Below are 144,179 nucleotides of genomic sequence, written 5' to 3'. Positions count from 1 at the left end.
ATAAAACACATAGAAGAAAACAAGAAGTAAGGAACCTTTCATCATTCATCAGTCTTAGCAATGTGTTTTGAATTAGACACTAAAAGCAAAAACACGAAAAGCAAAAACAAATAAGTAGGAATGCATCAAACTAACAACTTGTGCAAAACAACAAAAATAATAATACAAATTTTAAAAAAAAGAAAGGAAGGAAGGAAAGAAGGAAGAGAAAAAACAACACATGGAATGAGATATATATTTGAAATCATATATCTGATAAGTAATTAATATACAAAATATATTAAAAATAACAAACTCAATAGAAACAAAAAAACAATCCAGTTAAAAAATGCGCAGAAGATCTGACTAAACATTTTTCCACAGAAGACATATAGATGACCAATAGATACATGAAGAGGTGCTCAAAAGAAAATCTCTAATCATTAACAGAATACAAATCAAGACCATAGTGAAATATCACTTTGGACCTGTCAGAATGACTATCCTCAAAAAGATAAGAGATAACAAGGGTTGGCAAGGATGTGGAAAAAAGGGAAAGTTTGTGCACTACTATAAATTGCTACAGCCACTTTGGAAAACAGTATGAACATTCCTCAAAAAATTAAAAATAGAACTACCATATGATCCAGCAATCGCACATCTGGTGTATATCCAAAGTAAATGAAAACACAGTATCAGAGCTATATCTGCCTTTCCATGTTCAATGCACCATTTTTCACAATGGCTAAAAGATAGAAACCATGTAATTGTCGGTCAATGGATGAATGGATAAAGGAATGGTATGATGGAGTAGTATTCAGACATGAGAAGGAAGGAAAGCCTATTGTTCACAACAACATAGATAAACCTTGAGGGCATTATGTTAGGTGAAATAGGCAGAAAAAGAAAGACAAATATTCCCATAGTATCATTTATATGTAGAATCTACATAGTTAAATTCATAGAATCAGAGAGTAGACAAATAGTTGCTGAGTTGTGGGCGAAATAGGGAGAGGTGGGTAAAAGGGCACAGACTTTCAGCTATAGGATGAATAATGTCTGATAATCTAATGTATAAAATAGTGACTATACAGGTAATATTATATTACCTACATATATATATAGGTAATACTGTATTGTAAGAGTGAGATTTGTTCAGAGAGTAGAACTTAAATGTCCTCACATATACAAAAAGATCAATATGTGAAGTGATGGCTGTTTTAGGATGGAAGGAATTCTTTCATAATGTATGTGTATATTATATCACAATTTGCACTCTAAAAGTCTTATAATTTTATTTGTCAAATGTCAGCTTAAAAAGAATTATGAAGGAATATTAAAAAATAGTCCTGATCATTTTTATGGGGGAAGGGTGCTAAGATGGTGGTATATTAGGAGAATCATTGATTTGCTTCATCCTTCAAACACAGCTAGACAACTATCGAATCATTCTGAATACTAAAGAAACCGACATGAGGACGGACAGAACTAAGAGAACAAACTGCATAACTAGAGGGAGAGAAGAGGCCACTTCGAGGAAGCTAGGAAGTGCAGAGACTTGGTTTCAGGGAGAAACAGGTTACAGGTGTTGTGGAGGGGAGGGAGCCCAGGTCACAGAGAGAGGTGAACAGAGAGATGGGCCACAGGGATACGCACCAGGAGAACACTTCCCCAAAGCCATTGGCTGGGAAAATAAAAGCGGCTAAATTTTGTATTTTTACAACCAGTAGGGCTCAAAGACTGGAGTTCTTTGAGTCACAGTGTGACTGGGACAGAGCCTGGAGGAAACTATCCAACTCCTGAGGAAACTCCCTCGAGCAGACTGCATCCGAGGGTCATCTAAGGGCACGGGAAGAGACTTTACTTTCTGGGGTGCATCTGTGAGAGGTGGTATTGCTTCTGGAGACAAAACAACCAGTGAGCACCATCTCCTCCCTGTGCTCCTCAGCATAAACCAACTTTAGTAAACATCATAGCCCCACAACTGGCTGCCTAATCTGCTTACACCAAGTGTACTGTTACCCTATGTTCCACTGGTACTGCTTTTCTTGGGCAAGTGTGCCTAAGGACCAGCGCAGTGGGCCCCTTCTCCAGAAGGCCAGCACAAACTACCCCCCAACACCACACCTATTGATCAAACAGTTCTGTGAAGCTTCAGTTCTTTGACAAGCAGACCAGAACACACCTAGTTAAAACTCACCACACTCTGGTGAGGGCCAAATACTGCCCAGTGCAGCCAAGGAGAAATTGCAGAGGACTGACCTAAAGGAAAGAGGAGCCAGAACACTGCAACAGAGTGTACACAGCATACCAGAGACACTTCCAGGTGTGCCAGGCCCTGGATATTATGTGACCTCTTTTTCATAAAGCCATTACTCTCAAGAGCAGCAAAGAACAATAAATGAAGCCTAAGACCAGCAGCAGAAGAGAAATAATAAACATTAAAAAGAAATAAGTGATCTAAAAACTAAACAACAATAAAAACAAGAACAATAGAACAGATCAATTAAACCAGGAACTGGTTCTTAGAAAAAAAATACAACTGATAAACTCCTATCCAGACATATCGAGAGAGAGAGAGAGAGAGAGAGAGAGAGAGAGAGAAAGGACTCAAATAAAATCAAATCACAAATGAGAAAGGACAAATCACAATTAACAACACAGAAATCCAAACAATTATATGACAATATTATGAAAACTTATATGCTAATAAATCAGGCAATTTGGAAGAAATCGATACATTCCTGGAAACATATAAACTACCAAACCTGACACAGGAAGAAATAGAAAACTTGAATAGGTTGATAACCAGTAAAAGCAATGAATTGGTAATCAAAACTCTCTTAACTAACAAAAGGCCAAGGTCAGATCGCTTCACAGAACACTTAAAGAAAGGTTAATACCTATTTTTCTCCAATTATTCCAAAAACTAGAAATGGAAGGAAAACTTCCAAACTCATTCTATGAAACCAGCATTACCCTGATTTGAAAACCAGACAAAGACTCCACTAAAAAAGGGAAATATAGGACAATGTCCCTCATGAACATGGACACAAAATTCTCAACAAAATACTAGCAAATTGAATCCAATAGTACATGAAAAGAATCATTCCCCACACTTGAGTGGGATTCATTTCTGGGTTTCAAGGGTGATTCAATGTTCACAAATCAATCGACATGATACACCACATTAATTTTTAAAAAGGGTAAGAACTGTATGATCCTCTCAATAGATGCAGAAAAAGCATTTGACAAAGTACAGCATCGATTCTTGATAAAAACCCTCAAAAAAGTAAGGATAGAAGGAACATACCTCAACATGATAAAGGCCATAGACAAAACCTTACAGCTAATATTATCTTCAATGGAGAAGAACTGAGAGATGTTTTTCTACAGTCAGGAACAAGACAGGAATGTTTACTCTCACCTCTTTTATTTAAATAGTACTGGAAGTCTTAGCCTCAGCAATCAGACAATGAAAAGAAATAAAAAGCATCCAAATCAGTAAGGAAGAAGTCAAACTTTCATTATTTGCAGATGATGTCACTTCATTTAGAAAATCCAGAAAACTCGGCCAAAAAATTGGTAGAACTGACACATGAATTCAGTAAGTTTCAGGATACAAAATCAAGATACAGGAATCTGTTGCTAGAGGGGAGGCCCAGGGGGGGAGATGGATTAAATGGTAGAGGCATTAAGAAAGGCACTTGGGTGATAAGCACTGGGTGTGGTATGTAAGTGATTAATTGCTAAATTATCAACTAAAACTAATATTAGATGGTATGTTAACTAACTGGACTTTATTTTATTATCTATTTCTTCTTCTTCTTCTTCTTTTATTATTATTTATTATTATTATTTTATTATTATTTAGAGAGAGACAGAGAGAGTGTGGAGTGTGGCATGAGGAAGGAGAGAGAGAGAGAGAATGAGAGAGAGAGAGAGGGAGAGAATCTTAAGCAGGCTCCATGCTGACACAGAGCCTGATTCTATAACCCTGGGAACATGACCTGAGTTGAATTCAAGAGTCAGACACTCAGCTAACTGACCCAGGCTTCCCAGCTAACAGAAATTAAATAAAACTTGAAAGAAAAAAAATGTTTGGGTTCCCTACGTTATTTTTTTTCATTCTCACTAAGCATTTATCATGGAAGAAAAAGCACAAACATATAATTTCTAAGTTCTAAATGCCCCAATAGTTCTTTTTCATAATTTATAATATTAAGCCAGCAATGTATTTCATTTTACTTGGTTTATTTATCTTCTGTTTTATTCTTTCTCCATATTTTGCTATGTCAATGACAAACCAACACTTTGAGAGTATTAGGTTGAATATTTTTGAAAGAAAAGATACAAAATAATGTAGCTAAGTTTTAAACAGAAAAATTGAATGGTAAGTAATAAGCTTTCATTACTAGATAAGCACCATATTACCGCCTGCCTTGAGTTGGAAGAATATTGACATCCAAAGTTTTAATTATCAAAACTTAAAGATGTTTGTGCTTGGGAAATAGGTGTTTCTTTGCAGCAATACAATAAATGAGATTTTGAGCTGTGACTAATAAACATTTAATAATGATTACATTAGACTTTATTTTCCTTTGAGTGTTGTCTTGATGTGTACAATCTAAAACAGGTGCCAGATTATTCTACAGATACCAGAGTTTAATAAGTTTTTCTGAACTTGACATTATTCATCTAAAATCAGGCCACTTGTACTGCTGTTGCTTTGGAAAATGTAATTAGGAGTTAGGAAATTTGAAGTGTAAGTAATATAATATAGTTCACTCATGATGAAAAATTATTTAGATGCATTATGTTGAAATATGAATATTATACATTCGATGTTTTGTGATTTAAAAATAGTTTGTTAGAACAGGGAGAGGCACATGTGACCAAAAAAGAAAAGTAAAAAACCTCTAAAGACTTTTGCCTCAAGATGTTTTGTTAACTTGGCAATTTAATCCTCTGCTTCATCTCTTAAAATCATACTAATAAAAACTATACTTGTTACATTATCGATAAAACTCTTCTTAAAACCAGAAAATCTAGTTACTACTTCATCTTTCTCTTTTTTTCCTCAGTCTTGAAAAAATCATATGTTTAAAAATTTTTTCTTATGAATATGAGAATTAGCTCTATTTTAGTCACTGTAATTTTCTGTCGAAGCATAGGTCTGTTTGGAATTGTAACCGGAGGAATTTCTTATACCAGAATCACGTTTTTACTTGTTTGTAGTCTAATCTCCATATAATCCTCAAAGGTCATCTCTGAGTGAATGTGAAGCAAGCTTGCTAATAGAGTAGGCACTTCTGAGTGAAGCTTGCCTTCTCTTTTACTCTGTTATTTGTGTTCATCATGTTTCAGACCTGATGTTTCCCCACCCTTTTAGAAGGCTGTGGGTGTAATGATCATTGGTGATCTCGGCAAAACTTTTCTTTCAGCTACTTTCCAGTCTCTCTCAGATATGCATACACAATTGCATCTTCTGAGACGTCACGGTCCATTATGACAGAGTCCACTTATTTCAAGTTTTGTTAGTTTGTTCATTTGTTTTTGTTTTTAAATCCATAACTCTCTATCAGTAAGAATTTCCTCTTATGAAAGTAGTGGTAAATACCTTAATCTTCTCTGCTAAAGGTCGTCATTATTCTATTTTCTTTCCTTAGTTCTTCGTATACTAGTCAGAGCAACATATTCTGTCCCATTGAATTCTCTAGCCCTAAATTAGTTCTACTGATCTCTTGAAACCTTTTAACTTCTTGAACTCCATTTTGGTTATTATGGATGTTTGCAATTCCTGTTGCAAGACAGAGGAGTTTGAGTAATATGTCTCTAATCCTTCCATCCGTTTTACAAAATGTTTAATGTCCCTAGGGGTATTAAAAGAAAATCTGTGGTAAATGTTAAAATCCCAGAGCCACACGAAACAATGGATCATTTGCATGATCTATTTTCCTCAAAGAAATGAAATCTTGAGTCATGACTGTTAGACCCATGTAATCTGAGAAGCTGCCCTGAAAACAGTATTTCAATGAATCATTAATATCCTGACTTTCATAGATTGTGGCGAGAAAGTAAATATATCTGTGCTCAAGTTACTATCTGTTCTGTCTGTATAGGTCATGACATGTAATTATATTAGATCATAAATAATGTCTAGCTATTGATAAACATTCACTTGTACTTAAAGTAAAAAATGCTTTTTGAAATTTACATCACTTCCTAATTTATTGCTTCTAACAAGATTTTATTCATGAATATATCTATTCATGAAGAGTAGACAATTAAAATTAAGGCTGCATTTAAGAAAATTTTGCATCTCATCCCAAATCCAGTGTTGTCTCTCTTTCATTACTGTAAAATGATGCTTTTTCCCAAAATTTAATGTTTTAATTTAACAAATCATTATATATTATTTTTAAGGACAGTCACTATCTTTCAAAGATCAATTACAAATACAAATATTCTTTTACATGTGTAGAGATTTTAAGTATTGGTTTGGGTAAAAATATAGCATGTTTAAAGCATTAAGATTTTAAATTTTACTTAATATTTCACTTTCAGCAGGTCAGTGTATTTAGCATTAAATGAAATATGTAGTTTACTTATAACAATTGCTTTGTAGGTTTTCTATGTGAACGATTATAAAAAATATATTTTTTATGAAAGATGTTCATATGGTAAGTCAATATTTCAGGGATATAGATATATATAGATACAGGTATATATTTCAAAAGCATTTTCTACTTATCCAAACAATTATAAATATGTTAATTTTTAGGGGAATTAATAAAACACATCATTACAAAAAAAAACTATCGGCATTACAGTAATTATACTTTTTAAGGGAATAATATTCCAATAAACCTTTAAGACTCAAAGGTCTGGATTGATTCTGTCCTGAATTATGGTACAAAATATTCTACGTCTATAAGTTTATATCTACTTAGCAATCTGAAAGAAAGAATGATATTTTTAAAAAACATCTCCTAATTCATTTCAATGGACCATATTCTACTGAGTATAAATTAGGTACAAGACACTATGCATATAATCTTGCATGTAGATGTTAATACCTTTATATTGAGGAAGTTAGTGAAGCAGCTGAATCTTAAAGGAACTAAGCCTCTTATCCAAGGTCATTCAACCAAGAAATGTAACCAGGGTCCAAACACACTCATGTGACTCTAATTGATGGACCTTTTCCAATTTGAACAAAGGGATATTTTATTCTAAAAATTAAGTTTGAAATTTGACATGCTAAAAATAATAAAACTTCCTCTTTTTTCAAACAACTAATATAACTATTATGTTCGAATAAGGAAAGTTTTCTTTGCTCTGGAATGTGTGGGCAAATGCACTCATGAGTTGATATAAGAAAGCACTTCTGGAATATATGTAAAACTTGGGACAAGATGGTGAGTCTATTAGTTTATGTATGAAGCATCACAAATAAAGTGTTAGCAATCAGGTTGAGTGGGTTATAGTTTAATATGTGCATACCTATATAACTTCAGGAACAGAATCAGTGTCAGTGTGCATGAGTATTTTATATTATAAAAAAGAGTCTATTATATGTGAAGTAAGTGTTTGAACAAAGTATTTCATGCCTGTGGAGTTCTAAAAGCTGAAAATTACTTCACAGAGATTATTTTTACATGTACTTGAAATTACAGAACTAATTTTGCTACCTGAAACAACACTTCCATATTACCATTAAATAAAACAGCAATTATTTTCCTAGCTGGTGAATTTTAGGGGAAAAAAAAAAGAAGAGAGTGGGAACTTAAGAGTTATATTTTATCCTCCAAAATATTCATAATCAGCAAAATAAATATTTGAAATGTTTCTTTATTCTATATTAAACACTGAATGTTTGTGTCCATAGAAAATTCATATGCCAAAATGCTAACTCTTAATGTGGTCCTATTAGAGAAGGGGCATTTGGGAGGTAATTAAGTCACAAGAGTGGCTCTGTAACAAATGGGATTAACTCTCTTTATAAGAAGAGTCATAAGAACTTCCTCTTTTTCTCCCACAGATGTGAGGATACAAGGAGAAAATGACCATCTGCAAGCCAGGAAGAGGCTTCTCAGTAGACACTGAACTTGTTAGGGGCTTGATCCTGATCCAGTCTCCAGACTTATAAGAAATAAATTCCTGTTCTTCAAGACACCACGTTTGTGGTAATTTGTTACAGCTGCTCAACTGACTAAGACAAACACTTCTTATGAAATGGACATTGAATTTCTTACACAAGGAATTTGATTAGTATGTATATTCACCCATTGTAGAACAAACAACAATTATACCTTAAATTTATTAAGGTGTAATCTAATATATTTAATTAGATTTCAAGTAAGCAATTATTTCTCAACTTTCCCTTGGCATAAAGTTTGTCCTGGACTATCGCAGAATTCTTGAAAGATTTAAACATGATTTTGGTACTATTTGTCACCTGCTTACTAAAGGTTAAAGTTATTAGGAGTAGATTCTTTGCTTTTATTACTGTAACACATATGACATTAGATGGTCAAAAGTATATGAATAAATTCATGTAAAGGAATTAAGAAAATTGACTATTTTTGCTTATATCTTCAGTTTACCTAAAAATATGATAACATTTTAAAAATCTTTATTTTTGCTTTTCTATTACATTGTTGTGGGAAAATTAGTTCAGAAATTAAGCAGTTTACATCTTATCATCAAGTTTTGACAGCAAAACAGAATTAATTTCTCAATAATATTAGCATCTTTGATGTTGAAGAGGCCATAAATCATGTTCATGAATTTTATGTCTCTAATTTAGTCATGTATTCAATGCACATAAATGTACACATAATATATTCTATATTAATTTGAATTATACTTATTTTTAAATATTTTGGAATTGAGGATATTATTACATAATGAAAATATACTGTTTCTTATTTACTTTCTTCTTAATGTCCAAAGAGCTGATGTTATTACTATTTCAGTATAATGAAACTAATATGTAGTCATGGGAAATTGATGAAAGGCATCAGTTTGAAAGAAATGCATTTGAATTTCATCTACTCTATCACATTAAACTAGTTTTTAGCTGTGAGTTTTAAATATCAAGAAACACATATATTTTTTGCCTCTATAATTATTTTCCAGCCTCAAATTATGCTAAAAATAATCGATCCAAAGCCATTGTAATTTAAAAGTAACAATCAGTCAAATATCCAACAGACCAAGTTATTATAATTAAAAGACTTTTTTTTTCCCTATTAGACTAAACTGCTGATTCTGCTAAATAACGACTTAGTGTTAAAATCTGATACTGAATTACCTTAGTAATTCAATTTTCACCTAGCACATCCATTTTTTCAATATAATTATTTTCCATGTATGATTATATGAGTTCAAGAATATTGAAACCCCGTATAGTGTCAATCAATACCAAGGACATATTTATATTGTATCTTTAAACATATTTCCTTCCTAATTGATCCATAGGTATAATTTTTATGGATCAGTATTAAATCATGTAAAGTCTAATTGAAGGTTACTTAAAAGTATTTTAGTAATAAACCCACCAACACATAAATTGCTTTTACAGCACAACATGGTGGATCTTGATAACATTGGTTACTATTCTTGGTTATCTTTAATGAGGTGAGAACAGCAAAAGAGCTATGCACAGATTAAATAAATACACCAAAGGATATTTGGAAGTTATCTATATTTCTAAGACAATTGTGTTTTCTAAAATTAATAAGATACTTCATAAAAGTAAACAATTGCATATAAGCCCCCCAGATTTCCTATAAACTTCTTGGGATTTGATTAATATAAAGGAAAATAATATCCTATTTTTGCAATTCTCTCAGGGTATTACAGTACCTCAGCAAAACTGGAGTGACCAAAATATTCAGAGAATGTAGCTACTGGGTAAGCCAGAAGCTACAATTAACTGGTCAGAGGCTTCCTGCAGATATGTATCTAATGCCCGATTCAATGCTTTGTGTATTGGCATCCTAACATGTTTTCTGAGCTTTAGCAGATATCTGGTACATGTTCATTTTCATTCCAACTATACACAAGAGTTTCTAAATCAAGAAATTACCATGTCTTAACATTTTACCAGTAATTAAAATTTTGGTTGTACAATGACATTTCAGATCCAAAAAGACAGTAGCTTATACTACCAAAAAAAAAAAAAGTAATATACCTACTCAAATATTTCTTCAACAGTTTATAAATTTCATTCAGTGGTTTGGTTCAGAGATATAACATTTATTATACAGAGTAACCAATTATCTATATATACAAACCCAGGTTTGGGCTCTGGGTTTGACATTTAAAAAGACTTGACGCTAGTTCTTATAAAATAAGTTATCAATTTTTAAACACAACTACTGGATGCTTATTATGTATAAGACATCTTGGTGGATAGGGACCAAGAATGGAAGAACCAAAGATAAAAGACAGATATTTGCAAGTATCACATTCCGAGAGTGACAGAAGATAAAAACATACGTAGCTAGTAAGATATGATAGGTCCTCAAAAACAGATAATAATCAATGTGGAAAGCAAACTAAAATATTCTGATTCTAACCCAAAGTAAAGCAAAAAAAAAAAAAAGCACATAGTAATACTTGAGGAAAATGGGAATTATGGTAATCCATAATGGAAGAAAGCTTAGGGATCGTTTAGTTTAAACATCTTGGTTTTGAGGAGAGGAAAAAAAATCTATGGTTTTGCAAGTTTCAGTGAACTGTACAAATTCCAGCTTTAATATTTAACAAATTGAGAAACTTTTTTAAACTTTATTTTTATCAAGATAACGCATATAGAGAGTCATACTAGGTTTCAACTTCTCTACTAACAATATTTGGTATCCTTGCAAAGCAAAAGCAGCATTCTCAATAACATTCTTTTTACTTGGCAAATATAAGAGGATTTCCTTGTGTACCCAGTTAATAGTTTCCAGAAATATCAGGGTGCTAAGACAATGTCTGCATGGAACTAATACGGGCAGCTGAGGCAATGGGATGCTTAGCCCTATTGTAAAGTAGCTTAAGTGTTCTATCTATTGAAATGGCCCTGTTCCACGACTGCAGTGCTGTGATTGAGAGGAGGATGGTGATTCTGACCACGTGGAACCTTCTTGCTCTTCCTACTAGTCACCTTCCTCAAGGTTTACTTCTACAATTTTTTTAAAAAAATTTTCAGTTACAGTGATTGCATTTGGTCTTTGGCTTTTCCATTAAAATTTTTGTATTAGCTTTTCAAGTTTTTCAGGTAAACAATCCTGCTATAATTAGTATTAGAATTGTTATAACCTTATCAAAAATATGTGAAGAATTAGAATTAGAAAGCTAGAACTGATCCAAGAATTCAGAAAAGTTGCAGGGTACAAAATCAACGTACAGAAATCGGTTGCATTTTTATACACCAATAATGAAGCAACAGAAAGAGAAATCAAGAAACTGATCCCATTCACAATTGCACAAAAAAACCATAAAATACCTNGATAGTTGCAAATGACATATCAGATAAAGGGCTAATATCCAAAATCTATAAGGGACTCACCAAACTCCACACCCGAAAAACAAACAACACAGAAAAGAAATGGGCAGAAGATGNTGGAAACCAACTTGACAATAAACTATTTGTAAAAAAAAAATACCATTAAAAATAAAAAGCTTTGTTCTGTGTTGCTCACTGAGATATTTCAATTCCTTGGACAGGTACCTGATGTTTTGTTTTGGCATTTAACAAATAGTTGTTGAATCAGTGGATGAATCTTTACGTTATCATTTTTTCCTACCCATGTACATGCCAGATCTCTTCATTTACTTGGGAGATTTTATATCTTTAGTTATAATTATGGGTAAAAGAACAGAGTAAGTCCTCAGATTGCTAAATTCTCTCTTGTTCAACTTCATATTCTACTCCCTTTGGTCTGCCCCTTGCAAGGTTTAGCCATGTATCTACTATTTATCTATTTGTTTGTTTGTTTGTTTGTTTTTTATATTTATTTATTTTGAGAAAGACCGAGAGTGATTTGTGGAGAGGCAGTGAGAGAGGGAGACACAGGATCCAAAGCAGGCTCCAGGGTCTGAGCTGTCAGCACAGAGCCCAAAACAGGGCTTGAACTCACGGACTGCGAGATCATGACCTGAGCAAAGTCCACACTCAACTAACTGAGGCACTCAGGTGCTCCTGTATCTTCTCTTCTAACAACTGTTAGTATATGTTATCTAGGTTCTGTGGCTACTCTGAGATATAGTCTCTGTCTCACTTTTTCTATTAAAAAATCCAACTTTTAGTCAGTGGAATTATCTTCTGACATTGTTATTTATTGTTATAGTAACCAGGAGGGAAGTGGAGGTACATCTTGATGGGATGACTATGTGCTGTCATGTAAGGCAGAAGACTCTGTATCATACTGAGGTAAAAAGTGGTTTTCACCGGAAGAGTGGAACAATTTCGCACTTGATCTTAGCCAAAAGGCCAAGAAGCGATAAGAGTGGATGTCCAGAGGTTTTAGGTAAATCCTGGGATCCAAGATTTCCAAATGTGTTGGCCCAAATGTTCCTATCCCTGATCTCTTAGAGAGATTTGAAATTGTCATGAGATTAAAAATTCATCCTTGTCTGGAGTTCTGCTACTCTTATAATTAAGTTCTGGCCCTGGTCATCCTATTTGTCTCTCTTTGAGATTCAGGTGCTAAGGGTCTATTTATATGATTCCAAAGAAGTTCTTTAGCTGTCACACTTTAGGTTTTATTAGTGACTAATCTTCCTCCACATTTTTTTGGTCATTTTCCAAATCATCAATTGCTCCCAAACAAGCATTATGCTTCATACTCCTTATAATTATTATTGCCCCATATTTCACAAATTCCGGAACACTGTACCCACAGGTCCATCCATCTGTATGTCAATCCGGTTCACCTGTGGTGAAAATGTTCACAACTGTATCTTCCAGGCTATCTGTCTTCACCTATTACTCTTCATCTATAATGTGCTACTTTAAGGCATCTGATAAGCAATCGTTCCAGTTCCAAAATCCTGTTTTATGGTTTCCTGTCTCAGACCATTTCCATGCAAAGTATCATAAGTCAGTATCTCCAAATGCATAAGTTTAGCTAGATATTTGGGCTTACAAAAGTTCCTTAGAAGAGTTTGGGGGACCAATATCTGTGGGAGAATGAAAAAATAAGATTGTAGAAAAATATAATTTAAAGTTGGTAACAGATATCTCACTGTTCCTATGGGAGACCTGGTGCTGGGATGAAAATATGGATTGAATTGTATTCCTCTCAAAATTCATATTGAAGTCCGAACCCACGGCACCTCAGAATGTGACCTTATTTACAAATAGAATCATTTCAAGTATAAGTAGTTAAGATGGGCCAGACTGGATAGGATCCACCCCCAATCTAATATGACTCACGTCCTTACAAAAGTGGAAATGCAGACTGAGAAAACATACAGGGAAAATACTCCCAGAAGTTAGAGATCAGGGACACCAAAGCCAACGGACACCAAAAATTTCAAGTCAACTACCAGAAGCCAGGAGAGAGGCCTAGAATAGCTCTGTCTCTCATGGTCCTCAGAAGTAACCCATCCTACCCTGCTGCCATCTTGATTTCTGACTTTTAGCCTCCAGAACAGTGAGACAATACATTTCTGTTGTTAAGTGCCCAGTTTGATACAGCAGCCTTAGAAAATTAATGTTTTTTAGAGTTGTCTTAAATTGGAACTCCAGATCTAGATATTTGTATCTTTGTATCATCCAATCTCTTGATATAAATTGCTCTAATGAGGAGGGAGGAGAATGGTCTGGGGAGAGGTGGTTATTCATCCAAAGCAATTCCCAGAAATGGATTCATCTGAGAGTTCCTGAGGGACAACACTCCCTGAATTTAGCCTTGGACCTAGGAATATGGAGTATGGAACAGGGAGACCTAGGTGGCGTATTAGAGTATCTATTACATCGGATTAAGAATTAATTCCATTGTCAGAAAAGTGAGTGTTCATTAATACTGATAAGCACTGTATAGTTTAAGTTCTTGACTGGTGATTAAAGTTGGTTTATTTGTTTTAATCTGTCCCAATCTGAATAGAATTATTATGTCATCAATGATATTGAGTCCACTAAAATACATATTCCAACATTCAGCCATTTGTTCCTGGACCGTAAGATGACACATCTGGGTTTTTGGAAAATGAAACGACAAACTGATAGCAGGTGGCACAAAATTAACTGACAGAAGGGGAAGGAGAAGATAGTGTGGGACACTTTAGGTTGTGTGTAACATTTTGTTTGACGAGTGGTATTGCAGGAATTTCAGAAGACTGCTCTGACTGCATTGGTCAGAAGACATTGAAGGGAACAGATGGTAAGGAACTTAGTGACCAGCTAATGTGGGATTCCAGCAGTGAGATGATGTATAATTGGCTTTTATAATGAAGATTAAGATGAAATGATATTGACAAATTCGGGATAGTCTTAAATTGTTAAATTTACATGAGGTACAAATACACTGAGAATGCTGGCAAGGGAAGGGGAGAGCGGTCACCCGGTGGTGCTGGCTGGTGATGTTAACGCTGAGATGATGCCATTAGAAGAAGGCAGTGTAAGCGTGTGTGCGCATGTTTAACGAAGGAAATAGAGAAACTAACGTGCTTGTAACTAGGGCATGTTTCAGGGCCCTAAGACAGGAGAAGAAATCTTTAACATAGCAGTTTGATATAAGATCCATAGCTTGGAGGGAACGCCTCAGCTGGAGGTACAGATTTCAGTCATCTGTGTATATTTGTGCAGTTTGATACAAAAACATGGATGAGACTGCTTAGGGAGGGAGTGCAAAGTGAAAAAAGAAGCAGTATCAGCACCAAAATTCATGATGCTTCAACATTCAATAGCTGGAATAAGGAAGATGAACCTGTAAGACACACTGAAAAGAAATTGTCCAGAGATGTTAGGAACATCAAGGGGGTGTGGAGTCCATCACTTTTACCAGGCGAAGAAAACTTTCCCCAAGAAGGGAGAGGAGTGATCTGTGAAGTCAGAAGTCAAATTCTGCTAAAATATCAAGTTGGATGAAAATGGGAAAAATGTTTCTTTGATTTAACAACAAGAAAGTTATGTGCAGACTTTCCACGATCTGTTTCAGTGAATGATTTGAAAATTCATGGGTGGGGCTAAAGAAAAAGTGAAAGAGAACGCAATAGAGGCAGCAAATTTAGGAGATATTTTCAGAAATCTGCATGTGAAAGAGAAGAGGGAAAGAATAGTGATTTATAGCTGGAGGATAATATTCAGTCAAGAGAGAAGCTTTTGGTGTGTGTGTGTGTGTGTGAAGTTACAGAATTGTGAGCATAGTTAAATCCTAAGGGAAGGATTTTCCTGGGAGGAAATCTGCATTCTAGAAAAGTGTTTTGTATGTACAAGTGTGTATATGTGTGGTGTGTGTGTCGTAGGTTTGGGAGGCCCGGAACATTTCTTTGTTTGGTTTACTCCACAGCCCTTCTTTCCTTTTTGTAGGGTAACAATAGCCTGTACTGTTCAACAGAATCGCCACCTCCTTTGTCATGTTTCCAATGGTGCAGGACTAATCAAAGCATCCTAATTCATGACCACATTGATCCAGGCAATTAGAGTCTTTTTTTTCTTTATGGTGGGGCTGGGGGTCAGTTATATGTGTAGGTTGTGTGAGAGATTTTTGTATTTCCTTGGGTTGTTTGATAGAATAATGTAAGCCTGGCTGAAGGACTCCTGCTAACTTCCCAAATGGACAAACAGGTGGGTGTTTGGGTGACTGGGGGATCAAATTTAGCCACAAGCCTTGACATAGGGCTGCTTCCACCAAAGAAAGAGACATTTTGCTCTGATGGATGATGATACACCCCATATAGCTAGGTCTATTTTGGAGAAGGATGTTTTGAGAATTTGTTTACCTACAGAGATATATTTTCCATTTCACACACACAATAAAGCTCCATATGGGCCAGTCAGTGGCAGCCTCGCCTCTAGCTATCTCTGTCCATTTCTTTGGATTTTATACAGAATCCTACAAAAAGTTTTCTATCAAATCTATATAGAGTGAGAAGGAAAGATGAGTGAGGACACAGAGCAAGAAAAGATTACAGAGAGAGACAAAGAGAGAGAGGGTGAGAGTAGAAATCTGAACTTATTTTGTGTCCCTCTCAAACCACACCTGGACTTCCCAGTTATATTAGTTAATTTCCCTTTAAAAGTTTCTCATATTAGACACTAGTTTGAGGTAGGATTTTTGCCATTTTCAACTCAAACATTCTGATTAATATACTGCTTATTTAGCACTTTTTAAAAAAATTGCAGTATATTCCTTGAACCATGAAAATCGCTTCATGAATAGCTTATGGTAAAACTATAGAATCAAAATCGGAATCACTATGTCTTTATCTTACATCTAGAAACACATTCCTCATTTTCTTGGCATCACAAATTTTCCTTTATGCCATGTGGAGTATAGGCTTCTTCTTTTCAGTCTCCTGGCAGAGGAACTTCTTGCTAGTTGCCCATTTGCCACAGTGCCTTCTCAGCTGTGATCTATTTGGTTCATGACCAAACTCCTTCTGTTCATAGTGGAGTCATTTTAGGCACCCTGTAAATCAAATGTCAAATGTTAAGTTGAGCCTCACGATGTCCTGAAGATGAAATTCTCTCTGACCTGTACTCCAACTCCATTAGTGCCATTCTTTCTTTATTTCTTAACCAGGGACTTGATTACAATAATACAATAATGATAATATTATTATTATTACAATAATAAGCATGTCTGCAAGGGTGTGGATAAGGTGGTTTTTTCCAGGCTCTCTCCTCTGGTTTCCACCAAGGGAGATTTTTCTGAATACATCTAGCCTCTAGCCCCATTTCCCCATACTCTACCTCACTAAGGAAGTTGGAGTAACTTTTGGGTTTGGAAGTTTGAAGTCCAAAGAAGTCACATTTTCTGCTCTAGTCTATCATGCTATAAGTCAACTATGAATTAGAACCCTATGCAGAAAGCTTATAATGGCTTCTGCAATTAAATAAAGAAGTCTCTCTAATTTTGGAGTTTCAGTATTAAGATCCTACTGTTCACCTAAGATTCATTCCAGGTTCTCTTAGCATTAATCTGCCTGACTCTTTACTTCTGTCTCGCTTAATACTGAATATCGAGAAAAATGGTGTTATATTGTGATTCACCTCAAATTCTAAATGGGTTCTCATAATACTCTCTAAATCTTAATTCCTGACTTTGAAGCCTGTATTTCTGCATCATATTGTTCATCATCATATCTCTATACTTGGCCAGAGTCCTGGAGTCATAACCAGAGTCTGATGCTTTCACAGAGTCTAGCTCCTTGTATCCTGGATATATCTTCTTATAGTATCCTCTGTCCAGTTGTAAGAGTGTTTGGCAGTTTACTACTACATTTTTCTCAGCAGTATTGCCTTTGACCTATGTTACAAGTGCTGACCTTCCAGTAACGGTTGCTTACTCTCCTTGGCTAGATCCTTTTCCCATCAACCTTTAAAGAGCAAAGTTTTCACAATTCTGTTCTGAGATCTCTTCGCTCTCCACATTCTCTTGTGAGATTATTTACATGATGTCTTTATAAGGTTGAATACCACAGGTGTATCCCAGAGCAGATCACTGCTTTGAGTGCCCTATTCTTGTATCTGCCTTTCTAATTTACATCTAGAGTGGAATGTCTTTCAAGAATTTTTAACCTAACCACATCCAAAATTCAAATCTTAGTTTCCTTTCCATTCCAATTAACTGATCCCTCTGTTTTTCTCACCAGCCCAAATATTATTAGCATTCACTTTAAAAGGAAATGCAGAGGTTGTTCTTACCACTGCGTTCTTCTTCATATCTTAATTACATCCATCTTCAAATTCCATAATTGTCTCACCTAATTTCTCATAGTCATTCAGTTGTTTTCATTGCAACCACTACTCAAGACACCAAGGTATCTTTTTCTCCCCAGAACACCAAAATATCCTTTAACCTGGGGTGCACTGTTAATGTGTTTGTGAAAATGCTTCAACAGTGTTCTCATTGTCCTTGCAAGAATATCTAAACTAAATATGGCTTACAAGTCCTAAAAGACAAGATCTATGTTGCCTGTCACCTATTTCATTTAAAAACAATTATATCCTGTAACACACTCTAAACACATTATTCCTTTTTTTTTTTAAAGATGTTATTGTTTTAAGTAAACTCCACACTAAACGTGGGGCTTGAACTTAACAGCCTTGAGATCAAGAGTTGCATGATCCATCGACTGAGCCAACCAGGAACCCCCCACATTATTATTTTGTTAAGTTTATTTATTTATTTATTTTGAGACAGACAGAGAGTTCAAGTGGGGGAGGTGCAGAAAGAGAGAGAGAAAGAGAAAATCCCAAGCAAGCTCTGTGCTGTCACCGTAGAGCCCAACACAGGGCTTGATCTCACAAACCATGAGATCATAGCCCAAGCTCAAAAGTTGGATGCTGAACTGACTGGCACACTCAGGCACCCCTATTCCTCTTTTAGTTCTCAAAATAAGTGAACTCTTTTTTGGATTGATCCTTAGTATGTATAGCACACTCTCCCTGGAAATAATGCCCTCAGATATTCACATGTCTGTTTCTCAGGTCTTATCTAAAACATCAGTTCCTCAAAAGGGCTTTTCCATAGTATTCACTAAGTAAAGACACTCTATAATGTTCTGTGATTGGGGCATTTCTTTCATTGTTATTATCATTATATATAGTGACATATTTTTCTTTTGTTTATTAGTTTATTTATTCACCTGTTAGACTGTAAACTCTGCAAGCTTGGGATTGAGTCTGCCTTGCTGAGTACTATATACTCTGTTACAGCTCAGTATTAGAGTAGCTAACTGTTAAAGTAGGCTCTCAAATAAGTATTTGTTGAATGAATGAATAAACATATTCAAGAATGAAGCCTAAATAACTTCCATGAAAATATTTAAATGTGTTGATGTATCTATAAGAGTATAGAAAATTTACCCAGACACCTCTCCAAATGATTATATCTAGCAGCAAGTGACTTGGCAATTTAAGTTCCTCTACTAGTTAGACTATTTGCAGTGCATACATACCTCATTAGTACTAGTTAGATATTTCACTAGATGCTGGTTCATATTCCACAAGGCATAGGCCCTTCAGATTCAAACACACATGACTAGCACTTTTAAATGCTTTGACTTGCTGCTAGATGCCCTTACATGCTCCTGAAATGAAGACTACTATTTTCTTTATTTTTTTCAAGTTAATTTAATTTATTTTGAGAAAGAGAGTGGAGAGGGGCAGAGAGAGGGGGAGGGAGAGAGAGAGAATCTCAAGTAGGTTCCATATTGTCAGCACAGACCTGATGAGGGTTTGAACTCATGAACCATCGGGTCCTGACCTGAGCTGAAATTGAACGCTTAACTGACTGAGCCACCCAGGCACCGAAGACTATCATTTTATTACACTAAAGTGGTACAAAGTGCATTGCAAAGGTGAGGAACTAAGGAGTGGATTATATATGGCTACTGTGTTGATTCTCTGTGTTTTGCTCCCTCTTAAATGTATTTAAATATTGTTGGTTACTATTTTCTCAGTGTTCTCACCTCATTTCATCAAAAGGATATTTGTTTGGATTAATAAAGTTTTTTTTTTTCTAAAATTTAAACCTTTACTTATTGAGAAATGTGGCTATTGTTTAGGTGTGTCTGTATAACTTGGCTTTTTGTAGGATGAACAAGAAGGCAGGGATAGAGATGGAGAGAAAAAGGAAAAAAGTAGGCTTAATGAGGAGAAGAAACACAGATGAACTTTAACATCCACTGTCACCTTTTTCCTCTTTTTTTTCTTGTCTTGGTGGTCACTGTGTTTCTTTTCATATTGTTACTTCAATACTTACCTCTTCAATGTATAACTCTTTTAAGAGAAAATAAATTGATTACATAAATGACACCTATTATAATTACATTCCAAAAATAGTTTCCCTTACTTAGGAAAATTTGATTTCAAAAAGTCCTAAAAGTGTATTTTTTTCATTTCTAATAATAGAATCAAAGAAGAGTTCCTGACAATATTAATTTCACTTTGTTTTTCAAGGCATCTGTAACTTAATGAGAAAAAGCCTTGTGATTTGAACAATGAAATCCTACATGATTTTTTAAAAAAGGTCATTTGATTCAATAGGACTTCAAAGATGAGTGGTTAAAGGCACAAATTAATTTAATGGATGACCTACCAAAGGTCTGATTAGAAGCTGGTCATTGACATTTCTTTAGTTGATTATGAGATATATCCAATAACCAGGGGTTAACTAGAAACAGAGTCAACAGGTTTTTTTTTTCTTTTTTGTCAAGACTTTTGAAATTAAAAACAGAGTGTGAATGGTCACATTTATCTTAACATGCTCATTTTGAATAGTACATTATTAATTAAACTTTTGTGCCTTAAAAATACAGACATAATACAAATACTAAGTCCCCATTAATCAAATATACATCCCAGAAACTTGCAGCAAATCTTTTGACTAGCTATTGCTGGTGCTTTACAAGGAAAAATACATCCCCTTTATATTGCTGAATTTAATTGCTTTTTACAAAAGGTGATTGCTCTCTGTCATTCTGCATAAAATTAGGACTTAATTTCATGATTTAAATTTATTTAAATTATGGATTAAATATGTATAAAATGTATGTACAATGTGTGCATGTATTTAAAACATATTTAAAATTTATCAAAGAGATCTCTGCTGATAATGCAGTAAAATTTTAGAGTCTATGGTATTTAATCTCAAATATCCACCATGCAAACCAATGAATTACCTATTTGATTGATACTTAAAAATTCAACACCAGTGTATTTTTGAATTATTATGAATTACGATGAGCATCCTGTTGGCATATTACTTTCAGCTAATATGATTCTTTCTATTCATTATGAGGCAACTTAAAAAAGAAAGAAGCTTTTATGTCTTTTCAAAGCCAATCTCTTAAATCTTTCTTTCAATTGTTCCAAAGTATTATTAAATTACTACTTAGCTTTGTGTAATATATCATGAGTAGACTGAAAGAAATTCGTGAGCTTGTAGATTTTAATTTTTCATGATGTTTCATAAACCTGATTATCTTTCTTTTTTCAACACTGAATTGGGCGATCAATTTTTCTTCTACTTCCATGTGGATATCACTTAATTACACAGTGGTACTAATCTTTTTAATGTTTATGCCTGTAATGAGAACAGAAATTACCTCAATCTATGTTGAGCATTGGGGAAAAAATGATCAAGGAACTTTGAATTTGATGCAGTTTGGCTATACTTTTATCTTGTCCTCCATTTTACACCCCCCACCCCCCACGTTCTCTACCCTTCTCTCCTCTAGGGAGAGTAAGACCAACTACCTCTCTTACTATGTACTTCCTTGATTTTCTTTTTTTTTCTTTAGTATTTATTCATTTTTGAGAGACAGAGAGAGGCAGAATGAGGAGTCTGAAATTAAGTCCTCCATTAAGAGCAAACTCAGGCTGCATGTAGCCCCAGTTCAAGGAAAAGCTTCAGCTAAAGCCACCCTCGGACCACCCTCAGATCAGCCAATCAAAAGAAATGTGTAACATTCCTGTGGTCTGAGTCAGGGCTGGGAACTGCAGGTAGTTACTCTGTACAAACTAGCCAATCACTCACCTCTTGCCTAAACCCCACGTAGGCCCTTTGAACTCACCTCATAATTGGTCATTTTCAAAGGATTCTCAAAGGTCATGATTGGGTCGCGCCAAAAGTAATGGACACCTCAGATACTGAATGGTCAAAACTGTTACCATGGGTGCTGTATAATTATGATTGTTGCTTATGTGATGATGCTATACATACAACGTGTGCACTGTAACACCCCCGTCCCTTACCCCATAAAAACCCTGCTCGCTATTGTTCAGGGATTAACCTTGCTGCTGCTGGGCCAGTAGATGGGTGAGCCCCTGCTCGAGCTTGTAATAAAGACCCTTATGTACTTGCATCAGTGACAGCTCCTTGGGGGTCTCAGGGGACTCGCGATTCAGGCACAACAAGAACACAAGCAGGGAATGGGCACAGAGAGACAGGGAGACACAGGATCTGAAGCAGGCTCCAGGCTCTGAGCTGTCAGCACAAAGCCCATTGCAGGGATCAAACTCAAAATACCAAAAACCTACTGGGAGATCATGACCTGAGCTGACTTTGGACGTACAACCAACTGAATCACCCAGGTGCGCCTGTACTTCCTTGACTTTCATGTTCTCGGAGCCAAGTAGATTAAAACTTACCTCTCTATGATATATGTGTAATATACCTATCACACAAAAATCTGTTAGTAGAATTTAGAGAAACAACTAAAACAAAAATAGTCATAAATAAAAATCTTTATACTAATTTAAAAACCCCAAATGGTACTACTATTGTAGAATCCTCTGTGCTTTCTTTCCTTATCCCATCCCATTTATACCTCCCCTAGGGTTCAAAACTATCCTAAAGGTGGGGAACAGTTCCTTGACATTCTTTGCAAATATTTCTATTGTTACGGAATCTGATCGGATCACCCTGCAGAAGAACCAAGGCACTCCCAAGGCAGTTGGAGATCTTGGAAGGAAGGTTTATTTTACCTGTGGGCTCAGAGGAGATCATTCTCCAGAGGTCTGAGCCCTGAGCATAAGGGAGGGGAGAATTTATAGTCTGTTCATGCAGCAAGCTGAATTGGAAGGAAAAGCTGGCATGGGAGTCTTCGTGCAGGGACTGGAATTCCCCTATCAGTCCTGCCAGCCATCTTACAACAGATTTTTACTTATCACTATCATGTACACATGTTTCCTTAAAGTATGAATTATTCAATTTTGCATGTTTTAAATTTTATTTAAATGTAGAAATGGTATATATTCTGTGATTTGCTTCTTTCACTTACTCTAACATATTGTAATGCAACTATACCAGTGTTTGCAGCTGGGGTTGATTTCTTGTCACTGGTATTTAGTTTAAGAATTCCCTCCAATTTTTTACGACTCCCCATATCTATATGATCGTGGACAAGTATATTTTCATTCTTTTTAGTACAGACCATGACATGCTTACATGCTTTGTCCTCAAATTGAACATAATTATAAAATATGTGGCATTAGCTTTGCAGAAATAAAACCAAAACCGTCACAACTTTTTAAGAACTTTAAAAAAAATTTATGTTTATTTATTTTTGAGACAGAGAGAAACAGAGCATGAGTGAGGGAGGAGCAGAGAGAGAGGGAGATGCAGAATCTGAAGCAGGCTCCAGGCTCTGAGCTGTCAGCACAGAGCCTAATTCAGGGCTCAAACCCAGGAACTGTGAGATCATGACCTGAGCCAAAGTCGGACACCTTACTGGCTGAGCCACCCAGGCACCCCAGGAACTTTAAAAGAGTTATAGCGACAACTTATCTTTTCAACTAGAAATGGACTCCAACAAAGGTTAAGAAAAGAGACCTACAGAAGCCTGATGTGTTCAAAATACTTCTACTTGACTCTAGAAAGAGAGGCACATCTTTAAAAATCATTATGTGCATGACTTTTGGCACACTAACTTGATTAGAATAAAATATTTTTAGAGGCAACCATATTGGCAAAAGCATTGACAGCCTACACCCCTGCACCGGAAGGGAGTGAAACCCTGTGATATAAGAAGACATCCAAGTCCTCAACTCTCTATAGATGGGAGCAGGATATGCAAATAGCATGGAGCCAAGGTTAGAAGAGACACTCCCAGTTTGTAGAATGTGAGCCTAAACAAGGTGCTTTTCATAAGCTAAGTAGAATACTTAACAACATTTTCTCCATGGATATTCAGAATCTCTATGCACTAAAGACTGTCACATCCTTCCCACTCTTTCCTGTTTAACAGGAGTGTTTACAGTGGTTTTTTTGTTGACCTGTCATTGCTTGATGATTGAAGGTTGGCTGTGTGCAGAGCAGATAATTTTTTAGTTCACAGGGCTTGGGACAAAAAGCAACTTGAATCAAACCTGAGGACCTAATGTATTTAATGAAATCTTGGTATCAGAATCAGATGAGGTTTACAAGGTTCTAAAATGTGAGTGAGTCCTATCTGCCAGTGGGTGGGAGGCTTATGAATAATTGTGGCCAAGAGAGAACACTATGGTAATTTGAACTAATGGCCACAAACTGTTTTTCCTCTTGCACCCACAAGCTTCACATTACCTCAGGAAGGAGGATTGGTGGGGTGTACTTCCTGACCCCTCAACTACAGACTTGATTGTGTGACTGGCCTGGGCAAATTAGATATGGTGGGAGTGAGAGTGCAATTCCACACCTAGGTCTTAAAGGAATTAGAACTTAATGAAACTTTTTCCAGCATGTCCTTATGTGCTTCTGCCATCACCAATATTGCTGCTCTTCCTGCAGTCTGGGCTCCAACACAGAAAAGACATGACCAGACATCGACATTGAAGGAGGGTTACCTCAGTGAAGGCTGGATGAGCCAACTCCTAGCCCCTGCTTAGATAAAGAGCTTTCCTGCCAACCTGCGAGAAATAATGCCTTTTAATTGTCTTTCACTGAGAATGCTCTTTTGTAGAATACTTAACTGATTCAGAAGTACAGTATATTAATTAGCATACCATAGTTTTGTAATCCTTAACCCAACCATGGACATTTAGGTTATTTCAAGTTTGGGTGGTTATTAGATTATTGATCCTTAACCACAAACATCATTCTATACCTTCCTTTGTGATTCTGGGCTAGACCTTCTACAAATCACATTTCTACTTCATGAACTGATTCCTGGCTAGGTAGCATCAGTGTGGGGTGTTTTAAGGAGTCGATGAAACTAGGAGAGGAGGAAGGGTCTTCCGACTTGCCTCATGTAGCTTCTGTTGGCTTCCTTTGAGAATGACTCCAACAAACATTTCATCTCAGCAATAGGAGTTCCTACCTAGAGCAACATTTTCTTTCTTTTTTTTTTTTTTAATTTTAATGTTTTTATTTATTTCTGAGAGAAAGAGGGACAGCGTGAGCAGTGAGGATCAGAGAGAGGGGAGACACAGAATTGGAAACAGGCTCCAGGCTCTGAGCTGGCTGTCAGCACAGGGCCTGACATGGGGCTCGAACCCATGAACCGCGAGCTCATGACCTGAGCCGAAGTCGTTCGATTAAACGACTGAGCCACCCAGGCGCCCCCTAGAGCAACATTTTCATCTGTTTTGTAGTTTCACGCAAATTCACAAAATTTTAGGGGCGCCTGGGTGGCTTAGTCGGTTAAGCATCTGACTTTCGCTTAGGTCATGATCTCGCGGTTTGTGGGTTCGAGCCCCGCGTCGGGCTCTGTGCTGACTGACAGCTCAGAGCCTGGAGCCTGTTTCAGTCTGTGACTCCCTCTCTCTCTGACTCTCCCCTGCTCATGCTGGCTCTCTCTCTCTCTCTCCTAGAAATAAATAAAAAACATTAAAAAAAATTTTAAAAAAATTCACAAAATTTTATTGTGTCTCCCCAAAGACACCAGCACTAGATAAGAAGACTGTAACTGGTCCCTCTTACCTAGAGGTCTAGTGTCAAGCCCACCACTTTTTTCTTGAAGGTCTTGGCTACTTTTCAGCTTTGCAGGACTTTCTTCCTAAGCCTTTGAGTTTTCATACTTTCAATCTTTTCCATTTTTCCCCCTTACTTTGGGGTTGTTAGCTGCTTCCAACAGTTTCTACCTTAGGGAAAACTTTCTGTTTTCTTTCTGACTTTTCTGATATGTACTTAGCAAATTTATATCTATTAACACTTTTTAATGTTTAAATCTCTCTTTAAAAAAAACTAGAGAGATTTCCAAATTCTTACTGAATCTTCACCATTTTTTGAAAATTATTAGGAATACTTTTGAGCATTACTATCAACACACATATGTAAGAATTTCTTTAGTGTGTTCCCCTAATCATGGAATTGGATCATAAGCTATTCACATGAATTACCCACTCTGTCCACAAAGTGATTATGCTAATTTATACGCACAGCAGTAGTAGGTAAGTGAAAGTTCTCTGTATTCAGCTTTCCATTCAACCCTGGTAGTCTGACGTTGTTTTCCTTCTAAGAGTTATGAGATATATCTCACTGTAATTTTCATATGCACTTTTAGATTACTAATGAGTCTGAATATCTTTATATATGCCCAAAACCATTTCATGTTGTGGTGGTGGTGGTACTTGAAGTTAAGTGATGGGTGCATTCATGGGAATTATATCTGTACTCAAGTCACCCTATGCCCAAGTTCAGAGCTGCAATAGAAGTATCATTTTAAAGGATGAGTGATTTTCCTAACCTTTCACACAATGTAGCAAATGTAGGTTCAATGCTACGTAAAAATAGAAGTAAGATAAAAGTGAAGCAATTGTAGAAAAGAAGACTCTAAAATGGATAGAGTAAAAATTAAAAAGAAAACCCTACCCATCTTTCTCAAATGTACAAGTACAAAGAGACCCTTGTAGGGCAGGGAATAAGCTGCTTGATGATAATTTTAAAGCACTCCTCATTTTAACCCCTTAGGCAATACCTCCAGAGCCAGTGACTCATGGAAAATTGAAGTAATTTTCTTTTCTTGTCAGTTTTAACTAAGTACGTGCTTGTCTAACCAATATTTTTAGAGAAAACATGTATGTCTCAGTTTGCATATGGCCACTATTAAAGGAAATACAGAAATGGGTCGGTGGTGAAATTATGTTCCAAAAAGACAGGTAAAGCAGGATCATGATATCAGTACCTCACCGTCTTGTTTTCTCTACATGATTAGATTTGTGCTAATCTTATAAAGGTAAAATACTTTTTCTCTATTCAAATCAATGAAGAGTGGGTATTAATTGCTCATGACATTGTCAGTACATGCGTCCACGACACACAGGAAATCTCCAAATGGATGAGTGCCCTCTCTCCATGCTATTCTCCTTGAAATGAACGGACAGAGCATGGGAATATGGTCTGCATGTGCCTGAGACAAGGGTTCTTCATCCAGAAAAATCAGTTATTGTTTCTAATACAATTTATAAAAGTGTACTAGGAACAAAATACACAGAAGCCTTTGGATTTTACTGCATGTTAAGACTCCAACATTTTGGTAAACTAGTCACACATCTTCTTTGAGGCGAGAGCCATATCTTAAGAGCTAAGAAACATTCATTTGGCAGCAGGTGATGAGGCTACCTAGCAGAGATTTTAAGTACATGAACAGTTACAATGAAAAAGAAAAACACTGCTAGCTATGGAGCCTGAGTATTAAAAAAGTAAAAGCAAATCAAACACTGTGATAGGGAGCTTTAATTATGACATGGCTTCTCAATTTCCAGAGGTTATACCACATAAAAGGTGCTAATGCTGAGGTAGTGCACATGGATTTTGAGAGCGATTTGATCTCAGAAACACAGTGACATCATGTTTTCCAATGTTACTGTCTTTTGGGATCCAGGTATTCTCTGTGTAGCAGGTCGTTTTGTGTCCTCCTTTTCCTTACAACTCATACCTTTGTGAAGCTCACCTGTATCATGTTCATCCTATGGTTTACCATGATTATCTTCTCTAACTGACAAACAGATGTGACAATAAGGTTTCTCCTTATTCTGGAGAAATCTATAATAAAAATGTGTAATTTGGCAGACACTGTCCAAACTGCTTGCATGAAAATTGGCAAATCCTTTGTTAACACAAGTGACATCCAATTAAGTTTCCACTTGTAGTGTGAGTGCTGGATGATCTCAGGATTGTCCATTGCCCTCTCCTGACAGAATGAAGATGTCCTCTCGCTCTAAAAGCAGCTTTGGAATTGTTCCCGCATTGTAAATCCAACAAGTGAAATTCTGGGCACTCTTGATGACTTATGCTTCATGGATTTTAAGTTAACCTACTGTAAAATCTGGGCTAAAAATGTATGTTTATTTTCTTCCTGATAAGATTAACCATGTGATACCACATTAGATTTTGATTTCCTTTTTGCAAACTAAAATGTACCTGAAATAGTTTATTATATTTTATTTTTATTTTTGTTGGATACTAGTTGTTAAGGGATTTCAGAACTTTGGCTTGGAAAAAAAAATAAAACTGGCATAGCATATAATTAAATTGGCCTATCATTAAGCATCTGGACTAACTGATTTAAATATATAACAGGAAAAAAAAGTGTAAGTTTAATGCAAAACTGACATAGTTTTGTTATACAGCCACAGATATTCTGTGTGTACAAAACAGAGGGTTATGTCTATACTTCTAGTACTTGTGTAATGTCTGTAAGTGTATACATATACTGTCTGTAAGTTTGTATACAGTGTCTTTTTCTCTTATACACACTGTTGATATTTTAAAAGTATGTCAGTACGTTTAGTATCGTATCCTCCAAATAATCTTGTGAAGTAGGTATGCTGTATCCTAATATTCACTTAGTGTATATAGAGCTAAAATTAATTTGAGTAATTTTCAAGAAATGTCTTAAACCCAAGCCCATTCTCTTTGTATATGTCTCTAAAATATCATGATCTTTCTTTTATTTAATGTTTTAATATTTATTTATTTTGAAAGAGAGACAGAGAGAGAGTTGGAGAGAGGCAGAGAGGGAGGGGGAGAAAGAAAATCCCAAGCAGGCCCTTCACTACTAGTGTGGAGCCCAACACAGGGCTTGAACTTACCAACGGTGAGATCATGACCTGAGCCGAAGAGTTGGACACTGCACCCACTGAGCCCCCCAGTCGCCCTAATACCATGATTTTTCTTAAAGACAGTATTTACCTGCAACAATTTCCTCCTTAGCCAAAGAAGAATAATGTGCAAAAATTAACACACTGTATGCTATTTTTAATTTTCTAAAAAACTTAAGGGTTAAAATGATTATTTATATAATAGAGAAAGAAAGCATGTTTTACCAAAGATATCTGCTCTAATTAGATGTTGAGATAATTTTCATAGAAGAGAATGCATCTTGATGTAATTTCCCATCTGATTTAGAAATATTTTAAGAGAGGAAGTGGGTATGCTGTATTTTTCAATATTCTTTGTACTTTCACTAATTAGAGTTCAGAAATATAGCTTTTTAGGTTATTAGTCATCTTCAATATTGTTTTCATTATATACCATTCTTAATATAATTTACTGTAATCACTCATTAATATCTGGATTTACCATCCTTGAGCTTAAATATATGAAATATGAGATGTTACAAAATGCTCCCTATGAACTGAGGCTATTTTGTTTTAACAACATATACCAACAATAAATAATCCAATTGTAATTAACCAATTGCTTTAATAAACACCATTGCTATCTAAATGATTAACAAGCTTTTAGGAGAATGCCCAATTATTATAAGACTAGCATTTGTATGCACAGTACTTTTCCCATCAAGTAATAATATTCTTTGTCCATTCATTCAGTAGTTTCTACCACATGGACATACAATTAACAGTGAAATGGTATTATTTGAAAAATGCATTTAACTAAAGAGATACTTTTCTTGAAGAATTACATTTTTCTCTGTTTTAATTTTTGTGTTAAAATTATGAGTATAAAATTCAGTTAAATTCAAAATGATTTAAATTATTAAATAAATTACTATTTATATATGATAATTCTAGTGTAAAGTGCATATATTCTGACCAAAAAACTCTCAGATTCACACCTTTTTAATTTGTCTGCTCTTCTGATATTTTAGTTTGCTGACCAATTTACTTCAAGAAGTTTGAAGTAATAAGGATATCATATAATTGCAAATGGTACTAATTTAAATTTTTGAGTTCACTGAGATAATGGATAATAAAAAATATTATATTGTGCATATTTGAGCTATATATGAGATTCAATTCTCCTCTAAAGTAAAATACCAAAGATATACTGAATAACTTCTTGTGAATAGCTCATTGAGTTAAAGTTTTTATAAAAATAATTGATTATATATAAAATATATTGAAACCTCCTCAAATCCATTCCCCAAAGAGTTCAAAATCAGATAATAAATTACTTCCAAAATGCATTCTCTTTGATTAAAATACTAAAGCAGTATTTAAGATTCAACAGTTCTTTTATCTTTAATATCATAAAAAATTTTTTTAGATAAAAGTGGCCCACATAAATTTGGGCTCTGGACATAGTGTGACATCCTTAATAACACAGGTGTCAGTTAAAGTCGTAATTGCAAAGGCAGAAATGTCCTGATTTTCAAAGGAAGACCCTGATGGAACCAGGAGTAGGGATCCTGATACAATTACCATCAAAACTGATTCAACTCTTTCATCATTAGAGAGGAAAGAGAAAGAGGAAGGGAGGAAAGAACAAAAATGTAATATGTAGTTTTCTTTATTTGAACGTTTTTGGGAAGGAAAGAATGACTATATGAATTGAGAAATTAACTATAAACATTATTTCATCAAAGTTTGTCATACATGATGATACAAGCTTTATGCAATGTACTGCACATCCACTTTGTATCAAGTTGCATAAACAAACATGTGGCGAGAGGGCTGTGCTACTATGGAGCAAATTTGTTCTTTGACTGGCCATGGTTTTCTAATTCTTACTGATCCATATTCTGGATGATTTACTCTTAAAATGACTTTACTGATCATAAAAACAATGTATAAAGTTTTGTTTATTTTGTTGATGACAGGAGAAATAAATAAGACAAAAATTAAAAATTATTACTAATATCATTAAACCGAGTCACCGTTTGCTCAGCTGTGATATAATTGTGGTAAGTTGTTTCCTAATAACATGTAACTTCACCTACATTTTTGCAAATATCAGTTGGGATTATTATTATTTTTTTGGTAGGTAATAGTAGTAGCCAAATCTGATTAAGAATGGGGGGAAAGCCCTCTTTAAAACTATCTGAAAGTTTGCAGACTCAATTGTTATAATTAGAAACAGGACAAAAACATAAAAATCAGGACCAAAAATATTCAATTACTGATACCAGTGCTAGCATGAAAAAAATTGTAATGTTTTATTCCACCTTTGGCTCATTATGTTCAAAATTCAAAACCTGTGGAAAGAGAGTTTGATTAGCTAAATCTAAGCTTTACCTTGACTTCTCTGGGGAGACAGAGATCAAGAACCCCAAGTGCTTTCAGAACCCCAAGTGCCGGACTGTCTACCTTTTCTACTGTTTCACAAGACCAATTCTGTAGTGGTAGATAGGATTTTTAAATTTTTGTTATACTTATTATGAATACAGATAATACAAATGATACATTCTGTTTATCTTCAGCTATATTTAAAAGCCTACATTTTCATAATATGTGGTTTCAGAGCTATTGCTCACATGAAAGTGAGAAACAGAACATTTTACAAAAAATGTCTGGGCCCTTGTAAGAGGGGAAAACATACAGTAACAGAGTTTATCTGTTGGTTTCATTTTTTAATGTTTGTTTCATCTAATTTAAGCATCGCTTTGTGTTATTAAATATTTTTTGGAATCAAAGTTTTAATGATTATATCCTGGTACATCACAAATGTACCTGTTGTTCTACATTACTGCTTTTTTGATGGCTTGCTGATTTTAAAGTCACCCTGCATGCATTGCTGGAAATTAATAACTTGAAAAGGAAAATAGCATAGATCTTTCTTTTTATCCCGTTGGACCACCTTCCATTTATATTATTATTGGGATTGGGATGTATCATTAAGTTGATATATAACTCATTTCCATTTAATTGTGATTACAATGATCTTACAATCAATGACATATTAGAACTGATAAAATATAATCTGGAACCTTTGGGCTCTATAGGTATTTAGGTCATCTCTAAACTGAAAATGAAGAGCTAGGTGGGCTACTTCAACTAAAAGAATGTTAGTAATATGAAGACTAGAAACTAGGTCTATTAAAAAAATCAAAGAAAGATTTATTTTGTTCTTTTGGTGAATGTCTAAGGAAGTATAATGCATTTGACCCTAACAAATGTTTATTTAAAATCAGAGGATTTATGCTTCTGGGACAATAGGGTATGCATAGTTTCCTTTTATCTCTCTCTAATTAAAGCCAGAAGCTCTCAACATTATATATAAAACAAACATAAGAAGATTCTTATGGTGGATCGATGGTGGCATATCAGCTGTGGACCCTGTTATCTAAGCAACAACATAGCAGTAAGTTCCCTGGTATTTCAGACTTGGAGAAGTCAACAGCCCTGTACCACTAATGGGCGTTGGTGAAAACAGCCCCCTAAAATTCTGTTCTTTCTAGTCAAAGGACCATGTAAAGGGCAGCCTACTTGGACAAAGACAAAGTTTTAGAAGAAAACCTCTCTACTCCAAAAAGCATCACAAAAAAACTGAGTCAAATCCCACGCACATCAGCAAAGACTGATTGGAGAACCTATATTTCCATGCTTGCTAAGCTTGTAGCAAACACTACACATCACAGCTCCAGACCTGTATCAGAGCAGACAGATTTGGGACCCAGGGTTTTGGTCCTCACCATGCAGTAATGATGCCACATCTTATGGTGTCAGTAGAGACAGGATAGGCACTCCAGATTTCCACCCCAACCTGCAACAGAAAGAAACTGCTTGCTCTGCTGGAGTAGCAACAGGTCTGTCCCAGGGAATAATAAAGATTAACAGCGTAGACCCGCAGTTAAAAGATTACTAACACCCTTCTCTGTGGTGTCCCTGGAGACCACATGAAGAGCAATAATGAGTTATTCATGTCCCTCCCGGTCAGTGAGGTACCACTGGAGGTCTGTCAGGAGCCAGGATGACCACCCCTATCCAGCAAGCAACAATAAAGATTACCCCTCACTGGGTGTTAAAGAGGCAAAGTGAAGAGTCCAGAATCTTACTACAAGAGCAGTTCAGAGGAAACCAGCTGAAATAGAGGTTTAAATAAGATCCAACCTCATAGCATAGATTCTTAAATATCCAAATTTCAATAAGAAATCATTAATCAACAAAGAACTGGTTGGTGGTTGCCAGAGGCAAGGGTAGGGGCTGGAGAAAATGGGTGAAGGGAGTCAAAAGGTACACACTTCTACTGATAAAATAAATAAGCTGTGCTGATGTAATGTACAGGATGGTGACTATAGTTAATAATATTGCAGAGTATACCTGAAAGTTGCCAAGAGAGTAAATCCTAAAATTTAACTCTATAGTATGACGGATTGTGACTAGACTTATTGTGGTGATCATTTTGCTATGTACAAATACTAAATCATTATGTTCCATACCTGAAACAGATGTTACACGGCAATTATACCTCAATAAAAGATTTAAAAATTCATGTCCAAACTGTATGCTGATTACCAGAGACTGAAACTCACCTCAACTATAACAATGTAAGTAGGTGTTTAAAGTGAAATAATGAAAAAGATTATTAGCCAAACCTTAATTAAATAAAATCCAGGACACTATATTATTGAGATTAAGTGTACTTTAAAGCAAACTATTAGAAACAGAGAAAACACTATATAATTATAAATGGGCCATTGCACCAAGAAGACAATAATACTCAAAGTGCAAAAATGAGGGGCAGAGCTACAAAAATGTGAAGCAAAAACTGAAAGAACTGAAAGGTGAAATAGGAAAACTTACAATTATATTTGGAGACTTCAACACTCCTCTCTCAACAATGCATAGCATAACTAGACAAAATTTGAAAAAATAATTTACAAAACCTTAACATCGTCGACCAACAGTATGTAATCAACATTCATGAAACATTCTATTGAACAATAGCAGAATAAACACTATTGCGTCTACAAAGTATAGACCAAACAAAACATAAAACAAACTTCTACAAATTAAAATAATTGGAATCATACATAATGTGTTTCCCAACCAAAATGTAATTTAATTAAAAAATCAATAACAGAAAGATAACAGGAAAACCTCCAAGTACTTAGAGACTACACAGCACACTTCTATTTAATCTATGGGCTAAAGAAGAAGACTCAAGGAAATAAAAAATAATAATAGATTTAACGGAATTAAAATAAAATACAATATATTGAAAATGTTGGGGGACAAGTTTATCACTGCTGAAAAGGAAATGCATAACACCAAATGTATACACTGAAAATGGAAAATGTCTAAAATCAATAGTTTTAGTTTTCATTCTAATAACATAGTAAAATAAGAGTAAAATAAACTAAAAGGAAGGACACACTGAGGAAACAATAAAATTAAAACTATAAATCCATGAAATTAAAAACAGAAAAATAAGGGGCACCATGCTGGCTCAGTGGCTTGAACATCCAAATCTTGATTTTGGTTCAGATCACGATCCCAGGATCATGGTATCAAGCCCTGTATCTGGCTCCACACTAAGCTTGGAGCCTGCTTAAGATTCTCTCTCTCTCTCTCTCTCTCTCTCTCAAATAAAACAAAGAAACAAATGAAAAAAAAGAAAATCAATGAAACAGCTGGTAATTTGAAGCAATCAATAAATTTGACATATCTCTGGCAAGAACAAATTGAAAGAATACAAATTACCAATATTAGAAATAAAATAAGTAACATTGCTACAGACCTACAGTAATATGGCAGATATCAAAGAAAATACTAAGGGGGCACCTAGGTGGCTGGTTGATTCAGCATACCACTTTGGCTCAGGTCATGATTTCATGGTTGGTGCGTTTGAACCCTGCATCTGGCTCTCTGTGTGACAGTTCATAGCCTGGTAACTGCTTTGGATTCTGTGTCTCCCTCTGTCTCTGACCTTCCCCTGCTCATGCTCTCTCTCTCTCTCTCTCTCTCTCTCTCAGAAATAAATAAAAATTAAACATTTTTTAAAAGAAAGAAATTACTATGAACAACTGTATACACATTAATTTACAATTTAAATGAAATGGATTTTTAAATAAACTCAAGTGATCACCACTCACCCAATACAAATTAGTTTGAAGAATTCTATATTAACAAAATTGAATTTATAATAAAAAAAACCCACTCTGCCCAAAATATTTTCTAGACCTAGACTGTTCCACGAGACAAGCCTCTACAGAAGAAATATATTGCCTCCACAATCTTTTCTAAAAAATAAAAGAGGAAGGAAATCTCCCAATTTATTTTATGAAGCCAAGCCATACAAGGACAGTTAAAAAAATTATAGGGGCACCTGGGTGGCTCAGTGGGTTAAGTGTCTGACTCTTGATTTCAGCTCAGATATTGACCTCACGGTTTGTGATATGGAGCCCCAGGTCGGCTCTGTGCTGACAGTGCAGAGCCTACTGGGGATTCTCTTTCTCCCTCTCTCTCTGCCCCTCCCCACGTATACATGCTCTCTCTCTGTCTCTCAAAATAAATACATAAACTCTCATTACAAACTATTATCTTTCATGTATATAGGTGAAAAATTCATTAACAAAATATTAGCAATTAAAATTCAACAATATATAAAAAGAAATATACACCATGACCAAATGGAGTTTATTCTAGGATTGCAAGGTGTTGGAATATTTAAAAATGAATTGATATCATCTATCATAATAACAGAAAAAGGAGAAAGATTTTATTATTAGATCAACCATTACAGAGAAATTTTACCAATTATCATAAAATTTTTAGAAATATGGGAATACAAAGGAAATTCCTTGACTTTATAGGAAAACCTATAAAAAACCTAGAGTTAACATTATACTTAATGTTAAAAGATGAACTGTTTTCTCCTATAATTGGAAACAAAGCAAGAATGCTCTTAATTACCACTCATTTAATATGGTGCTGGAAGTTATATCTGGTGGAAGAAGGCAAGAAAGGAAATAAAATGTATAAAGATAGGTAAGATACAAGAAGGATATAAAAATATCAATTGTATCTCTGTATATTATTAATGAATGCAAAAATTAAAGTATAATATCATCTGCAATCATTCAAAAAGTAAAATACTTGTGTAAGTCTAATAAAACATATATAGGACTTGTATGCTGCAAACTATACAGCATTGTAGTAATCACAGAAAATGTAGATAAATGGAGAAGCATACTATATTCTTGGAAAGAAAGAGTCCGGAGAGTAAAGATGTCAATTTTCCAAAAGTGATAATAGAGGTTTAACATTATTTCCATCAAAATCTCATCAATATTTATATATTTCTTAAATTTACAATTATAATTTAAATATACAATTATAATTTAATTGAATATAGCTTATATAATTATAATTTATATAGAAAGGCAAAGGAACTAGAATGGATAATTCAGTTTTGAAAAAAGTCTAAATTAAAAATTAGGAAAAAAACTAAAACCTGATAAGGTTGCATAAAAACTGGACCACTTATACTTTGCTTCTTGGAATATAAAACTACACAGTCACCCTGTAAGACAGTTTGTCAGCCTCTTGAAGAAACTTATCCTACAACTCCCCTATAATTGAGGAATTGAACTCATGGGCATTAGACACAAAAGCTGAAAACTTAGGGTCACCCAGAAGATGTGTACAAAGATATTTTAGGAACCTTATTTGTAATAGCCCAAACCTAGAAAGACATCCTTCAAAACAGTTAATAAACAAACTGTGTTGCATCCAGATCATTGGTTACTACTTAGAAATTCAAAGAAATGAACTACCGACACAATCGGTGACTCAATCTCCAGTGAATTATGCTGAGAGAAACAAAAGCCAATCCCAACAGATACTGTACTGCATGGTTATAATTATGCCATTTTTGAAATGGCAAAATTATGGGAATGGGGAACAGATTAGTGGTTGCTAGAGGCTAAGGAGATGGTAGGGGAAGGGAGGGCAGTGGGCATGTCTATAAAAGGGTTCTATGAAAGATTCTTGTGGTGATGGAATCAATCTTCATCTTGAGTGTATAGATGTTGTCATTATATGGTACTGTAGTTTTCTTTTTTTTAATTTTTTTAAATGTTTTATTTATTTCTAGGAGAGAGAGAGAGAGAGACAGCGTGAGCAGGGGAGGGTCAGAGAGAGAGGGAGACACAGAATCTGAAGCAGGATCCAGGCTCTGAGCTGGCAGTCAGCACAGAGCCCGACGGGGCTTGAACCCATGAACCGCAAGATCATGACCTAAGTGAAAGTCGGACGCTTAACCGACTAAGCCACCCAGGCGCCCCGGTACTGTAGTTTTCTAAGATGTTACTGCTATAGAAAGCCAAGTAAAAAGTACACATGACTTCTTTGTGTGATTTCTTACAACTGCATGTGAATCTATAATTATCTCAAAATGAAAAAACTCAATTAAAAAAAAAGAAACATTTTGAGAGTATTATTTTTTACTGAAGGAAGGAACCAGGCTCAACCACTACCTAAAGAATATTCTTCAAAGTCAGCACCTGTGAGGAAGTATAGACATAGTCCTGACTGGAGGTTGATAAGGATGCTGAGAAAAATACTTAGTCAAATAAAATGTGTATCTTTTCTAGACACCAGCAGACAGCTACATACAAGAAAGATAAGATGTAGTCATACAAGATTAGGACAACTTTATTATTTTTTCATTGTTTTTTATTTTTTAAGTTTATTTATTTATTTTGAGAAAGAGAAGCATGAGTGGAGGAGAGGCAGAGAGAAAGGGAGAGAGAGAGAATCCCAAGCAGGCCCCATGCTGCCAGCATAGAGCCTGATGCAGGGCTCGAGCCCACTAACCATGAGATCACGACCAAAGCTGAAAATGAGAGTTGGATGTTTAACCAAATGAACCACCCAGGGACCCCTAGGACAACTTTAGAATATAAAATTGTACCTGAATTAATCATATCTGTTCCTTCATAGAATTTTTTTTCTAGTATCAACACTTTGTTGTGCTTTGTTGTCTTTTTTTTTTAACATTTAAATCAGAGAGGGATAAAACATTGTTATAGTATTAGAGAGTAAATATTGATTGAAAAAAACCTAGAATTCTATTTTTTTTCATCATTTCCCTCTCTCTGATGATGTGTTTTTGTCTGTTGTCTGTTTCTAATCTCTTTATTTCCTATAACATTCATTAAAAAAAAAAAAGTCTGGGCATCTGGGTGGCTCAGTTGGTTAAGCGTCCGACTTTGATTCAGGTCATGATATCACAGTTCACAAGTTCAAGCCCCGCGACAGGCTCTGTGCTGACAGTTCAGAGGCTAGAACCTGCTTCCGATTCTATGTCTCCCTCTCTCTCTGACCCTGCCCGGCTCGCTCTCTGCCTCTGTCTCTCTCAAAATAAATATACATTAGAAAATAATCTAAAAAATAAAAATAATGTAATAATGCAAATGCATACAAAGGTAAAAAGGAAATGATCCTATGCTTAAAGGAATTTTTAAGATTTGGATCAACAGGGATGCTTTGGTGGCTCATTCAGTTGGACATCTGGCTCTTGATTTCAGCTAACTGTTCATTGGATCAAGCCCTGTATCAGGCTCTGTGCTGATGGTGTGAATCCTGCTCGGAATTCTCTCTCTCTCTCTCTCTCTCTCTCTGTCTCTCCCTCCCTTTCTCATACTCTCTCTCAAAATAAATAAATAAACATTAAAANATTCAGGTCATGATATCACAGTTCACAAGTTCAAGCCCCGCGACAGGCTCTGTGCTGACAGTTCAGAGGCTAGAACCTGCTTCCGATTCTATGTCTCCCTCTCTCTCTGACCCTGCCCGGCTCGCTCTCTGCCTCTGTCTCTCTCAAAATAAATATACATTAGAAAATAATCTAAAAAATAAAAATAATGTAATAATGCAAATGCATACAAAGGTAAAAAGGAAATGATCCTATGCTTAAAGGAATTTTTAAGATTTGGATCAACAGGGATGCTTTGGTGGCTCATTCAGTTGGACATCTGGCTCTTGATTTCAGCTAACTGTTCATTGGATCAAGCCCTGTATCAGGCTCTGTGCTGATGGTGTGAATCCTGCTCGGAATTCTCTCTCTCTCTCTCTCTCTCTGTCTCTCCCTCCCTTTCTCGTACTCTCTCTCAAAATAAATAAATAAACATTTAAAAAAAACGATTTGAATTGACGTTAAACTGTCTAAACATTGGGAAAAGCCAGAAGTGTGGGTCATGTGTCGAAAAAGAAAATATAATGGAGAACGTAATCTGAGTTAACCAAATATTGGGTTAAATTTCAAACTGGTATTTCTGTATACCTGTATTAAGCATTATCCTCCTCTGCCTGGAATAAGAGACTGCTAACAAGCTTTTATTTCTCTCTATTTCTTTCTTTCTTTTTACTTACTGTCTCTTCCATTCCTTTCTTTTCTGCCTTCTCTGCCCAAGCATTTTCAAGCTTCTATCATGTTTTCTTTTATATGAGTTCATTGTACATGAATCATACTCTCTAGGTAGTTCTTAAAGCTGGTTCTATGTTGCAGTAAAACAAATAATATTAAATTTTAGGTTTACATCTCTAGTGGTCTGGAATAATGAAAACATTGTGCCATTATTTATTGGATTCATTTCCCTATAGGCTAAAGACAGAAATTGTTAGAACAGAAATTCAAAAAGAAAAAAAATAACTTTTAAAACAATATTGGAAGCAAGAACATATATAAATTCTAAACCCTAAATTCTTTATATGCTCTGCTCCCTACTCTATTATACCAAGAGTCGGGGCTGGTGGACTAAAGCAAAAACTACTCCGATCCACGGGCTTTTCAATTTTTCTCCCCATTTGTCCACTGAGCTATTTTCTTATCTCCAGGTGATTCCCTATTGAATTTAGATAACAAAAATTCATTATTTTAATGTCTCTCCAGTCAAAATACTCAAGCATTTCTTTTCTTCTCCCATATTAAAAGAATATATGCATTATAAAATATTCACATAAACACAAAGTAAAAGTAAAGTAATAGAAAAGAAAAATGTTACTAAAATCCTTCTAGTTTTGATGATTTGTATGCTTCCAAATTTGACAAGTAAAAATATACACAGAGGGTATGGTCCAGCAATAAAGATAACATAGATATATTTATATTTAAAATAATCTTGATAATTCACTTTCTGGGTACCATGTCAGAGCTGATTAGGTAAGACAGTTAACATGTCCAATCATTTTACTATTTTACTTTGATCTTGGGTTATTAGTAGTACCTTTGGAAAAAACATCTTAGACCATTTATCCATTTATGATTCTTAATTTAGCTAATTACCTATCTAATATAATTTAAATATACATTATACTGGATGCACGTGAAATTCTAAATGATGTGACTTACCATGATAAATGAAAAAGAAACATGACACTTATCACCTCTCTATAGATGTTCCTCTTTCTCAAGACATTTTACTTCATATTTACTCTTACTGACTAGTATAGATTAGACACAACCAGTAATATATAAGTATTCACCTTTCCTTACATCCATACAATATTCAAAATACCCAGGCATTTTGAATTATATGAATATGATGGATATGGGCTTGTGTCTCAATAGTGGGTTATTTTATATTTACCTAATTACCAATTAAATCAAGTTACTTTTCATGTTTACTGACAGGCTCTTCAGCTTAATCTAGTTCTTTACTGAGTTGAAGATCAAGTTCACATATCTTATAAACAATGAATGTGGTAAAACCCCTATCTTTAATCTTAAAGCCTGTTTCTTGGGCTATCAGGCTGTCAGCTCAAGGCTGCTTTTCTGGCTTGGGTTTGTGAGTTCCTTTTCAGTATCTGGTAGTTTTTGAATAAGTCTTTTTTCATCACTCCTGATTTGACTAGGATGCTTTTTTGTCTTCATTTATTTCTGAAAATTATGCTGAATGTATACTGGGTTCCAGGAACAATGTCTTTTCTAATTTTCACAGAACACTGAGAAAACCAGATTCAAAAACATGATTACATAGCATTGCTTATCTTGTTGATTTCTTTGTGTCTACCATTTGATTCTACACTATTTTGAGTCACCTAGATGGCTCAGTTCGTTAAGGATCTTACTTTGGCTCAGGTCATGATTTTGCAGTTCATGGGTTTGAGCCCCACGTCAGGCTGTCTGTGTTGACAGCTCATAGCCTGGAGCCTGCTTCAGATTCTTTGTCTCCTTCTCTCTCTCTGCCCCTCCCCTGTTTGCGCTCTGTCTCTGTCTCTCAAAAATAAACATTAGGAAAAAATTTAAACTCTATGGTACTTCAAGTTATAGTCACTGTCTTTTAGATATTTGTAATTTTAGTGACTCAGTGTCAAATGCAATGTTAAAGAAATTAGCTATAAGAAAAGACAGCAATATTCACACATGTTACTTGGTCTAGTTAATGGTGCTTCTGTTTCTGACTATGCAAATACTATTTTATAGTATTTACCATATATGGCACTCAACAAAACATCAAATTGTTTTAATTATTTTCTCTTCATTCTCATGTTAAGGGAGGGATTTCCACCCTAGATTATGAGGATTGGCTGACACTGACACATAAGGCAATTTTGAGACCATCCCAATTTTATTAAATGCCATGGCAGCACCTAATGTTGACCTTAATTAAAAGCCTTTATACCACACATGGGGCATATGGTGGCCCAGGTGGTTAAGTGGACAACTCTTGATTTCAGCTCAGGTCATAATATCATGGTGAGATTGGGCACCATGTTGGGCTATGTGCTGATGGTGCTTGTCTAGCTTGGGATTCTTTCTCTCCCTCTCTCTCTGCACCCTACCCAGCTCTCTCTCTCTCTCTCTCTTTCTCTCACTCTCTCTCTCTCAAAATAAATAAATAAAATCCAAACATATAAACTGAGTTTATTCTCATTAATATTAACATTGTGCAGAGATTAGCAGATCACTGGCTCCTAGTAATGGTTAGAATTTTCAGTGATCATAAGCTAGAAATATTATATAGAATTTTATTAAAATTTTGCTCCTAGAAAGGGAATTTATTCCCACACATTAAAATAATTTATAAACATTTTCTTGTTCTTAGTTAATCTTTACAAATCTGAATAAAGCACTCCTGAGTGTTTCAGAAAACTACTCTCTGACAGCTGTTTAAAGCTGCCTATCAAGGTGAAGAATATACACAAGCTAAAGAAAAAAAATCCCTGATGCACATTAGTTATCAAATGAGCTCAATACGAGCTCTGAAGGAAAAGTTCCCAATTTTCACAACTGTTCTCTGAACACCATTGAATGAATAAAGTACCTGAACCTCTAGGGGAATTGAATATAAATAAAAGATTTATGCCATTTTTAGTGTACAACAGAGACAGAGTAGAAAGAAAAGTTTGCATAATTCAAATTTGGATGATACAATGAATAGTCAGGGGAAGATAGTAAGAAGTCTACATACTTGTAAATTGATAAAACAATGTCATAACAATAAATGGGTATTGGAAATACATGAGTAAAATCCAATGGGAATAGTAATGAAACATTTACTTCATTTTTATTTTTGTCCTACTCAGAAGACAAGTAGCATTCAGATTAAATTGACTGCTATTTTGATTAATTAAATCTTACAATGTCAACCAATGTGCAAAATGTATAATACATATACAGTATCTTTATGTGGAAATTAATTTGGAGAAATAGAGCACTATACTAAATTTCAAATTATGAGAAAAACACAAAACATATATGGGATTATTATCTTTGTATTGAAAGGATAAAGTACATGATAATCCACAGAAGGTCATATAATAAATTAGATATTGAGAAATTACCTTTTATATAAATGCTAGATATGTAATTAGCTTTAAGTCATTTATCATTTTTTATTTTAATTCACTTAGTCATTCCTTCTATCACTAATACATGAGTGGTTTACTATACATAGGAACTCTGTTAAAAAATTGCCAACTATTAATAATAGAGATGACTTCTATTGTCATGAAATGTTCAGTATAATATGAAATTTATGGCTGTAGTTCTAAAGTAAGATATCCTGTGCTTAAAGGTTCAGGTTAATTACCAAATCTATCTTATTAAATAGCCAGATAGAATTTTATATGATGAAGAACTGTTCTAAATCTGTTATGTCCACTAATATTGAGCACTTGAAATGCGATCAGTAAGATTAAAATTTAATTTTGCTTAGTTTTAACTAATTTAAATTGAAATAGTCACATGTGGCTAGTGCCTACATAATGGACTGAGTTGGAGAAATATTGTAAATATCAAATATACATAAAGTATTAAATATAGTGCTTATACCATAATGAATGCTTAATATCAAGTAGTTATTAGCATGATGATTAGTATGAAGAGGATGATGATATAGATTTCTTGGGAAGGAGATTAAATAGTTTCAAGGTGAGAAAAACATCTCACAAAACCATATTGATGTTAAAGTTTAGCAATGGGGACTGATTTCACAGTAACCATAAGATAAATATTTATCATTCTCATGCTTATGATTATGGTGTTAAATGCAATGAGCTTTAAAAATAACTCAAAACAAAAACAAAATCCTTGAACAGTATCAATTTCTCACAAAGATGATGTCAGTTACCAAAAAAAAAAAAAAAATTCAAGAGCTAGGGCAGACACTGACATGCACAGAAGGGAGTCCTGAAGATTCTTTCCTGTTCAATAAAAGGGTTATTAGAAATATATCACAAGAGAGAATTACTTATATTCTCCAAGTTTTAAAACTATGTATTTACATTGGTGTAGTGATGTAATGCCTCAAAATCTTCTACCATGTTATGAATGTCTTCAATAATTATTAGAAATGGGTAACAATCTGGCACAGCTTTGTGTTAAATTGGTAATATTTGAAAATTGTTCATGTCTTGGCATAATACTGTCTTTTAGAGTATAAATATTCCATATGGTAAATAGATACTCAAAGTAGCATGATATCTGGAGTAGTTCAATTTTAATGAAGGATCATTCTTCACAGAAGGTGCACATTGGAAAGGATGATCACTTCATGCATGCACACACATTTTCAACTTGAGAAATATATGAAAAAGTATGTCAATAGAACTATGTTGGATATATACTGCAAATTCCTCTTACTCCATTCTCTACCCACCACCGTCATGTTCTGTGACCCAGAAAACTGTTCTGTTTGGATGGCATCAAGGAACTCCCTTATCCTTTGGCTTGTGTTTTGGAAAATAGAGAAGCCCCAGAATGAGATGAAAGGGTAGGAAGAAAGAATCCCTGCCCTCTCTTTTCATAGGGAAGTATCTCTTCCTTATTTTTCTTAGCCTCAGGATATCTTATTGGTATGCTTGTTTCCCCTTTAACTGTATTTGTTTATTTTGAGAGAGAAACAGAGAGAGTGAGTGGGGGAGGGGGACAGAGAGAGAGAGAGAGAGAGAGAGAGAATTCCAAGCAGGCTCTGTGCTGTCAGTCCGGAACCCGGAAGGTGGTCTCCAACTCACGAACCCTGTGAGATCACGACCTGAGAGGAAACCAATAATCAGATGTTTAACTGACTGAGCCACCCCATCGTCCAGGTAGTCTAAAATCTTGTTTATAACTTTTAAAGTTTTGTTTACTAAAATAGTCCCTATTACTTTACAAGTGTGTTTTGTTTCCTGCCAGGACCCTAGTTGACACAAGAGCCAATCTTGGTATGAAATCATATTTTTAAAATTAGTTTAAGAAATCTGAATAAAATATTGGGTGAGTTACTGCATGAACACTGTTAAGAATTTTTTTTTTTTTAATTTGTGCTATTGGGACTTTAAAACTATTTGGGACGCTGTCCCAGATAAAGGACACAATATAGATAAGACCATTTGTCAGACAGCTATGTCTTAATAAAGAGAGAACAAATTACAAGAGAAAGAGACTGAGTAAGATCAAGTAAAAATGGATATGATGGCAAAGCAATCTTCTAGATGAGTCTAGAGCAAAAAAAGTCGTTAGGATATTGAGAAAGAGACAAGTGGTGAAATTATGCCTAAAGAAGGACAAAGTAATTGTTTTCATTAAAATTTCTGACTATAGGCATAAATAAAATGTAAGAAGAAAGATAGAAGAATAATGAAAACAAAGGTTAGTCCTAGAGAATTTTTAAATATATTCTTGTTTGTACATAATCCTACAATTCCCATGTGCAGTAGAAAAAATTGCACGGTATTCCACTTAGAGTGAAAAGTTAAAATAACAATGAAAAGGAGTTATTTGCATATTGACCTATTTTGTGAACCACTAGAGTCTGTACAAATTAATTTTAATTCCAGGCACAGTACAAATAGAAATTTTGAGATGATGTATTTATATATTCAGCTTATTCAATGAACTAAAATAATATTAATCTATATCATGATTCTAATTATAACAACTATTCCCACCCAACCCATCCCATCTGAAGTGCCCATGTCAATTGGAAAAAGAAATCTGGAAGAGGGTCAGTGTTGTAACTTCTTCCACAAATTTTATTTCCCCAGGTTATTATCTCTTACACAAGATAATCACAAAATGTAAGGCATTCTAACAGTAATATAATGCTAAGAACACAGACTTTGGAGCTAGGTCCACAATTGCTATGTGGCCTTGGTTAAGTTACTTATAAAACAGAGATGATAGTATTCCTAAACTCTGGGGGTGTTATGGTTATTAGAAAACTTACCTCACATAAAACCATCATCAATATTAGTTAGTTATTATTTTGGCACCATGAGAGAGGGTTAAATTTGCAGACTCATATGATACACAGCTTAATTCAGCTCTGAGTCGTACTCATAATTAGCAAAGTACTCTAAAGAGGAACTATAATGATGTGGTTATCATCAGTCAATAACCATGGGGCCTTAAATTTGTCATATGTAGCTTCCTAACATCACTTTTGTCCACAAGATGTGTTTTGGGTTCACAGATGGAAGCATCAACTCTCCCTGGTACAAGTTAACATGGGAAGTGAGTCAGTCCTGTACTTTCTACCTTTTTATGTATTGCTAATCAAAGCTGGGAAGACACATAATTAAAGATACATGATGCTTTTATTCTCCACCACAATTATAGCTCCTAAGACCAGGTTTATGTACAGCAAACAATCCTTATAGAGAAATATGCCCTACTAAAATGATTGCTTAGGTACATAATTAATTCAAAGCAAAACTAGAAAGATGTCCATCCTATTTTGCTCCTAGACCTATATCTAACAGAAATATTTGCACGGCTATACTGAAACTCTCAACTATATGAAAATTGGCATGATTCATAGCTCCAAACTGACAATAATCAAATGTCTACCAATAATGGAATGGATAAATGAGATACAGCTGCCTTTCAATACAATGCTGTGGAGCATGGAAAACAAATGAACTATGGCAATATATGTCTTCAGTGGATCTCATAAATATACATGTTACAGAATGAAAAGGCAAAAGTATGCTTTTTATACAATTAATTTATCAAAAATTTGAAAGCAGGAAAAACAAATGTACAGAGATGCATATTCAGGTGGAATCCTTATAGACAAAGGTATTATTACTTTATGCCTAGTTGGTGGTTTTCTTTAGGGAAACTAATGCAAATTTTTGATGGAAAAAAGTGGAATGTTTCAGGGGTATCAAAATACTCTACTTCTTATCTTAGGTGATACCAATAGGGGAGCATGTTTTTCCTTTGGAGGATATGTTTTTAAGTAATTTGTTACATAGGACTCATATTTTACCCAATATTCCCTATGTGATTTTTACTTGTCATTAAAAGAACCATAGCAAATAATAGACTAAATTTACAAAAAGGAACAAGAGAGGACACTTTTCTTTATTTTCACAAAAATGGGTGTGTACTATACATTTACCTGGATATAATTTTTAGTCACATGTCTCTGCTGTGAAGGTTATTTTAAAATATTATTTAACTTGATAGTTTGCAATGAAGGGAATATGCAGATTATTTGTCTGCATCTGCGTGGTTTGTTTTTCGGCAATGGCCTTTGATTGCTTTTGCAGTTTGAAAATAATATACAATAAAAATATTTGGCCATGATTTCAGACTTTTACAATGACTTACCATTGAAAACAATGTTTCTATATCATGGGAAGACAATGGACGTTGTTGTCTATCTGTCATCCATTCCTACACCATTGTTTTTCAGTCTTGTGATATGAGTGGGTTTGAGCAATCTCCAGTCTACAAGAAGGGCCCATGATTGGCATCCCTTCTTGCAAAGCTGTTGTTTAAAATCTGGACTTAAAGTATTCTAAATGGAATCAAGACCAGAACATTAGGTAATGGTTGGACTAAATGAAGTTTCCTCTTCTGGACAATGTGGGAAAGAAATAGGAGATCTTAAGATGCACTATCAATTTTACTACCTCAAGATAGCCTGGCCTGTGGGGATGAACGTGCAGCTGCAAGAGAATAGAGGTAAGAATCTGTCAGTGAAACTGAGGGTCACTGAATCTAAATTAATCTGGGGTTTTTAGTTATGTGTGAGATGGAAAAGAGATCTCTGTGGATGCTATTCTTTGTGTGGATGTGAAGCAAGAACCTCAATCTCCTTTGTCATTTGTCAGTGTGGGTTGGTTTTTCTGCTATTTGAATAATTGCATTTTACCTGATAAAAGGAAGACCTGGGATAAAAATGAACAGGCCATTGTCTCTTATGCTGTCATTTACTGAAGCTTTTAGATTTGTAGCTCTTTAAATTGTTTGAGATATAATTAAAATCTCAATATATAAACATTCTTTTTTTATTCACATATGAATAAAGTCACAATGGGGTAGGATATATGGTGGGTAAATGCCTGCTGATCTAAAAACTGCTGCAGGGGAAATTCAATACCTGCAGATTTTGACTTATTTTGTCTTTAGGCTATACTGTAATTTTGAAAAAAGAAAATATGTTTTGAATGCTTGAGGTGCCTGGGTGGCTCAGTTGGTTAAGCATCCAACTCTTGCTTTAGACTCTCAGGTCATGATCTCATGGTTGGGGAGTTCAAGGCCATGTCAGGCTCCATGCTGACAGTGTGGAGCCTCCTTGGGATTCTCTTTCTCCCTCTTTCTTTGCCTCTGCCTTCCTTGTGCTCCTGTGCTTTCTTTCTCTCTCTCAAAATGAACAAACTTTTAAAAAAAGAAGAAAATATCTCTGAAAGGTAAATCTAAAATCTCTTGATATTTCCAAATGAATATAAAATGTTTTCTACAAAACTAAATGGTTTTTGGCATGTGTGCTTTTCTTTATCATAGCGTTATAAAATGATTTTTGTATTTTGTAAAGCATGAATGCAATTATTTATTCCTGCCAGCCCTGACATCTCAGATACCATCACTTAAAGAATGTAACCATATATTTTTGCCCCAAATTCCTTTCCCACATTTCCTTAGTGGCATTTCCAGTTTCATGACCTAAAAGAAGACTCTCCCACATGAGCTCACGATAGCATTTCCATGCAAATCTGACTCTTCAGGAAATATTAGATATTGCCTTCAGATACAGAGTTTAACAAGAAGACCTTTTTACAATTAGAGTCACTAAAGCCTAGTTCTTAAAATTGCACATTGAATGAAGCCAGAGAATCAGCAACACAATAAGTAGCTAAAGGCATAACCTTGTTCCAAAATGTACATATACACTGGAAGCTGAACTATTAGCAAGGACTAATATACTTCAGCAGAACTATATGCCTCAATCTGAACTGAAAAATTAATTCTAGGATTTGTTAGATGTGTTAATTGGTTCAACTCACAATTAACATATGAAAAGGAAAGGAAAAGACACTGAAAATAGACTGTGAATTAAAGCAGCAAAAGAAGTAATAGAAATAAACCTTACATGTGACAGCTTGTCACCTCCATAAAATAGGGTTGTGTGGCAAAAAGGCAGCCGTTGCAAAGCACCATGACACTGATATTCAACAGCGCACAAATGTTGGTCACATAGACATTTTCTTTGTAAATATTCATGTCATTAATCTTCTTTCAAAAATCACTGAAGTATAAACATGAGCCAGACTCGCATTTGTGCAGAAAGAATGCACGGAAAATGAGCGCGCTACACTCCAGGTTGCTGTTTGTTTATATGTATTATAGCAAGTGTCTGTGATATGAGAGCGAGGCTGGATGTTTTAAATGCTTGGTTTACCCGCCATATATGTAGAGCTAACAATGTATCTTAAGAAACTTAGAAACTCATGAGTCTGTATGTATTATATCTTTTGTTTGCTTGCTTTGTAAAGTTTATCCAAGGAGGGTCCTAAATGAGATTTACATAATAGTAATCTTTTTTACTTCTATATATAATGAACTATTGGTTCCTTATGTAAACACATACACTTATGAACAGAGAGAGATGATTTTTATATACAATTTAAATTCATAGAATTCAATACAAATAATACATATTCAATAATGTATGCAATTAGCAAATCTCTTTATGCTCATAGCATTGTTCATGAAACTAAAGAAGGTAAATCCTTGGAGACAGACTCATCATCCAGGAGTCAAATCGACTCCTGTTGGTGCTCTTGTGGGTCTTTTAGGGCGAAGTATTACTGAGGTAGAGAACTGAGATTCTATTTTAAAAAATGGCAAAAGGCTTTGTGGAACTCTTTAAGAGAGGAAAGGCCAGGGTGATCCAGATAAAGGAAACAGTATTTGGATAATCATACGTGCAGGCTGTTGCAAGCAGTCTATTCTGGCCCTGGTAGAGTTTGTATAGATAAGGACAGTCAGGTGGCTCAGGATAAGTTTGCCATACTCAAACACCAAATGTTTAGATCTCCTGGGATGTCTGAAAGATCACGACAGGCTAACACAAAATCAAATGCACACAGGAAAGTCTGATTTTTTTAAAATATGTATTTATTTTTGAGAGAGAGACAGAGACAGAGTGTGAGCAGTGAGGGACAGAGAGAGAGGAGGACATAGAATCCGAAGAAGGTTCCAGGCTCTGAGCTGTCAGCACAGAACCTGAAGAGGGGCTTGAACTCACAAACTGTGAGATCATGACCCAAGGTGAAGTTGGCCTGTTAATTGACTGAGCCACCCAGGCAGCCCTGGAAACTCTCATTTTAATAACAATGCCAAAAACTAAGTGAAGTGGCGGAGGAGAGTAGCAGAGAAACCATGAAGATATTAATGTTATTGTAGGTGAAATCAAGTGAGGGCTATCAGGAGGCCAGTGGTGGTAGTGATGAAATAAATAGAAATCCTTGAAGAAAGTATTTAGAATGGAGCACCCACAGGATTTCAAATTATTTGGAGTCAAGGGAAAGAGAGGTGGTCTTAGGACTGTCAGGGTTCTGACTGGGTGCCTGGAGAGTGATGGTAAGGAGCACTGAATATGAAATATTTTTTTAAGAAGAATTAAAATGAGTTTAGACTCTGGACATGTAAATATTGAGATTGTAATGGGACGTATATGGTTATATGAGGTTTTTAGTTAAGTATTCATTTCTGAAATTTGAAGCACAGGTTTCACTATTGTGTAACAATATTGAAGTTGTTATACATAAAAAATGATCCTGTCTGATAAAATTAAAGATTTAGAATCATAACTTATGGAAAATTATGACGATTGTGAAAATAATTTAGAGGCTACGTAAGGATATTCAGATCTTTACTATTTGACTCTCTAGTTGAATGCTATTATATAAATATCCTGTGTAGAGAAAGGGCACTCAACCAGGGAGTGGGAAAAATTACATAAGACATGAGTTAAATGATTAGTATTCTAGATTTTTCCCACTATCTGACAAAATTTGTCTTGCATAATTGATGAGGTAATCAACCAAATGCTTCACATCTAGTTTTAGAAATATCAATATCTTCTACAATTTTGGTATCTAAGCCTTTTTAAAAAATTAGTAAGAACTTACACATATTAATAAACCCACACAATCATTTATCAACATTGAGAAGGAATGTAATATTAAAGCCCCAGAAACCACAAATAGAGTACTTAGTGGAATATTCAACCCAAATCCTTTAGAAGGATTTAAAATGTCAAAATGTCTGTTTACCTCTTTTATAAATTGTGTTCTTTTTGTTTTCTTCTTATTTGGTATCTTAAATTCTGTACCTGAGACATAACATGCACAAAATAACTGTTCGCTGATCTAAACTCTGTAAACTACAAATAGTATGTTAATTTTACTTTGTACAGCATATTATAATATATACAAAAATTGTATATATTGTACTATATCATTATTAGGTAAACCCTCTGAAATGGAGCACACATGCCATTATCTCTAATATGCTAAGTCAAGTCATGGAGAATTAAACAAATTAAGCATGGTTTATGGAACAACTATAAAATCAACTCTAGAACTTGGTAGTTTCATCTTTAAGGTTATATTGTATTCAATGATAGTTCTCACATGCGTGACACTGCAAATGCATAAGTCATCTTATTTATACCCTTCAAATCCTACTAGGAAGCATACACAAAATTTCAGAGGACATAATAACTTACCTCATTCTAAATTATTATTATGTAATATACCTTTAAATCCTTATAATAAACTATCACTCACCTTTCTGAAAATAATGTAAAAAATACACAAAACAAACAGTATCATGTGGATGATTAATGAATATAGTATTTCAGTAAAAATGTTTAATTTTATAAAGACATAAGATATACCTATGGTAGGAAATTGTTTCACAAACTTTCCTAACACCAATTCCTTTCTTCCAAAGATAACATTACATTATTCTAAAATTGGTATTTATACATCTTGAGCACAGTACATAATTAATATAATATGATATATGATATGGTATGATATATGATATTGCATTGTATTATTTTCTTTCCTTTAAAATAGCAAATGTTTGGGGCACCTGGGTGGCTGAGTTGGTTAAGCATCTGACTCGGTTTCAGCTCAGGTCATGACCTCAAGTTCAAACCCTGCGTCAGGCTTTATGCTGACAGTGTAGCTTGGGATTGTCTCTCTCCTTCTCTCTCTACTCCTCCCCACTCGTGCTGTCTCTGTCTCTCTGAAAATAAACAAATAAAACTTAAAAAGATGTTTTAAATAGCAAATGTTCATTATTAGAATACATTCCTGAAATAGACACTGATTATAATATCATAAAATGATATAAAGTATCAAACTATTAATAAAGCATATACAAATTATGGGAAACTTTAAAATTTTTATTAAAATAAATTAAAGAAGATTATGTGGAAATTGATGGGCATGTCATATATATGAATGGAATGCATCTATATCATGATGATCAACACTTAATAAGTAATCAATACTGCCTAAAGGGATTCTAATAGGGAGATGTGAGGGACTGTATTTGTGAATGTGTAAAATTTGGAAATCTAACTTTAAAGCTATTATGAATGAGTAAAATAAAATTAAAAGAAGAATCATATTGACAAAGTTGCCTTAATAAATATGTGAAAAATGATATAGTATAGTATTAGCACAGGGATTAAAAAACCCTAAGGAACAGATTAGAAATATAAAGAAATGTTTTCATACATATATGGAAATAGGAATGTCAATAACAGTAGTATTACGTTAAGAAAACTCTTTCCTATAGGGAAAAGAAAATGAAGATAAATATCTTCTCACCATATTTAGATGTGCATTCTGTGTGGATTATAGATATAAATGTGAAAGCAAAAACTATAAAACATGACAAAGATTATGTCTGCTCTTCAATCTGTTCTCCCTTTTCATAGTAAACAACTTGAAAACAATAAAGCAATAAAAGACAAATAACATGGCTCAAATACAGGCGTAAAATAAATAAATATATGTTTAGAACTAAATTGTACTTTCCAGACACCATGGAAATTAGGTGTCACCATGTAACTGAATTGTCTTCAATAAAAGGCAAACAGTGGTTATGTTCACAAATTCTAGGACAATACATTTAAGAAACTGCAAGCGTGTCTTATTTTCCCTTCCATTGACTGGACAGAGATGATAGGAAGGCCCTAGTGGATATTTCCAGATTGCGTGCTGTGCAGGGAACCCCAGCTGCCTGGATTGGATCAGGTTCCAATATGATCGCCAGCAGTAGTATAGATCCCCTTAGCCACAGTTTTTCTGAGTAGGTAAAAAATACAAAAAAGCGTCACTTTGTTAAGATCCATAGATGATGGTGTATGCTGGAAGCCTAACGGTTGAGATAGGAAAGCCCGTATTCTTAATATAAATGGTTACACAAAAATTTGATGCCTCTTTTTTAAACAGTACTTGGCAAGAACTTTCTCTTTCCAGACGTTGCAATGCAAAAGGAAGTACAAATAAGTCCAAACTAGAGGAATTCATCTCTATACCCAAATGTATATACATGTTGTGGCTATAAGTATGGCTGCCACAGGAGAAATTTATTGTATGACTGGATAAAATTACATGAACTAAACCTACTTTTTTCATTTGCCTTTTTTTCCTTCTAAATTTTGAATATGTGCATATGAGCCTTTCAATAACATATATGTGTTTCAATGTTTGCATTAATGCACACACACAAAACAACAAAAAAACCCCCAAACTTAAAAAGTTTGAATTCACAACTGAAAGGGAAGAGAATGTGGTATTTGCGATCTCAAGCTTTGAATATGTGATATAAATTTGTTAACTGAACAACTTATAGTTATCCTTATCTGCTGTAGGGAGATATCTATTTAAAAATTTATATCTGTTTTAATTATAACTACTCTTACCTTTTGGTTTAGAAATATACTTCTAAACATATATTTTATTCATAAACCTGTACACATGAATATGATTTTTATCTGGTTAAGGTATTCTTCCCAGGATTATTTGAAAGTTCAAAAGATGGGAATTAAACTTATTTGTCTAATGACATAATTAAATAATTATGATAAAATCAAATGATGGTATTCTCTATGTTTATATAGAAAAATAAGTCATTTATGTTCTAAAGTATAAGTTACTTCAAGATAAATTACATAGTAAAATATCATACAGTGTAGAATAGAGTGTTTAATATGTTACTACTTGGGTAAAACTGTAAAGAATCTGAATTTGCTTGTATATAGTATAAATAATTCTAAGGATTTTCAAGGAGCTAATTGAATTATCTTCCTTCTGAGAAGAAGAAACGGGAGGCTGAAGAAATTAACCACAGTGAAAACTTAAATTTTTAAAATATTTTAAATGTTGCCTTATGTCAATATATTACTCAATAAAGCAGTAAATTAAATGAAAAAAAATGTATATGGATAGGGAAGAGATAAAAGGCAATGAAGCCAGTCTTAAAAAGAAAATGAAAGGTATATTCTGCAACCTAACAATCCTTTTCAGGGTATATAATTTGCAGAAAACTAGTCACAGGTTTCTAAGAGAATATGCTGTACAATGATTTAAAAATAATGAGTATGATCTCTTCTACATTTAGAGAAAACATTATCAGTTATACATTCAGAAAAATTGGTATTAAAAACATGTGAAAGCAAAACAGAATGGCATCTCTAGCACAATCACATTTTTGTAAATTGAAAATACATTCACAAAATGCAGCATTATGTGTCACTCAAGGATACATTCTTACAAAACATCAATATCCAACACATCACCATAAGTGTCTAACGTGAAAAGGAAATTATTAGTAATACATTGCTGCATAACAAAATATTCTACCACTTAGCATCTGTGGGGGCGCCTGGGTGGCTCAGTCGGTTAAGCGTCCAACTTCGGCTCAGGTCATGGTCTCACGGTTTGTGGGTTCGAGCCCAGCATCAGCCTCTGTGCTTACAGCTAGCTCAGAGCCTGGAGCCTGTNAACGTGAGATCATGACCTAAGCGAAAGTCGGACGCTTAACCGACTAAGCCACCCAGGCGCCCCACAATCACATTTTTGTAAATTGAAAATACATTCACAAAATGCAGCATTATGTGTCACTCAAGGATACATTCTTACAAAACATCAATATCCAACACATCACCATAAGTGTCTAACGTGAAAAGGAAATTATTAGTAATACATTGCTGCATAACAAAATATTCTACCACTTAGCATCTGTGGGGGCGCCTGGGTGGCTCAGTCGGTTAAGCGTCCAACTTCGGCTCAGGTCATGGTCTCACGGTTTGTGGGTTCGAGCCCAGCATCAGCCTCTGTGCTTACAGCTAGCTCAGAGCCTGGAGCCTGTTTCAGATTCTGTGTCTCCTTCTTTCTCTGACCCTCCCCTGCTCACGCTGTCTCTCTCAGAAATAAATAAAAAATATTAAAAAAAACTTAGCATCTTGGAAGCTGACAATCACAGATAGTAAAAATGAAGATCAGAAACAAGGGAAATAGCATATACAATCAAAGTAAACAAAAACAACTCTTATACTGCTTAATGCTGATAGTAGCATAAAGTGATATAATTACCTTGATTTTATGTGCCTGAGTACAAAGGAAAACACACATAAAAATGTGTGATTCATAAAAATGCCCATAGGTATTTATCCACTCTCTGATTGATAACGTATTTCTGATAAGTTTTCATTACAAATAATGATGCAGTGAAAATTTCTGTATACTTCTCTTTGTGTACAAGTATAAATGTCTTACTAAAAGATATATACTTATAAGTAGAGATGTCAACTTTTGTATGGCCTTCTCTAACTATACTAGTTGGTGCTAAGTTTCTCTCCAAATTGGACATAATAATGTACAGTTGCATCAGCAGTAAATGAGAGATCTCATATTTATTATCTTTCCCAACTAAGTACATGTCAACTTTGAATATGATGGATATGAAATGGAATAATATTGTTTGAAATATTTTTCTGATTATTCCTGAGTTTGAGCACATTTTCACATTTATTATATGCATATTTCCACTTATGTGAATGTTCTTTTTAAGACTTTCTCCCATTTTTAAAAAATTGAGGTCGTTTGTTTTTCTGTATTCTATCATTCTTTTTTTAATGTGATTAGAAAACTTTCATCTCTGCCTTGCAGTAATTATCTCTAAATCTGTGGCTTGTATTACTTATTTTATAAGAATATCTTTTGATGGACAGAAATATTCATTGCATGGTAGTCAAATTTATACATTTTTCATTTTGTGGTTTGTATTTTTGTATTTTTCTTAAGGAATCCTTCCTATAATTAAGATTATAGAGTTTTCTCTACACTTTTAATGCAACTTTAAAGAATTCGCTTTAAGTTCTGATCTTTTGTATGTCTGACTTAAATTTATGTAGTTTGTTAAAAGAAGGTAGAATTAAATTTTACTTTTCTGCAGTGATAGCCAGTTGTCCTACAATGATTTCTGAAATTATATAATTTTAGATAGAGATTTATTTATGTATTCTCTTACATGCTAAGTTTTAATATATACATGCTCTATTCTGGGTTCTCTTTACATCCCTTTGATATATCATCTACAAAACTGCACACTATCCAAATTACTGAATTCATAATAATCATATCTTTTTTCACTTCCATTTCATTATTTCTCATACTTTTTGACAACTCTAAGCCATTTACTCTTAGATGAACTTGGTAAGTTCCACCTAAAAATGTTTGTTTTTTACTCACAATTTCTCTGAATTTATAGGTACACTATCAGAGAACAACATCTATGAAATATAGACTATTTCCACCTAGGGAAGTGTTACTTTTTTATGTTTGTTTAGGTCTTCTTTCATATCCTCCAGTAGCATTACATAATTTTCTCTATAGATATCTTAAATACCTTTTATTAAATTTACTACTCGGTAACTTACAAGTTTTTTTGCTGTTATTGCAGAATTGGATATATTCATTATTACATTTTAAAATTGGTTGTTGCTATTGTATAGAAATGGTATTGATTTCTGGACCTTGATCTTATATCTGGCACCTTGCTGAAATTTCTGATCAATTCTTATTGTTTCTGGATTTCATTAGATTATATATGTTCACAATCATATCATCTTTAAATTGACTATCATTACAACTCTTCTATTTCATTTACTTTTATTGTTTTCTTATAATATCTAGGGCCAGTAATATATTAAGTAATGGCAGTGATACTCAGTATCCTTTTCTTTTTCCTAACTTTAAAGTATTTCTAAAGTTTTCCTTTAGGAAAGATATATGCCCTGCACTCCCTGGTGATAAAGCAAGTCTTACAGTTCACTAAGTTTTGCCTCCCAGTTTACAAAGAGTTTATATCATGCACGGGTCTATATAAATTATTTTTCTGAATCCATTACCTCATTATGTAGCTTTTTAAAAATAATCTGATAAATTGTATTATACTGATGTGTTTATTAGAAGATTCAACATTTGGTGTTATATAGTTTGTTTAGTGGATATTTCTGTATACATTTACAAATAAGATTCCTATGTGTTTTAGCTCCATAAGGTACATATTTTGGTAGAAATTTGGCACTAATTTTGATGTCTCATAAAAATGAAGTAGGTATATGCTTCTTCCCCACCCCCCATCCCACCCTCTGGCTTGTAAAACACTGAAAAAAGCAGGAGTGTTATGTTTCATGAGGTTTTCGTAAAAATATTTCTTAAACCATGTTGATCTGGTGACTCTCAGTAGAGATTTTTTTTTTTACTATTAATTCCATGGTTTCAGTTCAGATAAGTTTTTCATCTCTTCTTGACTAAATTTGACATAATTTTATTTGAAATTAACATCTATGTTTCAAAATTTACTGGCATACACTTTTCTTTTACATTGCTCTTTAAACTTTTTACAACACATTTTATCTTTTCTTGACACCTATGTTGGATTATTTTTAATTTTTTGTTTTGCAAATTTTTTCTTCTCTTTTTTTTTTCCTGAGAGAGAGAGAGAGAGAGATTGAGAGAGCATGAGCAGGGGAAGGTCAGAGAAAGAGGGAGACACAGAATCTGAAACAGGCTCCAGGCTCTGAGCTGGCTGTCAGCACAAAGCCTGACAGGGGGCTCGAACCCACAAACCGTGAGATCATGACATGAGCTGAAGTTGGATACTTAACTGACTGAGCTACCTAGGCACCCCATAAATTTTTTCTTCTCTCAATTATTTTATCTTTTCCACTCTCTTCATGTTTATTTTATCCTAGTTTCTTGCTTGATATACTGATATTATTGATTTTCTTAAAAGTATTATAACATAGGGGCACCTGGGTGGCTCAGTCAGTTGAGTGTCTGACTTTGGCCTAGGTCATGATCTCACAGTTTGCCAGTTCTAGACCTGCATCAGGCTTGTCAGTGCAGAGCTTGCTTGGGATCCTCTGTTCCCATTTTTCTGCCCCTCTCCCCCTTATGCTCTTTCAAAAACAAGTATTTTTTTTAAAAAGCAATACAACATAAAGTATAATTTCAAATACAGCATAACCAGTTTCTGTAAGCATAAAATGTTCTATAAGATTTGATATTAGATCTTTTCAATTCTGTTTATTTGTAAACTTTTGAACTTCACAATAATTTCTCATAACTTATGAATTTCTTAGAAATTGTAAATCTGTTCTTAAAGGGTTCTTTGAATCGGGTGGCCAGATTTTTCTTTATTTTTTACACTGGCTCTTCAAGAGTCACACTGGATATGGTGACTCTTGGTTCCACTTCACAATATGTGAGGCCTCAAAGCCTTGTCTCCTGTCCCAAGTCACTGTTGGAAGGCCAGCCTAAGGCCTTCCCTCCCTCCCTCCAAGGGAGGCTGGCACATTAACCCCCCCTTATAACTTTGGCTCCTAACTCTTTTGTTTGAACTTCCTGTTTACTTTGGAGGTTTTACTTCTTATTTTTTATTTTATGAAGTTTCAGCTATTTTTAAGACATATATGATAGTAATTTTTATATATTACATCTATGAATTTTGACCAGATATTCTGTCTGTCTTGATAGAAACAAAGCCCTTGGGGCACCTGGGTGGCTCAGTCAGTTAGGCATCTGACTTTGGCTCTGGTCATGATCTCCAGTCTGTGGGTTCAGGCCCCGTGTCTGGCTCTGTGCTGACAGTTCAGAGCCTGGAGCCTGCTTCAGATTCTGCACTTCTTTGTCTCTCTTCCCCTCCTCCACTCACACTCTGTCTCTCTCTCTCTCTCTCTCTCTCAAAAGTAAATAAACATTTTAAAAACCTAAAAAAAAGAAACAAAAATTAAAAAACTTATCCAAAACTCCTGTATAAAAGTTAATACTGAATCATTATTATGTATTCCTTAAGCACATTGAATGAAATATTCCTTTCAGCTTTCTTCTTATTGTTATTGTTATTAGAAAAAAAGGGGAGAAAAAGGCCTCTATCACTTATCTTTTTCCTCTGGTGCCATCTATTTGTTCATTCATTCATTCATTCATTCATTCATTATTTTTGTTTTTAACAGCTTTATTTAGATATAACATATAAAAAGATCTGCACATATTTAATGCATGCAATTTGATGAATCTGGACATATGCCAACACCCATGATACCATCACCATATCACAATCATAAACCCATCCAACACCTCCCAAAGTGGCCTGTATCCTTTGTTTTGTTTTGTGGTAAAAGCACTTAACATAACATCAACAACCTTTTGAAGCACATACTACTATATTGTTAACTAGAGGGACTATGTTTTACCTCAGACTCTAGAACTTCTTCATCTAGCACAAATGAAATTTTATAACCATTATACTACACCTTCTCTTTGCCCCCTGCCTCAGCACTTGGAAGCTACTAGTGTATCCTCTGTTTAATCAGTTTCAGTCTTTTCTTCCCCCCAGTTTTATAAATATGTCAATTTTTCTGAAAATCTATTGATTTAATACACTTTCAAAGAAAAATACAACAGATTTTTAAAAATTGTGGTAAAATGTACAATACATAAAATCAATCATTTAACACCCCTACTTTTCTTTTTTTCAAATTGACATCCAAGTTAGTTAGCATATATAGTGTAAAAATTATTTTAGGAGTAGATTTCAGTGATCCATCCTTTACATATAACACCCAGTGCTCATCTCAGTAAGTGTCCTCCTTAATGTCCTTGGTCCATTTAGCCCATCCCCTAACCCACAAACCCTCCAGCAACCCTCAGTTTGTTCTCTATATTTAAGAGTTTCTTATGTTTTGTCTTCCTCCCTGCTTTTATATTATTTTTGCTTCCCTTCCCTTCTGTTCATCTGTTTTATATCTTAAATTCCACATATCAGTGAATTCATATGATATTTGTCTTGCTCTGACTAATTTCACTTAGCATAATACACTCTACTTCCATCCATGTTGTTGCAAATGACAAGATTTCATTCTTTCTGCTTGCTGAGTAATGTCCCAGTGTGTGTGTGTGTGTGTGTGTGTGTGTGTGTGTATACCACTTCTTTATCCATTCATCTGTTGATGGACATTTGGGCTCTTTCCATACTTTGGCTATTGTTGATAGCGCTGCTATAAACATTGGGGTGCATTTGCCCCTTCAAAACAACATACCTGTATCCTTAGAATAAATATCTAGTACTGCAGTTGCTGGATCATAGGGTAATTCCATTTTTAAGTTTTTGAGGAATTTCCATACTGTTTTCCAGAGGGCTGCACCAGTTTGCATTCCCATCAAGAGTGTGAGAGGATTCTCCTATCTTAGCATCCTCTCCAGCATCACATCTGTCATTGCCTGAATTGTAAATTCTAGTAATTCTGACTGGTGTGGGATGGTATCTCATTGGGGATTTGATTTGTATTTCTTTGATAATGAGTAATGTCGAGCATTTTTCTCATGTGTCTGTTAGCCATCTGGATGTCTCCTTTATAAAATTGTCTATTCATGTCTTTTGTCCATTTCTTCACTGGGTTACTTGTTTCTTGAGTGTTGAGTTTGATAAGTTCTTTACAGATTTTGGATACTAGTCCTTTATCTAATATGTATTTTGAAAACATTGTCTCCCATTTTGTTGGTTGTGTTTTAGTTTTGCTGATTGTTTCCTTCACCATGCAGAAGCTTTTTATCTTGATGAGGTACCAAGAGTTCATTTTTTATTTTATTTTCCTTGCCACAGGAGATGTGTTGAGTAAGAATTTGCTGCAGCCAAGGTCAAAGAGGTTTTGCCTGCTTTCTTCTTTAGGGCTTTGATGGTTTACTGTCTTACCTTTAAGTCATTCATCCATCTTGAGTTTATATGGTGTAAGAAAAAGGTACAGGTTTATTTGTCTACATGTCACTGTCCAGTTTCCCAACACCATTAGCTGAAGAGATTGTCTTTATTCCATTAGATATCCTTTCTTGCTTTGTCAAGATTAGTTGGCCATATATCTGTGGGTCAATTTCTGAGTTCTCTATTCTGTTTCTTTGCTCCAAGTGTCTGTTTTGGTGCCAGTACCATGCTGTCTTGATGATTACAGCCTTGTAGTAAACCTTCAAGTCTGGAATTGTGATGACTGCAGCTTTGAGGTTCTTTTTCAGGATTTCTTTGGCTCTCAGGATCTTTTCTGGTACCATATAAATTTTAGGATTGTTAATTCGAGCTCTGTGATGAATGCTGCTATCATTTTGATAGGAATTGCATTGAGTATGTACATTGCTTTCAGTAGTATCAACATTTTGACAATATTTGTTCTTCCAATCCATGGAACATTTTTCCTTTGTGTGTGTGTGTGTGTGTGTGTGTGTGTGTGTGTGGTGTGTCTTCTTCAATTTCTTTCATAAGCTTTCTATAGTTTTCAGTGTATAGGTTTTTCACTTCTTCAGTTAGGTCTATTCCTAGATATTTTATCGATTTTGGTGAAATTGTAAATGGGATAGATTCCTTGATTTCTCTTTCTGCTGCTTCGTTATTGGTGTATAGAAGTAACCAACTTCTGTGCATTGATTTCATATCCTACAACTTTGCTGAATTCATGGATCAGTTCTAGCAGTTTTTGTTGGAATCTTTTGGGTTTTCCATACAGAGTACCATGTTGTATGAAAGGAGCAAAAATTTGACTTCTTCCTTGCTGATTTGGATGCCTTTTATTTCTTGTTGTCTGATTGCTAAGGCTGTCACTTCCCAAATTATGTTGAATAACAGTGGTGAGATTGGACATCCCTGTTGTGTTCCTGACCTTAGGGGGAAAGCTCTCAGTTTTTACCAATTGAGGATTATATTAGCAGTCAGTTTTTCATATATGGCTTTTATGATCTTGAGGTATGATCCTTCTATCCCTACTTTCTTGAGGGTTTTTATCAAGAAAGGATGCTGTATTTAGTCAAATATGTTCTCTGCATCTATTGAGAGGATCATGTGGTTCTTTTTCTTTCTTTTGTTAATGTGATATGTCACATTAATTGCTTTGCATATATTGAACCAAGCTTACATCCAGGTATAAATCTCACTTGATCATGGTGAATAATTATTTTAATGCACTGTTGGATCCAGTTGGCTAGTACCTTGTTGAGAATTTTTGCATCCATGTTCATCAGGGAAATTGGTCTATAGTTCTTCTTTTTAGTAGAGTCTTTTTCGGGTTTGGAAATCAAGGTAATTCTGACCTCATAGAATGAGTTTGGGAGGTTGTTTTTCATTTCTATTTTTTGGAACAGCTTCAAGAAAATAGGTGGTAACTCTTATTTAAATATTTGATAGAGTTCCCCTGGAAAGCCATCTGGCCTTGGACTCCTGTTTTTTTTTGGAGATTTTTTTTATTACTAATTCAGTTTCTTTACTGGTTATGGGTCTGTTCAAATTCTCTATTTCTTCCTGTTTCAGCTTTGGTGGTTTATATGCTTCTAGGAATTTGTCCATTTCTTCCAGATTGCCCAATTTATTGTCATATAATTGCTCATAATATTCTCTTGTTATTGTTTGTATTTCTGTAGTGTCAGTTGTGAACTCCCCTCTTTCATTTTTTATTTTATTTATTTGGATCCTTTCCTTTTTCCTTTTCATCAAACTGGCTAGGGGTTTATTAATTTTAGTTCTTTCAAAGAACTAGTTCTTGGTTTCATTCATCTGCTTTATTTTATTTTATTTTATTTTATTTTATTATTTTTGAGAGATAGACAGAGACAGAGTGAGAGCAGGGGAGGGGCACAGAGAGAGGGAGACACAGAATCTAAAGCAGGTCCCAGGCTCTGAGCTCTCAGCACAGAGCTCAATGTGGAGCTCAAACCATGAGATCATGACCTGAGCAAAAGTTGGATGCTCAACCAACTGAGCCACCCACAAAGTCTATTGTTTTAAATATTTTTTTTTCTGATAGTACTGATTTTCACTCTATTTTTATTATTTACTATCTTCTACTGTTTTGGGGCTTTATTGTCTGTTATTTTTCCAGCTCTTTAAGTTGTATGGTTAAATTGTGTATCTTAGGCCTTTCTCCCTTCTGAAGGAAGACCTGTATTGGTATATACTTCCCTCTTATGTCTGATTTTGCTACATCCCAGAGGTTTTGGGTTGTCATGTTATCACGTGTTTATTTCTCTTTCAGAGACAGAGAGAGGCAGAACATGAGCAAGGGAGGTGCAGAGAGAGAGGGAAACAATCTGAAGCAGGTTCCAGGCTCTGAATTGTCAACCCATTAATTATTTAGTAGGATGTTCTTTAATCTCCAACTATTCGGTGTCTTTCCAAATTTTTCCCTTTGGTTGATTTCGAGTTTAATAGCACTGTGGTCTGAAAATATGCACAATATTATTTTGATCTTTTTGAACTTTTTGAGGGCTGATTTGTGACCCAGTGTGTGATCTATTCTGGAGAATGTTCCATGTTTACTTAAGGAGAATGTGATTTCTGCTGCTTTAGGATGAAATGTTCTGAATATATCTGTTAAAACTATCCAGTCCATTGTGTCATTCAAAGCAATTGTTTCCTTGTTCATTTTCTGTTTAGATGATCTGCCCATTGCTATATAGGAGTGTTGAAGTCCCCTACTATTATAGTACTATTATCAATACATTCTGTATGTGTTTGATTAAATGGTTTATATAATTGGGTCACCCACATTGGGGCATAAATGTTTAAAATTGTTAGATTTTCTTGGTGGATAGACCCCTTAATTATGACATAATGCCCTTCTTCATCTCTTGTTATAGTCTTTATTTTAAAATCTAGATTGTCTAATATAGGTATGCTTACTCTGACTTTCTTTTGGCGACCATTAGCATGATAGATGGTTCTCCATCCCCTTTCAATCTGAAAGTGTCTGTAGGTATAAAATGGGTCTCTTGTAAATAGCATATAGACAGATCTTGTTTTCTTATCCATTCTGTTACTCTATGTCATTTTATTGGAGCATTTAGACCATTGACATTTAGAGAGAGTACTGAAAGATATGAATTTAATGCCACTGTGTTGTCTGAAGAGTTGAAGTTTCTGGTGGTGTTCTTTGGTACCTTCTAGTCTTTGTTGCTTTTGACTTTTATTTTGTTTTGTTTTGTTTCATCTTTTCTTCTATCAGAGAGTCCCTCTTAGAATTTCTTGCAGAGCTGATTTAGTGGTCACAAATTCCTTTAGTTTGTATTTGTCTGGGAAAGTCTTTATTTCTCCTTCTATTTTGCATGACAGCCTTGCTGGATAATGAATTATTGGCTGCATATTTTTCCAATTCAGCACACTGAATACATCTTGCCACTCCTTTCTAGCCAACAATTTTCTGTGGATAGGTTTGCTGTGAACCTGAACAGACTTCCCTTATAGATTAAGGACTTTTTTCCCCTTTACTGCTTTCATAATTCTTTTCTTGTCTGTGTATTTTGTAAATTTGACAATGATATGCCTTATTGATGGTCAGTTTGTGTTGAATCTAATGGGAGTTCTCTGTGCTTCTTGGACTTTTACATCTGTGTCTTTTCCCAGATTAGGAAAGTTTCCCACTATGATTTGCTCCCATAAATCTACCCCTTTTTCTCTCTCTCTTCATTTTCTGAGACTCCTATGATTCAGATGTTATTCCTTTTTAGTGAGTCACTGAGATCTCTAATTCTTATATCATGCTTTTCTGATTTAGTTTCCCACTTTATTTCTGCTTCATTATTCTCCATAATTTTGTCATCTATATTCCTGATTTGCTATTCTGCTTCATCTATCCTTGCCACTGTGCCAATGATTTGATATTGCATCTTAGTTACGGTGTTTTTAATTTTGTCCTGACTAGATATTACTTCTTTTGTCTCTGCAGAAAGGGATTCTATGTTTTTTTCAACTCCAGCTAGTATTCTTAATATTGAGATTCTAAGTTCAGACATCATGCTTATATCTGCACTGACTAAGTCCATTGCTGTCATTTCTTCCTGTTCTTTTTTTCAAAGTGAAATTCTTCATTTTGTCATTTTGGAGGAAGAGAAAGAATTAATAAAATAAAAATGAAAATTTAAAAAGATTAAAAACAACACAAAAACATCAAATAAAAGAAGCTAGATCCTAGATATTTTAGTCTGGTTGTTGAAAGAAGCTTGATTGAATAGAGATGAAAAAGGGGAAAAAAAGAAAAAAATACAAAAAAAAAGAAACTTTCAAAATTAAGAAAATATATTGAATAAATTAGAATAAAATGAATTGGAGAAGACATATTAGAATGAAAAAATATTTCCAGAAAAAGAAGCCTACATAGTAAAAAGATTTTTTAAATTTTATATAAAATGGAAAATAAAAATAATGTTTTCTCTTTCTGTACCTAAGAATCAGAAAAGATAAAAAAGAAAAAGAAAACATATAACAAACAAATAAAAGAGACTGAATAGATGGACTAAAGAACAGAATGATCTGAATGAAATATCATCCAGTTTCCCCCTGAAATCAAACTATGAATCAGTTTATAGTCTGGACACAAGGTGGAGAGACTTGTAGTAGTCCTCTAGGTCTTGGTTGATGCAGTTGGACCTGGCTTGGTGTAATGGCTTTGTTCTCTACTAGGTGGCACTGCTTAGCCTACTGGGGTGGATTGGTGTGCACACATGCAAGTGTGTGTGCACGTACACGAGAGGTAAAAATGGTGTCACCCAGCTTCCTAGTCTCTAGCATCATAATTCTGTGCTCTCCCTGATGGGCATCCAAGTGCCCTTCCGTTGTCTCCAGATTTCTTCCACAACCCGCTTCTACCATGTCCACGTCCGAGCCATCAGCCCGCCAGGTAGCAGCACCTCCCTCCTGAACTTTATCTCAGATCCAGCTGTATTTCCAAATTCCTCACTTCTGAGGGCCCTGCAGCTTGGACCCACTCTGACCCTCTGGGGGAGGGTCCTGCTGAGCAATGGCCAGATGCTAGCTTGTCCCCAGGACGTATCTGTTATTACACTGCTGTAGAGGCTCAGAGGTTATGACTGGATGCTGGTTTGCTCCAAATAAGCTCATGGAACCTTGTAGTGGCAGCGATTCAGGGATTATGGTATATCACAATACAACGCATAACCCGTGTCAGGTTTTACCCCCCCCTGGCATTTTTGTTCCAATACTAGCAATCATGTTTTCTGGGGTCTGCTGGGACTTTTGCCTGTAGGGAGACTATACAGCCTCTACCAAATGCCCTCCTAGCAGGGTCGCAGGGGGACCGCTTCTCCCTGTGTGGCTCTTGGACCACTTGGACCTCACTGTCAGTTCCTAAGGAAATACCCTTCCCACCAGAGCACCACCAGGTATAAGGGTGCTGAATGTATCATGCTGCTCTGCCCTGTTTATAGAGTCCTAATGATATCGAAACTCTCTCCTTTATCCTTTCACCTTTTTTGTTCAGGCAATTGTTGGTTCTTCCACTCTCCCTCTTTCTCTCCAGCTACTTTCAGGGAGAGTGCTTTTCCTCTAATTTTTCCCCTTTCTCTGTCTTCTTTCCACAAATACTGCTCTATACCAACTGTGACTTCTCTTTTCCCCAGTTCACCTCTCTGCACCACACACTTCCCACATTCTGTGGCTCAAGTTATGTAGATTGTTATGTTAATCCTCAGATCAATTTTCTAGGTATGCAAAAATGGTTGATGCTGATCTGCCTGCGTTTCAGAGATGAGAGAAGCAGAGAGTTTTCATGCTGCACCACCATCTTGGCCCCTCCTCCTCCCTTCTGGTACTTTTAAAAAATTTTCTGTTTCGTATTTGACAATTTCATTATCAGGCACCTAATTATGGATTTTTAAATTCTTCTTCAGAACTCAGACTTTCAACCTGAGGATATATTTTTTTCTATTTTTAAAAGTTTTAACCATTATACCTTTGTATATTGAAAGTCTAGTTTCACCACTGAATTGGTATTAGTCTCTTGTTCTGCATGACATATGTTTATTCTCCTTATCTTCCATTGAAACATCTACCTATTCTGAGTCAGGGTCTGACCCAGTGGAGTTGGACTATCTGTACCATTTACGTTATTAAATATTTTATTTCAGAAGTTGTTCATTTCATACATTTCAGATTACCAATATTTTCCTAATTTGATGTCCTTTTATCTTTTATTTTTTTATTGCTATTTATTTGTGACAAGGGGCTCAAAGAATAAATTTATCAAATTGTTTTAACTGAAGTCCCCTGATTTGCATATTCTAGTGGGGGTGGAGAAAGTGCATAAAGGACTTAGTTATTACATTTGAAATTGGCATAAATTTATAACAGGTATTAGGTACATGGATGATAGAATACAAATTTAAAAATTATTCACATGTTAGATTATTGTACTGAAAAATATTTAGCAGGAGTAGCTGTAGCATCTGATATTGTTAATTTAGCTAAAATCTTGGCAACTGATTCAGTAGTTGATATATAAAACATCTTGGTGTATTAGTTGCTTAACAATGCTATATACATTAGTTAAATGTGATTGCTGAGTTCCTGTAATTTACCAGAAATTGTGCCAGGTTCTGACAATATAACAGTGAGTAAGATATCCTCACAGAAGAATATTACAGAAATGAACAGATAAATATATATTAAAAATTATGATAAAGCTATGGATTTAAAAGGGGGCTATGAGAGATAGGAAGACTAAACAAGACTAAACAAGTCTTGTAATTGCAATAGACCTTTCAAGACCAATTTCATCTGAATCTGGAATGAGGAGATCCTTCCTAGTAATGAATGCTGATGTGTGTTCTAGCCCCCCCCCCACCCAAAAAAAGCTATTTGTTTAAAAGTGCTGAGTTAGAAAATAATTCTTATCTTCTAAAAAGCAGTTGAAACAGAGAGAAAAGGGAGAAGTGACAAGAGATGAATTTGAGAAATTAACAGGGCCCAGATCCCAAAAGAATTTTAGATCATGTTTTGAGTTTGGATCATAAATGAAATTCAAAGGGAAACCATGACACAAATTCACACAAATAATTTAAACGATTTTATTCACAACACATATTTGCTCATACAGTAACTGCTCTTCTGTGGTAGGTGAATAGCATCAGCTTAGACATATAATTGTAATAAAAACCATAAATGTGTCTACTCACCAGCCATATTAGTTAAATTGGGATTTTGCCGCCATCAGCTGGGTCACTAGAATTTGAGCACTATGGGCCCACTTTTGTTCCCTCACTTCAAACTATTTCTTCTTGTACTTCTGGAAAATATATAAATAGGCTAAACATTCTTGAAGTAAATGGTACATTCTGTCTAGGACTGGCCCAGTATGATGGGTAATTTTGTGTATCAACTTTATTGGGCTGCAATGCCTAGAAATGTGGTCAAACATGTTTCAGGATGTTTCTGTGAGAATGTTTTTGGATGAGATTAACATTTAAATCAGTAGACTTTGAGTAAAGCAGATTGCCTTCCATAATGTGGATAGGACTTACTCAATCAACTCAAGGCCTGAACTGAACAAAAGACTGACATTTCTAGAGGAAGAAGGAATTCTGCCAGCAGACAGGTTTGAACTTGAACTACAACATTAACTCTTCTGGGTGTATAGGCAGTTCAGCCCTCAAGCTTTAGACTTGCCAGTCTCCATAATCATATGACCCAATTCCTTGAAATCTGTCTCTCTCCATCCTATTAGTTCTGAGAAGGAGAACTTTGACTGGTTTTTGTCCTTGCTTATTAACTCTTCACTGGTGCTATTGGTAATAATACTGTATGTTCTGATATTTAACTCCCCTGCTTTCATCTCCTTGACAACAGAAAGAATACAATTGAATCATTTTTTTATTGTTTGCTTTTTTGTTAATTTTAATTTATCCCTTAGAAGATCAACAATGCCTTGCTTACCCTAAATGCATTGTGAGGAAGCCTTCAGCTACCAAGCTCTACTACAGCTTCTACCTGAATACCTTCTCATGCATATGTATATTACGGTAACTACTTTTATTTATATTGTCAATATACTGTCCATGGTCACAGTGGGGCCATTCCCTAACTTAACAGAAGTGATAATGCTCAGTTTTCAGGATGACTCTTGGGACGTCTTATTATCCTTTTCCTTTTAAAATTAATTATAATAATATAATCCTTAAATTATAGGATTTATACTTAAGCAAGTTCTGCTACCAGAAGAAACTTTTATTCAGCATGATATTACTGTTATATCAGATATTACTCTAGCAAATTCAGCTAAATTTACATAGGGATAGATATTAATTTTTTACTTGGTAATTTATTAAACTTCAGATTTACAATTAAGAGTATTACTTCAATGTTTCTCTTTAATAAAAATTTAAAACTAATGAATTATTTTGAATTTTTTAGTTATATGGGCAGGTATGTGTTAGTGATATGATTCTTTTTGTATTTAACTCTGAATACCTTTGGGGAATGTAACTCTTATGCTTATTAATTCTACCCTTGTCAAGTAATGCAGTTTTGTAAAGAATTAGTTCATTTAAAAATGATTATCTGAATTTCATATTTTATATTTTTCCCTATTTATTTAATGATTGACTTCTTGTCTTCTTCCTAAGTGGATAGAAGACAGCTTAAAAACATATAAAATACAGGGGTGCCTGGGTGGCTCAGTCTGTTAAGCATCTGACTCTTGATTTTGTTTTTGTTTTTAAAAAATTTTTTTAATGTTTTATTTATTTCTAGGAGAGAGANATCTGGAATGAGGAGATCCTTCCTAGTAATGAATGCTGATGTGTGTTCTAGCCCCCCCCCCACCCAAAAAAAGCTATTTGTTTAAAAGTGCTGAGTTAGAAAATAATTCTTATCTTCTAAAAAGCAGTTGAAACAGAGAGAAAAGGGAGAAGTGACAAGAGATGAATTTGAGAAATTAACAGGGCCCAGATCCCAAAAGAATTTTAGATCATGTTTTGAGTTTGGATCATAAATGAAATTCAAAGGGAAACCATGACACAAATTCACACAAATAATTTAAACGATTTTATTCACAACACATATTTGCTCATACAGTAACTGCTCTTCTGTGGTAGGTGAATAGCATCAGCTTAGACATATAATTGTAATAAAAACCATAAATGTGTCTACTCACCAGCCATATTAGTTAAATTGGGATTTTGCCGCCATCAGCTGGGTCACTAGAATTTGAGCACTATGGGCCCACTTTTGTTCCCTCACTTCAAACTATTTCTTCTTGTACTTCTGGAAAATATATAAATAGGCTAAACATTCTTGAAGTAAATGGTACATTCTGTCTAGGACTGGCCCAGTATGATGGGTAATTTTGTGTATCAACTTTATTGGGCTGCAATGCCTAGAAATGTGGTCAAACATGTTTCAGGATGTTTCTGTGAGAATGTTTTTGGATGAGATTAACATTTAAATCAGTAGACTTTGAGTAAAGCAGATTGCCTTCCATAATGTGGATAGGACTTACTCAATCAACTCAAGGCCTGAACTGAACAAAAGACTGACATTTCTAGAGGAAGAAGGAATTCTGCCAGCAGACAGGTTTGAACTTGAACTACAACATTAACTCTTCTGGGTGTATAGGCAGTTCAGCCCTCAAGCTTTAGACTTGCCAGTCTCCATAATCATATGACCCAATTCCTTGAAATCTGTCTCTCTCCATCCTATTAGTTCTGAGAAGGAGAACTTTGACTGGTTTTTGTCCTTGCTTATTAACTCTTCACTGGTGCTATTGGTAATAATACTGTATGTTCTGATATTTAACTCCCCTGCTTTCATCTCCTTGACAACAGAAAGAATACAATTGAATCATTTTTTTATTGTTTGCTTTTTTGTTAATTTTAATTTATCCCTTAGAAGATCAACAATGCCTTGCTTACCCTAAATGCATTGTGAGGAAGCCTTCAGCTACCAAGCTCTACTACAGCTTCTACCTGAATACCTTCTCATGCATATGTATATTACGGTAACTACTTTTATTTATATTGTCAATATACTGTCCATGGTCACAGTGGGGCCATTCCCTAACTTAACAGAAGTGATAATGCTCAGTTTTCAGGATGACTCTTGGGACGTCTTATTATCCTTTTCCTTTTAAAATTAATTATAATAATATAATCCTTAAATTATAGGATTTATACTTAAGCAAGTTCTGCTACCAGAAGAAACTTTTATTCAGCATGATATTACTGTTATATCAGATATTACTCTAGCAAATTCAGCTAAATTTACATAGGGATAGATATTAATTTTTTACTTGGTAATTTATTAAACTTCAGATTTACAATTAAGAGTATTACTTCAATGTTTCTCTTTAATAAAAATTTAAAACTAATGAATTATTTTGAATTTTTTAGTTATATGGGCAGGTATGTGTTAGTGATATGATTCTTTTTGTATTTAACTCTGAATACCTTTGGGGAATGTAACTCTTATGCTTATTAATTCTACCCTTGTCAAGTAATGCAGTTTTGTAAAGAATTAGTTCATTTAAAAATGATTATCTGAATTTCATATTTTATATTTTTCCCTATTTATTTAATGATTGACTTCTTGTCTTCTTCCTAAGTGGATAGAAGACAGCTTAAAAACATATAAAATACAGGGGTGCCTGGGTGGCTCAGTCTGTTAAGCATCTGACTCTTGATTTTGTTTTTGTTTTTAAAAAATTTTTTTAATGTTTTATTTATTTCTAGGAGAGAGAGAGAGAGAGAGAGAGACAGAGTGAGCAGGGAAGGGTCAGAGAGAGAGGGAGTCACAGACTCTGGAACAGGCTCCAGGCTCTGAGCTGGCAGTCAGCACAGAGCCCGACGCGGGGCTCGAACCAACGAACCACAAGATCATGACCTAAGCGAAAGTCAGATGCTTAACCGACCAAGCCACCCAGGCGCCCCATTGGTTTTGGATCAGTTCAAGATCTCATTGTTCATGGGTTCAAGCCCCATTTCTGCTGTCAGTGCACAGCCTGGTTGAGATTCCATCTCTGCCCCCTCCTTTTCTCTCTCAAAATAAATTAATAAACTTTTAAAAAATGCATAAAATACAACAGTGAAGACTTTTAGTCAAGATAAAAGTAAAACAAACAGTAAAATAAAATAATGCAAACTTGGTTTGGTAATTGAGCCCAAGTTTCATGGAGTTTGACCATACATCTCTTCCTCAGAGCAAAAATAAAAACAAAATTATTCATTTTACCAAAAAAAATTGTTAAAATGAAAAAGGCTAATCCACACACACCGAAACTGAGGCATTATGGAAATATATACTCAATTATGAATAATAGCTTTTTCTGTAATTTAATTTAAAAAATGTGAAATAAAGTTAGACTCATATAATGTTGATTCTTTCTATTAGCATCTTTCTCACGTTTTATATTAACATGGTACTGAGTTCCATAAATTTATAAGTTCCACAGACTTAAACATTTGTTTTGGACACTGCTATTATCATCAGCTAATCTGAAGGTTAGGTGTGTGTGTGTGTGTGTGTGTGTGTGTGTGTATGAGTGTATGTGTATTTTGAATGTACTTATGAATTATTCATATAATTCTCAGATTCATTAGAATTCATAAACTCATTGACTCACTTGACAAAGTTTTGCAGTATTTTAAACTACACGTATGAAAATCTAATATTCAATAACAATAAATAACTTGAGATACAGATATTTCTTATCTAATAATTATAAATAGTTATTTTAAGCAAATGTTTTAGAAAAACGAATTTTTCCTGAGAGGTAAATAAAAGGACACTCAAGAAATGTCATTTTCTCTGAAAGTCATATCTATGTGGTTAAATATGTTTCTATTAAATAAGCACATATTTAATAACCAGATTGGGAGCTTTAAGGGGATATCGATATGGGTTCAATTTTCAAAGAGCTTATAATCAAGAACTAATAGACAGTTCAGGAAAAGTAGCATTGAACACAAAACTTGAAGAATGCACGAAAATTTAGCAAAGGCATACAAAAGGGAATAAGGTAAGTTGCACATAAACAGTATTTATCTGTTTTATTTATTTCTGTGTATGGTGGCCGGAAGCAGTTGTTTCTCTACTGATATCCATTCATATCCATAACTGGATTGAAAACATTTCAAGAAAAGGTCCTTGTGAACGTAGGAAACAAAATAAATAATTTGTATCTGATTTTCACATTTCAATATCATACAAAGATCCAATTATTCCAGTCTATAATTTTTTGGAGAAATACAATAATATTGAAGATGTCAAGTAACTGCTCTTTTATTCAATAACTTTTCTATATTTTTTATATGTAATTGAACTGAAGAGTGAATGAGAAATAGTTGATAAATGATACAAATGGTAAAGAAAAAAAGTAATGGAGATCACAATGCAAATTTAGTAAGCTACATATCCTATTTATTTAGAGTTAACTCTCCTACTTTCTCTATGAGGTCAGTATGTAGCACATCTGTTTCATTGTTGAACAAATTATTTCTTATATAGAATTCACAGACATACTGAAGACTCAAAAACCTATACTTTCATTTCCAGTTGAAAATGTCATCTGGCTAGCAGTCCTTGAAATAGCCTCCTCCACCTTTTCTCTAAACTTGTTAGGAAGAGACTTTAAAAAGATGAAATTGCACAACACTGTGAACTGGGACTCACTGTCAACTTATTGTCAGAATATGAGAGGAATTTCCATTAACTACAAGGCCAAGGAGAGTGGATTAAATATACAATCAGTATGATGCTGCTAGTGTGCCTGCCTGCCAGAAAGTAGATAGAAAGACCTTTATTTCTTCCCTCTTTTTCTAATCCCTGGATCAGAAACAAAATCTCAACCAAGCAGAAAACTGAATAGCCATCCTTCTACTACTGCATGCTAAATTTTAGGCTGTGTTAGAGTTTCCCATGGCCCCCACCCTGACCTCTACTACTGTCTTATTCTTTAGTCACTTAAGATATGATAATTTAAAAAAAAAACCCTATATATACACAAATAAAAATTTGGGACAGGGAAGAAAATGAATGACTGGAAATGACTTGAAAGCTGAGAATGTGAATCATCTGAGTAGAGCACTAATTGAGGAGGGGAAACACGGAGAAGCTCTAATAGGCTTTTCTCTGTATTTATTCTCCACCTGTTATGAGTATTTTACAAGATTAATGTAGATAAGTGTGGGTCCATGTCAATGGATGAAAACACTCAGTATATAAACGGCAAATGAACATTGGAAATTGGGTTAGGAAATATCCATACTATGATCTTTAACTTTATGCAATTATCTGACACAGTTAACTGGATTTGGATACCTTCCTCCTTCCAATAATAAGGAAACATAAATAAAAATATTCAAGATAATGGCAATGTAAGGTGCCCCTCCCCTACACACAGACACACACACACACACACACACAAACTGAATCCTTCAAGTTCCTATTTTCCTGTATTATTTTCTTCATAGTGCTTGTTACCTCTGAACTATGACTTCTTTATTTATCTCTCTGCTACTGGTGGCTTTGCTGACTAGATTATATGCCCAGTGAGAGTAGGATTTGTTTATGTTTTGTTCACTGTTCTATTTTCTGCAATTACTGGAGTGCCTGAGACCTGATAGGTGTGTGTCAAATATTTACTGAATTAAATAGCGAAAGAGAATGAATGAATTCTGAAAATTTAGACAAAGAGCCTCATTGATATGATCTACTCTAAGAACAGTAGACAGTATGTTAGACAGTTTAGCGTCCATGTATAGTCAGATACAAAAAGTACTGACATCTGTGAAATGGGAATGAGAAGCCTAGAACACCTGGTTAAAAGCCAAAACACAGAAGTTAAAGAGGAGAATGAGGGGAAAAGAACGACAGAAAGACAGATGCATTGATATGTGTAATTATCTCCTGCAAAGCCTTGGATCATGGAGAAAACCCATACATTTCAGCATTCCCTGGGATTTCTGTCTTTTCTAACTATGCCCCACTGATTTAGTTAGGTGCTAATGCCATCCAGGCTTTAAAATAGAAGGCTATTCACAAAGACAATCAGAATATGAGGGAAAATGGCGTAAAATACTTCTCCTCCCTCAAAATTTGATCCTAATGCAAGTTACTTCATGCAGACACATTTGAAGGTATGTGATTTATTGTGTGTCTCTGAAACAGAGACAGAGATTATGATGCTTCTGATGTATCTTCACAATGAACATAGATCAGGACCTCTTGTTAGACTCTGATGGGCTTTTTGGGCAGAGAAGGTAGTTTCTCAGGATCATTAGAGAACTTCTAACAAAATTGTTCAGTGCATTTGTCTGTTAAAACTTATACTCTGAATGCTGTTTTTTTCATTATATATGTCTTAAATGAGACATAATTGTTTTGAGGTAGACATACTATAGCATTTGCATGTTCTCATTGTATGAGACATTGTATATTTGTAGCTGAGTGATCTCATTATGTCAATTAATATAAATACTTCAGTAGAAGATGGAATGTCTATTGGTAGGAAGGTATATCAAGAAATATGACAACAAAAAATTTAGGTCCTATTTCAATCAGCAGAAAAACGTTCATATTAGATACGGCTATAGTATGATGCTATGATATGGAAAAACATATCGATGATGCTGGTAGCCAATTTCAGATTCTTTACTAGAATAAAGAGAAAAAATATAAAGAGGTGAAAAAACATGGAAAGAACAATATATACCTGAGGACAGACAATAGAGATCCAATGGAAGAACAAGAAATGTCCTTGACAGAAATCTGAAAATGTTAGGAAAATTATTATACAAAACATAGCTGTAAACTTACTTATTTGGAAATGATGTGCAAGTATTTAAGTTTAAAGTCATGCTCTACTCAACAGCAAAATTAATGAGAGTGCAAGTGGTAAGAGTCACCTTGTGCTTACATTTTTGTTGGTTCATGTCTTTATCAACTGGGGACAGCAAAAATGCTAAAAGTAAAGTAATTAATGCTTGCAAAATTTTGAGAGCAGACAATCATGTCCTCTATACTTTATATCCTAGAAATTTAATTTTCATGTATATTGACAATCCCATACATACAACTCAGAGAATATTCTTCTCAATTTCTCTTATTTTTAAAAACAAGCATACATCCAAAAAAAAAAAATCACCAGGGTTCTTAGAAAAAATGTAAAATCCACAAATCGAATATAGGTAGTGTAAGCAGTAAATTGCTTTATTAAATAGTATTAGGTGGGCTTCAGAACTGCTCAGAAGTTAGGAAAAATCAATGTTTTGCTACTCCTGCTATGTACTGCTAGCATTGACATAATCCCTCTGCTGGAATCAGGTTTGCTATCACTGAGAACTTGGAGAACTTGTGGTCGCTGCAATGATGCCCGCCGCCATTGAGGGCTGATAGCTTGCTTTTCGCCATACCAGTAAAAGTGAATGTCTGAGAAAACCTGTTTCATCACAATGTTCACTTCTGAATTAAAATCTTACATGAGTGTCCTCTGGGGAATTAAGTCACACACACATGATTTCATTATATAGGAGAATAGGTGGCTCAGTTGGTAAAGCATCAGACTTCAGCTCAAGTCATAATCTCGCGTTTGAAGTTCAAGCCCCACGTCTAGCTGTGTGCTGACAATTCAGAGCCTAGAGCCTGCTTCAGATTCTCTGTTTCCCTCTCTCTCTGCCTCTCCCCTGCTCAAGCCCTGTCTCTCTCTCTGACTCTCAAAAACAAATAAACATTTAAAAAATATGAAGACAGTCACGAATATGGAAAATACCTACGATGACAACAACACAAACAACAAAATAACAGCAAACTGATCAACCTACCAACCAACAACCAAGAGCCAATAAACAAGATTTATTCCTGTTGACAGAGGCATGAAGCATCAACATCTCAACAACAGACAAATCATGGAGCAATATAACGTTACTTTTTTGGTTACACTGTAAATTCGGGAATTCTGAAGTATCATGCATTCTCCGTTTGGATTGTGAAGCTTGAGACAGATGCAAGACCTGCTTCCCAGAGCCACTTTTTTTTCCTGTTTAATTTCCTCATTATTAGGAAATGCTTGCCTTGTATCACATCTTTCAGTCAATAATTTAGGATGCACTTATTCCATGTTTAGTAACATCTGAACATGAAAATGAGCCTTCTGTAGCTTGACAAAATGGATTAAGCTGCTGAGATTTTTGAAAAGATAGTGCTAGAGGTATTACTGAACAAAATATCAACAGATCCAGAAGTTGGGAGAATTAATGAACAAATGTTTTTTTTAAATTTCTTCTTCTTCTTCTTCTTCTTTTTCTTCTTCTTCTTCTTCTTCTTCTTCTTCTTCTTCTTCCTCTTTTTTTTTTGTCTCAAGAAATACAGCTTAGCATAGAGTAACATAATTGCCTTCTGCATTTCCAAAGAACTTGAAAATTATTTCCTCACATTTAAAACTCAGAGTGAGTGCGCAATTATTGGATTAAAAAATGTGGAGCAGCAGATCCCCCATAGCAGGTCTCATCCACTGACAGCTGTTTTGTTTCAACACTTTTTCTCTACTATTTTGAAGGAAAAATGTTTATAGTAGTGGTCATTTTGTAAATAAACAACACTAGAAGTTCTTAAATTTTCAATCTCAACTTCACTTTTCTAAAAATAATGTAACTGTAGAAAAGATAATCAAATACACAAATTCTCAATGTAGTGCACATTATATAAAAATCTAAATATACCTGTGTGGGAGCCTGACAGTGACCACGAGAAAGCATGGTTAGAGATGCGGGGATGTGCCTCAAACGGGACTCTCTCCTTGGGCAGATCATGNAAAAAAAAAAAATCACCAGGGTTCTTAGAAAAAATGTAAAATCCACAAATCGAATATAGGTAGTGTAAGCAGTAAATTGCTTTATTAAATAGTATTAGGTGGGCTTCAGAACTGCTCAGAAGTTAGGAAAAATCAATGTTTTGCTACTCCTGCTATGTACTGCTAGCATTGACATAATCCCTCTGCTGGAATCAGGTTTGCTATCACTGAGAACTTGGAGAACTTGTGGTCGCTGCAATGATGCCCGCCGCCATTGAGGGCTGATAGCTTGCTTTTCGCCATACCAGTAAAAGTGAATGTCTGAGAAAACCTGTTTCATCACAATGTTCACTTCTGAATTAAAATCTTACATGAGTGTCCTCTGGGGAATTAAGTCACACACACATGATTTCATTATATAGGAGAATAGGTGGCTCAGTTGGTAAAGCATCAGACTTCAGCTCAAGTCATAATCTCGCGTTTGAAGTTCAAGCCCCACGTCTAGCTGTGTGCTGACAGTTCAGAGCCTAGAGCCTGCTTCAGATTCTCTGTTTCCCTCTCTCTCTGCCTCTCCCCTGCTCAAGCCCTGTCTCTCTCTCTGACTCTCAAAAACAAATAAACATTTAAAAAATATGAAGACAGTCACGAATATGGAAAATACCTACGATGACAACAACACAAACAACAAAATAACAGCAAACTGATCAACCTACCAACCAACAACCAAGAGCCAATAAACAAGATTTATTCCTGTTGACAGAGGCATGAAGCATCAACATCTCAACAACAGACAAATCATGGAGCAATATAACGTTACTTTTTTGGTTACACTGTAAATTCGGGAATTCTGAAGTATCATGCATTCTCCGTTTGGATTGTGAAGCTTGAGACAGATGCAAGACCTGCTTCCCAGAGCCACTTTTTTTTCCTGTTTAATTTCCTCATTATTAGGAAATGCTTGCCTTGTATCACATCTTTCAGTCAATAATTTAGGATGCACTTATTCCATGTTTAGTAACATCTGAACATGAAAATGAGCCTTCTGTAGCTTGACAAAATGGATTAAGCTGCTGAGATTTTTGAAAAGATAGTGCTAGAGGTATTACTGAACAAAATATCAACAGATCAAGAAGTTGGGAGAATTAATNTTCTTCTTCTTCTTCTTCTTCTTCCTCTTTTTTTTTTGTCTCAAGAAATACAGCTTAGCATAGAGTAACATAATTGCCTTCTGCATTTCCAAAGAACTTGAAAATTATTTCCTCACATTTAAAACTCAGAGTGAGTGCGCAATTATTGGATTAAAAAATGTGGAGCAGCAGATCCCCCATAGCAGGTCTCATCCACTGACAGCTGTTTTGTTTCAACACTTTTTCTCTACTATTTTGAAGGAAAAATGTTTATAGTAGTGGTCATTTTGTAAATAAACAACACTAGAAGTTCTTAAATTTTCAATCTCAACTTCACTTTTCTAAAAATAATGTAACTGTAGAAAAGATAATCAAATACACAAATTCTCAATGTAGTGCACATTATATAAAAATCTAAATATACCTGTGTGGGAGCCTGACAGTGACCACGAGAAAGCATGGTTAGAGATGCAGGGATGTGCCTCAAACGGGACTCTCTCCTTGGGCAGATCATGCCTGCAAACAGGATATTCTGCCAAGAGGCCTGCACACAATATACAAGGTTAATGATCTGCTCGCACACGAGGGAACATGCCCTCCTTAGAAATAAGGAGGAGGCTGGAATTGTGGGCAGGCCTCTTAGTAAACATGTTGTGGTCGCTTCCTCCCTTTGCTCTCCCCTGTGCTTGGAATGTGTTTGGCTACTTGCCCTTATTTGGTAAAGGAATGCATCTTGTAGATTTCAGTTTGTATCCAGTACGGGGGTATAAAATAAACCGCAAGGGGGGCTTGCGTAGAATTGTTCCTCCGGCCAGAGTTGTGTCTGTGTCTGTCTTTTGTGTGTGTCTTGTCTTTGTGTCATTTCATCTGCAACAACCTGATAATGGAAGAGAATTTTTCTGTTTCACTTATTATTCAAATGTATGGTCTTGGGGGCGGGGGGGCTGGGGAGTTGACAAAGACGGTGACCTAGGAGGCTCCTGATCCCTCCCTCTCATGAATGCAGATATATAGCTACATGTGGATCGATTTCCTCTGCAAGAGATCCAGAAACTTGTTGACTGACTCCTACAATTAGAAAACACACACATCAAAATGGATATGAAAGGCTAACTCTACCCCACATAATGCCATACATTTGAGAGGAAACCCTTATTTCTGATCTTAAGGAACAAAGAGTTTGGACTCATCCCAACATGTAAGATTCCTAATGAAGGGACTGGCTTCCAAAACACCTACTTTTGGAAATAATCAGGGCTGGTTTCCAGGAGACCCAAGGAGCATAACAAACAAACAAACAAACAGTTCTTATGGACATACAGTCACTCTCCACAGTTATCCACATCAGGGCTCAGAACAGAGAGAGTAGGCAAATTACTCATTGCTCATATAATGATAAAGGATGAACACTCTATGGGGAAAAAAAAAAAACCCAGCGGTGCCTAGGTGGCTCTGTAAGTTAGTTGTCTGTTTTCAGTTCGATCATGATCTCACATTTTGTGGGTCAACCCCTGTGTCAGGCTCTGTGCCGACAGCTCAGAGCCTGGAACCTGCTTCAGATACTGTGCCTCCCTCTCTCTCTGCCCCTCCCCTGCTCACACTCTGTCTGTCTCTCCCTCAAAAATAGACATTACATTTAAAAAAAAAAAAGAAACCAAAGTTTGTTATATTCTAAGTATTCAATACATAATTATTGAATAAATCAAATAGAATTTTTCTGAATACTCGACATGGACATGTAAAACGAGTAGCTGCATTAACATTTATTTTTAAAACTAGACATCTGGAACTAGAACATTCTGTTGTATCAGGCTATTATGAATCAAAATAAATTTGTGTGTGTATTATTCTAACATATTAATTGTACTAGTATAATAGTATTGTCATCAGGAAAGTGGGGGTCCAATCGATTTACTAGAGCTTGAAACCTAATACATTTGAAAACCAAAGAGTGTGAGCCTTGTTTATGTAATGTACATAACCTGAAGGAAGCTTCAGCTTTTAAATAGGGACAAATCTCCTTTAAGTGGAATGTCCAACAACGCAAGAACGTTTATAGTAGAATGAAATAAAAGTTATAATGATAAGATGTGGAGGTTTGTAGCCTCATGAGTTGTATTTTAGGAACAATGTTCATATGGTGCCATAAATAATAAGTTATTTCAACTGTAATCTGCAAATTTTAACGTTAATGAAAATAACAATCATATTTACAGAAAAGTTATTTACCAGGCGCTGCTTGAAGTTTGATCCTCATAACAAGGCTATGAGGAGGTATTTAGCTTCTCATTCCAGTATTGAGGAAACAGATGCTCACAGGGGCTGACTTCAGCAAAATTAGTAGGTTGGAAGGCAAAAGACACTTTAACAGTTGGTTCCAAACACTGTTTCAGCCTTGATTGTGCATGCATCCAACATCATCATAAACATTCTACTCATCAGTCATTTTGAAATGTCAATTTTTCTACTTAAATACTGTACTTTAATTGATTAAGTGACACTGTATTCAAGAGTTAAGTTTCTAAACTCCAAGACATTTCAACAAATTTACAGGTAAATCTAAGTGTCTTGGCCTAGGATTCAAATTGCCACTTTATGAATCTTAGCTCTGCCCCTCACATCTCTGTAAATTTGGCCAGGTTTACTGTGTGCCTCTAAGTTTTCTTATTTAAGGTTGAAATTAATGGTTACTTAGTGTCTAGGTTTTGGAAATGGTTAAATAATTTATTTAGTGCATGTAAAGAGCTGAGATGATGCTTGGTATATAAGTGCTTAAAACCGATTTATTATTAATATTATTATTAAGAAAATATCTTTTTATTGTCTGTATTATATTTTTCTCTATTTGTGGACTTTTTTTAAGGAGTCATTAAATTGTTAGTCAATCAATAGTGGAATTATACCAGGTACTAGGATCTATTATATAATAGATTTTTATATATAAAGAAAAATTTCACTTATTTATTTTGAGACAGAGAGAGACAGAGAGAGAGAGAGCACAAATGGGAAAGGGACAGACAGACAGACAGAGGATCTGACTGGTGGCTAACAGCACAGAGCCTGATGTGGGGTTCAAACTCATTTACCATGAAATCAAGACCTGAGCCAAAGTCACATACAACTGATTGAGCCACCCCAGGTGTCCCTATAAAACAGCATTTAGTAGGAAGATTTTTTTATCAGTGCAATCTTTTGCTTTTTAATATTAGCCATAATTGGGGCTCCTGGGTGATTCAGTTAGTTAAACATCCAACTTTGGTACAGGTCATGATCTTGCAGTCTGTGAGTTTAAGCCCCACGTTGGGCTCTGTGCTGACAGCTCAGAGCCTGGAGTCTGCTTCAGATTCTGTGTCTCCCTCTCTCTCTGCCCCTTCCCCACCCCTCAGAAATGAATAAACATAAAAAATATTAGCCCTAATTATTAATACAGAACACTTTAAAATTTCCATTGCCATAATATACTTCTGAAATTATGTAAAATGCATATATTCATAATATAAGCATACCGTAAGCTGAAGAGATCTAGGTACGTGTCCCTTTGCAATTTTTGCTTTGAAGTCTCTTCCTTCCACATCTGATGTCACCAAAGAAAATGACACTGTGTGGCCACCCTGTAGTTGTAGATTAATATATGTTTGTTAAAGTACACTGAATAGTAAACTGTTTTCTGTCACTGTCTAAATCTAAATGGCAATGGATTGCTAAGATGAACATGTTAGGTCGCCGTGGCATATCATGCGCGTCGCCTGAGCTCTGAAGATCTATGCTTCCAGGAAACATTACCTAGCTGCTGTGTATACTTGTAATTTATACAGTAAAGATGCATTTGGATCTACTCCTCCTCCACTGAAAGGCCTTTGCCAAAGTAAGGAACAGAGATTATCCTTGCTAATCTGCATCCCTGCTAGGAATGGGTCTCTTCTTGGAAAGTTTTCCTTTATGTTCCGCCTTTGTGGTTAGGCTGAAAGAATAAGAACTAGAACAATGCGATGGTTGAGGCTCTCTAGTTCCTTCTCCTGCTGCTACGTAATTCTCATGGTCACAACTCAGAGCCCACGGATAAACAATTTTGACAATTTTTCCTGTGTGCGTGCCAGTCATTGTGCATTGGAGGAACTCATACAATCAGAAAAACCTTAGGGGGAGTTGATGGTATCCATATTTGGTTATGTTTTTAGATATAGCTTGTTAAGAGCACTCTATCTCTAATTTTGGCAATGTCTATGATTTCCTCTGTCATCCCTTATGTTAATCCCATTATGTTATAAAGAATAGTCAACTTTTTTAGAGGAAGGATTACGTGTTTTGAATCAAGTAGTTCCACATGTTTGAGTCTCTGTTTATACAATTGGAAAGTTTTAATAAAATATTGTCATTTGTTATATTCATTGCATACATAATCAGAAAGTTTTAGTTTCTCCAACATATGTTTTCAAATAAATGATTAAGCTTTAAACCAAGTGGACTTGTCCAATATTGCAGCAAATCAGAAAATATATACATTGTAAGAATGGAGAATATAGGAACCTAGTAAATTAAAAGGAAAGAGTCAAGGGCAATCTAAATGAGGGAGAAAGAAGTTTTTATCCATAAAAATAAAGTTCAAAAATAAAACTTACCTTGCATTACAATTTTAGATATAAATGATTTTGTGAATAGATGCATATTACTATAAGAAGACAAATTTTTATAAAAGGGAAAATAAATAGTTTTCTTCTTCATGCAGTTTAAATGTGAATACCTCAACTACAGTTTAATAGTGTTTGTTTAAGTTTTTAAATTTATTTTGAGGTGGGGGGAAGCAAGCCCATGCACACATATGAGAATGAGTAGGGGAGGGAAAAGGAGCCTGGGGAACTCTCGGCTGTCAGCGCAGAGCCAAGTACAGGGCAGGAATCCACGAATGGTGAGATCATGACATGAGCTGAAATCAAGAGTCGGTCGCTTAACCGACTGAGCCCACCCATTAGTGTGTTTCAAAGGAATATTTTTGACTCCATTTTTGAGGCAATTCAAGATAAACTTTAAATCATTAAAATAGGCAATTATTTTTAAAAATGAGGGTCTATTAATCTCAGGTGGATACAATAAAAAATTTTCTATTATTTATTGTGAAAATTTATCCAAATATGGAGCTTTAATAACCTCAGTTACATTATGCTACCAGTCTTTATAGGATTAGCTATTCTTACTTAGGAATTTTGAGAATAGTTGTATTAACCCAATTTTAAAAACTACAGTTTTGGTATTTATTCATAAATGCTCTAGAAAATGATATGTTGTTTTAAACTGCACTAAGACAGAATACTTCTTTTTTTTCCTTTTCTTTATCTTTTTTTTTTTGATAAATGACTTGAAGAAGGTCTCAGAAAAAAAGATACCAAATCTTAAAATTTATTATTGTCAATAGTCTGCATGACCTTTACTTTAACTGCATCTTGGCTGTCAGTAATAATCCAAGGCTGCACTTTCAATGATAAAATGAAAGACTTTGCATATTGAATCTCTGGGTCTCCTTGAGAGTGCTCAGGTATCAGAGTCATTTATTCCCATTGTCAGAGCAAGGTCCGTTATGAAAGCCCATTTGTCTTTACTTGAAGATGAAGAGTGGAAAACTCTACTTCCGCCTTGAATCAAGTACTAACTACTTCAGAGCCCTTAGATATATCAGTAGGCTGACTTGCTATACGTCTAAGATCTCTCTCTCTCTCTTTCTCTCTTTCTCTCTCTTTCGCTTTATGTTTTTGTTCTGGCACTGGTTCTTTAAGAGTTTGCTTTACCTTTTGTTGTAGGTTAACCTCAAGTATGGTTAAATACTAACATACTATTTCTGCTTCTGTAAATCCGCTTAACAAGCTTGTACTTCCCTGTTCTGGTTGACCACACCCACACTCTGGTACACAAGGTTACAAACACCATGTCACCTCTACCCTGGTGGACTGCCACATAGTCACTACGCCACGGCTTCTCAAATGTCTAATTACGGTTGGTCATTTCAAGACAAAAGGCTTAAAATTGATAGGTCTCTGCCAAAACTAACACCTGAGTGTCACAATGTAATTGGTTAACTAAATAACGAGTATTCTGCCTCGCTGAAGTCCATACAGGCTCATTGCTACCTTTGTTAGGGGCCATTCTCTGCATTTCTCCGTGAGATCAGGAGATCAGATTTGGCCTGGCAGTAAATAAAATCTTGCCTCGCTTCTATTCAGAGTTTGGTGGTCTCTTAGACAATCACCCTGCTTCACCTTTATAATTTATAATGTTGGTGTGGCACATAAAATAATGCTTTATCACATACCAGAGAGTCTCTTTTGAAATGGGCTTTTTGTCTGTTTTTTTTCTTTCTAGTTTAAACTGACAAGCTAGATTACAAGCAGAATTTTGAAAAAGAAAACAAAACAAAATTGTCTTTCCTGGCTAGAATAATAATACCTACAGAAATTATAATAATAATTTAGTACAAATAAATAATTTACTGTAAATTCCAATTTCAGAATTTTATTTTGAAATAGTAAAAAATTTTACTTATTTATGATTCAATATTTTTACTTAATAATTGACCAGACAAAACAATTTCTAAATATAGCATTGGGCTAATCACCCCAACTTATAAGATATTATGGGAAATATATGCAGAATAAAGATAGTAAATGCCATGATACATATGTTATTAGTTGGTGTGTTTGTCTCAGACTCCAATTCAGATCAATATGGTAACTGAATAGTGTGATACAAGGAATCTTGTTTTCCTAAAATTGCTCTGAATAACTCAGACCAAGAGCTTTATTTTGGACACTTTGCTCCTTATTTCCTACTCAGGAAAACTCAAGCCTCACAGTTAGTCTCACAAATGACCAAAACCTTGGTGGCTTAAAACAACAGAATTTGTTCCTTCAAGATGCCAGAAGCCAGGATTCCAAAATCAGGCTGTCAAAGGGCTGTGCTATCTCCGGAGGCTCTAAGAGAGAATCCATTCCTGTCTATTCTAGCTTCTGATGGCTGCTAGCCTCCCCTTGACATCCCTTGGCTGGTGGCCTCATCGCTCCAGTCATACTTTTGTCTTCACATCACCTTCTCCTCTGTGTGTGTGTCTGATTTCCCTCTGGCTGTCTCTTAATAAGGACACTTATGATCACAGTCAGGGACTACCGTGATAATCTTGGATGATTTTCTCATCTCAAGATCCTTAATTTAAACATATCTGCAAATATCTTTTTTTTTTTCCACTACAGTCACACTGACAGGTTCCAGGGATTAGGGCACAGACATATCTTTGGGGTATGTGTGGCATTTTTCAGCTTACCATAAGTTGTTCACAATTATTGGCAGGGAAGCAGAGGGAGAAAACCACCTCTGATGATCTTCTTACAGAGCTGCAATGATGATGACATATATGTCTTCAAATATCACCACTCCTTGTGAGGGGGTGGGGAGAGAAAGAGATTTGGGAGAGCATTGACCAGCAAATGTTTTTATGCTATAACAAAATTCATATTGAGTACATCCAAAGTACCCAGTAATTTAGAATAATATGATGGTTTTGAGACAATTTTTAAAAAATTCTCCTTGAAATACATGCAGTTTTACTTGGTTTTGGTTGAGTCAAAATAAGAACTGAGAAAACCACTTTCTTTATTTCACCTAATGCTTTATATAGAAATACTACAAAATAAACAGAAGTGAGATTGTATATATTAACATCTAATACAATTGACTGACTAAGGTACATCAAAGAAAGGAGTGGATAAGAAGTGGATTATTTTGAATGACTTTTTTTTAAGTTTATTTGTTTATTGTGTGTGAGAGAGAGAGAAAGTGAGAGCATGTGCAGGGGAGGGACAAAGAGAGAGAGAGAAAGTGAGAGCATGTGCAGGGGAGAGGCAGAGAGAGAGAGAGAGAATTCCAAGAAGGCTCTGCACTGTCAGCACAGAGCCAGATGTAGAGCTTGAACCCACTAATTGTGAGGACATAACCTGAGCTGAAACCAAGAGTCCGATGCTTCACCAACTGAGCCATCCAGGTGCTTGTCTTTTCAGTGACTTTAATGATGATTGAATTAACACTTGATAAAGAACGAGCTTACATTTATTTTCTACATGTAAAGATAAAGCTTTTAAAAAATGTGAATTAATTTAATTAGCTGGCAGTCCTTGGTTGTGCTTTGAAAAAAAAAAGTGTGTTCTGGAATGCTTTTGTTTTCCTTTGAAGAGCTGAACTAACTCGGATGCAAAAATCGGCAAAGAGAGCTCATCTGCTAAAATGCAAACTAGGGATACTTTGCGATAGCTATTCTTGGGCACACTCAAATCAAGCTTTTTGAGTCCCAGATTGGCTCCCTCAAACACCCCCTTATTTACATAAACTCTGGGGCTTTTGCAGTCATCTCCATTGTGTGGTGGAGTTTTTCTGCATGCATTCTGATTAGACTTGTGCAAAAATGCATAAATTTCTGATCCAATCAAAGGCTGACCTGGGGGGAGCTGGCAGGGAGTGGGCAGAGGAGGAGATTACTAAACTGGCAATTCCCTTTTAACTCTAGTAGTCATTTGAATGAAATGAACCCGATCTAAAAGAGGGCAGCAGTATTGGTCCAAACAGAAATAAAATAGAGCCCCTTTGACTCGTGGAAAGATACTGCCACAAGAAACATGCAAAGAATCACTGGGAATAGAAGCTAGATCAGTCTGGATATGTTTCTAGAATACAAAACAAGTTGAGTAGTCCAAAGCATCTGTGGGGTCTTTATACCACACGACAACATATTTGTAATAAAGTAACTTACCAAGATAAATCACAGATTCATTGTAATTTATCTAATTTGTATGAACTTACATTGGAGAAAGGAATATTTGACATGTTGTAGGTCATTTACAATTTTAGCTATCATGTTAGACGTTTGGATAGCACTTGCTAATAAAACACATTCAAGATGGTAAAAGTGCTCATGCATTTCTTTGTATTTTAGTTCAAATAAATATGAATACACTGAAGGGCATTTCAAACTATGGAATGTAAGGAAGAATGGTGATAATATATAAAATGAATGGGTGGAGAATAACACCCCTGTAATTATCATGACAATTTAATAAGCATTCTAACACTACTCTATATTACTTCCTTTATTATTAGAAAATGTACATATTATAAAACATATTTTTTAATATGATAATAAGAGATGGCCCTAAATGACTATGTTTTTATGAAATATAAGCAAGAATATTTTAATTTTCAAATCTTACCAAAGCTAGAACTATTTAAGGTCAAAATCAATCATATAACATCCATTAAAGGGGTAGAGGATCATTATAAATAAAAAGATCAGGAGGGCACCTGGGTGGCTCAGTTGGTTAAGCGTCCAACTTCAGTCCAAATCATGATCTAGTAGTTTGTTGGGTTTAAGCTCTGCATTGGTCTCTGTGCCGACAGCTCAGAGCCTGGAGTGTGCTTCACATTCCGTGTCTCACCTTCTCTCTCCCCTCCCTTCCTCATGGTCTGTCTGTCTTTGTTTCTCAATAATAAATAAACACTAAACTTTTTTTTAAAAAATAAAAATAAATAAAAAGATCAGGGAAAGGGATATATATTTTGGAAGCAAATTTATAACATGTCTGAATAAAATTTATTGAATAACGTAATTATTATTAAGCGACAGTTGGGAAAAGTTAAATTNGTAAAACAATAAGCCTATATAAGCATTTGTTTAGTATACGAGTAAGCCTCACTTTATGTTACAACTAAAAGAGGTGTTAAAGAAAACTAGAGGTGGGCAGTAGTTAAAGAGGCAAACACAGATTTTATTCAGAAACTATTGCAATAGGGGGAAGAGACCTTGTTATAGGACTGGGCTCCATTCTGAGTGATGAAGAAAAGTGGGAATTTATAACCAAGGAACAGGGTTGGGGGGTTGGTGAGTGGGAAATTACTAAGAGGAGACACCGAAGGCTGAAGGAATTCTTGCTAGACTGACCAAACAAAATTCTTGCTGAAGGTGGGCTAATGGAGGAAGACGCAGCATTTGATTAGATATCAAAAATAACCAGTATCAAAGGTAGGAGATTTGCTCTAAACTGATTTAGCAGGATTCTTACTAAAACTAGGCTGTGCCTGATTTGGATAGTCTGGCAAGGAGGGGCCGCGTTGAGAACGGGGTTCAGAGGAGTTTGAAGTTTAGTCAGAGAGGGTCTTTGTCCAAGGTCAACTATACCGATCTTGTTTGAGTGTATGAGGAGAGAGAGAGAGAGAGAGAGAGAGAGAGAGAGAGAACGAAAGATACTCTTTATGTACATATAAATTATATATATAAATTAGACCAAAAGTTCCTTAATTTTCAAGTGGAGTCAAAGTACAAAGCAAGTTTTCTAAATAGGGAAACTACATTAAAATTGGAAACACTACAGAGGAAACAATGGAACAATAAAACTGGCTTCCCTGAAGGACTAATTGGGCCATTAGATGCTCATACATAACCTGAGGCCCTAATTACCTAGGCTTTATATAGAAATTTCTGCCTGAGAAGACATCAGTGGATTCCTTATCTAAAAGCATTATTACAAAATATTTAGCCTGTCTAAAAAAAAGGATTTGTCTTTCAAGAAAAGAAAAAAAAATGTAGGTAGCTGTGCAGAATACCTTATACATTCTGTCTGTGTTTCTCCGCAGTGATTTAGTTTTTAAAACATTTTCTTCTTTTAAAAAAATTTTTGTTATAGTGCACTTTCCCTACTTGTCTTTTGATCCTCCTCCTCCTCTTGTTCTTTGTGTGTGTTTGTATGAATATTTCAAGTTGAGGAGAGAAAACAAAAGAGATAAAATGATGTAAGGAATGACAGTCTTTCATTATTACGTGTCAGTTCTGGAATTCTTCCAAAATTTCCTCTCTTCCAATACTTCAACCCCCAGACCTGCAACCTCCTTACTACTCACCCTTCATTATATTAATATGACTCTTAAATAAACATTCACAGGAGTAACAACGCAACAAAACCCATGCACCATTCTCTTTTTTCTAACAATAACACATTTTTGAATATATTCTCCATGCTGAGTGCCTTTGATTCATTCTTTTCTCCTACGTTTTTAATCAAAAATGACTGGCTTCTATTTTGAGCTTTCATGGAATTAACAGTCATCAAGGATCTCCTAATATTAACTTCATTTACTAGTTGATATGTAACTCCATGGTTACGTGGTTACTCCATTTAACATGGTTGTATAATCTTTCCTCTGAAACTCATTTCTTTTCAAATGTTGTGAACGCCCCTCATTCTAACTTCTTTTCCTGTTTTGTTGACTATTTGTATTCTGTTTTATAGGCTGCACTGTCTTTTCTTATGTTTAAATATCACCGATTCTTAATATTCTGCCGTCTTTCCTCTTCCTACTCTAGATTTACTTCCTAAATGATCACAGCTATTGCTACAGTTTTAACAATTCCGTATGCTGAAAACAAGCAAAAATCAAAACAAAACAAAAAAATCCAACCTGAATCTCTATTTGAGGCTCCAAAATTTCTCTACAAGCAACTTTGTAGGTGGAATCTTCCTCAGAGGTTTCTTACCTCATTGACTCTCCATTGAGGACATATGTCATTTTATTTATCATTTTATCTTCAGCCAACTAACATCTGAAAGCACTCTTTATTTAAGCAGAAAATCCTAGCTGTTTTCTTGGGCGGCAGGGCAAGATTTTGTTTTCTAGGAAGGAAAACATAAACCTTTTCTTCACGGCTCCCAAACTACTGTGGTGGGGTTCCCTCCCTAAGGAATGAAAAACAAAACCAGAAACAAAAATTAAAAAACTCAAGGCATCCTGGTTATAGGCATAGGTAACATCCCTCACGCCCTTATAACCTGAGACCACGTAATCAGATTGCATGTTTGCGTGTTACCAAATATGGGGGGAAAAGAAGTAGAAAATGTATTAAAAAACTACCTCATCCTCATGAGGGGTTTGGGCCTAAGTTATTGCTGTACCAACCCAACTGAGCCACACCGGCAAAAATACAGTTGGTTTCTGGAAAGAAAAGCGTTGGCGTCACGACTCTGTGTGGGAGATTCCTGCTACGCTGCAACAGCTGATGTGGGTTTGCTGCTTAGCTACCTCTCATCTGAGACTTGACTGCATAGGGAATAGCAGGGACTTGCAGGTTAAAAATTAGAGATTCTTAATGGTACAGGAGGCTGCGACTGTACCAGAGGCTACCGGTAGGCATGCCCACAGAGGCACGTACTCGCATCTGTCCCTCAAGACACAGTGCCATAGGAACTCTCACTGTCTGACATTCCAAGGCTTCTGCCAATTTTCTGAACCTAGTCCTGTAGACCTCATGGGTCTTGTAACCTACTCACTAATATTCCAATAATTTCATATTTTTCTTTAAAAATGACAGTTTCCATTGTTTGAACAAAACTCTGTGGTGCTGCTTGCTGCCCAGTGGGAAGGAGACAGAGAGGATTAACTCAGAGTCCAAATGGGACCCAGAGGGACTGCACCAAGAAAAGCTCCCTTACGCAAGAGAGGGCCGGGTGCGCCCCTGCCTGGGTAGCTCTCTCCTATTGTTGGGGAGTGAACAATAATATGTGGAATTAAAAGCAGAAAAATAAGTTAATAAATCATGTGAAATATACCATGACTCTACGTGACCACCTATGCATACCTGCTAGCGAACTCAGGAAGAATGCACAGGGCGAAGTAAGGGGTAAGGATGGCCTCCACAGTCCTTAGTAACCAACCTAAGCATTTCATCTAGGAAGGAAAAACACTTCTGCTGTCTACAGCATGTCTTGTTCTTTTGCCTCGGCTGAGCAGTTACTGTGTTCAGTGTGTGCTGCGTTCAGCACGCACTGCTCTTGCCTTACTTTGTTTCATCTGTCCCCTGTATCCTGGCAAAACTCCAAAGACTGCCACTCCCCAGCCTTCTTCCCCAGCCAGTGACACACTGAACATTCTACTTCTTCGGTGTTCAGGATGGTAGTGATTTGCAGTTTCACTCCAAAGACACCCATGTTAGATATATGAGTCCTATCCTACTCTTCCCTTTCTACATCATTTTTTTGCTAGGTCCCTTTAGTTCCATAAATCCTACATCTCTTTTATGACCGATGCCTCCTTGCCAAACCAGTTGCCCACTCCTTACTTAAGAACACAGTAATATTGCAACTAGAATGTGGAAAAGCTTATAACTATCTTGTTCTCTTCTTCTAAAACATTTATTATGTTAATTTTAAAATATATTATTAATAACAGGAAACCTTCTAAAATACCAATCTCATTTGTTAGTCATTACTTTTCTATTAATTTGTCAATGGCCATCTCTTGCTTATTGGACAAAAATTAAAACCAGAATAAGAACCAGTAATAACTGCAGCAATTATTTTGTTACACATGGTACAGTATATAGACATACTCTTACTTTCGAACACAATGTTTAGGACTTACATCCTTATAATCACCATCCTGTGTTGAACAAAATCTCCAAAATCTTTAAACAAGGTCTTCCAAATTGATAACCCAGAAAATTGAACATACCAGCTTTTATTGGAAGTGTATTACAGCAGGCTCTGATTAAGGTATAGTGCTAGCAGGCAAGGTCACCTGGAGATTTCTTTTTTTTTTTAATTTTTTAATGTTTATTTATATTTGAGAAAGAGAGAGAGAGAGGGCATGAGTGGGAAAGGGACAGAGAGAAAGGGAGACACAGCATCCGAAGCAGTCTTAGGCTCTGAGCTGTCAGCACAGAGCCTGATGCAGGGCTCAAACCCACAAGCCATGAGATCATGACCCAAGAGGAAGTGGGACCCTTAACTGACTGAGGCACCCAGGTCCCCCTGGAGATTTCTGAGCATAGCTTACTGACTAAGGTCAGGGCACCTCACCCAACCTAAACCAACTGATTTTTCTCTAAAACTTAAATTAAGAAGCCTGTGGCTAAGATAGATAGTGGCAGCCATTGGACTTAAGAGAAGTTCATGATGAGTCATGGCCAGAACTTGGCTCTGAAAACCAAATCTATTTTACTCTGTAAGAGAATAAAGCTAAAGACCTTAAAGATCAAGAGCTGACAGAGAGAAGGGAGAAGTCAGAGGGAGAAGAGGGAGGGTAATTTAATAAAGAAAATATACCCGGACAGTCATTGCACACGGCTGTGTAAAGATGTTCCTAAAATTGGGTCCCACAGGATCCTCTGTTACATTCACATACATCCTCCTTTATGTTAACCCATTTGAGTGAGATTTTTCACTTTACAACTTAATTGTTTGTAGATTAGGTGCTATCTTAAATCAATGTTTTCTAAATTTAAAGCATGTTTTCTTTCCTTCTTTCTTTTTTTTTACCCACTCAAAACATTTCAAATACTAGAACATTTTCCTTTCCTTTTCTTCTGAGCTTGTGAATATTCAAGGTTTGTTTCAACATCAACATTGACCTCAAATTTAAACCTACTTTTTCTTATGTGTGGTATTTATATCAATTAAGCCCATTGTCCACCGAGTGTATTTGTATTGATTTATCTTAAATAAAAATATTTTTTTCAAATATTCTTTCAGTATGCAGCTTTAGTTCGCCTTTTCTCAACTTGCTGCTCTCATAATATTTTTTTTTGCTTCTATCTTGACCCTTTTGAAATAACATAGTCATGTTTGCTGCTTTCAAATCCTCTAGAATCTCTCCCAAGTCTAGTGAACTTTAAAAAATGTCAGTTAAAGGTTCACTGGTTTTCTTGTTCACTTCCTTTAAAATTCATGGATAGCCGCCATCAAGATCTTGCTGCTCTGTCTACTTGAAGCACAACGCCTTCAGCAGTTTTGCTTTTTATCTGTACCTGTCTAACTCTTTTTCTTGCAATTCTATGGAATCTATTCTCGGTTGGAAAATATCTTACTTCTCATTTTCTTGAACACACATTTAAATAAATATCTTCACTTAATATGACTAAAATGATAAAATGTAACTCTGTTACTAGGGGAAATGATTTTTAATACATTAAACTGAAAATAACAGCAAATACCTGTAGTTTAAAACTAGTGGTTATATAAATATTTTCTAAAAGATGCTTTAAATAATCTATTAAAGATTATGTTCATGTGGAAAGATTCAATGAAATTTAAAAGCTATTTTATTCCTTGGAAATTATGTGAAATACATTACTACCTACCTTACTATTTGATTCCAGAGATAAAGAAGTTCAGTCAACCAATAGGTGGACATATATGCATAGGCAACTTACCCTAAAAATGGGACTCTATTTTTTAAAAACATGAGATTTCTATTATCTAAGTATGGATAACCAAAAATCCCATAGGTATATATAGAGAACTATGTTAAGAAGTTATTTCAATAAAGGAGATATTGGTGTATATATAACCAAAATAAGAAAAGAGTAATTCTCTAAATACTCAGTATGCACTATCTAGAAACAAGTTTATAGCTTTAATAAATAGTTGCATGTATATATTCAGACATTTTCTTGATCTTAAATAGTTTATTTGGGACCTAGGAAATTAAATATTAGGCAGTCCAAATACTTTCTTTGCAAAGGTTATTAGAAATGTTTCATTTTCACATTTTATAATAGTGTGTTAATGGAATAATTCAGTCAATTCAAAGCATGAAATATCCCCAAACTTTTAAAACTCTTGAATCAAACAACCCAGGCCTCATAGACAGGCTTTGGGTTTATTTAAATGTTCTTAGTGGTGAATAAAATAAACACTTGCTCTTTGGTTTTCCATGACAATTCACATTAAAAACTCCTCTATTCTTTTGTGGAAATTGCTCTACTCTCCGTGTGTTTGTAGTTTATACATAATTATCTTAAAAAAAGTAAAAGAGCTAGTTTTGTATTGTGTACTCATCTGGTGGGAAATAAGTTGTCACCAGAAAATGCTTAAAGGGTACTAACAGATTAGAACCTTCCAATTTATAAAACATAATGTGACTCATGTTGTAGAGAAAAAATGCTTTATTCAAATGGCAAGAAGTTGTTTCAGACTGTGTGTATTGTAAGGAATTAATGTGCATGAAACCATATTTACAAGACATGACTAAGGTTTTGGGTTTTTTTAAATATGGAAACTCAACTTTTCATATTTTTATATTAAAAGAATGACATTCTGATATATGTTTTTTTCATCTCTTGGGAAGGGTTTCCAACTAAAATTAAATTTCTTGCTTTGGAGAAAAGTGCAACTTAAATTTGTCAAGGCTAATCATTTAGGTTTTGAGGCATTATGGAGAATGGAGAAAAAAGCCAACAATGTTGGGGTTGATGAAGGGACAGAAACAAACCAAAAAAAGGGACTTTCGGGTGGATAAAGTGAGGAATGGGTGGCTTTTCCCGGCAATGAATTGAAGTCAGTGAGTAGAAGATAAAGAAAATTTCAAAGGTTTGGATCTATTGCAGGACTGGAACTTGGTGATTAGTTCTGGAGAGGAAGCCCAAGAGGGGCAAGGTCTAGCTGCAGTGTCACCAAAGTTCACGTTTTCAACAGTGGTAACGCGTGGAAATTCACTTTGAGTTGTTAGCTCAAGTCCCAATCTTGTCTCAAGCAGGCAGTGCCAGTGTCTATGCTCTGGGCCTGAGAACAGCATCCGCTTTTCCTCTCCTTGACATTTGCTTCCTGAGCATTCAGCAGCACTGCAAGCAGGAATGAAACTTTCCAGGACACAGGAATTTTCCACATCACATTCTGTTTGAAAAATCAAAATATTATTGCTCATTGACAATGTTCATGGTCACCCAAGATCTCTGACGGAAATGGACAACAAGGTAGATGTTGTTTTCATACCTATTAACACAACCTTCATTTGCGGCCCATGGATCATTTTGAACTTTTAAGACCTATTATTTAAGAAACACATTTCTGTTTTATATATAGCTATAATATAGGTGCCATAGTAACTCCTGTAACAGATCTGAGCAAAGTAAATTTAAAGAATTCTGGAAAAGATTCAAGTATTTTATTTATTTTTAAGTTTATTCATTTCATTATTTATTTATTTTGAGAGAGAGAGAGAGGCAGAGAGAAGAGAGAGAGATTCCCAAGCAGGCTCCACACAATCAGCATGGAGCCTGATGCAGGATTTGAACCTATGAACCATGAGATCATGACCTGAGCCAAAGCCAAGAGTTGGTGGCTTACCTAACTGAGCCACCTAAGGGCCCCAGGTTCACATATTTTATATATCATTAATAACATTTGAGATTCATGGGAAGAGGTCAAAATATCAACATTCACAGGAGTTTGGAAGTTGATTTAAACCCTCATGGGTGACACTGAGGGGTTCAAGACCTCAGTGGTGGAAGTAACTACAGATGTGGTGGCAATGGCAAGAGAACTGAAATTAGAAGCAGATCCTAAAGATAAAACTTTGTTGTTGCAATGTTATGATAAAATTTTATTAGATGAGGAGTTGTTTCTAAATGGATAAGCAAATAAACTGGTGATGAAATCTACTCCTGGTGAAGGTGTTGTGAAGGTTATTGAAATGGCAACAGGGCATTTGGAATATTACGTAATCTTAGTCAATAAGCAGAGGTATGGTTTGAGAAGACTGACTCCAATTTTGAAAGAAATTGTACAGTAAATCAAATGCTATTAAATCGGATAGAATACTACAGAGAACTCAACTGTGAAGAGTCAATTGATGTGTCAAATTTCAGTGTTGTCTTATTTTAAGAAATTACCACAGGCACCCCAACCTTCAACAAGTAGCACCCTCATCAGTGAGTAGCCATCAACATCAAGGCAAAACTTACCACTAGCAAAAACTCAGATGATTGCTGGCTTTTTCTTTAACTGTAAAGTACTTTTAGCTAGGTAGGTACATTGGTTTTGTTGGTTTTGTTTTGTTTTTTGGTTATTTCTTTTTTTTTTTTGGCATAAGACAATTGTACACTTAATAGGCTAATAATAATGGTGGACTACTAATTTAAAATACAGTATCAATATAACTTTCATATATACTGGGAAACCAAAAATGCNATGCTATTAAATCGGATAGAATACTACAGAGAACTCAACTGTGAAGAGTCAATTCTGTTAAACCTGGGAAAATTTTAAACTATTGGTTAATTATTTTTAATAATTATACAATACTGCAGATTGTTAATTTTCTGTCTGGTAGGTTTTTACAAATTGTACATTCTAGAACTTTTCTCCTCCCAACTAATATTATTTATGTATTTTCTCATATTTAGATCAAGATTGCCAGATATTTACCAATTTTTATGGCCTATTTCAAAGAAAATGTGTTTGCTTTGATGGTCTCCTCTATATTTTTATATTCAAAATAATAAATCTACTGTCTTGTACTCCTATTCATTACTTTTTCTTTTTTCTATTTATTGTTTGTTTTTATGTTTTTTTTTAAACATCTAAGTGGTAGACATAAGTAAATATTAGCCTCTCCTCTTTCGGGATATAACCATTAAATGCTATGTATTTCTAAGTACTATTTTAGTTTCATTCTTTCCAGTTAAATATGGAATAGCTTATAATTGTTTAGCTCTAAAATTTTTCAATATTTTATGATTTTTTGATGCATGACTTATTTAGAAGTATCTTTAATTTCCAAATAATTATGTTTTTTTTAAACTATGATTTTGTCAGTTGAATTTATGTACTACTATTTCTAGGCTCTCATTGTTCATCTTTCTCTCTTTTTGCCTTTGTTTGGATTGTTATATGTTTGTTCATTTTTTATTTTCCACTTATTTAGAAATTATTCAGTCTATTACTGGTTTTAAGTGATTAAAAGATAACTGATTACTTCCTTACTGACTAACATGTTANCCTCGGGCAATTCCAGGCCCCCTGCGGAGCTCTGGGGGTGGAGTCAGAATTGCTGCTTCCTTTTCTGGGACCGGCTGGTGCGCAGGGGTGGGGGCTTGCCTGCAGGGTGCGCATAGCCGGAGCCCGCTGGAGTGAGGAAAACCTGGTCCCTCTATGGCCNGTTTTGCAAGGTTTCCAATGGCTTCAGGTCTTTTCTGTGTGATGTAAGGGCGCGAGTGTAAGCACGGAGCTCCTTACTTCTCTGCCATCTTGCCCTCCTAACATGTTATTTTATGATATTTAAGCTTCCTCTCCTTTTTATCCAATCATTTGTACATTATATTTTTCATTTTATATGGTGTGTATCTGTTTATATTCACCTATAAAATTATAAGTGTTTTATAAAATGTGATTTTTTAATGACCAAAATTTTTTGCTTCTCAGACTTTCTTCTGGAATTATTTTTCTTCTTATCAGGAAACCCCCTTATCAACATCATTTAGAGTGGACCTATTTGTGGTAAACTCTATCAGATTACATTTCCCGGAAACATTTTTAATTTAACTTTATTCTTTAGAAAGAGTTTCAGCAAAACATTCTTTATTGGCAGTAATTTTCTCATTATATTATGCATTTCATAATCATATTGTAGTCACACTCTGGAATACTAACGGTAATGAGAGTATGCTCAATATTTGAAGAGCAGGGTTTCAAATGCTTTTTAAAACTTTTGTGTATCTGCTTTTCCTTGAATATTTTTTGAGTTTTTGCCAATTCTTATGTGTTTTATAATTTATAATCCTTCCATTTATTTTATGGCTATTTCCCTCCTTTTTCTTCTCAGCCTCTAGTTCATATTTATTTTCTTATATTTGGTTAATAATGTATAAACAGGAACTTTATGCCTTTTTTAGTGTTCTATGATAAATAATTTCATATAATTTCTTATTTGAATCCTAACAGAAAGTGTCCACTCTTTTATGTAGTAAAATGTTTTATTTTTCTATTAACCCTGTAATGTTTTATGTGTGTGCTTATATGTTAATTCAACTTTAAACTTGCTAAGGTTTTTATAGGCTTATTTGCCAACATGGAGTTTATGTTTTCTCTTTGAACTTCTCATGTCACACATGGGTAGTGACGAGATTTCTGCTTTAGACTTTAAATTAATTGTAACGTGGTGTAAGAACTCTTTGATCAAATGTTGGCATCTACTAGACATTTGTCTGGGGTGATTCTACTTTCTAGCCTGAAAACATGCTTTCTCACTGTCAAATGTATTTAACTATGAGAAGAAGATTTGTCTTTTGTTAATTTCAGGCAGTGTTTATTTTAACGTTTACTAGAAGTGATGCGTTAAAAACTGCAGAGCCCATTATTCAGTGTATTCAGCCTTTTTACTGTCCTAATGATGTGCTACTACCCCTGGTCTCAATGGGCTACTGATACATATCTTTGAGGCACAACGTTACAAAGCTAATTGAATATTTACAATAGTTTTTAAAGCAAAGGTAGAATTTGAGATTGGTCAGAAATGGAAGTGTGGATGGAAATGACTTTAGGCTTGTAACAAAACTTGTACTCCCCATAGAAATAATGGCTGCCTGATTTGCTGAGACAGAAACTGTGTTTTTAAACCAGAAGCAGTGCCGGTGATTCAAAATCTTGTCTAACCCACTATCTGTGTTACTACTGGTATTTTCAGAAGTCAAAACCTGCCTATTGTCAATTGTTGTGGCTGTTGTTTTTGCTGTTTGGGTTCAGGAGCCCCATGTTGTAGTTAGGAAAAATCTTACAGTGTATAAGACAGAGTTATTTTAGCCATAAATTTCAAAGTTTAATGCATATCTATGTTTTTCTGAGTTTCTTTTTGCTGTTTGAATGCACAGCCTAACATATACATACGTGCATGCTATTGCCACACATTCACACACGTTCATACAGCATTTGTCCTTGAAGCTTTGGTGATAGATTTGCTTTATTTTATTCTTATTCTATACTTCTTCCATAGACAATATGATACATGCACCTGATTACTTGCCATCTATAGTACAGAATCTTTACATATTTATATGTCCAGGATAGATGTAGACCTTTTCTCCAGACTCACACTTGGGTTCACAGTTAGCCATCCTGCACTACCATGGTCCTTCTCCAAACCGTCTTCTACATGGCAACCAGTGTGCAGTTTTCCAAACACAAAACCAAATCTTTCATTTTGGGTCCTAACCATCAATGGGCTTCACATCATTCTGAGAATAAAGACTAAAATGTAGAATATGAACTAAACGGATTTATACATCTGAGCCCTAACTAATTCAACCAGCCTTTTATTCTACCCATTCCTCCCTGTATTCTCCCTGACTTCTCTGCTCTGTCACATGACTCACCTTACACTTGATATGCCAGTCACTGTCAGTCACTATCTCAGACTCTTTTTATTTGCTTTACCTCCACTTGACTTAGAAGATGCTTGTATTTATTTAAACCTCTACTTTCTCATTGCTTCTTCACCACATATTCTCTCTTTTCCTTATTTTTGCATACTTATTTTATGTTCATAACATCATGAAGTTCTTAGCATTTACTACATATTTTGTTTCTTTGTCTAGTTACTAAATGTAATATGCTAAGCTCAGTAAGCAGCTATATATTGAATATGTTCACTATTTTAACCATAATATCTATCAAAGTGAGTGGAATCTAATTGTCCTAGCTTGGTTTTATAAATAAATTAAGTAGTAACCAAGTATATTAGGCTCTCAGATATATTATATCTTGTTATCCCCAATGTTCTTTCATGACATCTTTCAAATTTTACTTAATTATTTATTTGGAGCTACTTTTCTTAATGTTTATTTTCAAAATTAATCTCTGTGATAGGAGAGATTGAGTCTGCAATACCATACGTAAAACATTATAGGTGATCAATAAATACATGTTGAGTTATTGAAGAACCAAATATTGTGTGCACATAACATGAATGGTTATCTTGAAGCAATATTAATCCTAAAATCTCCTGACTTCAAATTTAAAATGTAATTTTAATTGTTTTTCTTTAGAGATTATAGCATTAGTGATCTTAAATATAATGTGTCCATTTCTTTACAGTTAATAGGAGAAAAATGTAGGGGTAAATGCTATCGGAAGTATACACGGGCACATCAATAGCAATGATACATTCAGCAATGAGGGCTATACATGTAGAAGTTTGTAGGAACCCATGGAGACTCACCCACAGTCAGGCTTGGCTAAGGGTTCAGGTGGTGGTGGTTTCAGCTCCCAAACCAGAAAGCGTTATTTTGTCATCTATACAGGATGATCTAAAAGATCCAAGAAGCACAATTTTCTTTCATCTCCCTATTTAACTTTAACCTTGGCACAAGGCCTCCTGTTCTTCCTGTGGAAAAAGGACAGGAACTTAACCTCTAGTGTGATTTATTTTTGAAAGTTAGAGGTCTAGACAGAAAGACATCCCCTTTGGAAGGAAACAAAACAAAACAAAACAAAACAAAACAAACTCTTATCAGTAGCATGCTAGCATACTCCAGGAATGTTGTGCTGCTGCTGCTAGCACTCCTTGTGACCAAATGACATGACTGGCAAAGTGCCCATGGCTATTCTAGTATTTTCTGAGATCCATTGGTAAAGAGCACTAGGGACCCTCAGACTCTTACAAATGATCAAGTAGCACCCATGTGGGATCCAATAGAATCACAAAGGTGCTCCACAAGATATTCAAGCTTTTCACTCCTTCCAATGACATTGTGCTTAATCAACTACCTTGCTCACTGAACCAACTTGTCTGGAATTCCTTTGAGCTAGACAGTTAGGCTGCCAGGTGTCAGGGTAGCAGATTAATGCAACATGTCAAAATAGAAGTAAGAATCAGGGCTTTAGTTCTGTTATAGTGTAAACAAGAGGCCAAACCAGAGAAAGCACCAACTTCTTCTGTTCCGTTTTCCCACATGGAACAGAGCACCAGTAGAGAATCAGATGAATCAGCACAGACCTGAAACCCATTGCCAAGAAAGTTCTTAACAAAAGGATTCTGCCTAGTGTTATGGACCCAGGAGCCAGCAAGAAGAAAAAGAGAGAGAACTAGAAATGGAAAAATACTGGGTACAGAGATTTGGAGGAAAATCTCTTAAGATTCCCACTCCTACCCATCCCCATAGCACATAAAGAGACCTCACCCGAGTTGTTTAAAGAAGATCTTGGCTGAAATCGTTAAGATAAAGAAATCTAACCATGAAGGTGCCCAGAATGCAAAATGTAGAAGAGCATCCTTGGGCATAGGGTTTGAATCCTGCTGGCAACTCCCTCCAGAGGGTGCACTGTACTGGTTATGTATTGGGTGGAGGGGGATGGGGTAGGAAATGGAGTCATCCCATCCCAACCTCTGCTGCAAGGCCTGTTAGGTAAACCCTTTGTAGTTGTCTATAGTTTGGCCTGAAAAAATAACACATGTATTTTTGGCCACAGCCTGACTGGTTAAGTGGTAGAGACAAAACTTGAGCATATTCACTCTGACTTTCATGCTAGGGAGCTTAACCATTACATTGTGATACCTTAACCATTACATGATATTAAGGAGTAAATGTGCTTACAAAATTTTCTCTTGATATTTGGTTCTTAGTAGTTTGACTATGTTGTGCCCAGAGGTTTTCTTGAAATTTAACTCATTTGAGTTCTGCTGAAATTCTTGAATTTATAAAGTTGGTCTTCCAGTATTTAAAGTAATTTTCAACTATTATTTTTCACCTCAGTTTCTTTTTTTTATTTTTGGGGGATTCAGTTACTCACATGATAGACCTTCTATACTGGTCTCTAAAACCATGGAAATTTGTTTATTATTTGTCTACTTTTTTCTATTTTATTTTTTTAAATAAAAAATTTAAAGAATATTTATTTATGTATTTAGTTATTTATTTGAGAGAGAGAGAGACAGCGTGAGTTTGAGCAGTGAGGGTTAGAGAAAGGGGGAGAGAAAAAATCCAAAGCAGGCTCAGTGTTGTCCGTGCAGAGCTCCCACCCCACCCTCACTCCCAAACTCACTAACCATGAGATCATGACTTGAATTGAAATCAAGAGTCAGATGCTTAACCAACTGAGGCATTCAGGCACCCTTCTTTATTAATTTTATTCATCAATTTTCCTCAATGAATTTCCATAGATTATTTTCAAGGTCACGGACTCTTCTTGTTTAACTTCTTTCTGCCATTTCACCCAGGGGATTTTTTTTTTTTCATTTAAGACATTAATTTTATAGTTTTATAATTTCCATTTGGTCCTTTTCAATAATTTCTATTTCTCAGATTTTCTATCTTTTTAGTTACACTAAGAGTAAATGCCTTTACCTTATTGACCAAATTTATAATAGTTGCTTTAAAGGGCTAAATAGGCAATGGGCATTAAGGATGACACTTCTTGGGAAGAGCACTAGGTGTTTTATGTAATAAATTACTAAATTTTACTTCTGAAAAAGTTGATACACTATATGTTAACTAACTTGGATTTAAGTAAAATTTTTAAAAAGTCTTTGTTTTATAATTCCAATATCTGCTCCATCACAGGTTAAACTATATTGATCATCTTTTCCTCTGAGCACCTTTTCGTTTCTTTGTATGTTTTGAACTATACGAGGGACAATACAAATGTATCACCATGTGGATTATTGATTCTATTATATTACTTTGAAGACTGTTGATATATCCATTTTACCAGACAATTAACATTACTACACTTAAGGTGCAAACTCTCTTTGGCTACCATGAGTAGAAGCTCAAATCTTAGTTTAGTGTACTATTCAAAGGCATGGTTCAGATGTCAGCCTGAGACCTGGGTAGACAGGTAGACAGCCTGAGACCTGAGTAAAGTTTATACAAACATTTTGTATAGTGTTTACCTTGTATAATGTTCCATATAATGTTTACCTTTCTCTGGCTCTCCCCTTTTTATGAACTTCCCCTTCAAGCCTGTCTAGGAGCACTGGTAGTCTTGACTCATTCCTGTGACATGTTAAACCAGAGTCCAGAGAGTCTGTGGGTGGCACAGCCAGAAAAATCAGAAACTCACCCTGTGCTATTTGTGCATCATCTCCTCTCTGAAACCTGCCTATTTTGTTCACTTTCCAGAGCCCTCTGGTAGTATGTGTTTATTTTGGTTTTTATCTGTATTTGTTTACTAATTATATTTTCTATCTGCAAGAGAGTCAATATATATTACTCCTCCATAAAAAAATTGGTAACCCAGACTTTAATTCTGAAAGTATTATATTTGCTGTGTAGAGAATAGATTGCAGTGAGGTTATTGAAACAAGCCGACTAGTAGAAAATGATAACTTGCACTAGAGAAGTACAGAGAATGTCTCAAATGTGTTGGATTTTAGATATTTTAAAAGAATTTGCTAACCAATTTGATTTTTGATGGGGAAAAAAAGGAAATGAATACTTTTTTAAACCCCTGAGCAAATGAATGTATCTATTTGCTATTATATGGTACCCGAAAAACCCCAGCAAAAGTCAGTTAGGGGAGTGGGATTCAAATTTGGAGATGGGGACGTTAATCTTGTACTGCCTATTTAATGTTTAAGAAATTATTCAAGTATGTTATTTGGATAGGATGATTGAATTGGTGGTACAAATTGGAGTTATCAGTGTAGAGACAGTAATTAAAAACATGACATCAGATGATATCACTTAGCAAGAAGAACGAACAATAGAGAAAGAGAAGGCCTTTGGACAAACACCAGTCCTGGCCACAGTGAGAGTTCAGGAATAAGAATAATAAGTACCAGAAGACTGAGACAGAAATGCCAGTGGAGTAGATAGGTGTGGAGAATTATGATACTACAAAAGCCAAATGAACATGACGCTTAGGGAAAAGAATGATTGAGTCAAACGTTGCTAATGTTGCCAGATACGTGGGCTTAGAGCAGATCACTGGGGAGGACAATGTTAGCATATGACTGGACAAGAGTAATATTTTAGAAACAAAATAGATGTGAGAAACTGAAGAATCAGAATAAAGACACCTCCCATTTTATGCATTTTCCTTTAATCGAGCTAACTTTATTTGTGGTTTTTAACTATTTTCCCCACTTTGACATATCTGTAACTTTTCATGGTCTATTCTTTTCATTTGAAGGCTTCGGCCTGCATTTTGAAGATTTTACGAAGTACAGATGAAGTTAAATGTATCGTACTCCATGAAATTTAACATAATCATTCAATGCACTTTTTCCCTTTTGCAAGTGTGAATAGCACATCAAAATCACATTCTGAGACTATCACTTTATATTTTGTATTATCTGTCCTTGCAAATAGAGAATCATGGCCATATAACTTTCAAATTCCATTTCCTACTAGAACCAGGCATGCCACTGTTTGTTAAATTAGATTAAAATGCCACTCAGTGAAAGTATAATCTACCAGACAACCTAAATTGGATCAGTTTAACTCTAAGTTTTTTGTTAACTCTAAGCCTTTTGTGTATATGAAAATTTTCCTTATTATCAAAAAATTTGGTCAGAAACACTAAAACTAAAGCATAATTTCTAAAGATAGCTAATAGATACAGCCCCCAACTGATACATATTTCAGAAAAAAGAACATTTTTCTTCTTTAATTTTACCTATTTCTCCATGCATTTTTTTTTCTGTACTTGTTAAGAAAGTAAGAAAATAAAAGCCAAAGAAATGGATAACTTAATCAAATGAATCTAATTCCTTAGATTGTGGTAATATGGTATATAACTTCTGAATAATTTTTGTGAATATGGATTCAGACTCTGAATGTCTATGCTCTTTGAGCTGAAAGATGTGTGGGAAAAGACCACCTCTTCTACTTCACTCCAATATTACACTGAGATTAAGAAATGTTAAGGTCACAATTTTTACTGCATAGGGTTGCAGAAGAAGAAAAGGAAATAAACACCCTGGAAAAACACTTTATTTATAGGCAAATGCACTCAGCAATTAGAACACTGTACATCCATTTAATTGTGTATCATTTATTTGCAAATTAATCATGATGGGGCAAGTTGGTCATGAATAAGAATGAGTAATAATTACATGTAAAATCCTTTTCACTTGAAAATGTAATTCCATCACAGCCTTGTACAGAATTGGACTAGAGTAATTTAAGAACTCATTTACTTTGCCTCTGTGACTTCTGTATCATGAGAGCCAGGGTCAAAATTGCTTTTATCCATATTTTGAGGCCATGTAGGCTGTCTCTATCGATAATAACTCTCAGTCATATCTATAGAAGTAGTCTATTAGCTAATCCGAGAACAGTTAAACTCAACTGGAAACAGAAAATCAAATGTTGAGCTAAGGAATTTTTCTCCACACTTGTTTGTTTTCCTTAAACGTTCCTGGATTCTTGCACAATAAGGGTGGAATGAGTAACCTGGCTAGGGTCCGACACACATTTGTCCAGATTTCTTCAATGAAGACAGCTAAATCTACCTAAAGCTCATAAGCATGGGGTCACAGGAGTGATATCACCTAGGTTCATATCCCGGCTCTATCACTTACTTACAGTATGACTGGGCAAATAACACTTTTTCCTTATTATTAAGAAAGGGAAAATAATGCTAATGCCTACATTATAAGGTTTCAATGATCCTTAAAATAGTCAATATACATATTTTTAAATGTTTTATTTATTTCTAGGAGAGAGAGACAGCGTGAACAGGGGAGGGTCAGAGAGAGAGGGAGTCACAGACTGAAACAGGCTCCAGGCTCTGAGCTGGCAGTCAGCACAGAGCCCTACGCGGGACCCGAACCCACGAACCGCGAGATCATGACCTAAGCGAAAGTCAGACGCTTAACCCACTAAGCCACCCAGGCACCCCTAAAATAGTCAATATATTTAAAATGTTTAGAAGACTGCTTCTAGGTGGCAAATGACCTGACCTGCTGCCCAGGTGCTTGGGGGAAAAAAAAGACAGAAAATGAGAAATAAGAGGTTTGAGTTAAAGGCATGTGGGTGGAAGGTGCGCACACACAGTGAAGATATTTGTGTCCTGTATTTCCATCAGAAAGTGTTTACCGTGGGAAAGACAGGAGCGACCAAACAGACAAAATGACTCCATTTTCAAAGCCAGCCTTTGTCACTGATCATCCCAGAACTGGCCAGAGGTCACAGTGGCAGAGAAGGATATATAAAAGAGTGCAAACAGCAAGGTATTCTACTTACCAGACCTGTTCTTTCAGCTCTCAATCGTGGATCACTCAAGATACCGAGACAGAGTCCTGTCTCCCAGAGGAGGCAAGAATTACACCATTCTAACAGAAACTCGTACTGTGTATGTTACCAGATACAGACCTAAATATATCTCATCCCACTCTGTACTTGCTGCTGTTCTTACAGTGTAAATTCTTTTCTGTATATTGTGACGTTAAAAGTTTTATTGAATTTTCAGTTCTGACTCTTATTTCAGTCAGAGGAAACCCTTTCCAGTCATTATTCCTTTTGTTTTATGTATTGAAATGCCATTCCCCTGTTATAGCAATTTAAACTGCATCTAGACAATAACATCAATAATATACGTCCAGTAGTCCATCATAGTGCTTCCTTCCTATAAAGGATTTTTCATATTCAAGCTCCTTTTGCTCCCTTGTCTTTCACTCCTTAGAACAATATAATCTGGGTTTTGTGTTGACATTTCCTTGAATCAACTCTTATTAATGTCTTAAAAGACTTCCATTTGGCTAAAAACAATGAGCATTTTTCAGTTAATATTTACCTACAGATTGAAAAAAACCAATTTTCTCTATAAATCTTCATCTTACTAGTTCAAAAATCTCTCAAATCTAATGAATATATTCAAAGTTTTAATCGAATTATCCTTTCCAAACCCAGCAATTTTCCTTTTTCTTTTTGCCTCTCTTGATAAATGGTATCACCTCCATTCTGTTACATAATAAGTTAAAATATAAGACTTTGCTTTAATGTCTCCTACTCTCATTATTTTAAATTGAACCACAGCCCTCTTGATTTTAATTTCGGTCAATTAAGTTGCTCTCTTTCTACTCAAGATTTTCATCGCACTATCCTTTTCAAATTAACCTTCATCTTTTGACACTGCAATAGCCTCTTATCTTAATTTCTTTCTTCTCTTCTAGCTTTCCTCCAATGGACAACCATACTGCAGCAAATATAGTTTATCAAATTATAAATCGGAAGATTCCATTTCATCCCTTTCTGATGAAAATCACAATATACTCCCATTTATCTTTGAATCGAAGAATAATAACCTTAGAGTGGCCACTATGGCCTCATCAGCTTCTCCTTCTTCCTTACATGTTATTCTGCTTTCCTTCAATTCCTAAGCAGGTTTATATTGTTGACTATGGTTTTACACTGGTGGCTTTTCTCAGTACTTTAGATCAAAATGTTAACGCATTTTCTTTTTTCTCATTAAAAAATGTCTGTGGAAATAATGAGTAGGATGAATAGTTTAAAATGTAGCTTAGTGGGAGGTGTATCTGAGCTTAAAAGTCAAGCTAAAATTGTGAATCAAGCACAAGAAAAAACAGATAGCTCAGCATTGGGGTTTGTATTCAAGTAGAAGGTGCACAATTGAACAAGCAATTGGGATACATTGGAAAACAATGGGTAATTTAAGGAAGCATGAAGATCAGGCACACAGCACTTCATATTTTTTATTTAAATCCAACCATATATTTAGGAATCTATTAGTTCGTTTTCTGAGCTTACCTCTCCAGGCACACTTTTTATCCTTTAAATATGATTATTTAGCTATTCAGTTATCACTTTTATTTAGCTATTCAGTTATCACTGATAATTTTTAATGATTTGGTAGGAACATGTTATCACTTCACCTTTTTTGGAATATTATCTGTACCTGTTGACCAAATTTTTATTTTTCAGTGTCAAGAAGGGAACTTACCCTTCATTGTATATAGTCCTTCTTATTGGTAGCTAAAACCATCAATAAAAGCCTGCATACAGTATGGTAAAATCTGTGGGAGATGGTGCTAATATATATTAAGTGAAATTGTATCTCATTACAAAAACATATCCAGAGCTGTTACAAATACTGGTAGCATTTATGCCAGGAATTCTTCATGGTTTCCATTCTTAAGGTGAATATCTATCAGAAAAATGACCTTGTTCTATTTACAGGAAACATATCTGATGACAAGAGTGCTAACGAATAGTTATATCCATTCCATTTTAATATTATCTTAGATATTCATTTTGCTATTTATAAACAAATTCATTGGATCTGTAGTATAATCTCAATGTGATTTTATATTTGCAGTTTTAAAAAATATTTTTAATGTTTATTTATTTTAGAGAGAGAGAGACAGAGTGTGAGCAGGGGAGGGGCAGAGAGAGACACACACACAGAATCTGAGGAAAGTTCCAGGCTCTGAGATGTCAGCACAGAACCCCATGTAGGACTTGAAATGAACCATGAGATCATGAAATGAGATGAAGTCAGATGCTTAACCAACTGAGCTGCCGAGGTGCCCCTATATTTGCATTTCAATTCTCTCTCTCTGTTTCTCTCTCTCAACTATTTGTCTCTCCTTTCCACTCTGCCTCTTCTCTCCAAGTAGATTTTTGAAACTTTTTATAATGTCCAAATTGTCCATACTTTTTTATGCTTAGACACTTTTGTGTCACATTTGAGAAATTTTTCCTAATTTCATGTACAGAAAATACTTTCCTATATTACTTTCTAAATATATCTATTATTTTACTTTTTACATTTAAGGCTCTTTCAATCTGAAATTGAATTTTTATGCATGGTGAAAGAAATAAGCCAAAGTTTATTTTTCCCTATGGAAATCCAACTGCTTGAGTGTCTATTTGAAAGGCCATTTTTCCCTATTAATAGTCCTGCATCAGCACCTATATTGTTAATCAGGAGAACATGTAGGAAAGCATGTTTCTAGACTATATTGCCAAAATATTTTGTTGTTGCTGTCATTCATGGCATTTTTTCTTGTTTCCTTGTTATTTACTCATGTTTGATGGTATATTAAGTCTTGAATTTTTTTTTAAAAATTATGTTTATTATTTTTTTTGAGAGAGATAGAGAGTGAAAGAGATAGAGAGAGAGAGCAAACCAGTGAGGGTAAAGAGAGAGGGAAAGAGAATTCCCAAGCACGTTCAATGTTGTCAGAGTGGAACCCAACGTGAGGCTCAAACTCATGAACTGTGAGATTATGACCTGAGATGATACTAAGAGCTGGACACTTAACTGACTGAGTAACCCAGGTGCCCAAAGTCTTGGAATTCTTTAAGGGATCTTATTATGACATATTTTAATAGATAACTTTTTATTGTTCCTGCTAGTTGTGAGCAACAATAGCTTTAGATGACTTTAAAGCAAATATTTTGTTGTTACTATTTGTGCCTTTCAGCCTCAACAACACACTTGTGCAAATTCCACCCTCAAGCCAATTGAAAATGGAATTATGGGGGCGCCTGGGTGGCTCAGTCAGCTAAGCGTCCAACTTCAGCTCAGGTCATAATCTCACAGTCCGTGGTTTCGAGCCCTGCTTAGGGCTCTGTGCTAACAGCTCAGAGGCTGGAGCCTGCTTCCGATTCTGTATCTCCCTCTCTCTCTACCCCTCCCCCACTCATGCTTTGTCTATCTCTAAAAAATAAAAGAATTTAAAAAAAAAAGAAAGAAAATGCAATTATGTTTATGTTACAAATTCTCAGCTTGTGTTTAAATTTCCTAATTTCATACTGAAGATGAAACTTTCCGAGGGTAGGGGGGTTATGTGGGAATCTCTTTCCGACCTATCACCAATAAAACCAAATATCTAGATTAACTAATACTGACAGATGACATTTCCAGACTCTGGAGTCACTCTTTTCTTTGGCATAGTCATTTTCAGTTTTCCTGCCACTTTCCATGTCTAAGAATTTTTCCCCCCTACCATATCAATCATACATCTAAGATATATTATTTCAGGGGTGCCTGAGTAGCTCAGTCAATTAAGTGTCTGACTCTTGCCTTCAGTTCAGGCCATGTTCTCACTGTTAGTAGGATTGAGCCCTGTCTCAGGCTCCAGGCTGAGAGCATGGAGCCTGTTTGGGATTCTCTCTCTCTCTCTCTCTCTCTCGATCTCTCTCTCTCTCTCTCCTTTTCTCACCACCCCTCTCTCTCTCTCTTGCTCTCTCTGTCTCTGTCTGTCACTCTCTCTCCCATTCTCAAAATAAATAAATAAATACATAAATACACAAATAAAATATGTTATACTTTGTCTAGTCTCTCTTTCTTGTTCTTTCTCAATCTCTCTTTCTCTTCCTCTCTCTGTCCCTCCATCTCCCCAAATTTTTTTAAGAAAATTAAGAATACCCAAATTGTACTTAATTTTTTATCGTTAGACTTCTGGTGTCCCATTTAAGATTTTTTTATATTCTAGTTTGGTTATTCCATATATCTTGTCTGCTATATAGAGCAATACTTTGACAAATTTTTGGTTGAGACAATATCAATAAAAGCATGAAAGAACCAAAAAACCCATATCTGAATACAACATTTTAATTCTATTTTGTAAATGGCAAAGCATTATTGAGTAAAGTTTAATGTTTCAGAGGTTGAGGGAGTACTTTATATAACAATTCTCAATACTTTCCTCATGATTTAATCAATCATTAAAACTATAATTGTTATATTTTTTAAAAGTGTTCTACGCCTTTAATGACATATTTCAGGTTCAGTATACTGGTACACAATCATTCTTAGCACAGATATAAAAAAGATAATTATGGATTGCTGTTGTCTTCAAATTTAAATAAAAGAAACATTAGGCTAGCTTGTTTGATATTATATAGAAACCATCTTTCTCTTATTTCTTATTAATATCAATAATATGTGTCATTATGTTACAGATTATTTCATGACATAACATAACATATCTAAGAAGGGAAAAAAACTAAAAGTTATATGAGATTTAGTTTTTCTAAAATTTTCAAAGGACTTAAGCAGAAAGTAATGGTTCCACAATGTTCTGATATTCAGTTTAGAACTGAACCCTATTATGGTGTCAGTGAAAACATCAAATAATTTATCTTTCTGTTTGTAGTTCTTTCTTTTTAGAATTACTATTTATGGAAGAATCAAGAATTTCAGGTTAAGATGGTGTTCTTAATTGAATATCATAATTTAACATATTTAAATAACTTAAAATTTCCATTATCCATAACAGGTATTAGAAGAGGTGATTTATCCCTTCTTGACATAAGATGCTAACATAAAAAGAAATCTGCACTTTTTAATTCAGAAAGAAATTGTCATGTTTGTGAATCTATATATTTTACTAGCTAGCAAGTTATCAGTTGTGTTTCAGAACATTCTTGCAAATAATTAGTTAGTCCAATTGTTAAAAAAAAATTAGTTAAGACAGATGTTATATGGCTTTGTTTTACTAGTGATAACACTTGTTTTTATTCAAGTCATTAATAAGTCACACAAATTCTACATGTAAGCCCAATCTATAGCATGGTAAAATAGTGTGCTTGTGCATTTATACGCATAAATATGTATGTATTTATTTTTTTATTTTTTAATGTTTTGTTTTATTTCTGAGAGAGAGAGAGACAGAGTGAGCAAGGGAGGGTAAGAGAGAGAGAGAGAGATACAGAATCTGAAGCAGGCTCCAGGCTCTGAGCTAGCTCTCAGCACAGAGCCTGACGCGGGGCTTAAACCCACAAACCGTGAGATCATGACCTGAGCCGAAGTCTGACTCTTAAACGACTGAGCCACCCAGGTGCCCCCATAAATATGTATTTAAAAAGGAGAAAAAAGGTAAAAAATAAAGGCAAAAGTAAAGGGTTAGAAAATAAAATAATATGTTATTGGGGCGCATGGGTGGCTTAGTTGGTTAAGCGTCCAAAATCAGCTCAGGTCATGATCTCGTTGTTGGTGATTCTGAGCCCCACTTCAGGCTCTGCAATGGCAGCTCAGAGCCTGGAGACTGCTTTGGATTCTATGTCTCTTTCTCTCTCCGATCCCCCTCCTTTTGTTCTCTCTCTCTCTTTCTCTCTCTCTCAAAAATAAACAATTTAAAAAAGAAAACAATATGTGATAAAAAACATTTTAATGATATAAAAATTTGAATTTATTTCATAACATATGCATATGAACTTGTGTCACATTATCTGAAATACTTAGATTCACATTTTTTACTACTTACAAAATCTAGACCTGAAAAGCAGTCCATAAAGTGATCAGGGTGTGCTTCTAGTATCCATCCACAACATGGGCCATTCCAAGGATGGCAGTTTTTATGGGAATTCATTGTGAGTGTCTTCTTGGATTGGACATCTAGGATTTTGTGTTATCCCTTCCTGTTTAAAAAAGTGGTTATTTCTCCAAGTGAAAACAATGTTGAAGATTGTTTGATGTTAACAGTTATACTTACTGGTTATGACAAACTCTAAGCAATAAAGAGATATTGAGAAGTTGTGAACACTGGTAGTATTTTTCCTCTTACTTAGAGGATATTTTTATCTTCTAAACTTAGAAATGAAAGAGTTTCCAAAAATAATTGTCAAAAAGCATATTAATAAATATATATATTTATATTTAATTAGATTTTATCTCATAAATGTGTGGTTCAAAGGATTATCAGTTTTATTGTTACTATTATCTTACTAATAGTAATAATTATAAACTAACAATATTTAGATCACTAAGACATGAGAAGTAAATCTATTTAATAAAAATGATACATTTATTAACATGTGCTTGCAAATAATTTTTTTCCTGCAAAGTATATCTGTAAAACTAAATTAAATTGGTTCAGATGAAATAGCTTGTCAATAGATTTTTGGGTCAATCTTTGTCACATATATCAACAAAGGCAAGTATATGTCAATATACATTACAGGCAAGATTTTATAAGATGCCAACAAAATTGGAAATACTTTTTTATTATAGGAAACATATGTGATCCAAGTGGAATTTGTTTATTTGTACTGAACTATAATACAGATTTGATTTCATTGGTTAAAATGTATTTCCCTTGTCTTCAGAAGTTATGTGTTATTTAAAGACAATAATTTCCAAGCATAGTACAAAAAAAGTAAGTGGTAGAGCATAGAAGCACTGACTTTTCAAAAAACTTTCAGAGGTTGTGCCTATGAACTAGCCAAGTAAAATGTTTAAAAACTAGATAAAAATGGGAAAATTACTTCGTTCATTGATTGACTTGCCATAAAACCATCTAATTCCACTGATTTTTCTATTCTCTTGAACAGACTACCTATTGGGATTTGCTATTTGCTCTAGGCTAGACCTGATGAACAGGAGCTTTCAGAAAGATTACAGCTGACAAGACCTCGGAGACAGGCTCTTCAGGGGTCCAGATTGAACTTGTGTCTTGCTTTTATACCTGGCATAATAGCCTCAAGAAGACTTTTGATGCCATTGCAGCAGCAATTGCAGCAACAGCATTAGTGGTATTGTCCCAGTGGGTAGCAATGCATCAGCCAACCATGATGAGAAAAACAGGAATGAAGGAGCCCAAGAATGCAAGTGCAATGGTAGTACTCAATTTTACTTGGGAGAGCAAAACACTCATCATGCTTTGCATTAGAACTTGCCGTTTTGCCAGTTTCAACTGCTTTTTTCATTGGTGTTATTACCTGAAATGTTTTCTAATAAATAATATACAATTCTGTTTGTGTAGAAAATTTATTGCATGTAAGCCCATTTGTGAACATGCTTCCAGAAAGTGTTTATTTCGTAGAATCTGAAAACCTTTACTTTTTCAATGACAGCCTATGTGTTTTTTTTGTGTTTGTATGTATGTGATCAAGGTAACATCAATAAATGTATATTTATGTATTTGCTTTAAAATTCAGTTGTGTACAGATAGTTTAGCTAGTCTTGACTTCCTAAAAATGCTTTAAGTACTATATTCAGACTAAAATTACCCATAACCCCCATATTCTTTAACTTTTACTAATTTTTGTATTCATATGACTCACCTCCAGTTCACAAGTTCTGTAAATAAAATTTCTTTATGCTTTATTTGTGAAGTCTTATCTGAATACTTGAAAGTTGAGATAGACAATGCACAGTTTATAGATGAAAACATTTAAATATTAGGCATTAAGAACACTTGTGGCTTCAAATAAAATATAAACATTCTAATGACTCTAAGCAGAATAAGGAAACAGCCTCAAGCCATATACATTATGTTGTAATGTTTTATGAAGAATTTTATATCGCATGTGTTGTATTGTCATATCCTTCTGATATCAACTTGGATAAGATGGAGGAAACAGTTCATGAATTTTAAGTATGTCACAATATACTACCTGGATGACATCTCATAAAACTCATTCTTATGTCAGCAGGTTGAGTCAGTTCTGTTTCAGTATACGTTTACTACTGATACCAAAATCTATTGCATAATTCATATCCTTTGCCCAATAGTTTTTAGAACTTCATTGTACACAATTTAGGAATATATCATATAATATTCATGAATTGTTTCCTGATTGCTTTGGTAAGTGTACAACTAGGCACTTAGGAAATAATATTTTTGTGTGTATGTAACTGTATCAAATATTGTAGAACCTCTAGGGGACTTTTAAATATTTATGTTGCATTAAATGAATTGAAGAATCAGTCATGGCTTAGAATGGGATCCCTGATTATTAAATAAATAAAAATGAAGAAAATATGGTTACAAATATTTGTTTTTGTGTGCTTTTTAAAAGCCTTAATTTAATATTGCAATGGAATGAAATCTATCAAATCCAACTATTTTGGCAATGGATATAAGAAGTGAAGATGTATAATAAGTCTTGAAATTATTGAACTAAGCATATAAAAAATTTTGCAGATTAATGTATTTCAGAATTTTACATTTTGTCTTATCTACTGTACTGGAGTCAGGTCAGCTCTATATTATTATGTTTTAGTAAAATATATGAATATTCATTCTAAAGGGAGTAATGAAGTCTGTAAGTAGCCTATGTTAGTTTGAGTTAACAGATTTTGCCAGAATTTCTGGCCAAATGAGTTAAACAGATTCTTGATTTTAGGTATTTTTCTTTCATTTCAGATTTACAAATATCATTATTGGAACTAGATTGGGTTCTATGGAACAGAAACAGTCTCAAATTAAATAAAAAGCAAATTTTACTGTAACAGATATAAAATAGAATGGGAACTCTAACAGCTGTGCTTCAAAGGGCAGCAAGAAGAGTGATTACTTAGGTGAAATTTTAAGTATCTTAATGTTTCCATGCTTTCCCTTGTGTTTTCAATTAAAAATCCAGGGCAATAATTCAAATTAGTCACATAAAAATAAAGTGTACTCAAAAAGATGTTCTGCTTCTTGATAATATACTAGACCCAAATATACTCCGCTACTTCTGTTTCACTTACAACTATTATATTTGGGGGATTAATGTATATACGTTTCTAATTTTTGTAATGTTTATTCATTTCTTTTGAGAGAGAGAAAGACAAAGCATGAGTGCGGGAGGGGCAGAGAGAGAGGGAGACAGAGAATCTGAATAAGCTTCAGGCACAGAGCCCATTGCAGGACTAGAACTACGAACCATGAGATTATGACCTGAGCTGAAGTTGGACACCTAACCGACTGAGCCACCCAGGAGCCCCAATGTGTTTACATTTCTAAAAGGAAGCATCAGACATTGTTAATTTCAGAACCAGAAAACATAAACTGGTGACTGCATAATTACTTGCCTTATAGAATCATGAGATTTATTTCTGTATGACATTTTGTAGACATGTTAGTCACCAGAAACATATTTGGAGAAAAAAAAGTGTGGTATAAGAAACAAATAACGTTCTAAGATATTAACTTGTATAATGCGGTAGTTCTATATATATGCAAAATTTCTTTAGTGACCAAATTTGTGGGAACTAAGTTTTGCATTTATTGTAGACTAAAATATATTTTGGTTGTAAATGAATTATTTGTCAAAGGCACAAATGAATAACCACTAATCTAAGCTACTTGTAAAAATAGCTACTAATATAACTACTAGTATAATATAAAGACTAATACTCTTCCTTTGTGTTTAGAGTAACAGATCACTTATGTTTAGTAATATCTGTAATGTTAGTCCAGAGTGATTAATAGCAAAATAGATGTTAGAAACACTGTTCTTTTGTAGATAAGTATGTACAGGTAGATCTTTCATGGGAATTATTCCTTCCAACAAGAGATATGTTAGGGAATTCATTAGACAGAAGATCAGAACTAGCCAAAACAGTTCATATTACCTGACATCAACTGATCTTGGTGATTTTTAAGACTGAGAAACCAGATCAAATGCAAAAAGAATTTTTGTTCAAAATCCCACTTAACTGTGAATATATTCACTTTAGTACATTTTATATTCTACCCCAGAACTTTATATAATGAGACGAAAAGTAAGAGTAATAAATGATTTGTTCACTGTCACATAACTAAAAGTTATGCAGATGATGTCTAAACCCGGACCTTTCATCTACAAATCATACTCTTTCCATAAAACAATATATGCCAGATAAAACACAAATTGCTATGTTTTATCTGAAAAGAAACCTGGTTAACATTTCTTGTAATAGAATAGAAGTTAAATGTAAAAATTAACAGTAAAAATAACTCTTATTCACAAAGTTCATTTTCACCAAAGTCAAGCACTATGTAGAAGCTCTTTATTCAGAGTCAGAAAAGAAAGGAGGTGCATTTGATAAAGGGATTATTTGACAAAGATATTAAATGTCAATGTTATTAGTTGCCTACAAAGTCCTTTCCTTAGAATAATAGTTAATGTTAAATATAATTTCATTAAATCAAGATCATGATGACTATTTTTTTTATTTTGTAGATAAGAAAATTAGTTATATGGAGTTGTTTGCATATAAGATAGAGGAATCATGTTTCAAAACTAGGGCTTTTATTATTAGTTTATATTATTAGTAACTACTCATTTTTATTATATTAACTTAGTAAACATAACATCAGTCTATCAAAGACTGATGATCTGAAAGTAATTATTTATCTAAAGAAATTTAGATTGTGTCTTCATTTTATTTTATTTTTTATGTTTTATTTATTTCTAGGAGAGAGAGAGACAGCATGAGCAGGGGAGAGTCAGAGAGAGAGGGAGTGACAGACTCTGAAACAGGCTCCAGGCTATGAGCTGGCAGTCAGCACAGAGCCCGACGCGGGGCTCGAACCCACGAACCGTGAGATCATGACCTGAGCGAAAGTCGGACGCTTAACCGACTAAGCCACCCGGGCGCCCCGATGTGTCTTCATTTTAGAATTGTGTTAATCCCTGAATATTTTTTAGTGCTTTTTATATAGGCATTAAAATATAAATGTAAATTGTGCTATAATATGATAACAGTGGTTTGATTGTGAGATCCACGGGAAATAAACACAAGTATACTGGCATCCACATTCAGATACAAATTAAAAAGAGAATTTCCAATCCCAATTTCATGGGTCACAATTTCTATACTTCTTGCTCTATTTTGTATCACACAAGCTACATATAATTTATTATTCCCTCCTCTAAACTCACAGCTAGGATTTGAAGCATGGTTTTGAATACTAAATGGATGTCATGTTTTCCTTATTCAAAACAAGCATTTCTAAATCATTTCTCTGATGGTCTGACGAAAGTATTACATTGTATTGAGATTTTCAGTTTAAGAACTATTTCTGCAGAGTCAAGTGGCTATTCACTTAAACTCCACAAAGAGTTGTTTACTGATGCTTGAGTGTAAACTAGCACATGATGATGAATATAACTTATTGTTTCTCATAACATTTGTTATAGGTAACCCTTACTTATGATATTGGATCTGTGTTTTAATATTGTCAAGAAACACAAAGATATCAATCACTGACTATTTCTATGTAATGCTGTTTGTAAATTGACCAATGTACAATTTGACAAAGAAATTCTGTTATTGTGGAAGTCAAGAGGTTCAATAACTACTCCTATGCCTAGCTCTGACAAAGACATTATTCTTTAAGGATAGACCTATGCTCTTAATCATCTCAAGTATATGCAGTGCTAGAACTTATTGCTGAATGAATGTGGGTATGAATATGAAATTTAACACAAATTTTTTTGAGTGAATACCAGATTGTGTTATAACATTTCCATCAGAAGCTTGTATATTATAAAACCTATTTGATTTAGCTGATCTAAGTGATTATATTTTATCAATAGATATTCAGCATCTCCAAATAATTGACTTCCTGAAATGGCTGTAGAAGTATATTTACAGAGATGCATTTTGAAGAAAATTGCAATTAAGTTATCTGATCCTAAAATATAGTGAAAGAAATAAATGAAAGGAAAAATAATCAGTCAATAGTATAACAAATGTTGGGTTTTCTATGTAGGGTATCAGGTTGTCTGCGAAAAGTGAAAGTTTGACTTCTTCTCTGCCAATTCTGATGCACAGTGGTGAGAGTGGACATCCCTGTCCTGTTCCTGTTTTCAGGGGAAAAGCTCTCAGTTTTTCCCCATTGAGGATGATGTTAGCTGAAGGCTTCTCATAGATGGCTTTTATAATGTTTAAGAAGTTCCTTCTATCCCGACTTTCTCGAGGGTCTTTATTAAGAAGGGATGCTGTATTTGTCAAATGCTTTTTCTGCATCTATCTACAGGATCATATGGTTTTTATCTTTTCTTTTGTTAATGTGATGTATCACATTGATTGATTTGTGAATATTGAGCCAGCCCTGTAACCCAGGAATGAATCTCGCTTGATCATGATGGATAATTATTTTTATGTGCTATTGCATTCGATTTGCAAGTATCTTGCTGAGAATTTTTGCATCCGTATTCATCAAGGATATTGGCCTGTAGTTCTTTTTTTTTTTTTTTCCTGGGTGTCTGTCAGGCTTGAGAATCAAAGTGATGCTGGCTTTGTAGAATGAGTCCCAGAAGTTTTCCTTCAATTTCTATTTTTTGGAATAGCTTGAGAAGAATGGGTATTAATTCTGTTTTAAATGTCTGGTAGGATTCCCCAGTGAAGCCATCTGGCCCAGGACTCTTATTTGGTGGGCGATTTTTGATAACTGATTCAATTTCTTTACTAGTTATGGTTCAGATTTTCTATCTTTTCCCGTGTGAATTTTGGTAGTGTGTGTGTGTGTGTGTGTATGTGTGTGTGTGTGTGTGTTTAGGAATTTGTCCATTTCTTCTAAGTTGTCCAGTTTGTTGGCATATAATTTTTCATAGCATTCCATGATAATTGCTTGTTTTCTGAGGGGTTGGTTGTAATAAGTCCATTTTCATTCATGATTTTGTCATGATTGTCAGAGGGTGTTCTCTGTGCCTTTTGGATTTCAATGTCTGTTTCCTTCCCCAGATTGAGGAAGTTCTCAACTGTAATTTGATCAAGGACTCCTTCAGCGCCTTTCCCTCTCTCTTCCTCTTCTGGAATTCCTATGCTATGGATATTGTTCCATCTGATTGTATCACTCAGCTCTGGAACTCTCCTTTCATGTTCCTGGATCAGTTAATCTCTCTTTTTTTCAGCTTCCTCTTTTTCTATAATTGTGTCTTCTAATTCACCTATTCTCCTTTCTGCCTCTTCAGTCTGTGCATTGGACACCTTCATTTTATTATGCATCTCATTTACAGCATTTTTAAATTCATCACAACTATTCTTAAGCTCCATAGTCTTTGTAGCAATAGTTTCTGTTATGTCTTCCATCCCTTTTTCAAGCCCAGAGATTAATTTTATGACTATTGTTCTAAATTATTATTCAGTTATGTTGCTTATATCTGCTTTGAGCAGTTCTTTAGCTGTCATCTCCTCCTGGGATTTCTTTGGAGGAGAATTCTTCTGTTTAGTCATATTGGCTAACTTTTTGTGTCTTGTTAGTTTTAAAAACTTGTTATGCACTCTGCACCTGTGTGTACTGCTGCATTAAATAAGGCTGTTTGACTGTCCAGGGCCTGTCCATTCAGGAAGTGTTCTTTGAATGGTGTCTCTTGGTCTCTTTTGTTATGACTTTGGTTATTTTATCTCCCTACTCGTAGTGGTATTTGGGACTTTCTGCCATGTATACTTTAGCTTGTTTCTTGAGGTAGACCTGGAAAAGAAAACAGACAGACAAACACACAGGGAATAAAGTCATGCAAACGCACAGACAAATCCAACAAACATGCAAACCGAAAGGGAAAAAAAAGAAGGGAAAAATGGAAAAAAGAGGAAGGAGGAAAAAATAATAATAAAAGAAAAGATAAAAGAAGAAAGAAAAAAAGACAAATGACAGTCTAAAAGCATAAAACGAGCTACGAATAAAGACCATGGTGTATGCAGTGCTGATGGAAGAGCATATACAAAGAAAGAAATGACAGGGTGGGGAGGAAGCAAAATTGGATGATGACCAGACAGAGAGACTAAGAGGCTTAATTCAGAGTGAGAAAGAGGAGAATATGGTAAGACGCGAGGAGAAAGAAAGGAAGATAATGTTACTCAAAGAAACTATAAAGTCTGATTAGTCCAGAGAGAGAAAGGTAGTTGTGAGGTGTAGAATATACATGCAGGGAATGGATGAAATGTGACTGTTTAAGCAAAGCGATGACCGGAGTGCCCAGTCCAGCAGAGGGGAGGGATGGGAATGAGAAAAGGGAGAATATATCTGAATGGAAAGAGTTATCTAGAATTAATCACAGCAGTGCATCCATGTTGGTCTTGCCCAGGGCTCTGGTAAAAAAAAAAAAAGAAAAAGAAAAGAAAAAAGAAAAAAGCAGCTCTCTAGCGGGGATGGGTTGGTTGGTGTGGGCGGGTCTTAGTCTCCACTGGTCCTCTGGGCTGTTCCCTGAGGTCCCGCCTTAGTGGTTTTGGGGAGAAAAATGGCAACGCCCTGTCCCTTCACGAACCAAGTGTTACAACTCACTCTTTTGGGTTCAATCTCCCTGTGTCACTGACACAGCCAAGGTGGGCTGTGCTCTATGTCCAAGCCACTCCTTATTTCTAGATCTTAGTCACCGGCCCCATGGATACCGCCAGAAATAAACCTGCATGCCAAGTCCCTCTGAGCAGTTTCATGCCAGTTGCCTCCCTACTGGGGACGAGCAGCGCTAGAAGAGCAGGGGAGAGGCTTCAGGGGCGTTCCTTCCCCTCCGGGTGGAGCTGGCAAGCAGAGGAGCAGTTTTCCTGGTGTCACCTGTGACGGGGTGTCCAGCTAAACGTCAGCTCCACAGCTGGAAACCGGATCACTCTCTGTCCCAAGCCGAGGTTTGTCTCTTCTCCAGGACAGGGACAGTTCCTTGAGCAGTTTCAGCTGCTCTTTCTTATCCCCTGGACTCACCGCGGCTCCCTGCAAAGGGGGCTCCCTCCCCTCTCTGTGTCTCCTATCCCAGCCCGATTTTATCTTCCCCAGTTCGTGCTTAAGCTATAAGATTGTTTTCTCAGTGGACTGTCTCCTTTTCCTCTCAAACTCCTGGATTCTTTAAGGGTTCCTATGGCTACAGGCCTTCTCCTTTTGAGAGATGTGGGCTTGAGAGATGTGGACGAGTGAAATGCATGGAGCTCCCCACTTCTCTGCCATCTTGCCTCCTCCTTCAAGAATCATATTTTCTTCAAGCAAATTATCCTATTTTAATAATAGTTTTCTGGGAGTAAAAATTTTAAAAGGAGTGAAATTGAGTATTAATTTTGTGTCAGAAAAGCCTGTGATTTAAGCAAAAAAAAATAATTTTTTGGATGTTTTTTATTGCTCAACACATGCCAAATTCTAGTAGGGTTATATTATCTCTAGACAGGAAAAAAAAAGTCCTCAGGAAAGAATAAAATTTGAAAAACTGTTTATTCCAATTGCATAGACATAACGACCATAATTTTTACCAGATACATAAATGTAGGCAGTTTGCTTCACTTTCCTAACCTCCAATTCCTTTTTTTTGTGTGTGTAATTGGGCATAATACTCACCTTACAAAATGAGGATTAAATTTAATAATGTGTTTAAAATACCTAGCATAAAGCCTGGGACATTGTAGGCTCTCATGAAGTGTTAATAACTAGAAGAGTGGACTCAAACGGCTTTCTGACTAATTAGGGTCATAGGCCCTTTATCATCAAAATTATATTTGATCAAAAAACAACATTTGAGCTATTTTTCTGCAGTATATCAACAGACTCATGTTGACTATAAATATAATGTTCACAGTGTGATTTACCCACAAGAGAATCATTTAAACCATCTTTTGAAATAACATCATTTTGATTTATGTGGGTAAAAGTTATAGACGACTCAAGGAAAATATAAATTGAAAGAAACAAAATTTTAATTCAGGTACAAATGCTGAACTAAACTCAGCAGGTATCTGTAGTCCTACAATAGAAACAACTCTATGATACTTTTTAGTACTGCCTATGGTATGACTGCTGGGCTTATTGGCTAGTAGTTTAATATGATCACATACTTAGGGCGCCAGCGCACAGGTATGTGAGTTTTCTACTAGTGCTGGTTATCTCCTAGATGGTGCCAATCACGTAGAGAAGAGATTTATACTCACACTGGAAAGTGGATCTAGAAAAACAGATGTATGGCTTAGAGAGAAGTATAAAATTGTTGGGCCAAAATTTAACAAAGAAGATTATTGCTATGGCAGTTATTTAGTAAAGTAAAACAGAAAACAGTCTAGACCAGGAAATACATGTTACTTTTTTTGTTTCTTGCCACTTTGGTACTCATTTTTTTTTTTTTCTGGTAGAGTTTCTTCAAGAGCTCCCACCTTCCCTTCAGCTGTGCTACAGAACAAAAGAGGAAAAGTCATCCAGGTCTGGGCTGATATATGACAGAAAGGAGTGTACCTCAGATCAACAGGAGAGTGGCAGCAACGATTTACTAAAAACACTTTATGCTCCAAAAAGCAAGTTTAATTTCTGTGGGATACACTCAATCAAGGTGGGAATTCTATAACTAACTTCCCTGTTGGTGTCACCAAAGACTCCCCATGGCATTTTTATAAGTCCATTGTTAGTGGATCTAGTGGGTCATATAACCAAAGCTTTATGGCAGATTACTATACACCTCATAGCGTGGACCTGTTCTAAAGAGCTCTTCTGCTCTGGGTCCAGAATGAAACTTTCAGCCTCATGAATGGGATGGAGCAGTTACCTAAAGCAACATGTGAAGATTCCAAGTCAAATGGCTCAAGAAGGGCTTTGCCTCTTCTTATTCTTTATCATAGAGGGGTGTTCCAACATATGCCAGGTCATTACATCTTTTAAAAACTTCAAAATTTTTAGTATGACAGATACCGGAATGCTCATATGGTTTCTGTCCTGCCCTCTTTCCAGCACGCATCTTGCAAAATACACAGAGCGACCGTTAGATTCCTGACCACCAAGTCAAACAGCACGGCATTGTCACTGCAGTTAACAAGTATGATGTTCTGCAGAATATAAATAATGAAGTCCCTGTAGACTATAATGTAACAGAGAACAGAAGAGTTAATGTAACATCAGACAACAAAATAAGTATGTACTGCTCTTTTTCAGTACTTCTTGTTTGTGTCTAAGCACACTTTACTACTGAATAGCTTTAATTAATAAATATATTCAGTATTTTAATGTAGTTGCATTAGTCCTTTATTTTTCATAATTTTCTCCTCTATCTTTTGGATTTTATTTACATTTTTAATTCTTCTGTTGCCCATTACGTTTAAATGTATTCAATAATCAACATAATCTCCCAGAATACACATTCTGAAAATGAAAAGGTCACAATTCTTATAATTCTTACCTTCCGAGACTTTCCAGCGTTTAATTTGTTTTTTTTTTCTTTTACTGAGATTTGATGATCATAATAGGCCTAAAAGACCTTTTCATAGAAGAGAGTAAAATAATATACAACTTAAATTCTAAGTGACTAAAAAGCTACACTGAGAATACAAAGAAGGAATATTCACTCCAGTACTCCAGACTAGAAAGTATAGAATATCTCCAGTTTAATATGATTTCAGAACTTAGCCTATATCAAAATATCATTGAAAATTTATTTTAAATATTAAATGGTGTACTTTTAGCAAAGCAATAACATAAGTAATCCTACAAGCAAAACAAGCAAACTAATGAAGACACTGTATTAAATCCTGGGTCATAGATTTTCATATTTACCACCAAGTCCTATTAAATTATTTTTTAAATTAATGATCTTTGAACGTGATGAAATACAGAGGATATGGAAGTAAAGGAAGAGAAATTAACAGAACAGATGGAATCTCTGGAAGGAAAACTAGTTAAATTCTTAATGTAACAAATGTGAAAGGATATTACCTAGGAAAATATAAAATTCCAAATACATAGTCTTATGGACATTGAAGAATAAAGCATATATTAAGATTTTTAAAATATAAGAGTATTTAATGTAAAGATGTATAACGTAAAGATGTATCAATAAGGCAAGATAACAAAAAACATTAACCTGGGAATTGATTCTAAAACAAAATTACTTTAAAAATACATCTTTATATGGAAATTGTGAGGAATATCTTAAAATTAAACTTTGGTATATGCTTTTCACACTTCAGTCATAAGTGATAATAATAGTAATATGACTCTCAATTTGCTTCTGATTGATTATACTCATTGTATTACCTAAGGAAAAACTAAAAAAAAAAATACTTTTCAATCACTTCTTTTAATTTCCAGTGCCGGAATCAGTCTTCAGGTTCCTTTAGTTTTTTTTTATTGATATAAGATTGAAATGTAAAATATTTTTTAAAAATTGCATATATACACATCTCACGATCATCAAACTCACACATTTAGTAAAATAAATTCTTAATACAAGCAAAAACTTAAAACCACCTAAAATTAGTGGGAATTATTTTAAAAATATTTGTAGAAATATATTCCTAAAATACCTACTTAATGCACATTCTCCTAATCAGTGAATTTTTAATAATAATATGTGAAAAGTTAATACTTTATGATATTGTGTTTCCTGGCAAACGTAGACCAGGAAAATGCACTACTGTGCTAATCCATCTTAGTTTCATCTTCCTGATTAGTCAGAGTAAAGTTAAAAGTTACACAGCAGGCTTGGGAATACTGAGAAGTCAATGTCTGGGCAATTTATAAACAGAGCAGGTAGGAAGAGGTTGCAACTATATAATATGTCTTCATTACCAATTCTCATAAATCAGAATTTTAGAGCTAAGGAACCATAGATAGCATTTAATTCAACTGTCTTATTATAAAGATCATAATATGTCATCCTAAAAGGTTAAATAACGTGCCCAAGGGCCCTCCATTATTAGGTGCAAAGCTTCATTTCCATTACTGACTTCTTTTGCAATGTTCTTTTCTATGACAGCGTATTACCTCTATGTCCTATCAATTATTTTGAAACTACTTTTAATCAAATTATTGAGGACAGCTGTTATTTTATCAGACTTAGGTTAAAAACAGTACATACTCAAAAGGTAATTGAAGAATTTTTCAATATTTCTCACCATCACACAATACGCAGAAAAATATTTAAAATAAGAAAATTAATTAGTAACAAGAAATGTCTGAAAATGTTTTTAAAAAATGAGTCTTGATGTTCATAGTAGAAAAGCCTAGGGGAAAGTTATTATGAAGAGCCTGTTTAGAAGATACATGTTAATACATAAATTTTAAAAACTGGAAAAAGCAAAGGTATATTTTTCCTTCCCAATACATGGGCGGTTGACAAATTCTTGCTCCTTTTATAGTTAAGTATGGTCATGTATGGTTCCTTTGGTGAGGGAAATATGAGTAACTATCAAGTGTGCTAATTCTAGGAAGAATCCTTATAAGCTGGTGCATTATTCATCAGTGATATGCCAGATATTTGGTTCTGTCACTCTGTTGAGTCTCAGCAAAATCCAAATATATCAAAGCCTTCTGACAATCATCAATGAATATAAACAAGAAGAACTTAATTGGTTGAAGGTTTTGAGATTTGGGGATTTCTTGATTGTGTAATGTAAATTAGCCTATCCTGTCTTGACTGAATAACACTTATTCATTAAAAAAGTATGAAATAGGGGCACCTGGGTGGCTCAGTAGTTTGAGCGTCCAACTTTGGCCCAGGTCATGATCTCACGGTTCATGGGCTTGAGCCCAACATCAAGCTCTGTGCGGACAGCTCAAAAGCCTGGAGTTTGCTTCAGATTCTGTGTCTCCCTTGCTCTCGGCCCCTCCCATGATCATGGTCTGTCTGTCTGTCTCTCTCTCTCTCAAAAATAAACATTAAAAACTTTTTTAAAAAAAGGTATGAAATAAATTAACAAAAATCTAAGCCTACATTAAGCTTAATAACATATAAAAATAATATTATAATTATCACGTATTTGTAATCCACTTCCAAAACCATTTAACACTCAAACATTGACTTAATTTCTAGTGTCAGAAAGTTGAATAACAATGTAATAACCACTCTCAAAATACTTACATGCTATTCAGTAGGAAAAGAGAACAATAAACACACTTTGTACTAAAAATTGATATAGAAAACTTTTAGAGTAACATACAGCTTTCTAATAAACACGATCACATAAATGCATTTATTGAGATAGGCAAAACAGACACTGAAAAAGCTGTCACTTTTTGTTTCTGGTATAGCATGTAAGGAATTCTGAAATCGTCACTTTGTCCAAAAAAAGGGAAAAAAAATTTAACAACCGAACAAATTGAAAATCAACAACTCTTCTTAAGCCTGTCAGACAAATGAGGTTACAGGACAAATTGCTGCCACCCAAATTGAAAGACAGGTAGATGCAGAGAATCACAACTTACCAGAGTAGAGACCCACAAGCAGAAAACTCCATGGGAAACAGCATTGGTAGGCTTTTACCCCGTTACATCTGGCTTTCAAAAAAAAATTCAAGGCATACTAAAACATCAAAACAAATTTAAAGAAAGAGAGCAAGTGTCAAAGCTGGAGTTAGATATGACATGACTATTGAAATGATCAGACCAGGAGTTAAACATAATTATGATAAATATGCTAACCTTTCTGGTGGAAGAAATAGACAACATGAAATAATAGAAGACTGATGTAATCAGAAAGATGGAAATTTTAAGAGAGAATAAGCAAGAAATTCTAGAGACTAAAAAACTTACAATACAATGAAGAATGCCTTTGATGGGCTCTTTAACAGACTGATGTAACATGAAAAAATCTCTAAACTCCATATATCAATTGAAACTTCTAAAACTGAAAAGTAATAAGAAAAAATACTGAAAAAATATGAAACAGAATATCCAAAAACTGTGGGATTACTCCAAAAAGTGTGACATATAGGTAACAGGAATACCAGAAAAGAGGACAAAGAGAAAGGAACAGACTAAATTCCTGCCAAGTTGATGTCAGACAGAAGACCACAGATCCAGAAAGCTCAGCAGCAGGTTAAATGCCAAATTTATATATATAATTACAATTTTCAAACTACAGAAAATGAAAGATAAAAATAAATCTTGGAGCACCTGAGTGGCTGTCAGTTAAGTGCCAGACTCTTTGTTTCGACTGGGGTCATGTTACATGTTACATGGGGTCATGATTTGTGAGTTTGAGCCCTGTAATGGGCTCTGTGCTTGACAGTACAGAGCTCGCTTGAGATTCTCTGTCTCCCTCTTTCTCTGCCCTTCCCCTGCTTATGCAAACCTTTCTCTATCCAAAATAAAAAATAATAAACAAAAAATAAATAAATCTTGAAATAAAAGAGAGGCATCTAAGCATATTTAGTATATCAAGCACAATATCCTGATAGAATGACGTCCTTTTGAGCTTTAAAGAATAACAAAAGATACTACACTACAAAATGTAGTGAGGAAGATGAGCATTTGAGGGGGTGAGAACAGCAAAGGTACAGCTTTACTCTGAAGAAAGCACAAGTGAATGCGGTGAGGATGGGAACATACTTGCCGGTGTTAACTGAGTGGTGAGGGCAATGATAAAAGAAAAGGTTAAGGGAGAAAGGGAGAGAACTCAGGGTTTTTCAACATTTTAATATTGTCATGTTAGAAAATACAAGTTTGGGAAAATGAAAGGTAAGGACAGGACGGGTGCCACTGAGAGGACATAGTGTGGGTAGGAACATGGTTAGATTTTCATTTAAATAAAAATACTATTGATCGCAGTCCAGAGAACGATGTGAATGAAAATAACGAAAACAAAAATAGTATTGTTGTATTCCTTGGATAAATATCTAGTCATGTGATTTCAGGATGATAGAGGGGTTCTATTTTTAATATTTTGAGGCACCTCCATATTATTTTCCAGAGTGGCTACACCAGTTTGCAATCCTACCCACAGTGCAGAAGTCTTCCTTGCCCTCCACGTCTTCACCAACACCTGTTGTTTCTTTATTTAGTCACTCTGACCAGTGTTAGACGGTATATCATTGTGGTTTTGATTGTCTTTCCCTGATGATGAGTGATGTTGAGCATCTTTTCATTTGTCTTTTGGCCATCTGCATGTCTTTTTTGGAAAAATTCATGACTTCTGCCCATTATTTAATTGGATTATTTGTTTTTTAGTGTTGAGCTTTAAAAGTACTTTATATATTTTAAACCCTAATTCTTTATTAGATATGTTATTTGTAAATGTCTTTTCCCATTCTATATATAGCCTTTGAGTTTGGTTGATGTTTCCTTTGCTGTGAGGAAGCTTTTTATTTTGATATGGTCCCAACGATTTACTTTTGCTTTTGTTTTCCTTGCCTCACAAAACATATCTAGAAAAAAGTTGCTATGCGTTATGTCAGAGAAGTTACTCCCTCTGCACTTTCCTAGAATTTTTATGGTTACTGGGCTCAAATTTAGGTCTTTCAGACATTTTAAACTTATGTATGTGTTAAGAAAGAGGCCTAGTTTCATTCTTATGCATATTGCTGTCATATATTCCTAACACCACATGTTGAAGAGACTGTCTTTTTTTCCATTGGATATTTTTTCCTGCTTTATCAATGATTAGTTGACTATAAAGTTCTGGGTCCAATTTTTGGGATTTTTTAGTCTGTTCCTTTGATCTATGTGTCTATTTTTATGTCAGTACCACACTCTCTTGATCACTACAGCTTTGTAATAGAGCTTAAAGTTCAGAATTGTGTGCTTCTAGCTTTGCTTTGTTTTGCTTTGTTTTTTAATTTTATTTTTTAAAAAATATTTTAAACATTTATTTATTTTTGAGAGACAGAGAGAGAAAGTGTGATCAAGGGAGGAGAGCGAGGGAGACACAGAATTCTAAGCAGGCTCCAGGCTCTGAGCTATTAGCACAGAGCCTGATGAAGGGCTTGAACCTCTGGACCATGAGATCATGACCCAAGTTGAAGTAGGATGCTTAACAGACTGAACCACCCAGGCTCCCAACTTTTTCTATGTGTTTTAATGTTTATTTATTTGAGAGGTGAGAGGGCAGAGAATCCCAGGCAGGCTCCATGCTGTCAGCGCAGAGCTGGACACAGGGCTCTACCTGAGCCAAACCAAGAGTCAGATTCTTACCCAACTGAGCCATGCAGAAGACCCTGCTTTTATTTTTCAAGATTACTTTTACTATTTGGGGTCTTTTGTGGTTCCATTAAAATTTTAAGATTGTTCTGTCTCTGTGAAAAAAAATGGTGGTATTTTGATAGGAATTGCATTAAATATGTAGATTGTTTTGGGTAGTGTAGACATTTTAGCCATATTTGTTCTATCAATCCATAGGCATGGAATGTTTTTCCATTTCTTCGTGTCATTTTCAATTTCATCAAAAGTGTACTATAGTTTTGAAGTGGAGATCTTTTACCTCTGGTTAGGTTTATTCCTAGGTATAATTGTTTTTGGTGTAATTATAAATGGGATTGATTTCTTGATATCTATTTCTCCTGCTTCATTATTGGTGTATAGAAATGCAACCAATTTCTATATGTTGAGTTTGTATCTTATGACTTTACTGAATTCAGTTGTCAGTTCTAGCAGTTTTTTGATGGAGTCTTTTGGGTTCTCTATATACAGTATCATGTCATCTACAAATAGTGAAAGCTTTACTTCTTCCTTACCGATTTGGGATGACTTGTATTTCTTTTTGTTGTCTGATTGATGATGCTAGGATTTCCAGTACTATGTTCGGTAAAAGTAGTGAGAGTTTATATCCCTATCTTATTCCTCACCATAGAGAAAAAGGTCTGTTTCTCCCCACTGAGGATGACATTAACTGTCTGTTTGTCATATATGGCCCTTATTATGTTGAGATATGTTCCCTCTATCACTACTTTGTAGAAGATTTTTATCATCAATGGATGTTGTAAACTGTCAAATGCTTTTTTCTGCATCTGTTGAAATGATCATGTTTCTTATCCTTTCTTTTATTAATATGATATATCATGTTGATTGATTTATGAATATTGAACCACCCCTGCCACCTAAGAATAAATTCCACTTGATTGTGATGAATAATTTTTTTAATGTATTCTTGGACTTAGTTTATTAGTATTTTGTTGAGAAATTTTGCATATATATTCAGCAGGGATATTGGCCTGTAGTTCTCTTTCTTAATGATGTCTTTACTTGGTTTTGGAATCAGAGTAATTTTGGCCCTACTGAATGACTTTGGAAGTTATCTTTCCTTTGATATTTTTGAGGGTGGTTTGAGAAGAATAGGTATTAACACTTCTTTAAATGTTTGATAGAAATCACCTGTGAAGCCATCTGGCCTTGGACTTGTGTTTGCTGGAAATTTTTTGATTACTGATTCAATTTCTTTGTTGGTAATTGGTCTGTACAAACTATTTCTTGCTGCTTCAGTTTTGGTAGGTTCTAGGGATTTATCTGTTTCTTTTAGGTTGTCCAATTGTTGGCATATAGCTTTCCATAATATTCTCTTACAATTTTTTGTAATTCTGTGGTGTTGGTTGTTATTTCTCATCTATCATTTGTGGGTCTTTTCTCATTTTGATAGTTCAGGCTAAAGGTTTATCAACTTTATTATTTTTCTTCAAAAACAACAGCTTCTGGTTTCATTGATTTGTTCTATTGTTTTTTAGTTTCTATATCATTTATTCCTGCTGTAATACTTATTATTTTCTTCCTGTTGCTGGCTTTGGACTCCATGTATTGTTCTTTTACTAGCACCTTTAGATGTAAGGTTATGTTGTTGATATGAGATGTTTCTAGCTTCTTCTAGGCCTGTATTACTATATTTGTCCCTCTCGTGACCACTTTCACTTCGTCCCAAAGGTTTTGGACTGTTATGTTTTCATTTTCATTTATTTCCATGTATTTTTTCTTCATTGATTTCCTGGTTGACCCATTCATTTTATGGCAGCATGTTGTTTAACCTCCATGTATTTGTATTTTTTCAGATTTTTTTCTTGTGTTTGACTTATACTTTCATATTGTGGCCAGAAAATGTGCATGGTATGACATCATTCTTTTGTATTTGTTCATCTCTGTTTTGAGAACTATTATATGGTTTATTCTGGATAATGTTCTATGTGCCCTTGAAGAGCATGTATTTTCTGCTGTTTTAGGATGAAATGTTCTGAATATATATGTGAATCCCATCTGGTTAAGGGTGTGATTCAAAGCCATTGTTTCTTTGTTGATGTTCTGTTTAGATGGTCTGTCCATTAATGTAAGTGGGGTGTTAAAGTTCTTTACTATTATTGTATTATTATCAATTAGTTTCTTTATGTTTTTTATTAAATGTTCTATGTACCTTGGTGTTCTGATGTTGAGTGCATAAATATTTACAACAGTTATTTCCTCTTGTTGGATTGTCCCCTTTATTACTATATAGTGCCCTTCTTTGTGTCTTGTTATAGTCTTTCTTTCATTTATTTATTTACAGTCTTTCTTGTAAAGGCTAATTTGTCCAATATAAGTATTGCTGTTCTGGCTTTCTTTTGACATCCATTTGTATGATAAATATTTCTGCATCCCTCATTTTAAATCTACGGTTATCTTTGAGTCTAAAATGAGTCTTTTGTAAGGAGCAGATAGAGGGTTTTGCTTTTGTCCATATTGACATCATATATGTTTTGATTGGAACATTTATTTCATTTACATTCAAAATGATTAGTGATAGACATGTATTTATTGCCATTTTTTACTTGTTTTGCGGTTGATTCTAGACATTTTTTTCTGATTTTTTTCTTTCTTTCATGTTTTGCTGATTTTCTTTAGTGAAATATTTTGATTGCTTTCTTTTTTTCTTTGCATGTTTGTCAGTGAATTTTGGTATATGGTTATTATTGGTTTGTATATAAACTCTTCTGTAAGTAACAATCTATATTAAGTTGATGGTTATTCATGTTTGAATCCATTCTTCTGTCCTCTCCACATGTTAGGTATACATTATTATATTTTATGTCCTTTTCATGTGTGTGAGTACCTTGACTGGTTTTTACAGAAATATTCATTTTTTATTACTTTTGTGTTTCTTACCGTTATTTGTTCTCTTCTCTCCATTCAAGGAGTCCGTTTTAATATTCGTTTCAGGTATGGTTTAGTGCTCATGGACCTTTTTAGCTTTTGTTTGAGAAATTCTTTATTTCTCCCTCTATTCTGAATAATAGGTTCACTGGATAGAGTATTCTTGGTTGCTAATTTTCCCCATTCAGAACTGTGAATATACCATGCTACTCCCTTCTGGACTGCCAACCTTCTGTTGAAAAATTGCCAGCATTATGGGTTTTCCCTTGCAAGTTAATGACTTCTTTTGTCTAGCTGCTTTTAAGATATTTTCTTTTATCACTACATTTTGCAAATTTAACTAAAATATGCCTTGGTGTTGCCTGCTCTTGTTGATTTTATGGGAATATTCTGTGCCTCCCGGATTTGGATCTCTCTTGCCTTCCCCAGATTAAGGAAGTTTTCAGCTGTTACTTCTTCAAATAAATTTTTTGCCCCCTTTCCTCTCTCTTCTCTTGGGACTCCTATAGTATGAAATTTATAATGTTTGATGGAATCACTGGGTTCACTGTCTATTCTTATTCTGCATAAATCTTCTTTCTTTTGTTGGACTTTAATGTCTCCACTACTTTGTCTTCTAGGTAATTAATCCATTCCTCTGCTTCTCTCAGCCTGTTGTTTATTGCATCAAGCATGTTTCTAATCTAGTTTATTGCACTCTTCATTTCTACTGATTCTGTTTTAACTCTTTTCTCTCTGTGATACAGGTCTCACTGATATCTTCTATTCTTTTCTCAAGCCCAGTGAGTATCCTCATGATTGTTGCTTGAAATTGTCCATTAGGCATGTTACATACATCTGTTTCACTTAGATCATAGTTATGGCCTTATCTACTTCTTTCATTCTGAATAAATTCCTCTGTCTTCACATTGCATATTGTCTAAGTCTCTGCCTTCTTCTCTTTATTAGAAAAGCCAGTTATGTCTCATGTGCCTGAAAGTAATGACTGATGAGAGCCACACCGGCCTTGCTGCATGACAGTCACGTGAGGAAATGGCAGCATTTGCACAGCTCCTTCCATGGGAAACGAAAACTGGTATCTCCTTCTGCTACTACTGGCTCATGTTGGAAATGAGCCTGCAGGTATTGACCAAGCCTCACAATATTCCAGATCAGACCGATATTCCCCACACAGATTGCTCATAAAGAAAAGCATATTCTTGCCTTTTCAAAAGAGACTTTAGATGAAAGCACTGTGGATGATTGTCAAAATGCTCTTCCTATGAGCCTTGCAGATCCAAGACTTAGATAATAAAGGGGGCTAAGAACACAAGAGTTACAATTGAGCCTGGCCCTGAGAAACAGAGCTTAATTTAGAGTTAAGGACAGATATCAACCCTGACCTATTTGTTTCTGTGTGGAGCACAGACCCCCAAGGCATCTTGGGATCGGTATTTGGAGTGACTTATTTTGGCCTTGAATATGCTGATTGCACCCTGTAAAGGAACCTATTCAGGAACTTTTTCTTGTGATTATGGGAGCAGGCATTGTGTTTCCTGAAAGACCTGTTTTTCTTAATACTTCTCCTTGAACAGACAAGCTATTGACTCCTGTTCACAAAGAACTAACTTCACACTTTTTATGCTAAAAACATTGTCTTGTATGCTAAAGATGCCTTCCTTCCCCATAGGATAAGCATCTAAATCATCTACCTCAATCGCTATTGATAGAGGTTATGCAGGAGTCTTCTACAAATCTATGTTCTGGGAAATTCTTACATATCAAAGAAATTTGTCATCAGAAATCATTGTCTAAGGTAAATGCCACTTCCGTGTCATCCCCCAAACAATTATGAAATAAAGTTAAGCCCTAGCCAAAGCAGAGATGCCTGCCTGATGACCAGATAGATTCTCATGACTCTCTCATCCCTCCTTGCTGACACTGTCCATCCTTCAGGGACTCCTGGACCCGGAGGAGCCAGCTTATGGCAAATGGTCTTATGAACAAGAGGTTATAGGGGCGCCTGTGTGGCTCAGTCAGTTAAGCATCCAACTTTGGCTCGGTTTGTGGGTTCAAGCCCCGCATTGGGCTTTGTGCTGACAGCTAGCTCAGAGCCTGGAGCCTATCTTCAGATTCTGTATCTCCCTCTCTCTCTGACCCTTCCCTGCTCACACACTCTCTCTCTGACTCAAAAAAATAAATAAAAAACATTAAAAAATTAAAAAAGGAAAAGTGCCAAGGGACTGGTGCATCAGGGAGTCTCTGGTATGTGGTATGTGCACTCTGCTCTTGTGTTCTGGCTGCTCTATCCCTCAGGCCAGTAGTCGGCTGAGGCTCTACTTGCCTATTGTGGCAGTGTTTGGTCCCTGGCTTGGATGTGGCAAGTATTTTTAATTTTTTTATTTTTTTAATGTTTATTTATTCTTCAGAGAGAGATAGAATGCAAACAGGGGAGAGACAGAGAGAGAGGGAGACAAAGAATCCGAAGCAGGCTCCAGACTCTGAGTTGTCAGCACAGAGCCCGGCAAGGGGCTCAAACCCACTAACCGCGAGATCATGACCTGAGCCGAAGTCAGACACCTATCTGACTGAAACACCCAGGCGCCCCCCTGAATGTGACACGTCTAACTAGGTGTGCTCTGGTCTGCTTGTGAAATACACCTGTCACCTCATTCACTACAGCTGAGGCCCTGGAACACTCTTCTTGAGAAATGTGGTGTGGGCAGGGTTTTGTGCTGGTTTTCTCATGCTGGGATCGACGTAATGTGATTGAGAAGGGCAGTTCCACTGGAATGCAGAGGGGTGGGGTTTGGTGAAAGCAAGTTGGGCAGCCAATGGTAGTGGTGTCCTGCTTTCTGCAGGTAGCTTTGTTTATGCTGAGGGTTGGGAAACGAAAATGGTGCCATCCAGATCCTTTGTTGCTAGAGAGGTGTCTCCGTGAATGCTTCCTCTCAAGGATGCGCCAAAAGGAGCAAATAATCTTTCAACTGTGTGCCCCAGGTGCTCTTCAGATTGCTGTTTCCATGCTGTCTGCCCGTGGCGTGTTTGGCTACCTTCTCATTGGCAGCAGCACAGTGCACTCTGGGCTCTATCCAAGCCCACTGATGTTCAAACCTTCAGGCCTTAAACCTGACTGCTTGCAAGTATTCATGAAATACAACCTGCTTTGTTTTCCCAACCAGTAGCTTTGGAGAAACATTCCTGTGTGTTCCCCTGTGTGCTCCTCGCTCCCTCGCCTTTCTCTACAGCCATGGCTCCATCCCATGTGCTATAGACAGGATCGGGTTTCCGCTAAACCACATCTTATCACGTTCTACCTTCTTTGATGTAGCCTCTTCTCTCTCGTTAGTTGTCAAGATTGTTCTGTCAGTCTTCAGGTCATTTTCTGGGGTGTTTAGGATGATTTGATGGGAGGAGGCAAGCCCAGTGTTCTCCTACTCTGCCATCTTCCCTGCTCCTTCCCTAAAGTGTATCATTGTGTAGATACAATTTTATCACTTCCAATTAATATTTTATAAATCTTTGGGGCGCCTGGGTGGCTCAGTCGGTTAAGCGTCCGACTTCAGCTCAGGTCATGATCTCGCGGTTTGTGGGTTCCAGCCCCGCGTCGGGCTCTGTGCTGACTGCCAGCTCAGAGCCTGGAGCCTGTTTCAGTCTGTGACTCCCTCTCTCTCTGACCCTCCCCTGCTCACGCTGTCTCTCTCTCTCTCTCTCAGAAATAAATTTTAAAAAACATTAAAAAATTTAAAAAATATTTTATAAATCTTTTATTATTTGTGAAAAGTCACAAACAAAAGTTGAGTTTTGCTTCAAAGTCTACACCTCTTTTAGGGAGGTGTTTTCTTTTATCTTAGCAAATAAACTTATTGCAAATTTAGAATTTACATTAGGTAATTCTAGTTAATACTCATGAATAATTGACAAAGTAGTGTGTGGTAAAGAATTAAAACCTGGAATATTGTCTAGTTTTATACTTAAATATTTAAATTAATTTTGTTTGCTTTGATATGTTTTAAAATACATATATCTATTTCAAAATATTTTTATGCATGTGTAATATTTTACTTTTGGCATAAGTAATTAGAATTTTAATTTCAAGCTTCTACTTGTATAAAACAAGTAATATTTCATAATTTTTAAGTTAATGAAGATATATTTTTTCATATATTCTTATTTTATGCCATTAGCTGTTACTGAGATTTTTGAGATTTGGTTAAAAACAAAACATGAAATATGACTTCAAGGAGAAAAGGAATTTATTTAACATATTCTAAAGTTATTTTCCTCACATGTTTAAAAGAGAGTACCCTTTTAAAAAAAATATTCTCAAGTGCATAAGTGAAGGGAATAATTGTATACATAATATGTTTGATTAAAAAAGGAAAGTTATATCTTCAGATGTTAAGAGAGATTTGTAGAAGTACCACATAAAACGAGTATTTCATTTTTCATCTGTATGTGTGTGGTTCTATTCTTCACTGTTATATATGATACATCAGAGTAAAATTTGAAGAAGGATTTATTATAATCTTTGTCAGAATGTTCTGTACAGTACATTTATAATGTAAAATTCTCATCTAAATTTCAGGACATTATTTTATAAAGAAAATATATTATATCCAGAAGTCAAACCTTATTTTTATGATGAGTTACTACATTGGTATTGAGAATATAAGCAAATGCTGTTACATTTCAATATGTAAAACACTATTGGGTACACTGCAAACCCATATATTAATTATGAAATTGCTTTTCCTTCTTTTGCTTTTCACTAAGACCTTCATTTGATTCTTCCAGATAACTATTATCTCATCTTTAAAAATTAAGTCCTAAACATATTTTCCAAATTTTGAAATATTTCAACTACTTCTAGATATCACATAAAAAGTTTCAAAACTTTTTGTCTTCTGTTACTTATAGCCTTTGAATACTTTTGTAAAGCTTTTTGAAAATGGGATCACAGAGCATGTTTACTAATTTCAAAAGAAACACATTTATCCTTATTAATGCTTTTATACTGGTTAACAGCATAAAACTTTTTCTAGTGTTATTTTAAGGGTTTTCCTAAAGAAAAAAAACAGCATTATTCTGCTATGGTGCTAAGTGGTAGTGCTAGTAGTTTTTGGAAAAAATGCAAAGTAATCAAAGAAAGTGATAATAATTTAGAGGGTTTAGTCAACAAAACTGTCTTATATATCAAACTTTGAATTTTATCAGAATATGGGTATATTTATGTTTTTATGTAAACATAAAATATCATATAAATGTAGGTGATGCTGGAGTTAATTAGAAATTTCAACAAAAATCTATGTTGAGAGATGCTTTGGCTTCACATTGAAATATGCATTTAACATTTCAGAATATGTAATTACAGAATTACAGAATATGAATGTACCATATTCTAATATAAGGAAGCTGCATTGTTTTTTTCTATATTTAAAAGATTTAAAAGATTTAAACCAGAGAGAAATGGAAAGTCATTGTTCAATTTTGGTTTTAAGTTTTTATTTTAATCACCTTGTGTTCATTACAACTAGTACAATCCTTAATCCTCCTCAGATATTTCACCCATCTGACAGCCTAGAGCTGGAAGCCCACTTAGGATTCTGTGTCTCCCTGTTTCCCTTTCCCTCCCTTGCTCATTTTCTCTCTCTCTCTCTCTCTCTCACACACACACACACACACACACATATAAACAAACATTTAAAAAAATTAAAAGGAATATTTGATTCAAACATAAACTTTATTTTATACTGTATGACTACAGGGGATGAATGTTAGAAATTAAAATAAATGTTAGGGAAATATACGTATGCAAAATGATTGCTAGAGATAAAGAAGAGTATTATATAATGATATAGTTTTAATTTAGTAGGAAGACAACAAATAAGAGCCCTAAAAGATATGAAACAATGACTAATAGTATTGAAAACAGATATAGAAAAGTCCACAATTATAGTTGGAAACTTCACTACTTTCCTCTCAGTAACTGGTAGTAACTTCTCTCTAAATAACCTAGCTTTAGAAATTTAGCAAGGACATGAACGATATTAAGAGTATCAACCAGTAAGATCTAATTGACATACAACATTTCTTCCATGAATGTGAATAGCTTTGTATTCACTTAAAAAGCAGAATACTTTTTTAGCCTTTTTTAATGTTTTAATGTTTACTTTGAGAGAAAGAGAGAGAGAGAGAGAGAGAAAGAGACTGTGAGTTGGGGAGGGGCAGAGAGAGGAGGACAGAGGGTCCAAAGCAGGCTCTGTGCTGACAGCGGACAGGCTGATGAGGGGCTCAAACTCAAAATGTGTGAGGAAATGATCTGAAATAAATAAATAAATAAATAAATAAATATATATATACATATATATATATTTAAAGGCCAATAGAACATTAGCAAAGAGGGACCATAGCCAGGGCCATAAAACAAATCCCAACACATCAAAATAATTGAAACCAACTGACCGTGTTCTCCAACCATAATAGAATAAAACTAGGAATCAATTACAGAAAATAACAATAGGAAAATCTCTGAACATAGAGAAATAAAACAACTTTTTAAAAATAATCCATGAATAAAACAGGAAGTCTCAAAGGAAATAGAAAAGCCATAGAACTGAATGAAAATGAAAGCACAACACATCAAAAGATTTGAGATGCAGCTAAACAATGCTGGGAAGGATATTTATAGCATGAAATTCTTATATTACAAAAATGGAAAAATCTAAAATCAATAATTTAAGTTTCTACGACATAAACTAGAAAATAAATACATTTTACCGAAGACCAAAATAAACCCAATGCAAGCAAACAGGTGAAAAGTATGGAGAGCAGGGCTCAATAAAATTGAACATACTAAAATAAATCAAACCAATGGAATAGAAAGCTGGATAATTGGGGAAAAAAATAATTAGTAACATTTATAAATTTCTAGCTACAGTCATAAAAAATAGAAAAAAAAAAAGACAGAAATCATCAATACCAGGAATAAAACAGATACATTCTTTAAAAAATCTGGAGCCATTAAAAAGATAATAAGATAATTCTGCAATTAACTTTATACTTAATAACTTGTCAACTTAGATCAAATGGACTTTGATTGCTCAAAAACCATAAACTGCCAAAATTCAACCATGATGAAATAGATAATCTGAATAAATTTATAACAATAATGGTATAGACTTCATTATTGAAATGAAGATGAAGACATCTCCAGGCCCAGATAATTTCATTAAACTTGTTAATATAATCTCATACAATTAACAAATTGTATGAAACAAATAATAAAACATTTACAAAATAATTAATATCTTTTCTAGAAGACAGATGAGGAATTGAGCACTCTCAACTTGTTTTATAAGGCCAGCGTTATCTTAATACCAAAGGTAGACAAGCACATTTAGAAAAAGAAAGAATAAAAATTACAAATATTTCTATGAGCTTAAAAGAAAGTGTTTTCTTCTTTTTAAAAAAATAATGTTTATTTTTGAGAGAGAAAGAAACAGAGCACAAGTGGAAGAGGAACAGAGAGAGAGGTAGACACAGAATACAAAGCAGGCTCCCGGCTCTGAGCTGTCAGTACAGAGCCCGACAAGGGGCTCAAACCCATGGACAGAGGGATCATGATCTGAGCCTAAATTAGAAGCTTAGCCATCCAAGCCACCCAGGCACTCTAAAAGAAAGTATTTTCAAAAATATACATATTTCTAAAAGAACCCAAAAATGTGTGAAAAGAATTATATATCAAGACAAAGTAGGATATGTTCCAAGTATACGAGTTTGGCTTAACATTAAAAAAATCAATCAATTTAATCCAATATATCAAAAAGCTAAAAAAAGAAAAATGTATATTATTATATTCATCGATGTAGAAATAGCATTTGACATTATAAGACCCATTCATGAGAAAAACTCTGAGCATGTTAATAATAAAGAAAACTTTTCTCAACATGATAAATATATAAACTCACAGTTAACATGACACTTAGTGGTGAAAAACAGAATAATTTTTCTGAAAAATTGGAAAAGAAGAAAGGACACCCACTTTCACCACTCATTCAATATAACACTAAAGTCCCTGCCCCTGAAATAAGATAAGAAAATGAAATAAAACACAATGTAAAAAGAAAAAAAACTAAAATCCTATTTACTTGCTGATGACAAAATTGTCTGTTTAGAAATCTTCAGTAAAACTCCTGGAACTAAAAAATGAATTCGGCAAGTTCATAGGATACAAAAGCAATGCATACACACACACAAACACACACACACACATGATTGTATTTCTATACACTAACAATGAATATGTGGGCACTGAAATAGAAGAAACAGTACTGTTAACAATAATCATGGCAAAAAACAATGACATATTTAATGTTATTAAAACATTACAGATGTTTTCTAGCTAAAAACTGCAAGTTCTTAATGAAAGAAATCAAAAGCTAAGTAATGGAAAAACATATTGTATTCATAGATTAGAAAAACTATGATAAACATACCAATTCTCTCCAAATCTGATTTACATTTTAATGGAATTCCTACCGAAATCTAAGCAAGATATTGTGTAAACATTAAGTTATTCTAAAGTTTGAAATACATAAATTTGCTAAAGAATAAATGGGAGGAATTACTCTACCAAATATTAAGGACTGCTATGTAACCATGGAAATGAAGAGACTGTGATATTAAAGAAGGAATAAACACATAGATCAAGTGAACATAATAGAGGACAAAATGCACTGGAGCAATTAGACATCCATAGCCAAAAATTAGATCTCAATCCATATCTCCCACTTTATATAAAATTAACTTGAAATGGATTGTGGACTTAAATATAAAATATAAAACTATAAAACTTCTAGGAGAAAAAAACATCCAAGAAAATCATGGGACACTGTCTAGGTAAAATTCTAATACTTGACCAAAAAAAATCTCGGTCCACACAAGGAAAAACTGTTAAATGAGATCTCATGAAGACTAAAACTCATGTGAAGAAAATGGAAAAAATAAGCTATAAGCTGAGTGAAAGTATTTGCAAACTGCATATTCAACAATTTACTAGGGTACAGAACATAAACTCTTCTCAAAACTCAACAGAAGAAAGAAAACTTTAATTAGAAGATAGCCAAAAAAAGTAGGTACTTCAAGGAGGATGTACAAGTAGCAAATAAGCACATTAAAATATGTTCAACATTATTAGCCATTAGAGAAATAAAAATTAAAACTGCAATATCATTACACATCTATAAGAAGGGCTAAAAGTAAAAAGAAAGAAAATGTCAATATCAACTACTAGTAGAAAAATTGTAAGAAGACTAGATCATTCATGACTTGGGGTGGGAATATAAAATGGTAAAGCAAGCCTGGAAAACAGTTGGGCAATCTCTTGATAAAAACTAAATTTATTACTACCATATGACCCAGCAATTATACTTTTGGGTATTGATAAAAACTTATGTTCAAAACGCATTCTGTACAAGAATGTTTATGCTAGCTTTTTTTCTAATAGACAAAACCTGGAATCAGTTCAGAAGTCCTTCAGTAGATGCACAGTTAAATAGTGTTACATCCATACCATGGAATACAAATCAGTAGTCAAAGGAACAAACTATTGATACATGAAAAATTTAGATAAGTCTCCTAGAAATTACGTTGAGTAACAACCAACAACAAAAAAGCCAATCCTCTCGAAAGCTTACACACTTATGATTCCATTTATATAGTATTTTTGGAATGAGAAAATTTGGAAGTGGAGGAAAGATTAGCGGTTAGCAAGTGATTAAGATGAGGGACCAAAGAGCAAGGTGGGAGTGGTTATAAGGGCAACAAAAATGATCCCTGTGGTGTTGAAACTGTTCAGGATCTTGGTGTGGTAGTGGATACAGGAAACGACACATATAATACGTATGTATAAAACTTTATGGACACATGCAAATGAATATATGTAAAACCAGGCAAAGCTGGATAAGATCAGTGGTTTGCATCAATGCCAATATTCTAGTTATGTTTGATATACTATAGTTTGGCAAAACTTAGGGGAAAAACAGAGCAAAGCATACAAAGGGGTTCTCTCTGTGTTAATTCTTACAGGTGCATACGAATCTAAAATTATCTTTAAAATAGTTAATTCAATGTATTGTTTTATCTGGAGATGCAGGAAAAAAAAACCAGCCACTTTTGGGTACATTAATTCTCATGTAAAATTGCTAAATAGGGAAACATCAGAAATACTTGGAAGTCACATTGTTTTATTCCCAATCTTTCCTAAGCAAGGAAATTAAAATAATAGAGTTAAAATTTCCGACAGGAAAAGGCAAGTATGCTTTCCTGAAGCCAGACCTCTTTGGACTGTATTTCAACAAAGTAAAAAATGAGTATGTGGCCCTGGGGCTTCTTGTACACAGATGTGTACCCTTGTTCTTGTGCAGCTCTCGGCCGCCGACAACGCTGCGCAGCCCAGTGTGAGGACCTGAATGGCAGCCGCGCTAATGCAGGCCTCTGCTTTCCCTTCATGCACATAGTGGCTGAGTAGCCTTCTCTCTAAATGAACCACTGTCAGGACTCTATATTGTTGCCATTATGCCTACTTAATATCTCAGGGGCAGCCTTTAACCAGGCTGAGCTACCTAAGTGGTCCAAATTATCTCCCCCAAGACCAATTACTGTTTAATATACAGCTTTGGTACAAACTTGCATATTTTCTGAGTTGTCTTTCCTCTTGTTTTCCCATAAATAGGATGATCTTAAGTCCTGGATGGGCCTTGACAATCCTGGTTTAAGGGTTTTTTTGTTTCTGGAATTATTATGCGCTGTGTCTTCTTTCATTCTCAAACGTGTTCTGGTTTACTTAGCAAATTATATGGTTAACATATTTATTGCCATGGGTTTTTTTATGTTTATTTATTTTTGAGAGGGAGAGAGAGACAGAACAGGAGCAGAAGAAGGGCAGAGAGAGATAAACACACACAGAATCCTAAGCAGGATCCAGGATCTGAGCTGTCAGCACAGAGCCCCACACGGGGCTCGAACTTAGAAACTGTAAGATCATGACATGACATGAGCTGAAGTCAGATGCTTAACTGAGTCACCCAGGCACCCCTACTGCTACGTACTTTTAATGTAATTATGTAAAATTTGGGGGGTACATATATGAAATTATCCAAGGAAAGCTCATCACTGTACTAACGAAGTGTACTTGACCTATGTACGTGTATAGGATGGTAATTCTCTACCTGAAGGATGAATGTTTTATTATTTATTGTTAGG

At 34.9% G+C, this 144,179-nt stretch overlaps 1 long non-coding RNA gene across 1 annotated transcript; it reads left to right on the top strand.

Moving 5' to 3' along the window:
* Window positions 1-46,938: 46,938 nt before the first annotated feature.
* LOC144229829 (uncharacterized) lies at window positions 46,939-115,233 on the top strand. The gene is made up of 2 exons (XR_013334617.1): window positions 46,939-47,162; window positions 113,791-115,233. It is a non-coding gene; the product is annotated as an uncharacterized LOC144229829 (long non-coding RNA).
* Window positions 115,234-144,179: the final 28,946 nt, after the last annotated feature.

The sequence above is a fragment of the Crocuta crocuta genome, unplaced genomic scaffold (assembly GCF_008692635.1).
Source record: "Crocuta crocuta isolate KB4526 unplaced genomic scaffold, BGI_CrCroc_1.0 scaffold517, whole genome shotgun sequence".
NCBI classification, from domain to species: domain Eukaryota; kingdom Metazoa; phylum Chordata; class Mammalia; order Carnivora; family Hyaenidae; genus Crocuta; species Crocuta crocuta.
The sequence above is the reverse complement of the archived record's forward strand: the minus strand, read 5'-3'. Positions and strand labels throughout refer to the sequence as shown.